At 55.4% G+C, this 110,927-nt stretch overlaps 6 protein-coding genes and 1 non-coding gene across 9 annotated transcripts; 3 read left to right on the top strand and 4 right to left on the bottom strand.

Moving 5' to 3' along the window:
- Nucleotides 1-9,493: 9,493 nt before the first annotated feature.
- On the top strand, nt 9,494-16,496 carry DNASE1L1 (deoxyribonuclease 1 like 1). 2 transcript variants are annotated; one of them, XM_004598903.2, is made up of 8 exons: nt 9,494-9,651; nt 13,979-14,178; nt 14,499-14,587; nt 14,669-14,755; nt 15,651-15,751; nt 15,837-15,949; nt 16,028-16,276; nt 16,365-16,496. In XM_004598903.2, the coding sequence occupies exons 2-8, from the start codon at nt 14,005-14,007 to the stop codon at nt 16,491-16,493; spliced, it is 942 nt and encodes a 313-aa protein (XP_004598960.2). In that variant the 5' UTR covers nt 9,494-9,651; nt 13,979-14,004; the 3' UTR covers nt 16,494-16,496. The 2 variants fall into 2 exon arrangements, with proteins under 2 accessions (XP_004598960.2, XP_058514345.1); XM_058658362.1 differs by lacking the exon at nt 14,669-14,755.
- Nucleotides 16,497-18,203: 1,707 nt separating this feature from the next.
- Nucleotides 18,204-20,507, bottom strand: RPL10 (ribosomal protein L10). The gene is made up of 6 exons (XM_058658793.1): nt 20,350-20,507; nt 19,536-19,594; nt 19,342-19,449; nt 19,099-19,237; nt 18,490-18,652; nt 18,204-18,410 (listed from the first exon to the last, which is right to left on the bottom strand). The coding sequence occupies exons 1-6, from the start codon at nt 20,370-20,372 to the stop codon at nt 18,258-18,260; spliced, it is 645 nt and encodes a 214-aa protein (XP_058514776.1). The 5' UTR covers nt 20,373-20,507; the 3' UTR covers nt 18,204-18,257.
- LOC118760822 (small nucleolar RNA SNORA70) lies at nt 18,700-18,834 on the bottom strand. Its single transcript, XR_004997001.2, has one exon. It is a non-coding gene; the product is annotated as a small nucleolar RNA SNORA70 (small nucleolar RNA).
- Nucleotides 20,508-26,141: 5,634 nt separating the features above from the next.
- FLNA (filamin A) lies at nt 26,142-49,878 on the bottom strand. Of its 2 annotated transcripts, XM_004598860.3 has the most exons (48): nt 49,749-49,878; nt 46,444-46,928; nt 43,718-43,966; nt 43,540-43,637; nt 43,304-43,451; nt 42,827-42,945; nt 42,663-42,740; nt 42,407-42,569; nt 42,112-42,312; nt 41,516-41,653; nt 41,310-41,433; nt 41,056-41,192; nt 40,763-40,956; nt 40,455-40,568; nt 40,227-40,370; nt 39,575-39,698; nt 39,317-39,477; nt 39,141-39,231; nt 38,891-39,060; nt 38,560-38,677; nt 38,186-38,448; nt 37,401-37,998; nt 37,136-37,309; nt 36,900-37,062; nt 36,661-36,821; nt 36,404-36,574; nt 35,909-36,032; nt 35,663-35,819; nt 34,963-35,152; nt 34,780-34,803; nt 32,376-32,623; nt 32,166-32,261; nt 31,924-32,026; nt 31,689-31,829; nt 31,452-31,580; nt 31,050-31,223; nt 30,769-30,930; nt 30,478-30,681; nt 30,224-30,376; nt 30,009-30,131; nt 29,647-29,913; nt 29,356-29,493; nt 29,038-29,153; nt 28,363-28,495; nt 27,409-27,585; nt 27,040-27,258; nt 26,754-26,957; nt 26,142-26,628 (listed from the first exon to the last, which is right to left on the bottom strand). In XM_004598860.3, exons 2-48 carry the CDS (start codon nt 46,811-46,813, stop codon nt 26,441-26,443), a joined length of 7,941 nt encoding a protein of 2,646 aa, XP_004598917.1. In that variant the 5' UTR covers nt 46,814-46,928; nt 49,749-49,878; the 3' UTR covers nt 26,142-26,440. The 2 variants fall into 2 exon arrangements, with proteins under 2 accessions (XP_004598917.1, XP_004598918.1); XM_004598861.3 differs by lacking the exon at nt 34,780-34,803.
- A 3,402-nt stretch (nt 49,879-53,280) lies between these two features.
- Nucleotides 53,281-56,470, top strand: EMD (emerin). The gene is made up of 6 exons (XM_004598864.4): nt 53,281-53,492; nt 53,660-53,767; nt 53,944-54,021; nt 54,191-54,324; nt 55,648-55,694; nt 55,775-56,470. The coding sequence occupies exons 1-6, from the start codon at nt 53,411-53,413 to the stop codon at nt 56,094-56,096; spliced, it is 771 nt and encodes a 256-aa protein (XP_004598921.2). The 5' UTR covers nt 53,281-53,410; the 3' UTR covers nt 56,097-56,470.
- Nucleotides 56,471-56,707: 237 nt separating this feature from the next.
- On the top strand, nt 56,708-63,883 carry LOC101534516 (filamin-A-like). The gene is made up of 15 exons (XM_004598902.4): nt 56,708-56,713; nt 58,534-58,573; nt 58,802-58,975; nt 59,095-59,256; nt 59,344-59,547; nt 59,649-59,801; nt 59,894-60,016; nt 60,112-60,378; nt 60,532-60,669; nt 60,872-60,987; nt 61,530-61,662; nt 62,440-62,616; nt 62,767-62,985; nt 63,068-63,271; nt 63,397-63,883. The coding sequence occupies exons 1-15, from the start codon at nt 56,708-56,710 to the stop codon at nt 63,582-63,584; spliced, it is 2,304 nt and encodes a 767-aa protein (XP_004598959.2). The 3' UTR covers nt 63,585-63,883.
- Nucleotides 63,884-77,831: 13,948 nt separating this feature from the next.
- Nucleotides 77,832-110,665, bottom strand: TKTL1 (transketolase like 1). Its single transcript, XM_004598901.4, has 13 exons — nt 110,465-110,665; nt 107,340-107,457; nt 103,631-103,728; nt 102,875-103,066; nt 102,664-102,791; nt 101,201-101,394; nt 92,503-92,667; nt 87,833-87,989; nt 86,169-86,299; nt 83,962-84,045; nt 81,480-81,576; nt 79,842-79,961; nt 77,832-78,618 (listed from the first exon to the last, which is right to left on the bottom strand). The coding sequence occupies exons 1-13, from the start codon at nt 110,596-110,598 to the stop codon at nt 78,446-78,448; spliced, it is 1,791 nt and encodes a 596-aa protein (XP_004598958.2). The 5' UTR covers nt 110,599-110,665; the 3' UTR covers nt 77,832-78,445.
- Nucleotides 110,666-110,927: the final 262 nt, after the last annotated feature.

The raw sequence follows: 110,927 nt of genomic DNA, 5'->3' as shown, positions 1-110,927 counted from the left end.
TCCGAAGCCAGGGGCAAGGAGCTTCTTCTGCATCTCCCGTGCAATTACAGCATCCCAAGGCTTTGGGCCGTCCTGGACCGCTTTCCCAGGCCACAAGCAGGGAGCAGGATGGGAAGTGCAGCAGCTGAGACATTAATTGACACCCATACTGGATCCCAGTACATGCAATGTGAGGATTTTTTTTTTTTACCATTTTTTTTATTGTATTGTTGTTGACAATCTTTACATAGTTAATTACAGTTAAAGGAAAAAGAAAAAAAAAAGAAAAAAGGAAAAAAAAGGTTCAGGGGGATAGAGAAGTGGGTAATACTATTATGTCCATATTGTTTCCATCCTGCATCTGAGGTAAAGGGGGACATTGAGGGAGAAGCCCCACCCGGTTTCCCGCCCACCCCAAGTCCCGGATGTGGGGCATGCTCCGAGATATGTGCCCAAGTGGTGTTAATAGTTCTCTAGTTATGAATTGCTACCCGTTTCGCTCGATGAGGTCGTCCACTGATTGATATGGTCCATCATAAAGTCTCCGTTTGCCCCATAATTTGCTGCCAACATATAGCTGAGATGAATGACTGTCCCGTTCTGTCTTCTGTCTTTTCTTGGTTAGAGTTCTGAGTCCAGCAGTTCGATTGGGGAGATCTCCAAAGAAACTTTGAGGTATTCCCAGACTAGTTTCTTGTATGTTCTAGCAAGCACAGGGCCCGCAATGTGAGGATTTTAACCACTAGGCTTCTGCACCAGGTTCCATTTATTTTTTACTGATTTAAATTGGCATGACAGAATCTCATGGTTGGACCCTATGTGATGACTCAATGGCTAAAGTCCTAGCCTTGGGCCCGGCTGCATGGCCTAGCGCCTAAAGTCCTCACCTTGAACGGCCCGGGATCCCATATGGGCGCCGGTTCTAGTCCAGGTAGCTCCACTTCCCATCCAGCTCCCCGCCTGTGGCCTGGGAAAGCAGTTGAGGACGGCCCAAAGCCTTGGTATCCTGCACCCGTGTGGGAGACCCAGAAGAAGTTCCTGACTTTGGATTGGCTGAGCTCCTGCTGTTGGCCACTTGGGGAGTGAACCAGCAGATGGAAAATAAAGTTTCTCTCTGCCTCTCCTTCTCTCTGTAAATCTACCTCTCAATAAATAAAATAAGTAAAATGTTTAAAAAGAAAGAAAATGCCAGAAGGGTTTGGGGTGAAGGGGGGGGAGAATCCCAGTACCTATGAAATTGTGTCATGTAATACAATGTAATTAATGAATAAATGAATATTAAAATTAAAAAAAAGAAAGAAAAGGACAATCTTCCGCCATGGCGAACACTGAGGGAGTGAATCAGCGGACAGAGCAGCTGTCGTATCAGTCCGTCACTCAGTCGCTGCCTCTCTGCCACTTTGCCTTTCGAGTAAGTCTTTTCTTTTTTTAAAGATTTATTTACTTTAATTGGAAAGTCATACACACACACACACACACACACAGAGGAGGAGAGACGAGAGGAAAATTGCCATTCCGATGATTCAATCCCCAAGTGACTGCAAAGGCCGGTGCTGTGCCTATCCAAAGCCAGGAGCCAGGAGCCTCTTCCGGGTCTCCCACTTGGGTGCAGGGTCCCAAGGCTTTGGGCCGTCCTCCACTGCTTTCCCAGGCCACAAGCAGGGAGCTGGATGGGAAGTGGGGCTGCCGGGATTAGAACCGTTACCCATGTGGGATCCCGGCATGTGCAAACGAGGACTTCAGCTGCTAGGCCACTGCACCGGGCCTGTAAGTAAATCTTTTAAAAAGAATTCACCATTTTGTACCACCTTCATATAATCCTTTTTTTGTTTGTATATTTTTTCCATTTTTAGTATATTTTTGACAATCTTTGCATAGTTACTTAGGGTAACAGGGTTCAAGGGCTACAGGAAATTGGGTAAGACTATTATTTCCACATTTTTTCCTTCATGTATCTGAGATAAAGGGGGATATTGAGGTAGAAGCCCCACCCGGTCTCCCACCCACCCCAGGTCCCTGATGTGGGGCATGCTCCGAGGGTCTTGCTCAAGTGGTTTCATAGAGCAACAGTTATGAATCATTGCCAGTCTCACTATTCTTTTTTTTTTTAAGATTTTTTTTTTTTTATTACAAAGTCAGATATACAGAGAGGAGGAGAGACAGAGAGGAAGATCTTCCGTCCAATGATTCACTCCCCAAGTGAGCCGCAATGGTCCAGTGTGCATCGATCCAAAGCCGGGAACCAGGAACCTCTTCCAGGTCTCCCACGCGGGTGCAGGGTCCCAGGGCTTTGGGCCGTCCTCGACTGCTTTCCCAGGCCACAGGCAGGGAGCTGGATGGGAAGTGGAGCTGCCGGGATTAGAACCGGTGCCCATATGGGATCCCGGGGCGTTCAAGGCGAGGACTTTAGCTGCTAGGCCACGCCGCCGGGCCCCACCATTCTTTTTTAAAAAGATTTATTTTTATTAAAAGGCAGATATACAGAAAGGAGAAGAGACAGAGACGAAAATCTTTCGTCCGATGACTCACTCCCCAAGTGAGTGCAACGGCCTGAGCTGAGCCAATCTTTAGCCAGGAGCCAAGAGCTCTTCTGGGTTTCCCACATGGGTGCAGGGTCCCAATGCATTGGGCGGTCCTCCATTGCTTTTCCAGGCCAGAAGCAGGGCACTGGATGGAAAGTGGGGCCACCGGGATTAGAACTGGCAACCGTATGGGATCCCGGGCATGCAAGGCGAGGACTTTAACCACTACGCTATCGCACTGGGCCCCAATCTCGCCATTCTAAGCTTGATGAGGTCGTTGAAGAACCCACTGATTGACATAGTCCATCATAGAGTCTCCGTTTGCCCAGTTTTTCACTGCCAACATATAGCTGAGGTGGTTGATTGACCTGTTCTGTCCTCTGTCTTTTCTTGGTTAGGGTTCTGATCTGGCATTTCGATTGGGGAGATCCCCAAAGAAACTTTGTCTGAGGTGTTTCCAGACCAGATTCTTTTATATACTAGCAAGTACAGGGTCCAGTACAGTCCATCACCCTGATCAGCTGGTGGTTGCAATTGCTGGGTTGGTTCTGTTTTCAGCCCCGACTTCCACTGGAACCAGTGCGTGTTGCAGTCCAGCCTGATTCTGCCCAGCACATACTCGGCCCTCGCATAAACCAGTGGGAGCTGCAGCCTAGTCAGAGCGACCCACAATAACCCCCACCAGGCCCACCCCCACCCTGGTTTGCCAGCATGTGTAGCAGTAGTCCAGTCTGTCCCACACCCCATTCGGCTCTCATACATGGCAATGGACATGAAGCCTAGTTCAACCCAACCAGGCCCTCCATCCAGCCCACACAGATGCTGTTGAGTGCCTCTCTGTCTAGCCAACCCAGTCCCTGTCCTGGTTTTTGTGCCCTCCTGTGGAAGTGGTAGCCCAAGAGGAAGGAGCCCACTATTTCCCTCCCAGGCCTCTCCCACTCCTGGATGATGCACTCTCCAGGTGGTTCTGTGGTTTAACTTGACAGAACTAGCCCCCAGTGCCAGCTTCTGCCAGCTGATGCTGCAGCTAAGCCCAACCAACCCTCACCCACTCTAATTTTGTTTGCACCAATAGGAATAATCAGCCCAGCCTGGCTTTTCCCTGATCTGGTCCACATGAGGCCCACAGGTGTTATAGCCCTGCCTAGTCTGGTCTGCCCCATCCCAGCTCACGCTCTCCAGTGGGAGTAGCTGTCCAGCAAGGGAACCACCCCTCATTCCCCTGCTGGCTCCACCCCCTACATCCCTGGTTCTCACGTGCCGGTTGGGCACTGCAGTCACAGGTACAGGCAACCTCACCTTGGCATTCTGTAATGCGCACTGGTTTTTGTCGTGACCTAACCTGGCTCGACCCACACTCTGTTCTGGTGCTCGGATTCACCAGTGGGTGATGTGAACTGGTTCAGCCTGGTCTGCCCCCAACCCATGCCATGTGTATGCCAGTGGGAAACTTTCCATGGCCTGTTCTGGGCTGTTTCCTTTCATGGTTTTTGCGCTCACCTGCCGGGTCTGTGTCCTGCCAGGGGAGTTGCCCAGGCTCCTCCACCAGAACCTCTCCCAATGCCAGATTTTGCGCATACCAGTGGGTCCATGGGCCAGCCCTACTCAGTTCACCTCCTGTCCTATCAGGAACAGTGGCTTTTCCTGACTGGCCTTCAATCCAAACTGGTCCTTGCTGTTGGATGCTTCAGCCCAGCCATGGCTTGTCCATACCTATATACAGCTCGTACATGGCTCAGTAGGGGCTGAGACCTAGCCTAGTCCGTCCCACATCTACCCTGGTCCTCCAGGACACCAGATGGTGTTGGAGTCTGGCCCAGCTTGGTGCATCCAGTCCCAGTCCACACTTGTGCCAAGGGAGACTATAGCCATATCCAGATCAGAACGCAGCCCCATTCCAGCCCACGCGCCCCTTGGTGGGAATCTCAACCCAGCTAGGGTGTCCCCTTAGCTCCCCAACCGGGCCTGTTCCCAGCCATAGATCGCGCGCATGCCAGTGGTGGCTCTGACTCAGCTTGGCACAGCCCCTCACCTGTTCCAACCCCTGCCTTAGATGCTTTGGCTTAGCGTCCCTGGCTCACGCAGACCAGCAAGTGCAAGAGCCTAGCTTGGCATGAGCTGTGCTCCATCCTGGTTTCTAATTTTGCTTGTTGGCTAGGTTTGCTCAGTCCTGCCCAATACGCCCCGTTCCATTACCATTTCGCACATTGGCCAGCCAGCCATTGGAGCTACTTTGCCCCCAGGTCTGACCCTCAGGTCTGGACCACATGTTCACCAGCAGAATCTATAACCTGCCAGGGGAGTTTCCCAAGTTCTTCCACTTGACCCACTCCCAGACCTAGTTCTCATACACGCCATTGAGTTTTAGGCCAGTGTCTGGTATAGTTTGGCCTTCCAATTGGCCTTCTATGAGCTGGTAATCATTGCAGCCCGGCCCACCCCATGCCCTACTCAGGATACACATTTGGGTGCTGCTGCCTTGACCAGTCCAGACTGTTGTGGGTTCCTTTACCTGTGAGTGATAGCAGGTTCCTTGGTCACACCTAGCTTAGTCCATCACCCCCCAACTCTTGAGCTAACCAGTGGGGTTAGTATTTCCACGGGGTTTGGCCCACACATCCCCCACAGAATCTACCCCTGCATATGGTTCTCTCGTGTGCTACTTAATGTCATGGCCCTGCCTAATATGACCCGTTTCCTGATCCATCAGCATGTCAGGTTATAGGATATGGTCCTGCTAGACAAGCCCCAAGCCTTAGCTTTTGCATGGACTGGTATTCGGTGCTCAGCATTGTTCAGTGATTGCAAGTACTACACTTGGATTTAAAGGAGGCCGGTGTATCAGTCTTATCCATAAAGATCATCTGGTCCCTCTCCTGTAACCTACCAGGTCTCAGTACCCTCGCTAACCTTCAAAGGAAAAGTTACTCTGTCTTTGGGAGTCTTTAGGATTGATTGACATCCCAGAAGTACAGTGAGCTTAACATGGAGATACCAAAGCAGCAATTCAGAGCCCAGACCCCAGAGCTGGCCACCAGGCAGCCAGCAGGTGGATCTTGGCACCGAATGGCACACTGGCCGCCCAGAGACACGTCACCGTGTGGACGCAGTGGCTGGAATCGGGGCTCCAAGCGTGGAGACGATCCTGGCCTGGCACCCACCAGCAGCCAAGCTTCATATACTTCTTTAAAAAGACCTATATATGGGCTCATATGCAGTAGCATATGCAATAGCTCAACTGGCTAATCCTCAGCCTGAAAGCACCAGTATCCCTTATGGACACTGATTCGTGTCCTGGCTGCTCTGCTTCTGATCCAGTTCCCTGTTTATAGCCTGAGAAAGTAGTAGTGGTTGGCCCAAGTCCTTGGCACTCTTTACCCGTGTAGGAAACCCTGAAGATGCTTCTGGCTCCTGGCTTCAGATTGGCCCAGCTCCCATCCAGCCCCCTGCTTATGTGCCTGAGAAAGCAGTGGAGGACAGCCCAAGTCTTTGGGCTCCTGTACCCACATGGAAGATAAGCCACTGCCTCTGATGCCAGCACCCATATGAGCACCATTTCAAATCCTGTTTGCTCCACTTACTAATGCACCCAGAGAGTCCTTGTGCCTGGGCACCAACATGGAGATCTGGGAGAAGCTGCTGCTTGCAGCCCAGCCCTAGCTGTCGAGGCCGTTTGTGGAGTGAACCATCACATGGAATCTCTCTGGCTGTCTTTGTCCCTCCTATCTCTGTAAAATCTGTCTTTCAAATAAAAATAAATGAATCTTAAAAAAAAAATAGTATAGCAACTGGAACTCAAATTGGAACTGGCCCCCAGATGGAACAGCAGCACTATAGGAGTGAGCTCAACACACTACACCACACACAGCCCCCTAGTTTTGTTTTTTCTTTCTTTTTGTATATCTTAAAAATAAATCTTAGGGCCCGGCGGCGTGGCCTAGCGGCTAAAGTCCTAAGTCCTCGCCTTGAAAGCCCCAGGATCCCATATGGGCGCCGGTTCTAATCCCGGCAGCTCCACTTCCCATCCAGCTCCCTGCTTGTGGCCTGGGAAAGCAGTGGAGGACGGCCCAATGCATTGGGACCCTGCACCCGCATGGGAGACCTGGAAGAGGTTCCTGGTTCCCGGCTTTGGATCGGCACGCACTGGCCCGTTGCGGCTCACTTGGGGAGTGAATCATCGGACGGAAGATCTTCCTCTCTGTCTCTTCTCCTCTGTGTATATCTGGCTGTAATAAAATGAATAAATCTTTTTAAAAAATAAATGAATCTTAAAAAAAGGGCTAGGGTTAGGGTTCTAACCCCAGCAGCTCCACTTCCCATCCAGCTCCCTGCTTGTGGCCCGGGAAAGCAGTGGAGGACGGCCCAAGGCCTTGGGACCTGCACCTGTGTGGGAGATCCAGAAGAAGCTCCCGGCTCCTGGCTTTGGATTGGCTCAGCTCCAGCTTTTGCAGCCTCTTGAGGAGTGAACCATCGATGGAAGATCTCTTTCTCTGTCTCTCCTCCTCTCTGTATATCTTTTTTTAAAAGATTTATTTTTATTGCAAAGTCAGATATGTAGAGAGAGGAAGAGAGACAGAGAGAAATATCTTCCGTTTGTTCATTCACTCCCCAAGCGACCACAACAGCTGGTGCTGTGCCTATCCAAAGCCAGGAGCCAGGAGCCAGGAGCTTCTTCCGGGTCTCCCACAAGGGTGCAGAGTCCCAAGGCTTTGGGCCGTCCTCCACTGCCTTCCCAGGCCACAAGCAGGGCGCTGGATGGGAAGCAGGGCAGTGAGGAATCAAACCAGCACATGTATGGGATTCTTGCTTCGTATTTGGACATTTTTAAAAAAAGATTTATTCATTTTATTACAGCCAGATATACACAGAGGAGGAGAGACAGAAAGGATCATCTTCCGTCCGATGATTCACTCCCCAAGTGAGCCGCAACGGGCCGATGCGCGCCGATCTGAAGCCGGGAAGCTGGAACCTCACCCCGGGTCTCCCATGCGGGTGCAGGGTCCCAAGGCTTTGGGCCGTCCTCCACTGCTTTCCCAGGCCACAAGCAGGGAGCTGGATGGGAAGTGGAGCTTTCGGGATTAGAACCAGCGCCCATATGGGATCCTGGGGCTTTCAAGGCGAGGACTTAGGACTTTAGCCGCTAGGCCACGCCGCTGGGCCCCGTATTTGGACATTTTGTGTACTATGTTACACTGCCACTGTTGTGGATTGGGAGAGATCACATGGACCCAAGTGTAGCTTGGTGATAGCAGTTCCCACTACACCCCAGGAGGCACTGCGCCGACCCGCCAAAGTTGGGGTTTTTAAGCTCTCATCCTCCAATCAGATTGAGGGCCATGCAGTACAAAGTTTCAGGCAGGCAGGGAGTTAGCAGAGCCCAAAGTTTTTCTATAGTTAACTAGCCTAATGCAGCACAACAGGAGGCAGGAGGGGCCAGGTGAGCAGAACCTCTGGACTAATTTCTGGGCTCTCAGTTGTTGTGAATGGTGCAGCACAAGGCCGGAGGGGTAGGTTGCATTTTTCGCACCTTCAATGAACTTGAATGGCGCGAGAGGAGGTAGGAAGGGCAGAGTGCGGAAACTCTTCCTGTTCTCTCTTCGTTGTCAATTAACCAGACAAGTGGCACGTGTCATCAATGACGGTGCCCCATTAAACCACCACCTCCCATATTTTCCTTTTTTAAACCATAACTTGATTTAAAAACAAATCAAATTTCTGGGCCTTCATTGTGGCACAACAGACTGAACAGTGGCCCACAGCACCAGCATCTGATATGGGCACCGCTTCAGGTCCCAGCTGCTACAGCCAGCTCCTTGCCATGCGCAGGAAAGCAGCAAAGGGTGGCCAAGTGCATGGGCCCTGCAATATGTGGGAGGCTCAAAATCTCTTGGCTGGAGCTTGGCCCAGCCCTGTCCATTGCAGCCATTTAGGGAATGGGATTAGCTGGCCTCCCCTCTAGCTCTCTGCCTTTCAAATAAACAAATTCATAGATCTATTTTTAAAAAATATTTGTTTTGGGGTCCCAGCTGCGTGGCCTAGTGGCTGAAGTCCTCGCCTTGAATGTGCCGGGATCCCACATGGTCGCTGTTTCTAATCCCGAAAGCTCCACTTCCCATCCAGCTCCCTGCTTGTGGCCTGGGAAAGCAGTGGAGGACGGCCCAAAGCCTTGGGACCCTGCACCCGCGTGGGAGACCTGGAAGAAGCTCCTGGCTTTGGATCGGCTCAGCTCAGGCTGTCGCGCTCACTTGGGGAGTGAATCATTGGACGGAAGATCTTTCTCTCTGTCTCTCCTCCTCTCTGTATATCTTTCCAACAAAAATAAATAAATCTTAACATATATATATACATATATATATATATATTTAACAGGCAGATTAGATTTACAGAGACAAGGAAACACAGAAAGATCTTTCCTTTGCTGCTTCACTCACCAGGTGACCAGAACGGCCTGAGCCGAGCTCCTGGGAAACCAGGAGCCAGGAGCTTCCCTCCAGGTCTCCCACACGGGTGCAGGGTCCAAAGGCTTTGGGCCGTCCTCCACTGCTTTCCCAGGCCACAAGCAGGGAGCTGGATGGGAAGTGGAGCAGGCAAGATTAGAACCAGTGCCCATATGGGATCCCGGCACATGCAAGGCTAGGACTTTAGCCAATAGGCTATTGCACTGGGTCTGCCTGCTCCTATTTTTAATTCTTAAAAAGACTTATAGGACAGCTCCTTTGTCTGCCATAAGCATGGCAGTGTGGTTGGTGCATGGGCTATTTCTGGTTGTAGGCTTGTAGCAACACGCCTCTCTGGAGCCTGGGGGACACTCCCAGCCAGCAGCTCCTCCCAGCCCAGGGTCCTGCACTTAGGTGACTTCTAGTTGTGGGAAGTGGGCGGGGCATCGTTGCTCCAAGTCAGCAGGCTGCGGGACTGCCAGATTCTTGGAGCCACGGGTCTGTCCTCTCTCATTGGCCAGGGCCTGCCGCTGGAGAGCAGAGCCAGCAAGGGCGGGGCCAGGCTGGGCCAGCCGCAGCGGAGTGATTGCGAAAGTCAGTTCCTTCCTCTCTTCTCTCGGATCCCCACCCAGGCAGTTGCTTGATGAGAGTCCCTAGGCTGCCTCCATCTGCTGGATACTGAGGCGGGCCTGATGACAACGTGGTGTGCACAGGTACGAGAGCCCCTGGGCTGAGGCCAAAAGGGACCCAGGGAGGGGAGGAAGGGAAGGGAACCTCACAACTTGGGCTTTGCAGTGAGGTGGGGTCAGGGCAAAACCCTGGCTCTCTCTTGTTCTTCCTGTCTGTTGTGGTCTCAGCCCAGAGTGGTCCTGCGCGTGCCCCTGCCAGCCTAGGGCTGCCGTGTACAGCCATGGGATCCCAGAATAGGCCGCAGGCAGGAGAGGCAGACTGGCAGAGTGACACAACAGTTGGTTAGAAAGCAAAGGCAAATGGTGCAGCCGGGAAAGACAGCAATACAGGCAGAAATGGAGCTGTGGGGCTGAACCTAAGCTGGGGTTCCATTGGGCTGAAGCTGAGGCAAAGAGCAGAAAGTGGTGGGGAAGACCGGCTCAGAAGATAAGATGCAGTGCGGGCAGCATCACACAGCGCAGTTCTGCAAGGTGGAGTGAGGGAGTCCGGGAGAGAAAGCAGAAACATCAGGCTTCTCTGCGACTCCTGGAGGAGGGTGGCTGCAGGTTGGTGGCCTGGCTCGAAGACTAGCAACAGCATTTGAAGAGAATGAGGTTGGGGCCAGGATTTGCTACAGGTTATCCTGCCGACATCTTGTATTAGTGCTGCAATCCCGGCAGCTCCACTTCCCGTCCAGCTCCCTGCCTGTGGCCTGGGAAAGCAGCAGAGGACGGCCCAAAGCTTTGGGACCCTGCACCTGTGCAGGAGACCTGGGTACAGCCCTGGCTGTTGCTGCCACTTGGGAAGTGAACCAGCGAATGGAAGTTTATTTTGTTTTGTTTTGTTTTCTCTGTCTCTCCCTCTATGTAACTCTATCGTCTAAATAAATAAGCCCTTTTTAAAATAAAGTAAAAGAATGACGTTAAATCCTTATGTACTGTTATTGGAAATGTAAAGTGGAACAGCACTGATGGAAAACAATGTGGTACTATAAAAAGTTAAAAATAGGGAGCCTAAATTTAGCCTGGTGCTTTAGATAGCTGCACCATTGGTGTGCTTGTGAGGCCTCGCTTCGCTTGGTGACTCCAGTTTTGTGCTGATGCAGGACCTGGAGGCTAACACAGATGGCTCAACTGACTGGCCTCCTGCCACCCACGTGGGCACCTGAAACCAATCAGTCACGCAAACCTCAGTCCAGGCTTCAGCATGGCACAGCCCCACGAACACAGGCCAGGTCTCACACGTGCATGGCGGGGACCCATTCACTTAAGCCAGCACCTGCTACTTTCCAGGGACTACATTACCCAAGAGCTGCAATCAGGAACAGAGGCTGGACTCAACCCAGGCCCGTCAGGGTGAGATGTGAGCACCACAACAAAAGAAGGTCTCAACCACTCCAAGCCTCAAGAAAAGAATGTTTTAAATAATCATTTTTAAAAGAATTTTTCATTTTTTATTAGAAGGGCAGATATACAGAGAGAAGGAGATACAGACAGAAAGATCTTCCATCCTCTGATTCACTCCCCACGCGGCCACGATGGCTGGAGCTGAGCCGATCCGAAGCCAGGAGCCAGGAGCTTCTTCCGGGTCTCCCACGCGGTGCAGTGTCCCAAAGCTTTGGGCCGTCCTCCACTGCTTTCCCAGGCCACAAGCAGGGAGCTGGATGGGAAGCCAGGCTGCTGGGATTAGAACCAGTGCCCATATGGGATCCCGGCGAGTGCAAAGTGAGGATTTAGCCATTAGGCCATCATATCATGCCCAACTAATTTGTTTTTATATATTTTTAAAGAATAGGAACTCAGGTATTTGTATATACTTTAAATTTTTGATTTTTTGGAAATATTGTTATTTATTGGAAAGGCAGAACTGCAGAGAGGGAAGGAGAGGCAGAGGGAGAGTGTTTACCCCCACTGTCTCACTCTCCAGGCAGGGCTTGGGTCAGGCGAGAGCCGGGAGCTCCCCCAGGCCTTCTGCCTGATGCAGGGGCAAAAGGGCTCGGGACTCCCTCTGCTGCTTTCCCACATGTGCCATCGTTAACTGGACCAGTGACGCAGCAGCTGGGACTCCCAGCTGCCACTCCTATGGACTGCTAGTGCTACAATCGGCGGCTTAACTCATTATGCCACAGCATCAGCACCTGTATGCACATTTATATTTGTTTAACAAATTGGCTTATTTGTGAGGCAAAGTGAGCTGCCATTTTCCGGCACACATCATGGGCCAGTTTTAACCTGGGAGTCAGAAGAGTCAACCTGGGTCTCCCGTGTAGGTGTCGGTGACCCAGCCAGGGAACAGAACTAGAATTGGGAGCAGATCTGGGTTGAACCCAAGCACGCTGATTAGGACACAGTTGTCTTAAGTGTTAGGCTAAATGCCTGGTACGGTGTGTCCACGTGTGTAGAAAGCAGTGGAGGACGGCCCAGATCCTTGGGATCCAGCACCCACGTGGGAGACCTTAGTTCCTGGCTCCTGCCTTTGGACCGGCTCAGCTCCAGCCATTGCGGCCACTTGGGGAGTGAATCATCGCATGAAAGATCTTTCTCTCTGTCTCTTAGATTTACAGATGTTTTTGTATCTCAGATTTACAGAGAGAAAGATCTTCTTTTTTTTTGGTAAAAATTTACTTATTTTTATTACAAAGTCAGATATACACAGGGGAAGAGAGACAGAGAGGAAGATCTTCCATCCGGTGATTCACTCCCCAAGTGAGCACAATGGCTGGTGCTGCGCTGATCCGAAGCTGGGAACCAGGAACCTCTTCTGGGTCTCCCACGCAGGTGCAGGGTCCCAAAGCCTTGGACCGTCCTCGACTGCTTTCCCAGGCCACAAGCAGGGAGCTGGATGGGAAGTGGAGCTGCCGGGATCAGAACCAGCACCCATATGGGATCCCGGGGCGTTCAAGGCAAGGACTTTGGCCACTAGGCCACGCCGCTGGGCCCCGAGAAAGATCTTTCATGTGTTGATTCACTCCCCAAGTGGCCACAACGGCCCGAGCTGAGCCAGTCCAAAGGCAGGAGCCAGGAGCCAGAAGCCTCTTCCAAGTCTCCCGCACGGGTGCAGCGTCCCAAGGCCTTGGGCTGTCCTCGACTGCTTTCACAGGCCACCAGCAGGGAGCTGGATGGGAAGCCAGGCAGCTGAAATATGAACTGGTGCCCGTATGGGATCCTGGCACTTAAAGGGGAAGATTAGCCAACTAAGCCATTGTACCAGGCCCCAAAAGAAATATTAAAATAATAAAACAAGGGCTCAGCATGGTGGCCTCGCAGCTGAAGTTCTCACCTTGAGCGTGCCAGGATCCTATATGGGCGCCGGTTCTAATCCCGGCAGCTCCACTTCCCATCCAGCTCCCTGCCTGTGGCCTGGGAAAGCAGACAAGGACGGCCCAAAGCCCTGGGACCCTGCACCCATGTCGGAGACCTAGAAGAAGCTCCTGGCTTCGGATCGGCGCAGCACCAGCCGTTGCAGTCACTCGGGGCGTGAACCATCGAATGGAAGATCTTCTCTGTTTCTCCTCTCTCTATATATATCTGACTTTGCAATAAAAATCAATAAATTAAAAAGATGAAACCATTTCCTTCTTGGCTGCTGCCTGTGAGAGTACACACTGGAGTTAGGCTAATACCACATTCTTTAAAAAAACACAAAACAAAACAAACAAAAAAAGGGGGGGGAGAAGAAGAAGCAAATTCTGACAACAGGCATATTCCCAAAGGAGTCAGAGTCCCAGGGACCGACAGTGCCCTGGCAGCTGTCAGGGGCTCGGCACAGGCAGGAGGGACATCACGGCCACTGGGGAGGAGAAGCAGGGCCCGGGACAGCCGCTGAGCTGGTGAGCGCACAGAAGAGCCTCTGACCCATGCGGCTGCCACTCGCGTTTGCTACAATGTGTATCCGACCATAACTTTTTAAATATAACTTTTTAAAAAGATTTATTTATTTTATTACAAAGTCAGATATACAGAGAGGAGGAGAAACAGAGAGGAAGATCTTCCGTCCGATGATTCACTCCCCAAGAGACCACAAGGGCTGGTGCTACACTGATCCGAAGCTGGGAACCAGGAACTTCTTCCAGGTCTCCCACACGGGTGCAGAGTCCCAAGGCTTTGGGCCGTCCTCGACTGCTTTCCCAGGCCACAAGCAGGGAGCTGGATGGGAAGTGGAGCTGCCAGGATTAGAACCGGCGCCTATATGGGATCCCGGGGCGTTCAAGGCAAGGACTTTAGCCGCTAGGCCACGCCGCCGGGCCCCGACCATAACTTTGACCAAGAAAAGCTAGGAGGTGTTGGGGGTTGTTGGCATGTGAGCAGTTGCCCCTGGAGGAGGCAGGGTGGCTTGGGGGTGCATGTGTTCCTCTTGGTGCTGTGCCCCCAGGCCTCCACAGAAACAGAAACGTGTGCATGTGGGAGAGCCCGCGTGGTGTGCGGCTGCCCGTGGCCATGCTCTGCCCGGCTGTGCTGCTGTTGCTGCTCCTGACCAGGGGCATGGAGACCTTCCGAATCTGCGCCTTCAACACTCATCGGCTGACGCTGGTCAAGATCGCCCAGGTGGAGGTGATGGACACCTTAGTTCGAGTATGTTCACTGCTGCAGGGAAGCTGGGCCTTGGGGGGATGCCAGGCTTGGGTGACTAAGAGCAGAACGCAGAGCCGAGGGGACTCGAGCAACGAGGGTGCAGATGTGCAGGTCACACTCCTGAGCTGCCATTGGCCTCAGTCACCTCTTCTGTGAAATGGGTGCGATGTGGGTGGGGATGGCATGCAATCTTTCCCCAGGTCCTTTATAGTGCCACTGTGCTTTCCGGGCTGCAGCTGGTGAGCCATGCCACTGTTGGCCACACCTCTGCCAAGCCCCCCTACTGCAGCAGCTGGCACCAGGTAGGGTTGCTCTTGTAGATTGTGGCCCGCTGTGACATAATGGTGCTGCAGGAGGTGGTGGACCCTTCTGACCATGCTGTCGCCCTACTGCTGCGAGAACTCAACAGGTGAGCAGGCTTCTGTGTTTCTGTGTGCCCCGTCCAGGGCCACCAAGGCCCTGAGCGTGCGCATCCCTCTGGTCCTCACAGACTCGACGGCTCTGGGCCCTACAGCTCGCTGAGCAGCCAGCTGTTGGGGCGCAGCACCTACATGGAGAAGTATGTGTACATCTATCGGTAAGCGTGGTGGGGGCAAGAACAGACCGGGTACAGCCGCCCCTCCTCTGCTCTCTGCCAGTGTGTTCATGTAGCAGGAAGCGTTCTCCAAGCACAAATGTGGGGCCCCTCTTCCTGTCTCCTGGCCCCTGGAAAGGGAGTGACTGGTAGTGGGTTCTAAGGAGAGGCTCAGTGGGATCTGCTTATGGGCCTTGGTTGGGCCTGATTTTCAGAAACAGACCTAGGGCCCTGGGAAGATGGGCTGTGCGTGGCAGTGGAGGGTTTTGGTATCAGGATCTATATGGGTGCCAACGTCAGTGAAAGGGGCACATGGAATTATGTGGTGTTCCAGATGCAGTAGAGTGTTCCCAGGGAGCAATGCCCCTGACATGAAGCATAATCAGGCCCTACGGAGCCCACCTGTCCATCCATGGTCACAATGGATGGGTGGTGCACAACGTGCGGTCTACCCTTACGCTGCAATAGTATTTAGCAACGACAAGGAAGACAGACCAGCAGAAAACACTGTTGAAGGATAGCACTGAGACACAAAGGTCGCGTAGTATTTCATTGCATTTGTATGACAAGTTCAGAATCTGAACCAGTAGCTGGGAGAGGCTGCAGAGGAGGGAACGGAGGAACTACTGACAGCTGCAGCAGGAGGTTTCTTTGCGGTGATGAGAATGCAGTAGGGTGCCAGTGCAGCACAACTCGTGACCGCACCACACCCCCACGTACTTTAAGCACAAGTAAAAAGGTCTTTGGCATACTAACTATTGGAGTAACAGGAAGTTGTAGCCTCTAGGAAGCATGGCAGCTGGCTAGAAGTTCCTCTTGCAGCATGAGCTCAGCCAGAGGCACCGCAAGCCCAGTCGGCAGCTTGCAGCCACTGCTGGCCACCCTCTGGTCCTCTCAGGTCCCACAAGACACAGGTACTGGACTCCTACGTGTACCATGACCAGGATGACCTCTTCGCCCGGGAGCCCTTTGTGGCCCACTTCACTCTGCCCAGCAAGGGTAGGAAGGGGAAATGGGGGTCTGGGGCGTGGAGTCTGGGGGGCGCACATGGACAGCAGCAGCCCTGGCTCTGTGCGCCTTGCAGTACTCCCCAGCCTGGTGCTGGTCCCGCTACACAGCACCCCGAAGGATGTGGAGAAGGAGCTTACTGCCCTCTACGACGCGTTTCTGGATGCCTCCCAGCACTGGCAGAACAAGGTAAGGCTGAGTGGCTGACAGGGGCAGGATGTGGCCAGAGCGGCGAGGGCCTGCCCCCCAGCACGCTGCCACCTCCAGGACGTGATCCTGCTCGGAGACTTCAATGCCGACTGTGCCTCGCTGGCCAAAAAGCGCCTTAGCAAGCTGCTCCTGCGAACAGAGCCTGGCTTCCACTGGGTGATCGCCGACGGGGAAGACACCACGGTGCGGGCCAGCACCCACTGCACCTATGACCGCATCGTACTGCACGGGGAGCGCTGCCAGAGCCTGGTGCAGTCTGCCGCTGCCTTCGACTTTGCCAGCAACTTCCAGCTCACAGAGGAGGAGGTACAGGACAGGACTGGGGCACTGCTCAGAGGGCAGTCCAGGCAGGGAGCCCTCCAACCTCATGCTTCTTCCCACTTGCTGTCCCCAGGCCCTGAAAATCAGCGACCACTACCCTGTGGAGGTGGAGCTTAACCAGGCGGCGAGGCGCATCCAGCCCCTGAGCCTGGCTGCTCTGCTGTTCTCACTGCTGCCCCCTGAGCTGGCCCGTGTGGCCTGACCTCCCCCACGCACGTGATGATGACACTACCCTGAGGACTCCAACCTTGGTCTTCCCCTGCCCCAGAGGCTGCAGGAACTATAGCCTTCCTCCATTAGTTTTTAGTTTGGCTTGGTCTGTGTGGAATTACCAGATTAAAGCCAGGCGCCCTGAGGCTTGCCTCATGCCATCCCCATTTGTCAGGCTACCAGGAAGTGTCTGGAATGGAGACAAGCACAGCTGGAGAGGGTGCAGGGCAGCTCAGCGGGAAAAACAGATCCAAAGATTTTACTATGTGAGACAAAACTGAAACCTGAACACTGGGGCTAAAAGCCAGAAAGGAATAGCACACCCGTGCAGCAAGTATGCCAGTGGGATTTGTATAAAAAACTCGCACAAATCACCAGCAAAGCATTAAGATCCCAATTGCTGGGCCTGGCACGATAGCGTAGTGGTTAAGGTCCTCACCTTGCATGCCCGGGATCCCATATGGGCACTGGTTCTAATCCCAACAACCCTGCTTCCCATCCAGCTCCCTGCTTATGTGTGGCCTGGGAAAGCAGTGGAGGATGGCCCAAAGCCTTGGGACCCTGCACCCACGTGGGAGACCCAGAAGCAGCTCCTGGCTTCAAATTGGCTCAGCTCCAAGAGTTGCGGTCACGTGGGGAGTGAACCATCTGCAGAAGATCTTCCTCTAGCTCGTCCTCTGTACATCTGTCTCTCCTCTGTATATCCAACTTTCCAATAAACGCATCTTTAAAAAGATCCCAATTGCTACTGGGATGAAATAATGCAGTTACAGTCAAAATCTAATTCGCAAACGGGGGGGGGGGGGGAGGAAGATTCTTTGTGACCCAGAGAGTAGCCTAGCAACTGCCCAGGCATGCCCAGCTCCTCATCGGCTGGTGTGTTCAGGCCACTACAACCATGAGCCACAAGCCTGATCCTAGCAAGTCTCCCCTGAACCACTAACAACACTTCCGGGGACCAGCAGAATGACGGCAATCTCCTGTCACAATGCTGGGCCAACTGCACCAGCTGAGCAAGGGCCAAGCTCCGACTCTCCCACACCCAAGGGAGCCCAAGGACTTTACCCACCTCCTTCCCAGACGCACAAACCTGGAGCTGGGCAAGTGGCACAGCTGCAACTGGCTGTTAGCACTGGTATAATCCATTGTGCCATGCTGGTCCCAGAGCTGTACAAGTGTTGGTTACACCCATACTTATTCTTATCTCCCCAAGGTTAAAAAAATCCTCAAGGACAGTAAGTAAGACTACAAAAACCAGGTCTCCTCACAGTACGGGAAGAACCTGTTAAGTGGGAACCAAGCCCTCAGATCCCTGGGCTCGCCGGGACACCTAACATTCCCCCAGAACCTCAAAACAGCTGCCAGCCCCCCCAAGCACCCTTCTTGAGATGGGATGTGACAGGGCGCACTGGCTCCTGTGGCAGACTGCTCCACTTGGGACCAAGCAGCCACCTACAGGTCCTAAGCCTCGGCTGCTTCCCGGGGCCCTCTACAGCGAACCATTGCACCCCAGTTTTATCTGTTCCCTGCTTTCAAATAAAGCAAGACAAACTCCTTTCCATGGTCTGTTTGCCATGCATTCTGCCAAATGCCAGCTCTGGCCTCCTGGTATTCTCTGTGGTCAGCCCACTTCTGAAGGGAAAGGACCGTGAGACCTCGGGCAGCAATCCTGCAAGTGAGCTGAACCAAGAGACAAAGCAAATCAACAATCAAGATTTATTTTGGTCAGATTTAGGAGCACAGAACAGCAGAGGCCTCACGAGTGGAGAGCTCGCCACTTGTCCAAGGGACCACGGTTCGGGATGTATTTGACCCCACAGCCATCAGGGATGAGCCGCTTCTCGGCCACCATGTCTTCAAATTCATCTGCATTGAACTTAGTAAAGCCCCACTTCTTGGAGATGTGGATCTGAAAGCAGGGAAGAGCGAGTTGACTCAGGAGGCCAGGGGTCAGTCCAGTGGGATAAAAAGGCTGAAACACTACTGACCTTCTGGCGACCAGGAAACTTGAACTTGGCCCTGCGTAGGGCCTCAACCACATGTTCCTTGTTCTGCAGCTTGGTGCGGATGGACATGATGACTTGGCCAATGTGAACCCTGGCGACTGTGCCCTGGGGCTTTCCAAAAGCACCCCGCATGCCTGTCTGCAGCCTAGATGAGGAACAGCATGAGGTCAGAAGCAGGCTTTGCCACTGAAGGGCTGTCTCCGAGGTCCCTTAGAGCAACCCGTACAAGGAACAGGCTGCATACACTACCAAGGAGAATGCTGTCTGCAGCCACTGCACACCAGGCGCCCATGGCCTAGGGGAGCTGGTCGGCTTAATTGGCTGCAGGGCACATGGCTCCTAACTGCTGTGAGCGTTGCCAAGGGCCACCCACCACCCCTTGTCCCCAGCTCTCTGCCAGCCTCCCTCCCAGGCCTAACAGGGACAGTCATTTAGAGGCATCTGGTGGCAGGCACAGGGCATGTTCCTGAAAACCCTAGGCAGCTCAGTGGGCTATTCCTACAGCCTGATTGGCTACCAGGACTCAGATTTAAGCAAGACCCCAACACAGGTTGTAAGTAAGGGGAAGATGCCTTCTAAGGGCCAAGTCACCTGTCAGCACCAGCGCAGGACAGCATCTTGTTGATGCGGATGACGTGGAAAGGGTGCAGTCGCACTCGAATATGGAAGCCATCCTTGCCACAGCTCTTCACCATGTACTTGTTGGCACAGATACGGGCAGCCTCCAGGGCTGGCAGGGAGAAACAGGCCGAGGTAAGACTACCATTCCCAGCTCCAGCGCCATGGGTTAGCTGGCAGTCTGGAGGAAAATGCTGGGCTGGCGCCAGGCCTCACCTTCTGAAGACAGCTGCTCATACTCGTCTGAAACCATATGGCCACACAGCGGGAACTCGTCTACCTTGGCCTTCTTCCGACCCAGGTCAAAGATGCGGATCTTAGCATCTGAAAGAGTCGCAAGGTTTGATGTGCGGGGGCTGCCACAAGGGACTGAGCAGTGCCAAAGCAGAAAGGAAGGTTGCTCTACTTACCAGGGACACCTCGGCAGAAACGAGACTTGGGGTATGGCTTGTTCTTACAGTACCGGTAGCTGCAGGAGGAAAAAGAACCCCAAACTGGGTGGGCTTCCCAAGGAATCTCACTAGGCCTCTGAAGGGGACAGGGAAAGGCCTGGAGAACATGTCAACCTCCTCACGGGGTGCATGGCCAGTCCAACGTAAAAGACCACACAACACAAACCAGTGGGACGAAGAAAAGCTCAAGCGCCCGGCTGCACCCACAGCTTCCCATGAGGCAATTACTTTCCAGCTTCTCCGGGCTGGGGAGGTAAGACAACCTTCCCCTCCTGCGCACACACGGGCCGTTCGACCAAAGTCCTCCAGGCACGTGGCGGCTAATCCGCCGCGCAAAGGCGTGCTGGGCGCCGAGCGCCCCCCTGCGGGGGACACGCAGGGAGGAGGCCGGGGTGCAGCCGGAGGGCAGGGCGTCCGCAAAGAAACCCAGGCTGCTGAGCGCACGGGGCACTCGCTCGGAGCGGCGAAATGGCGGCCGACGCAGGGAGGCAAGGCTGACGTTGTTTCCGGCACTTGGAGCCGCACACGCAGCACTGGGTCCATGTGCCAGGTAACGAGACGTGCTGCAAAGCAGCACAAAATGCCAAACTCGAAGGAAAACGGAACGGAGTAGAGGACAAAGTTAAAAGCGTCCCGGAAGACATCGGGTGGACACAGAAAGAGCTTCCAAGACAAGAATCCGAAATATGCGCGACCCAACCTAATGGCTGTAACCGCCGAAGGCCCTTCGCCTTGATTTTCGCAAAAGTAAAACTACAGATTGGGAACTCACCACCGGGCGGGGCGGCGGCCCATGGCGACACCAGGATCTTCGGTGGCTGTAACGAAACAGGCACAGTCGGAAAGGAAAACTAGCACAGGCCCGAAGCGAGAGCAGAGAAACCGTAAGAGCACCTGACGAATGAGGCCTCACGAATACTCACCGCACCGAAGGAAAAGAGGCGCTCCCACGCCTGCGCAGTCCTTATATAGTCGGCCTATCTTCATGCGTAGGCACCATAGAGTCTAGGCCTCGGCGGGCGGACGCTCTGTCAGACGTTCCGACCATAGACGCAATGCCGTTCCGCGCATGCGTAGCAGACCAGCCGTGCACACGCGCAGGGTGCGAGAACGAGCGGCACCCAGGAGTCCCGGCGGCCGGCTGGCGAATGGGGCTCGGCCACACACACGCACGCGGCGCGCGCTTCCGCCGTTGCCATCTTGGGGGTGGGATTCCTGCCACTGCTTTCACAGCACTATCTCAAACGTTCTGAAAAGCAAAGTGCCGCCGAGCGGGAGTCGCGGAGGCCGGGCCGAGGTTGTTGCGATTGCAGGCTGCACACTGCCGCCCGGTGTCTCTCTCGAGCCTACGAGGCCCTGCGGGGACATGCCAGCCCTGCGTCTTTGGGCCATGTTCCTTTGTCAGCAGGAAGGCCAGAGCGGGAGACATTTCCCGAAGCTTTCCATCACGAAAGAATGTGCGCAGCCTTTGCTCCGAGCTAACCTGTGGCGTGGTCTAATTGTTTCAGACTCACTGCCTTTTGGTTTTTTCACGGCGAAGACGCCGAAACGATCATGCAATATGAGAGTCACTAGGCAACTGGGCCCCCTACACCCGGAGTGGCGCAAGGAGCGCGGCGTCACCCTGTCGATCCACACTTGCCCTCGCCCCTGGCGCGAGCGCCGGCCCCTGCGGCTTCACTTGGCCCCCACCTGTCCCGGCGCTCCCTCCTGGCCCTGCCTGTGTGCCCCAGGGCGTGGCCCGGCCGGTTCTGGGGGGGAGGAACCCTGCACCGCTCCTCCCGCTGCCTGCCCGGGCAGCACCCCAGGAAGGGGCACAACTGAGGCCCTTGCCCTCTGTCGGGGCTCTGGGCGCTTCCCGACAAGGGACGCAGCAGTTCTCCGGTGCCCCTCACCCGAGGGTGTGGCCCTCCACCCGCCCCCCCTCAAGCACGTAGGTGTCCCGGCCCCGGGAGGCGTCAGCTGGGGCTCTTGCTCTTCCTGGTTTGGGCGGCCCCGGGGAGGTAGGTCCTGGGCAGTGGGTGCCCTGTCCTGCGCCGGCCCTGCGGGTGGGGCAGCTCCAGGAGGTTCCTCCTCCAAACCCGCAGGCCGGGAGTCTAGGGTGCTCTCCCGGGAGAGCATGCCAGCGCCTGCCCAGGGGCATCACCAGGCAGCCCTGGGAGGGGCTGATGTGCCCTGATCCCTGTTGGGCCTCATGGCGACCTGTTCTTGGGGGAACCCCAGATCTCAGGCCTCAGGGGCCCAGAGTCTCCCCACACACTTGCACCCCCACCGCTGCAAGTGCCCAAGGCTACGTGGGGCCCTTGTGCTGTCCCTGTCCCTGGGCTTGTCCTTGCTGACATGTCACCGTGCGCTGTGGGAAAGGCACCGAGTCCTGGGTCCCAGGCTGCTGCTCCTGTGCTCCAGCACAGTCACTGTGCTTCAGGGGCCTGCGATGGTCAGGCAGACGGTTGGCCTCTCGTGTCATCAGCACACGCAGGCTTTTCCTGAGGGCTCCTGGCTTGTTGTGAGGCTCCCTGTCCTGCCCGCTCCTGCACAGGGGCCTTCCCCCTTGGAGGCCATGCCCACCCACTCCTGGGGCCGCGTCCCCGGTCCCACCAGCGAGGTGGAGGCTTGGAGCACCAGGGTCCTGCGGAGTAGCCCTGCCCTTGGCGGGCCGCTCTGCTCCTGGCTGGCCGTGTGCCTGTGGCAGGAGGATTTGATTGTTCCTCTCAGGCAAAAGGGGCTCCCCAGAGCAGGAGGGAGCCCCAAGGCCCAGCTGCCTGTCCCTCTGCTCGCCTCCTAGGTGACACCCTCCCTGCAGGCTGCCTTGTCTCAGCATCACAGGTGACCCTGGGAGGAGCCTGAGAGGAGTGTGCACACACGTACAGTCACACACACACAGGACCACGTGAGGGGGCAGCACTCTCGCTCTCACACACACTGACACACACACTCACTCATTCACGGTCAGGAGGGGGCCCTGTGCTGGCTGCCTCCATCCCGAGAAGGCTAAAAGGGCTGCTCTGCCTTGGAACCCCTGCATCCACTCCATCTTGCAAGTAGCTCCGCTTCAGGAATGAGGGCGGTGTCAGGGTAGGTCGTGTCCCTCTCTGGGACCCGGTCCAGCCTTGGCCTGGATCGCTGAGTGGCTCTCTGACCTTCGAGGTGTTGCACGGCCAAGCACAGATTGCACACGCAGGAAAGACGGCGGGGCCCAGAGGCTCTGCCAGTTCCCCTAGCCTGCATCCCATGCTCTGCGACACTTGCCTGAATCTGAGCCAGCACCCGAGGGTTCTGGGTGGCCCTCAGAACAGGGCCCGGCCCTGGCTCGTCCCCACGGCAGCCTAGGCAGCATCGGGTACTGCCCTGAAGCGTGGGGCAGCCTGGCTGGCAGGGGTGGGGGCTGTGTCTCTGCACAGCGGACAAGCTGCTCTCAGCAGTGTGCCGTCAGGTAGCTGGGCCTGGGCTGTGGCAGGGGGCAATCTGGGGTGGGTGTGCCCACAGAGGACCCAGTGGATGCCAGGAGTGCCCCACTGTGTCCGGAGGAGCACATTTGTGTCTCCTTCCTGTAGGTGGCCTCACTCCTGGCCGGGACTGGAGATCGCTTCCTAGTGAAGATCTTCAAGATGGCATACGGCTGCTGTGGGTGCAGGTGTGGGGACGCTCGGCTCCGGGTGCTGGGCCATGCCAAGGTCCTTGGTGTGGCCGTTGGCACCTTCCAAGCTGCCCCACACCTCTTGGAGCACAGGCCGCTGGGGCTTCCCTGTAGCCCCATGAGGGCATGGCCCAGCACCTGTGTGTCTGGACCCAAGAGCCCTGGGATCCCGCGCACCCGTGCAGGCTGGGCAGGGTCTGTGCCCTGGGGTGACTGCTCCCAGTCCTTTCTGCCTCTCTCGCTGAGTGTGCTCAGCCTGCGTCCAGTGAGGGAGGAAACGCAAGGAGGGCCTGCTTTGCCCTGCCTCAACGGTGTCCAAGTGACTTGCTCCACACGTGGCACAGGCTGGTCTGCCCCGCCTGCCCACCCTGACTGCAGCGACCGTCCCTGTACTCGCCGGCTTCATCAGGCTTCCCCCAGGGGTAGGCCGGGCCCTTGCTGCACACTCTCGGCCTTCCCCAGCAGTGCAGTCAGCTGGGGGCGGGGGGGCTGGTCAGTGTTCTACCCCGAGGGCAAGTGAAGGTGGCAGCCTGTGTCCTGGGAATTCTGGTGGAGCCCAGGTCCGCCTGTGCCAAGCTCCCCACTGGTGCCCGAGGGACCATGGCCCCCATTCCCAAGGCAGTTGCAGTTGCTGGGGCTGCTTCCCCGGGGGATGCATGGGACCTCCAGCTTAGGAGCTTAATGCTCCCCTCTCCTTCCTGGGTCATCTAGCACCCAGAGGTCAGGAGGAAGGGGCTGTGAGTTCCAGGAGGTTGGGGTATGTGCAGACCACTGGCAGGTGTCATGAAAGATGAAAGCGTGCCTGGGCACTACTGCTTGCTCTGGTCCCTGGACTCAGGCCAGGTTTTTTTAGGGAGGTGGGGTGGGGTGGGGGAGGGCACTCCCACTTTGGGGACTTGGGGACATCCTGTCCTCTCCCTGCCCTTAGTGGGTGAGATGTAGCCGGACCTCGCAAGTCCTGGGTGCAGGTCTGCCCTCAAGTTTAGCACCTGTTGATGCTCCAAGGGCTGAGGGATTGAGCCCCCACCCTGGCCGCTCTGGGCTCCGTGGCCAGCATGACCCTGGCTGAGGAGACACAGTCCAAACCTGCCCTGCCTCCTCCACCAGCCTTGTGGATCCTCCTGGGCTGTCCTCCTGGGGGGAGGGAGGCTGACAGCCCTAGCGGGGGATGTGCGGGGCGGGGATCCCCCTTCAGTGCAGCTCTTTCTGCAGGGTCCCACCCGCCGGTCCTGCAGGCACCTGGCCAGCGCAGTGCCCAGCCTCCCAGCCCATGCCCCGGTTGGCCTGGAGCTTCTTCTGCCCGAGTTCCCCGGGGCTGCCTCAGCTCCGCTCCTCCCACTGTCCCCTGGCCACTTCAACATCTCCTGCCCTCATTGCCCCTTGGGGTCTCGGGGTGGCTGGACGTTATGGAGAGGGAGACAGGAGCACCCACTTCCCCAGGCTCAGCTCTGAGACCCCTGCGCCAGGAGGGGGTCATAGGAGGGTCCTGCCAGGGAAGGTGTGGGACAGAAGTCCTCTTTGGTGGGACTGGCAGAAGGAGCGGACAGGAGGCACTGGGCGCATGCTGCACCCCCAGGTGCATGATAGCAGGAGAGGAGAAGGCAATGCCTCGGTAGCCCTTTAGATCTGGCTCTGCTGCCCCCACCCCGTCTCCAGCTGGGAAGCCTCTGGAGACTTCTGGAATGTGCCTTCTGCAGCAGCAGAACAGTAGCTGGGCATATGGTGTGGTGGCAGGCTGGGTCCAGCGCTGTGTTCTGCCTGCCCGTCCCCAAGGTCTTCCTGGGACAGGCCACCCCAAGGCTGAGGCAGCAGCTCAGCCCTGGGTGCGAGGCATGAGAGGGCCCCTGTGGTGTGTGCGGCTCTTTCCTCACCACACAGGGACTCTCAGGTTAGGCGGGCAGCCCTCACAGAGACTTGGGGGGCAATGGACACGTGTCCATTGCCCGGTCCTCTGTCCTCTGCACTATGTCCCTGACCCCCAAGGCCACAGGGGCATGGCCAGTGGGTGAGGGGGCAGGGCAGCTGATGGAGGGGCTGGCCCGAGGGCTGCCCTTGTCCCTGGCTCTCGCCTGCAGGAAGCGGGCATTCGACGTCTGGAGCAGGAGCTGGCCTACACCAACCGATGTGGGGCCCACGGCTGGAGCAGAGGAGGACTGCTGAGCAACGGGCCCAGCCCAGTACCGGAATGGAAGGAGGAAGTGGTATCAAGGTCTGGGAAGAGGGGGAGGGAGGGAGGGCAAGACCCTTCTGGGCAAGGGGCAGGGATGGAGTTGTGGCAAGGCCTGCCTGGGGAGGGAGGGTGTGAGGGAGGGCAAGGCCTGCCTGGGGAGGGAGGGTGTGAGGGAGGGCAAGGCCTGCCTGGGGAGGGAGAGCAAGACCCAGGAGACACCCAGGTCTGGGGCACCAAGCTCCCCAAGAATGGACTGGGGAGGGGCTTGAGCCCACCCCCTCTTTGCCTTTGTTCACAGAGGGGCCCTGAGCCCTACAACCCAGCACTTGTGGCAGGGGCTCCAGGACTGACCATGCAGGCCAGGTCTGGCCAAGGACCCCAGCTTGGCCTGCTGTGCTCTGAAGGACTGCTTAGAGGGCCCCAAGTCTGCATCCCAGGCAGGGAGCCTTCCTGACTGTGCCCTTTCCTGACTGCCCTAGTCTGGGCCTCCTGCCGCCTACCCTCTGCCTGGGCCTCTTCCTGGGAGCACTCCAACCCCTCTCTCTGCAGGGTCTGAGTCAGTGGGGGAGAGGAGGCACTTGCAGGTGGGGTGTGCTGCTGCAGGAGGTCCTGGGCACCAGCAGCAGGGCCACACGGAGACCCAGTAGCCTGTGCCAGGCTCACAGTTCAGGCTGCTGGTGCCCTTGTGCCTTACTGGGCTTGCCCCAGACCCTCCTGCCCAGCCCCTGGCCCAAGAAAGCCACAGCCACCCACAGGAGAATGGAAGCAAAATTTTATTCCTCTTGGCTGGAGAAGAAAACTAGTGGGTGGTCAAGGACAGGACCCCTACTTCTTCCCCTCCCAGAACCAAAGAAGACAAGCAGCGCCACCGACCGGCTCCCTCTGCACAAGTGAAGCCAAGAGGCCAGTCATGAGAGGCAGGTGAGCGCAGCACGGGGCAGGGGCGACTGCAGTGATGGGTTGGGGTGGCCAGGCCAGGCCAGAGGGCAGAGGAGAGCAGGCGTGGGGGACACTTCTCGTCAGGGCAGCTGCTGGCCAGGAATGGCGGCACCGAGCTCAGGGCACCAGGACACGGTAAGGGCTACCCGGGATGTGCTCGTCACCCCACTTGACCACCAGCGTGTACTCCCCTTTGTCCTTGAGCAGGTAGGAGACGCTGTAGAGCCTGCTGCCCACATGCTTCACCAGGATCTCTTCACAGGGTGTCCTTGGGCCGTGAACCCCCACCAGCAGCATGCTGTTGCCTGAGGGAGGATGGGCCTCAGTCACAGGCTCCGTCCCTGCCCTGTGCCCCAGCTGTTGAGGCCACTCCAGCTTCCCGACCCCCAGCTCCACCCTTTCCTTGGGGGTACAGATGGCAGCTGCCCACCTGCTTTGCTGCAATCCACCGTGAAGCTGCTCTTCTGGCCCACGTAGGCCTTGCTCAGCCCCAGGCCCTTGGCCACCACTTTGCTGGCATCGGCAGGACCCGGGCCTGGCACGCCATGCTGGGTGGCAGCAGCAGCCTTGCTCAGGGAGTCCACAAACACCGAGGACGTCTCATGGAGGCTGTGGTTGCTGACGAGCCGAGGGCCTGTGGGGCACAGTGGCTTGGGCTGAGACGGGGAGGAGTACCAGGCATCGGGTGGGCACCAGAAGCCTGGCCATAGGCTCACCTGTGACTTTGGCCTTAAAGGGGCTGCCCCCAATGTGGTAGGGCCCACCATACTTGATGGAGATGAGGTAGCTGCCGGGTGCCATGGGAGTGTAAGTGACGCGGTAGCCCTCGGGGCACTCCTGGCAATCCATCTTCACCTTGGAGGGGCCATCGATCGTCACCGAAAGGGCGCCGGCTCCCGCATTGGTTGTGTTCACGATAAATTCAGCTGGGCTCCCTGGGAACAGGGGAGGTCAGGCAGGGTTTCCTGGAGCCCCGACGCCCAGCCACCCAGTACAGGTGCGTGGAAGCCACACGCCTCCTGTTGTGGCCAAGAGCTTGGCCATGGCCGACTCGGCCACGCACAAAGCTGTACCTGCCGACCCACCTGTAATGCCGCCTTCCAGGCCTGCTCCGTAGGCGGACACCATGCCTGGGTCCCCTCCGTGCCCAGGCTCCCCAACTCGGATCTTGAAGGGGCTTCCAGGGATGTGGGTGCCGTTGAACTTGACATCAATCAAGTAGATGCCATTCTCGCGTGGGATGAAGCGCACAGCATACTTATCTGAGGAGTAGAAGGGCATGCTGTGGGCCTGGGGGCTCACTGGGTAACCAGCAGGTAGCCACTCAAAAGGACAGCCTCAGTCTCGGCCTTCTGGGGTTTCCCTCACTGGCCAGAATGACCCAAGCAAGATCCTCTCCCCCAGCCCCAACCTGGGACCCCTCTGCTTCTTCTAGGGCCATGTTGGATGCCCACACACCCGCAGAAGGCTGAGGGCGGAAGCTTTAGACGCCCAAGCAGCCCGCCATCGAGACTCATCGGCACCCAACTCTTTTGTGAGCACAACACCCGCCTCGCCTGTTTGCATTCGAAGAGGTACCGTAAGTGCCATGACCCCTGCCCGTGAACCAGGGCTCTTGCACAGGCCGAACTTGCTTCGAGCCACACAGCCAGGAAGGGGCGGGACTAGGTGGTGACACTGATGCGGGCGAGCGAGTCTACTGCAGGCGCCATGCACTTGGCCAAAGATCCGGGCAGCCCGTGGCTAGACTTGAGGGTTCTCCCTCTGCAGACAAACTGCATTGCTCTGCCAAAGCCTTCTTCCTAGTGGCCACACTCGGCAAGCCAGATGCCCGAGGGCTTGGGCTACGAGTCAAGGAGGGTTTGCCTGGTTGAGAGCGCCCAGGCAGACATCGGGGCCCCGTCTTGGCTGCTGATGGAAAAGTCTGTACCTTCCTTGTGTTCTCAGCCTGCTTCCAGCTGGCTGGACAGGCTTTGGGGAAGCCTGCTGCGCCCGAGGGCCCTGGGCAGGTGGGTGGCTGGGCAGGGACAGGGCCTCACCTTGGTCAATCTCTGTGACATAGCACTCCTCCAGGGCTCCCGAGGGGCTGTGCACCTTGGCATCAATCGCCCCCTTGGCCCCATTCAGGCTGACTGCAAAAGAGGCTGGCTGGTTGACCTTTAGCCCTGACTCCTGGAAGCACAGCAGATGAGGTTAGGTGGGGTGGCAGGAGCAAGGGAGGAAGGAGGGCAGGGCCTGAGTCAGGAGGCCCCACGAGCGCACACTTACCCAGCTGGCGTCCAACTTGGTTTAAAGAGGGAGAGCCACTGATTTGCTAGGGACAGCAAGTGACAGGCATACGCCCTCTCCCTTCTCCCCGTCCCCTACCCCCCCACCCCACAATTCTACAGTCACACAGCCCCAGGCAGCAGGAAGGGAGGGTGGCCCTGCAGCCCTGGCAGGCTGTCCCTCTTTAAACCTCAGCCCTGGTGCTCAAGGGGCACAGGCTCCTGTTCAAAGCCTTTAGACCTGAGACACGAGAAAAACTCCACGCGGTGGGCAGGGTGCTTCCTGCCAACCCCAAGCACGGGCTGTACCCGGCCAGAGCAGGGGCCCGGTGCCCAGAGCTGGGCCGGGTGAGTTACCCGACACAGGGCCACGGCCTGCGCTTCGTAGTGCCTCTGGTCTGGCCGGGCCCAGGAGCCCCAGGTGGACAGTTTCTCTCAGTGCCTCACCTGAAGACTAGAAACAGTAAGGCGGCGGGCATCGCCGGACGGAGAAGCCACAGGCACCACGAAAGGACTGTCGGGTATGTGCTCCTCGTTGAACTTCACTGACACCTCGTAGTCACCTGGGCAGGAAGAGAGCACGAGGCTACCCTGGGCCACGGCAGCAGTGAATCATCTTATGCCATCCCAAGGCTTAGCCCAGGTTCTGGGACCTCGAGGCAGAGGGTGGGGGTGGTGTCTGCAGGCCAAGGGGTGCGGGTGGGTGTACGGAGCCAACTCCCACTGGGGCCTCTCCTCCTCCAGCCCCAGCTTGGCCCCCTGTACCTGGCTCCTGGACCACATAGGCCACACCGCACGAGCCATCCTTGCGGTCCTCGAAGGAGATCTCAGCCTTGCTTGGGCCCTCCACAGCAATGGCCAGGCCCCCAGCACCAGCCTCCCTGGTCCAGATGCTGAATTCAGCTGTGGAGGACAGTGGTTTCTCCTAGGAGGTTGGCTGTCGGGGACCATGGCCCTCCCAGCATGGTCCCAAATGGCATGGCTGGCTCCTCGCCCAGAGCAGCCTCCCCCCAAGCACCCAGGAGAGCAAGAGTGCCCATAGGCAAGCTGGCCTACCTGGCACTCCAGCTTCAGCCCTCTCCAGGCCAGGGCCTCCAGCACGGACCTTGTGGGCTCCTCCTTCCCCGAGGGGCCCCACAGTGAACTGGAAGGGGCTCCCAGGCACGTGCTGGCCCTTGTACTTGACACTGACTGTGTGTGTGCCCATCTCGGCAGGCACAAAGCGGATGCAGTATGTGTGGTTCTCGCCTTCCACAATCTCAGCCTCGTGGCTCTTGCCCGAGGGGCTGGTCACCTGGGCTGTCATGTCCTGGATGCTGATTTCTGGGGGGGGGGAGGGGACGGTGATAGCCTGGTAGGCAGGAGGCCTGCGCCCCACCGCCTCTCAAAACCACTCCCTGGCTCCTCACAGCCCCTACCAGGGATCTTGAGGCTGAGGTCGCAGTGACTGCCAACGTTGGCTACCGAAGGAGCCCGTCGTCTGCGTGTGATACTCTCTTTCACCCGGCCCTCGCCTGTCACTTTGACTGAGAAGGGGCTGCCTGCAGGGAGAAAGTGAAGCCCATACCCAGCGCAGGTTACACACGGTGTGGCAGCGAGGCTGGGGCAGGAGGTGCGTGGTCACCACACTAACCGGGCACGTGCTGGTCAGCAAACTTGATGTTGATTATGTAGTTGCCGGGCTCTGTGGGGCAGTAGGTGACTCTACACGTGCCATCTTCCAGGTCCTCTGTGTTGATATCCACCTTGCTGGGTCCCTCGATGGAGAGGCTGAGTCCACCGTAGCCTGGGAGATGGCCAGCTCTGTGTCACACTGCCAAGTACCATGCTGCCCACTGCAGCAGGCAGGCAGGCAGGCAGGCAGGCAGGCAGGCCACCGCTACCTACCTGCATCTCGAGTGTCAATGATAAACTCCGCAGGTTCAAAGGTATGGCCCTCGTGAAGGCCCTGGCCAGACACGCGCACACGGCTGGCATCCCCAATCTCCGACTGGCTGATCACCACTGGGATGGGGCTGCTGGCCACGTGCTGGCCATTCTTCTTCACATGCACCAAGTGCTCCCCCGTCTCCTTAGGCACGAACGAGATCCCTGGGCGCGGGGCAGGACTGTCAGCGGGAGGGGCGCGGGTCTCCCTCCCGCAGCTGCCTTCCCTTCCCGGCCCCCTAGGCCTCATACCCACGTGACCGTTGCGCAGCCGCTTCAGCAGACATGGCTCCTCCCGACCGGATGGGGGCACCACGGTGGCTGTCAGCAGGCTGAGGTCTGTCTCCGAGATGTTGATGGGGATGTCAGCTGCAGAGCCCACCTTCAGGTGGGACATCCGCATGGAGTCGTCACCTGGCAGGGGCAGGGGCCGGGTCATCTGTCACTACGCGTCTGGCCTGGCCGCAGGAGGACCAGACACCCAGCAGGCTGCCTGCTGCTGCCCGCTGCCCACTGCCCCCGGGGCCACGCACCTGTGACCCTGGCAGTGAAGGGGCTGCCTGGGATGTGTTGGTCGTTGTACTTGACCAGGATGCTATAGTCGCCAGGCAGCACCGGCAGGTAGGAGACACTGCACGTCCCGTCCTGGTTGTCGGTACAGCTGATTTCCGCTTTGGAAGGACCCTCGATGGCCAGTGACAAGCCCCCTGGGGAGAGTCGCCCGAGAGGGTAGGTCTTGTGCCTTGGGTTGAGGGCATATCTCTAGGCCTGCCCTGAGGAGGTGCCCCACTGGGCCGGGTGGGAGGGAGGCGGGGGAGGGGCTGAGGGACAGGGTGCCCTACCCCGGAACCCCTGGCACATTCAGCCCTCAGCCGGGGAAGGACATCCCAGACCCCCAGGGCATGGAGACCATGGAGACCACGGCTGCTGCTCACCTTCTCCTGCGTCTTTGGTGTTGACGGTGAACGTGGCGGGCTTGTTCACCACTCCATGGCTAAGGCCAGGTCCATAGGCAGTGACATGTCCACAGTTGACATAATCCACATAGAATTGCAGGGGGCTCCCTAAGGTAGCAATAGTGAGCACATGGATGGGCAGCCTTGTGTCGGCCACAGCATGCCACAGAGATGGTGCTGGCCACAGTGGGGCACCAGGCGAAGGAGGTGACCCACCTGGAATGTGCATGTTATCGTAGCGGATGTCCATCTCGTGCAGGCCAGCCTCACTGGGCGCATAGCGCACAGTCACAGTGCCGTCCTTGTTGTCGGTGATGGCAGGCTGGGCCACCTTGCCTGACGGCATCCGAACCTCCCCTAGGGACCACAGGGCAACAGTCAGGGCTGCCCCTGCTCCTAAAGTTGGCACACTCCGGCGTCCAGCCCAGGCTGCTTCCAGGCTGCCACTCACCAGTAATCTCGCCCTTCTTAATGGTGAAGGGTATGACGAGGTCAAAAGGCCTCAGGCTGGTCACATCCAACCCGTTCACGCCCACCAGGGGCCTCTCAGGGGCCTGCAGTGGAGATGAGGACAGCACGCCCAGGTAAGTAGCTGTGGTAGGGCACAGGGGTCCCTCCTTGCAGATGAGACCCGTGCGCCTTCCAGCCAGCCAGCCCACAGCATCCCCTCGGGCTGGGCAAGCCGGACCGTACCCAGGTCTGCTGGCCGCCCTGGGCATAGGCATACTGTGGGGCCAGCTGCTGAGGCCGCAATGGGGGCTGTGCCACGGGCTGGTCCCCAGCCAGAGCCTGTGGGGCAGAGCGAGAGCTAGAGAGTCTGTTGTCACCGAGAGGCCCTGGGGGACAGGCTGGGCTGCACCTGTCGAGAGCCCCCCCCCCGACTCCCTCCCCAGCCCTCCTCACCGTCACTTGGAAGGGGCTGTTTGGCACATGCTCGCCACCAAAGCGCACGCAGATCACATATTTGCCTGGCTGGGGGGCTGTGTAGAAAATGTCAAAGGTACCATCTTCATTCTCTACCACGTCCACGTCCACTTCTGAGCCGTCGGGCGTGCACACGGTGCAGGTCACCTTGCCTTTCCCTGCCGCCTTTGTGTCCACGGTGACCACAGTCTGCTCCCCAATCTGGATGGTGGGGCCAATGCCAGCACCTGGGAGGGCAAGGCAGGTCCCCAAAGGGGAGGCCAGCATGTGAGCTCGGCCCCTGGGCTGCTCCTGTGTGCCTGCTGCCCACCCAGGCCTCTTAGTGGCACCACGAAGCGCAGCCAGGTCTCCCACCCCACCCCCAGCTGGGATGGCGAGTGCTTTCTCAGAAGACAGGAAGGCTTCTCCCAACCACCGCAAACCCAGAAGCCCACCTCAGGCTCTGACTAGGCGGTCCCTGGGTGCCGGCGAAGAAAAGGGTGCACCTTCTCGGCACAAGCAGTTCCTGCTCCCTCGCTGCCCTCCCCACTTGGTCTCACTGGCCCTGTGGCCGGCGTCGATGAATGGCAGCATTCTGCCAGGCCCGTATTTGCCTGCACCTGCTGTGGCCTGGCCCCCAGTGCTGTGTGGACGCAGTGAGGCAGAGTCCTGCTGCAGCGTGGGGGCATGTGACACTCGCCTTCCTACCCCCTAGGCCTGAATGGGACACCGGAGCTTCCTGCCAACTGAGATCGCTCGCTCCAGCAGCAGCAGCAGCTCACAGTGAGGCGGCCCGGCGCAGGCGGGGGCAGAGAAGCGAGAGGCAGCGAGGTTAGCGCCCAAGGAGTGCAGCATGGCAGGCTTGGCAGAGCAGTGGCAGCACCCAGGGGACAGGGACAGGAGGCCCAAGCCACAGCCACCACCACAGGCTTGCAAGGGCAGAGCAGCTGAATAGCCTCGAGGGCCCCAGAGTGCCTAAGGAAAGGGGAGGTACAGTGACGTTATAACCTGGGGCTCAGCTGTGGAGGCTTGGGGAGCTGTGGGCTGTGAGGCCTAGCAGCAAGAGCACCCCTGTTGCCTGGCCTCCTGCCAAGGAAGCAGCCAGGAGCACCAAACCTGCTTGACAGCCAAGTTCAAGGGGCCCTCTGGCCAGTCTGCCACATCCCCCTACTGGCCAAGGATCCTTCCCACTGCTTGTGCTGGCTATCCATGGTCCAAGTGTGTCTCCTGGGCTCCCGGCCTGGCCACCTGCTGCCCCGGGAGGCCTTACTCACAGGAGCCTTCCAACACCTGACTCCCCCTTTCCCAGCTTAGCCCCTAGCCCATCAGTGGGTCTCAGTCACTTTAGTCTCCACGTACACCTCCGACTGGGCTCCCACCTGAAATCCCATGGCCATCGGCCTGGCCCAAGCCACCTGTCCAGCTTGCCCAAAAGCGACTTCAGCCCCCAAGCTGGGCTCTCTGCCTCCACACTGCCCATATTGGCTACATAAACTAAGGCCACACCAAGCCTCTTGCCCTGCCCACTGGCCCCCAAAACCGAGTCCTGCCCATATACCAGGTCCTCTCCCATCTCCGAAGTTGTCTAGCCAGCATTCACAAAACCCTAGCCACCCTCTGCTGCTCTCTGGCCACCTTGACCGAGTGGCTGGTCTACAGCCTACGGAGGCCCTCAAATCATGGTGGCCTCTCAGCGGTGCCCCTGGCTGGGCAGGCACACCTGGCTGCTTGTCTGGGGATGGCCTGGATAACGTCACTGCTGGGGGACAGGAGAGGAAGGGAAGGAGGAAGACGGGCAACACAGTGCACTTTGGGGCTCTGAGGCCGGGCTGGGCCCCGCCATGCTGGTCACCCAAGCAGTCAACGCTGGCGCTACTGCACTACCAGCCAGCCCTCCCTGCCCCCCATCCACGCTCATGCACTCTCCCGGCCCAGGATTCAGGCCCCTGGGAGGTAGGGATGGGAGTCTGTGGATCTGGCCGGAGCTCAGCACTGCCCTTGTCCCCTTAAGGCATGTAGGGGCCCTTGTGAGAAGGAAGGGCCTGCTGCCTCTCCCTGGGCATTACCCAGAGTGCCAAGATCCCCAGACCCCGAATTCCCCGGCGGGGTGCCTCTCAGGATGCACCTCACCCCCAAGCTCTCAGCTGCAACCCGAGTTCTCTGGTGAGGAAGCGGAGGCCCAGAGAGGGGAAGGGCCGGCATGTTCATGCTTTGCTCCAGAAGCCTCGCTGGGCCCTGACCCTCCAGCCAGGGCCTCCTCTTGCACAGCCCCTCCCACCGCCTCCCACTCTACCCCTGCTGGGAGCTGCAGCTGGAACTGTCCTGGGAATTAGCACCAAAGAGGAAAGGAAGCTGCCCCTTTGGGCAGGAGGGGCATTGGGAGTGGCCCCAGCAAGCAGCTTACCTAGCCCGTGACCTCCGATTGACACTGAGGTGAGAGGGCAGAGAGCAAGGAGAAAGGTCAGGTGAGTCACTCAAGGGGGCGGCCCCCACTCCCACACGCCGCCCCAAGCAGCGAGCCCTTGCACACAGGCAACACCCCAGCCCCGTGCCGAGTGTCACGGCGGCCGCTGGCAGGCTGGCTCACCTGTGACCGTGCATTTGCTGGCATCTCCAGTGGGCACAGCCCGGACACGGTACGGGGAGAAGGGGATCTCATCACCACCATACTTGATGAGGATGGTGTAGCGGCCTGTCACGTCTGGCACGTAGGCCACTGTGTACGTCCCATCGTGGTTGTCCTGGATGTGCGTCTTCTTGGGCTTGCCTTCAGGGTCCTGTGCAGTGGAGCATGGAAGAAGTATTGGCTGAGCCCAGATCAGTCCAGACCATTTTATGCCCTCCCAAATCAACAGCAAACCCTGCTGCTATGAGAACGGCCTCAGAGCCCCACAGCTGTCCCCTGGCCAGTCTAGAACTGAATAACACACAGGGCCAAGGACCCAAGTATTCATCCTGTTTGACCAAGTTCCCTGCCACAATGCACAGACCCAGGGCCGAGCCAGAAGCATCTCAGCTAGAAGACGCCAGAGTCGGGGGTTCAGACCTGCCTCACAAGAAGAGCACACAGGGAAAGTGAGGATGCTAAACACCTTGCAAATGCACTCAGTTAGCTGCATGCATGTGGTCAGCAAGGCCTGAGCCTGCCCCAAGTCGTAACCCAGCAGAACAGAGGCGGACACCCACCCTTCCCCGGCCCACCTTGATACAACTCCCCAGAGAGTGCCAGACTGGCCTCCCCTGTCCCTTGTCGCCCCACCCCACACCAGTGAAGTTTGTGAGCTCACCGTGATCTGCACAGCCAGCAGGCCTTCCCCAGCATCCTTAGCATCAATAGTGAACTCAACCGGGAGGCTAGCAGGGACACCAGTGGTGTTGAGCCCAGGGCCACTGGCCTTCACCTTGCTGGCATCATGTGTAGGCAGCACCTTGACCTTGAAGGGGCTGTGGGGCCAAGGTGTTGGGAGATCAGCTGACAAGCCTGTAGCACACAGCCGGAGCCCCCCCTACAGGCAGTGGGCCCCGCCTCTCACCTGCGCGGCACCTCTTCTTCCCCATACAGCACAGAGATGCTGTAGGGTCCTTCTCGGCTGGGCACATAGTTGACAGTCTGGGTGCCATCGGCATTGTCCACCACATCCACTGGCTCCACAAGGCCTGGCCCCAATCCAAGAGACAGAACCTCAGACAGCTTACTGGGCTGTCTCCCCTCCCGACTAACCGGCCTTGGCCTCACCTCGTCCTCACTGCCCATACCCAACAACAGCCCCAAACCCCTGTGGCACAGATACCACTCTGGAGGCCATCTCGGACCCCTGCCCTTCTTCCATCCTCCCCCCATGTGTCAGTGGGCACATCTCAGCTATTTTACCTCCTCCTGGTCTCCCCACCAGCTCAGCTGTCAGCCCAAAGCCCCCCAACTGCAGCTGCCTGCACTGGGTGTGTGCTGCATCTCCCTGCTCTTCCCTCAGTAACTGCAAAGACAACCCCCCTCCGAGCCACCGACTGCCATGCAGGAGGGCACTCACCTTTGGGCCCCTGTACTTTGACCTGCAGCGGGGCCACACCAGCCTTGCTTGTGTCCACCTGGAAGGACTGTGGAATGTTGGCACGCACCATGCCTGGGCTCAAGCCAGGCCCAGAGCACTGTACCTTGGATGCGTCTGTCACGTCATGCACAGGGACCTTGAAGGGACTTCCTGGGCGTTGGACAAAGAGGCAGCAGCTGTGTAAGATACAGTGGGACAGCGGGCAGTCCCAGCAGTCTTGATCACTGCCTCCTTACCTGGCACTTGGTGGCCACCATAGGTGACATTGAGGTTGTAGGTGCCAGGCTCATAGGGGATGTACTCTACCGAACAGCTGCCATCCTTATTGTCCATGCAGGACATCTTGGCCTCAGAGGGTCCCTCCACAGCCAGGCCCAGGCCGCCGGTACCAGCTCCCCTGGTCCCAACACACAGCCTGTCATCTCTGAGGGTCCTGAGGCACAGGCCTCCCCCATATCCGCAGTGATCAGCTTACCTGGTCTCCACAGTGAACTTGTTGGGCTTGTTGGTGGTCCCACTTTGAATGCCTGGCCCATGCACCCGCACCCGGGAGGGATCACAGCCCTCAGTGACGGGCACCTGGAAGGGGCTGCTGGGCACAGGGCTGCCAGCATAGGTCACGTCGACAGAGTGCAATCCTGGAGGGGGTTAGGCTGAGTCAGGGAGAACCTGTGTAGCACCCGCCCCCAGCCAAGACACCCCCACACGTACCCTCTTCGTAAGGCGTGTACTCCACTTTGTACGTGCCATCTCCACAATCCTGCACATAGGTCTCGGTCAGGTTGCCTGAGGGGTTGGACACACGGGCCTTGACATGCGGCCCTCCGGTCTGTGTCAGAGCTCGGGCATCCACACTAAACTCAGTGGTGGCCTCCCGGAAGACACCTGCAGTGGGGCACAGAAAGGAGGCATGTGGGGCTGTGGCACCCAACCCCCACCCTACCCTGCCCCCACCATGTATCTCCTGTTTCCTCACCTTGGCCCTCAATGCCAGGTCCGTAACACTGGACACCTGAGGTGTCCACCGCAGGCTCTACCTGTAGTTTGCTGGGAAAGTTGGGCACAGGCTGGCCGCCATACTTGATGGTGACAGTATAGGCCCCTGGGCAGAGAGGAATGTAGGTGATGGTATGTGTGCCGTCACCGTGGTCTTGGATATAGACCTCTGCTGGAAGCCCTGCCTCAGAGCAGATCTCAATGGTCAGCTCTGCACTGCCTGCACTCGAGCAGTCCACTTGGAACTGTCCGACCTCGCCTGCAGTGGCTCGCTCCAGCCCAGGACCCGAGCACTTAACCTTGGATGCATCAAAGCAGGGAACTACATGGGCCTTGAATGGAGAACCAGGGATGTGGGTGTCGGCGAAAAGGATGTTGATATTGTAGTCTCCAGGCTCAGTGGGCACGTAGGACACGGAGCATGTGCCGTCCCCATTGTCCAGACACTCGAGTTGGGCCTCGCACGGGCCTTCCACTGTCAGGCCCAGGCCCCCTGTGCCAGCACCCTTGGTGTCGATAGTGAAGCGGGCTGGGGAGCCAGCACTGCCCCCTTGTAGTCCCGGCCCAAATGCCTTCACCTGAGGAAAGACGGAGGCAAGAGCTGAGGGCACGCCACCAGCAGCCTGACCCTCTGTCTCCCCTTTGCCCCCTGCCTGGGCCACCCAGCGGTCATGAGATCAAAAAGCAGGAGTGGTAAAGACAGGCCTGGAAGAGAGGCATCCCCGGAGACCCCTACACACTGAGTGCCCACCACACCGCAGTTACCTTGCTGGGCTTAGTCGGGGCCACAGCTTCCAAAGGAAAGGGACTGCCAGGCACAGGCACGCCGTCATAGGTCACTTCCACCTCATAGGGCCCCTCCTCACGGGGAACGAAGCGTACCACACTGTTGTCTGCTCCCAGACCTGCCTCCACCTTACATGGCACTGCAGTGCCCGAGGGGCCCACAATCTTGGATGCCACCTTGCCTTGGCCACCAGCTCCCTTTGATTTGATCGTGAACTCTTGGTCTTTGCCCACATCCACTTCTGTCAAAGGAAAGGAGAGAGCTGTGAAGCGCAGCTGCAGCAGACTTGGCACAAGCCCCAGGCTGCTGAAAGTGGTCTTCCGAGACCTCACCAAGGGTCCCTGGCACTTACTCTCTCCCAGGCCAGACACCTTGATCTTGCTGAGGTCCAGGCTTGGAGCCACTCCCACTGAAAAGGGGCTTTTGGGGATAGGATCCCCTCCGTAAGTGACATTGACTCCAACTGGGCCCTGGGAGGTGTGCAGAAGGACTGGAATGAGGTTCAGAGCAGCGGTGTGGCTCACCACTCCCCTCCCCCAAGGCCTGCTGATTGCGCTCTCCCGGGGAGACAGGAAAGCAGGAAGGAGGCCCCCTGGAGCAGCCCACTTAGGCCACCGAGCCAGGAGGCCTACTGACTGGCTGACTACAGTGGAGGGGTGTGGCTGCAGGGGTAACAAGAGTACCTGCTGCACAGGTGTGTACTTGACCGTGTAGGTGTTATCATGGTGGTCAATGATGTCCACGTCTCGCACAGCATCCCCCTTGGCCATCCCTGAGAACTGGACATCCAGTTTGCCTTTGCCAGCAGCTTTGGCATTGACCGTGAAATGGGTGGGTTTGCCAAGCTCAACACCTAAGGAGACACAGCGGCCATGTAGGGAAGCCTAGATTTGGATGGTAGCTCCTAACCTCCTCCAGGAGACTCCTCCTCACCAGTGCGACTAAGGCCAGGACCCTCAGCCTTCACTTTGCTGGCATCGTGAGAGGGTTCCACCTTGACTCGGATGGGGCTGGTGGGTGTGGCCTGCAGATGGCAGAAAGACAAGGGCTGAGAAGAGAACAGCACGCCAACACCCAGGAGTCTTGGGGCTGGAAACAGCAGTACCCACCTGGTCAGCAAAAAGAACCATGATGGTGTAACTGCCAGCCCCACGGGGCGTGTACTTGACTGTGAAGGTATCATTGTCATTGCGGATGATGTCAAAGTCAATGTCGGCCTCAGCAGGGCCCACCACTCCAGGGGCACACTTGATGCCAATGCTGACATCTCCTGTGATGAGGTACAGAGTGGAGACTGGTACCTCGCTCAGCAACCCATCCACCTGAATTCTCATCCACTCAGGCCGCCACCCAGGGCCAGCCCTTACCTTGGCCTGCCTCTGTGCAGTCCACAGTGAAGTAGGTGGGTTCATGGGCCTTGAGCCCTGTCTTGGCCACTCCTGGCCCATATACCTTGACCTTGTTTGGGTGGCTGCCAGCTCCCACATTCACCTGCAGGGGCACAGGGGCAAGTGTAAGGATCTGAGCAGCTTGGGGAAGTCAGGCTTGCTTGCTCAGCCATGGCTGCAGGCACAAAGACTGGCACAGATGTCACGGGGGGAGCCTGACACTGAGAAGTCCCCCTTCTTAACTAAGACCTGGGTCTACAGCACACTCGTCCTACACACTCATAGTACCTGCAGGTAAAAATACCGAGACTACATCCGCAGACAAACAGGCAAACAAAAATACCTATCTATACAATGGCGACGTAGTAGTCAGCCATAGGAAGGGATGAAAACTTCTCCAGGCTACAACTGAACAGAAATGCCACATATTGCATGTGCATCATAGGGTTTGAAGGGAGTGCGGACAACGGGGAGTGCCTTCTAAGGCTCAGGTGACGTCAGCACCACAGGCTGCAGTAGCGGCGGCCACTCTGCATGTGCTGAGAGCCAGCGAGGTGTCTGCCCGAAATGGCCATATGCTGTCAGAGACGCCAGGGTGGACGGTCCCAAGACCTCCAGAGGGCCAGCTCACCCGGAAGGGGCTATTGGGGATGCTGACACCACCCCAGGACACCATGGCTGTGTGTTTCACTGGCTTCCTGGGGGTGTAGGAGCAGCTGTAAGTGCCATTGCCATTGTCCTTGACTGTTGTTTCCACAGGGCAGCCTTCATTGTCCTGTAAGGCAGAGGCAGGTGGTCTGTGAGTGTGCCCAGAGCTGGAGGTGCACCTGCCCCATCCCTAACAGAGGCAGAGCCCCACCTGGACTTGCACTCGGAGTGGGGCCTTCCCACCAAGCTTGGCATCCACCGTGAACTCTGCTGGTTTGTTGACGGCCACTCCTGTCTTCTCTAGCCCAGGCCCACGTGCCTTCACCTGTTAAGGGACAGCGCAGAGCTCAGAGGGCCAAGGCTATACACCCCCAGTGATATGAGCCAGGCAGGGAAACCAGGAGCATGCTGTGGGGGATAGCAGCCCAAGGTCTGCTTCCCAGTCTTCCAGCCCAGCTGACAGAAGCAGTGAAGCTCAGCAGAAAGAAGTCATGACTCAGTCCAGCACGCGCCTCTTACCCTGTCTGGGTGGAAGTCCTGGGGTGCGTTGCGGATGTCAGCCATGAAGGGGCTAAGGCGGATGTCCTCACCGTTGCATAACACGTGAACGGCATACTCGCCAGCCTCCTGTGGCCAGTAGCGCACATCACACGAGCCATCACCCTTGTCGTCGCATTCGATCTTGGCCTGTGACGGCCCTTCCACTGAGAAGCCTGACAACAGCCACCAGCCCCATCAGTGTCCTGGAGCCTTGGGGTGGGCTCCCCTGCCCCCTCAGCCCCCAGGAACCTGCACCACAGCTGCCAACTCACCCAGGGTGCCCACGTCGTCACCAATGGCCTCCACCACAAAGTCAGCTGACTTGCCGACAACACCGCCCTCCAGCCCGGGTCCCCAGGCCCGCACCTTCTGATTGCCGCACTCGGTGCCCACCTTCACCTCGAAGGGACTGTGGGGGGGAGAGCCACGCAGGGTGGTGCTGAGGGGCGCCACCTTGCAGGGGACACTCATCTGGGGAGGCAGGAGGGAGGCTGCAAAGTGAGGAGGGGGTGCCCAGAGCCCTCACCTGCGCCCGATGTTCTGGCCACCCCACGTGATGGTGACAGTGTACGTGCCAGGGACAGTGGGGTAGTACTCAAAGCCGTATGTACCATCACCCAGGTCCTTCTGCTTCACCCGCTCCTCGCCCTCTGCCAAGACATGATGGCATTAGGACTGCCCAGCAGCAGCCCTATAGGCTGCCCCCCTCCACCCAGCCCCAGGCCAACTTACTGGGGCCCTTCACAGTGACCTTCAGCTCCCCGCTGCCAGCTCCCTTCGTATACACCTTGAAGTCGGCAGTCTCCTTCACCCGCACACCCTTGGGCTGAAGGCCTCGGCCGACGGCCCGGCAGGCACTCGGGTTACAGGCTGAGGGCAGAAGAGCTGCCTCAGACGCTGGGACTTGGTAGGATCTGGCTGTCCCCTCCCTGGCCTCACACAGGGCCAGCAACATGCAAGCAAGGACTACAGTGCACCAGGTCCCCGGGAAACGCGGCCAAGGCCATGGCCTCCTCCCCGACACCCACGGGCCCCAGGTCCCACCCAGCTGTCCCTCCAACAAGACAAAGGATGCAAGTACCATTGACCCTGCAGGCAGAGAGCAGCAGGTTCCTAGACAGCTGGAGCGAGCTCCTCCGAAGGTGAGAGCATGGAGAGGAGAGAGGCAAGAAAAAGAGCAGAAAGAAGGGCCCAGCAGGAGAGGAAAGACAGCGCATCCCAGACTGCAGAAGCTCAGAGACCAGAGTGCCTGGGCAGCAGCTTGCTCTCCTCCCACCGAAGCCCCAGGCCGAGGCGACAAGTGTGGGGGCCATCAGGCCCAGACCCACCTTGGCCAACTGTGACCGTGTAAGGGCTGCGTGGGATGGGCACCCCAGCAAACGTGACGTGCACCGTGTGCACACCCTCCATGGTGGGCTGGTAGCTACAGCGATACATGCTGTCGCCCCGGGCCTCCAGCTGTGGCTCCACTGTGCCCTTCTGTCCTGTAGGGTCCTGAATCATGACCTCTACCTCACCGGTGCCAGCTCCTGCCAAGAGGCACAGCTTCAGCTCCTGGGCACCAACAGGGCCCGGCCCCCTACCTCCCCCTTGACCGGCCAGGCCTGCACAGCTGTCTCCCACCTGCTGTGAAAATCTCGAAGTAGGTAGTCTTGTTGGCAATATTGCCGGTGGGCTCTAGGCCAGGGCCCTGGGCAGTCACTTTGCTGGCATCCCCCTGTGATTTGTCCACATACACTTCGAAGGGGCTCTTGGCAATGTGCTGACCCGCAAACAGCACAGTGACCTGTTGCCAGGAGGAACTGACTGTGAGGGCAGGTTCCAGGGCTCCAGCTAGGGCCCACACCAGCAGCCAATCCTGCAGTAGCCCAAGTCTCACCTTATGAGTCCCCGTCACCTCGGGTACATAGCACACGGAGAAGGTGCGGTTCTTGTCATTGTTGGCAGTCACCTTGGCCTGCGGCAGGAAGCAGCTCATAAGCCTTTGTGCTCTCCCAGCAGGGGACACCCAGGAGTCTCCCAGCCTGCAACGGCTGCCCTTACCTCCTCCTGGTGGCCCGCTGGGTCCTCCACGTACACCAACACCTCTCCCTGGCCAGCACTTCTGGTCTCCACAGTGAACTCCGCCCGCTTCTTCACCATGTTGCCTGTGGGCTCAATGCCTGCCGAGGGAGCAAACAAGCCAGAGGAAGCTATGAAGCCCTCCCCGGCTGCAAGCTTAGCACCCTTGCCTGCTAGAGACCTGACCACCTTCCCACAGATCCTCACTTACAGTAAACCTGTACCAGGCCCTCCCACCCTCCCGCCCTGCATGCTTCTGTGACTTGAGCAGCCCGCTGGTGCTCTCTGGTCCCATCAAGTGACCTGGCCCACTGCTGTCTGTGGCCTGGATGACATCAAATCGCCCAGCCACTGTGCGACCCACCATACCCTGGGGCCTGCAGGAGCCCTCCCAGAGAGCATGCTGTGTCATGGGGAAGGCATGAGCACATGGGAGCACCTCCAGCTGGGGTCTCTCACCTGGCCCGTAGGCTCGGGCTTTCTTGGGGTTCAGCTTGGGCCGCAGGGGAGCCCCTGGCTTCAGCTTGGCCTTGGGAAACTGAGACAGGTAGGTCATCACAGAGTGCTCATCCACATTGGGGTCCACAATCTCCTCCGGGGTGATCACCTGTCAGAAAAGGAACAGTGGAGCCACATCCCATTGCTCCACAGGATACACTCGCAGGCAGCAGCGGGCCTGGCTCACAGCGGTATACCTGGGGGATACCCAGCCAGTCGTCCGCCTGCTGCATGGCCTCCCGTGCGTTGTTCACAGGCTTGCTGGCATCCCAGGAGTCCCAGTCGGGGCAGAGCCCTGCAGCAGGAGGCAGACTGTGAGGCCAGAAACAGCAGAGTATTGCCATCCCAGTCTCCCCACTGGCCCCACTCCTTCACCTGGGGCACAGCTGTCAACAAGGGCACCCAGGGCCCGGCCACTCTGCCAGTCCCGGCTGAAGTTGGTGATGGGCAGCTGCGGCAGCTTGTTCTGGATCCAGCCCAGGAGCCTCTGCTTGGGGGTCTGCTTCTTGGCTTCCTCATCCTCCTCCTCGTCCCACATGGGCATGGAGATGGAGTAGTGCAGGATCAGGGTCCAGATGAGCCCCAAGATGAGCTTCAGGTTGCCATCAACAATGGCCTTGCTGTCTGTAACACAGAGCAGTGGCAGCGCTGGGCACTCGGACCTTGGGGGCGATGGGGCCCTCTCTGCCCAGGGACTGTTGGGAGCAGAGCGAGAGATCCCACAGGCACGTGACAATAGCGCATAGCAAGGAGTACTAGGAGTCAGTCTGCACATGGGGCTGCAGGAGGCACTGAATGCCAGTGCTGAGATAGGGCCGCAGCAGGGGCTGCTCCGGCCTGGAGGAGCAGCCAGCGCTCCTGACCTCCAGCTGGGTTGGGACTGAGGAGGAGGAAGACTGGGTTGGCAGAGACAGTTGGGAAACAACTGCTGCTCCAGAGAGATTGCGAGGTGGGGCATAAAGCAGGAGAAGTGGAGCCTTGGGCAAGGACCCTTGAGAGCAAGGCAGTGTGAGCCCCATCTCCACCCCCACTTCCTTGCCTGCCCCTGAGTCACCACCAGAGTCAGGAGGGCGCAGAAGGAGGCTCCAGGCATGGCTCCAGGGAGGGGCCAAGGGCCCAAGGGAACCAGCAGTTGAGCTACATGTCCCCTGACTCACTTAGTCAGGGACTGCTGCGGTGATGAGCCGGGCACACTGTTGGGGGACCCTTTGCCCAGATGGAGGAGGAAGGGGCTGCGGGAGCCCAACATTCTCAAGTGGGGTCCTTCACTTGCCTGGCACTCACCACCCACTCTCCTCACCACCTAACGGGCCGGGGCCTTGAGCAACCACAGTGCTCACCACAGGGGAAGTGGTTAGGGCGGGCACCCTATAACCCCCCATCACCATGGCAACTCCTGCAGTCTGTGGGCCCCACCCAAGGCCACCTCTAGGTGGGTGGCAAAGGGTGGGGCAAGTTCTCTAGGAGCTCATCTTTGGAAACCCTGCTGGCCTCCCCTGTAATCAGAGCAAATACTTGTATGATGAGTCAGCCAGGGGAACTGGGGGGCGGGGGGGGGGGGGAAACACACATCCATGAGCTGTCCCTGGCAGGTGGCCTCCCAGATGAGCCCCCAACCCAGCTCCCGGGACTACTGGGACTGGTCCTGGCCTCTCACAGCTACTGCCTTTAACTGTGTCCCAGCGGGGCTGCCCATCAGGCTTCCTGCTGTGAAGGCCCTCAGGACCCTGGGCAGGGCCCGCCCTCCAACCCCATGGGTGGGGCCAGGCCCTCCCCTGGTCCGTATTAGGCCAACCAGTGCCAGGGCCCCAACCGCCTCCCAAAAGAGGGAGGGAAATAGCAGAGCCCCAGGCGGGCAGGCAGTCTGCCTGGTTAGCTGGACCCACCCCATCCCACCCCCTTTCCCTAGCCCCGGGGCCAGCTGGCCCCTCCTTCCCCTAATCACTGCTGCTTTCCAACATTTTTTTGCCTTATATGGCAAAGCTCTGGGAACTAGGCCTGCTCCAGCCAGCTCACAAGGAGGGGAGAACGCAGGAGGGAGGAGATCCCCCCCAAAGAGCTGGGGTGTGGCCCGCCTCCCCACATCCGGTTGCCCCCCCACCCAGGGCTCAGAAATGACTCAGCTTGGCTAGACAGAGGGGGGGGGAGTGCTCTGCCTCGGCTGGCATTCCAATGGAAAGTGGGCTCTACCAGCCTGTGCTGCCAGGGAGTGGCGGAACCGGGTCTAGGTCCTTCACTGGCCTGGCCTCTGCACGGACCATTCCAGGCCCATAGGATGGCCAAAAGGCTGCCCCCCACCTGGCTGCTGCTCTTGTCCCTCACCCACCTAAGACCTCCTCCAGCCCCCATCCTAGCGCCTGGCCCCTGGCCCCAAGCAGCCCCTTCTCTGGGAAGGGCCAGGCTGCAGCGGACAGGCCTGGTCAGCACCAGCATCTCCAGGCCAGTGATACCGACACTGGGCTGGCAGTGAGCCCAGCGCACGCTGGAGAGTCTTCTAAGAAACCACAGCGTTCTAGACGCAAGAAACCAAGGCCTAAATGGAAGCCTGAAGGTGGCCAGCAGAGTGTGTGAGTAGACTTGGACACTCGGCCACTTCGCCTTGCTTCAGCCAGCTGTGCCTCTCTTTAGCCCTCAAACCCTCAGGGAAGAGCTAAATCGGGGAGTGGATGAAGCCATCTGCAATGGTGGGGTATCAGCCTTCTGAGGACCGAAATAGTCAGGTCGTAGACAATGGGACACACAAACTTTCCCATTTTGGCACACATTCTATCCACTGCTACGTGGAAAAGCCCCGGGCCACAACTCCTCGGGGTTTAGCGGTGCCAGCCTCCCCCAGGTACTCTCCCACCGTGGGTGCCGGGCTGGGGGCGCGGCCTGCGGAGGACGTGAGCTCAGCCTGGGCGCGGGCCAGCCTTAATGCACCGGGTAACGGGCGGGGGCGCGTAGCGGTTCGCACACCCCGCCGGCCAGCCCGCGCGCCTTTGTTCTCCAGGCCCGCGCGGAGCTGGGAGGAGTCCGCGGAGAGGGTGGGGGGGATGAGGAAGAAGCACGGAGCACCCGCCCCTGCCCGCGGGGCTCCCGGGGGCGACCCGCGCCCTCACCGATGGACACGAGCTTGATGCTCTCGCGGTCCAGGAACTCGAGCGCCACCGACACGTTTTCCAGCTGCATCTGGCGGAAAGTGGGCCGCTGGTTGTGCTTGCGGTGCATCTTTTTCTGGCTGAGCACCTCCAGCAGCGCGATGAGCCGCAGCCCGTCACTCAGGTCCGTCTGCAGGTTGGCGATGCGCTTGCTCACGCACTTGAGGTGCTCGTTGCACCAGCGCGTGAATGTGTTCTGTTGGATCTTCTTCCACGGCGCGTCCTCCGCCAGGTCCTTCTCGGTGGCCGGCATCTCAGCGTCCCGCGTGTCGGCGCCGCCCGGAGCCGCGCCCGCCGCGCTCTGGCTGGACCGGGAGTGGGAGCTACTCATTTTGAGGCGCGAGGAACCGAGGGGCGGTGCTGCAGCCTTGGCTAGGGGACGGCCCTTTAATTAAAGTTGCAGGCACTTCGACGCGTGCAAGGAGAGGCTGAGAGGAAAGGCTGCGCTGTGGAGAGAGCGAGCCCTTTAAAAGCGGGCGGAGGGTGGAGCCAAGGGGCAGGGATGCTGGGGGGCGGGGTAGTGGGGTGGAGCTTTGGGGTCCCCCACCCGCTCCGCTTCGCCCCGCCCGTTGGAATGCCCCGAGTGGGCCCCCCCAGCTCCCGCTATATCAACTAGACCCCTGGGTTCCCGGAAAGATCTTTGGGCCCCGAAGGGAGCGAGGATGGGCCTGGGATCTGTGGCCTCTGGCCAGTACTGCACAAAATGCGCCCCAGAGAGGCTAAGCTTAGGAGTGCCTGTCCTAGGTCCGCTTAGCCTCCAATCTGCACACCATCACAACGGACTTTCCTTCCCTAAGGCCTCTATAGGGGGCAGGCGAGGCCTCGCCCTGTCCCTGCGCCTTCCATCCTTGTCCGCCCTCGGGCTCCAGGCCCAAGGGTTGCTCGGCAGCAGCAGCGAGAAGGAGCCCACTCCTTCAGAGCCAGTCCGGAAAGAGCACCGCTCTTGGGCCAGCCACGGCTGCAAAGGAACGATTTTGCCTGCACGACGCCAGAGAAGCGGCTGCACCTGGCGCAGCCCGTGTCCGGGCCGGCCTCCTCAGTTCGCACCTGCACCCATCAGTTCCCATCCCCTCCCTGCTTCCTTTCCTCCTGCCGCGCTCCAGCCGGGAGGAAATGGGCCACTGACTGGGCCAGGAGGCCGCAGGCACTGCAGGAGCCAGCAGCCTTCGAAGGTGTCCGGGCGTGCCAAGGGGCACAGGCAGAGCATGGGTGCGGTGCTGGGATGGTGTGTGCCTGCCTAGCCCACTCTTCTGTGCACCCAGGGCGGCAGGGGCGGGGTTGGGGAGGGGACGAAAGGAGAGAAGGCGAGAAGCGTGCTAACCATGAAAGGCTGCATTTCACATCTATAAGGCCCTGCCCAAAAGTTCCCGCATGGCTTGGCAAGATGTAAGCAGATGGATGTAGGGAGGCTTCAGCTGTAGTGGCAGGTGCAGAGTGAACTGGAGGGCATGCAGGAGGTGAAATGCAATGGCCCCAAGGCTTGGTTAGGAGCCTGGTGTGTCCCCAAGCTGTGGGTAGGGACCTCCTGCCATGAGCTTCCTGGCAGAGAGCTCTGGAGATGGTGCAGAAGTTGTCCTGGGTGAGATGGGCTCCTGTGGATGGGGGGACACACACTTCCACCTCCTTACCTGGCAGGGACTCCTCCCTCTGCAGAATGTCACCTTCTATCATTTTTCCAGAAAGGAAAGTCTGTCTCTACTGCTGAATTCTAGTGATAATTAATTTATCTGCTAAACGTAGAAGGAAGCCATGGGTTGGCCAACATGTCATGCCCAAATATGGCTGACTCGCCTGTGGCCTTGGGGTGTGTGCAGTGCCAGTGGTGGAGCTGTGCACACTGGAAGTGTACTGGCTTTCCACACCAGTGGGGGGTTGTAGGGGGCCAATGGCACTTGTTTTGTAAGTATGGAAGCCCATCCCTTCTGCTGGCAACTTTCTTAGACATCAGCAAAGAATGCACCAAGGTGCTGAAAGCTGGGCTGCACGTGGGAAGAACTTGCAGATCCCATCCTGCCAGACCCCTTTCAAGACATTAGCAATCAATTCTGTCTCCATTAAGTGCCATTCATTCTTAATCAGGATCGCTTCTCGGCCTTTTGGCTAAGATCAAGTGCATTCTTAATCAGGGCAATTGAGGCAGTCACTAATCCGTAGTCAGCTCCAGCAGAAAGGAACACAGAAGTTGGCTATTCCAGCTTCTAGCCTTGGGTCTTTCCGTATTTCAGTGAAATAAAGGAATTCTTGTCCCTAGGAGGCCACACAGTATCACCAGCAGATGTCGCCCCATCTGCAAACCCCCAGATCAGGCTGTCTCAGGAAGCCAAAATCCAGTTCTTTCATATTTTCCCTTATTTGGAGTCGATTCTTGGATGTTAGTCACACCCCGCCTACCACCCCACCCCCAGCCCTCAGACCCCAGGCCAGCCCCTCCCTCAAGGAGCGAGAGCCCTAACCCAGGAGCCTTTTCTAAGCCTACATAGCGGGGGGGCGGGGGCCCACGAGCAAAAGCTGCAGACTGGCATGCGGAGACCTGGGCTAGCAAGACGTCACCAGGTGTGACAGGTGACAGCACGCAGTTGCTGAGCTCCCGCCCTGAACAGGTACCAACCGGCCTGCCAGCCGCCTTCACCAACTCTTCCTGGCCCGCTGTGCCGCCAGAGTCTGGGGCCTTCTACTCACCTCCCACTCTGAACTTGAGACAGTCATTGGCCACACCCAACGCCTCTACGCCCCAAGCAATAAGAGCAGCTGAAGGAACCAGCTCCCTTGTGACCAAAGCAGCCAGTACCCAGTGGACTTGCAACTGGCAAGGTACCTACAACCCGCATGCGCGCGCGCGCGCGCGCACACACACACACACACACACACACACCATCACCACCACCACCACCACCCTACCTTCCAAGCATCCTTCCTGCTGATGCATCACCCTCAGCACACACGTCCTGCTAGTCTCTGGCCCTTCCCTACAACCTCTCTCTCTCACTCCCCCATCCCGGTCTAGTGCTCCCAGATATCTGAGCACAAACATAGGGTCATGGGTAATCTAGGGGTGGTAACCACTGGATACCCACTCCCGTACGCCAGACGCGCGCCGCTATCGTGCTCCCCGCGCTCCAGCTCCGCTTGGCCTCGGCGTGAGCGCGCGCCGCCGCCTGCGTTCTCGAGCCTTTTCGACAGACTGCCTTGTCCATCCGCGCCCTCCCGCCCCGCCTCCCGCGTTCCAGCTCGCGAGCCCGGCGGCGGACACCCCTCGAAGTCCTCACCTGCTCCCTCTGCGGGCGGGCGGGCTGGCGGCTACCGCCGGGTGGCGCCCAGCTCACCTTCACGCCCGCGCTTGGTGCCTCAGGGCTCAAGCTGGCGTCCGCTGCGCGCCGCGCGCCTCCACGCGAATGGGCCGCCGCTGCCCGCCTTCTTGTTGGCCTCACCCCCGCCCCGCGCCCGGCCCGGCCCGGCCCGGCAAGAAAGCCTTAATTGGTAAAATCGCCCAGGAGCCAGGGGATGGGGGTGGGGTGCGGGGGCGCGCCATGAGCTCGATCTCCCCGGCAGCCTGGCGACGCCGCTTCCCCCGTCCCCCCCACCCCCCCGATGAGCTCACCGCCCTGTGAGGACCGCCAGCCCCGGGCGGGGTGGGGGCGGGAACAGAGGGTCTGCTGGGCCCACATCTAGGCTCAAGCCACCACCACTGGGCATGGTTGAGTTTAGGGGAGCCACAGGCTCTGCAGCTAGCAAGGCCCAGCTCTAAGGCCACCTTCTCCAGACAGCCACCCAGCCACAGCCCCATCCCTGGCCCAAGCCTAAACTGGTCAGGGAAGTCGAATTCTGCCCTCTGACCAGGGGCAAGAGGTGAAGCCTCAGGTACCAGGAGCCCTCCCAGGGCTGGGCTGCCAGTACCTGAGCCCTAGGTTCAACAGGATATCACTCTCGCGGGCCCTGGCAGGGACAGGCCGTGCAGACATCCTGAACTCCAGAAGCACAAACAGGTGTATCCTCTGGGCAGAGCAACAACCTGGCATTCCCAGACTGTCTTTTTCCTGGTAGCTTCCCATTTAGTTCAAATGTCACTTCCTAGGGGTGGGCCCACAGAAAATGGTATTACTTCAAGACTTTTACTGCTACCCCCGAAGAGGGCCTGTTAGCACACACTCACACACACACATGTGGAGCTGGAAGAAAAGGTTCGCAGATGAGCAGTGAGAAAGTACTCGGATACTTTCTGTTCGACTTCACCGAAAAGAGGAGGGGTGTCGTGTGTGTGTGAAAGAGAGAGGGAGAGAGACAGATCTAGTGGCTGGCACTCTGATGGGAGCACCTCTGTCCCACATTGGAGTGCTTAGATTTAACGCCCACCTTCAGCTTTGACTCCACTCTCCTGCTGGAGCAGACTCTGGGAGGTGGGGGTGCTGGCCGCTCAAGTGGTTTGGTCCTGCCACTCATGGGAAACTAAATTGATATGGAATTCACAACCCAAGCTGGCTTTCCAGGAGGAAAATCTACTTGCCCATAGGCCTCGCAATCTGAGCCTGGGGCCCAAGGGTGAAGGGAGCATGAAGGGTAGAGTGGCGGCTTGGCTGGGTCTCAGGATTTGCACTGCCTTTGAGCCCTGTGTGCAGCACAGTGAACCCCCCACCACACACACACTGCAAACACAGAAGGTTCTGTCGCACTTCTTCCAGGTGCTGCTTTCTACAGCACGTCATTCCACCTCCCGGGAAATAGCAAAGTAAATGCCAGCTATTTTCTCCTATGTTGAGGAAGTGTTCCCTTGCTGGCATTGTGTTTTCCTTATAGCTTACATTTCTCTCAGCTATTTCCAACTCCTTCTACCCTGGCTACTGATGTCTCTCTGGAGACCCTCAGATGTCCCGACATGTGCACACCCAACCAGGGACTTGGAGGCTGGGCCATGGCTTTCCAGGCCGTGAGCTCAAGAAGCAGGTACACAGCGGCAGAATGTTCCATAAACGAGCCGCTGTGCGCAACAGAGGCACACGCATGCCACGATGGGCTGCACTTTGCCTTTAGGTAACTGTGTAGGGTGTCGGGGGAGGGGAGCAGGGGACCTTCACAGCTCAGCTTCTTGCCGCACTTCAGAGTGGGCTAACAGGGAAGCCTGAGAGTGCTGAGGCAGGATCCCAGGGAGGGGGTGTTACTTCAGGAGAAGGCAAACCTAGAATTCCTTGACCTCAAAAGGAAAGAGCTGGGATCCCAATGGGGAGGGGTGGTGACAGGCCCGGGCGGGCGGGGAGGGGGCGGACGGACTGCGCTGTACACAGGCCTCTGGGAGAGGGGCCAGCACTGTACAAGAAGGCTTGGAAAGGTGCTGGAGCATCTGACTTGGCGAAAAAAAAAAAAAAAAAAAAAAAAAAAAAAAAAAGGCCAGCAGGCAGCTGGGTAGAAATAGCCCCAAGTGTCCTGTATGCTCGTCTTCCTGCCAGGTACGGCATCTTTTGGGTCACGGACAACTGCTCCCTATTGCTAGGGACACAGCAGGCTGCGATCATCTGGAATCTGCCGCACTGCTGCACGAAAACTTACTCCTTCCAAGCTTTGTCAATATGAGGGATCCCATGACTCTGCCATTCCCCTCCACTCTGCAAGCTTCCTGAGAGAACTGGCCTCTGAGCATCACCACTTGGGCCCATCTGCAAGAACCTGATTGGAGCTCTTCTGGTGGCTCCCTGGCACCAGCTAAGTTGGACTGCCCAACACTCCTAGTTAGACCCACACTCCAACAGCTGTCTGTTTATAGTACTACTGTCACTTCGTTAACACTGCGCCAGACAGCCCTCTTCCGCTTAAGACCACTTAAGACACTTGCCAGGATCCCGAATAAGACCTGGCAGCCTTTCATGGTTAGCACGCTTCTCTGCCCCGTGCCTGGCCACCTCCTGCTCATGCTGGGTTCAGGGACATAATGACTTGAGCTGCGCCTTCTCTCCTTTCGTCCCCTCCCCAACCCCGCCCCTGCCGCCCTGGGTGCACAGAAGAGTGGGCTAGGCAGGCACACACCATCCCAGCACCGCACCCATGCTCTGCCTGTGCCCCTTGGCACGCCCGGACACCTTCGAAGGCTGCTGGCTCCTGCAGTGCCTGCGGCCTCCTGGCCCAGTCAGTGGCCCATTTCCTCCCGGCTGGAGCGCGGCAGGAGGAAAGGAAGCAGGGAGGGGATGGGAACTGATGGGTGCAGGTGCGAACTGAGGAGGCCGGCCCGGACACGGGCTGCGCCAGGTGCAGCCGCTTCTCTGGCGTCGTGCAGGCAAAATCGTTCCTTTGCAGCCGTGGCTGGCCCAAGAGCGGTGCTCTTTCCGGACTGGCTCTGAAGGAGTGGGCTCCTTCTCGCTGCTGCTGCCGGGCAACCCTTGGGCCTGGAGCCCGAGGGCGGACAAGGACGGAAGGCGCAGGGACAGGGCGAGATCCCACGGACTGAGAAACCCGCCCAGCCCGCTCTGCCGCTCTTATGTGGGGCCGGTTTCTGCCGGTTTGGCTCGCACAGGCTTTCGCCCCTGCGAACAGTCAAGTTCAGCCGCGCCAGCGCGTGACGTCTGGGTGCTCCCACCCCGCCCATTTTCCCCGAGCGCGCAGCCCCGCCCACTCTCCTGAAACTAGTTTGAGCCGCTTTGGCTCCCACACGGGCCCCGCCCTCGTTTCGCCACAGACCAATCTTGCACGTTTGGGAAACAGGAGCTCGGCAGCCCCGCCCTGCCCGCTCCCAGGGCCAGACCGGTCTGTGCCGGCTTCTCCTCCTGGCTTAGCTCCGCCCCGCGCAGCGCGCGCCGCCAGAGGAGCCCGCAGCCGTGACGCGGCGTGACGCGCACGTGACGCTAGCGCGGCCGCTCCCGAGCTTCAGAGGCTGTGCTGTCGTTCGGCCTGTGTCGCCAGGCCCGGGCTGCTCCCAGCCCTTCGCCACCTGCCGGCCGGGCTCGCAATGGACGACTACGCGGTTCTGTCGGACACCGAGCTGGCCGCCGTGCTGCGCCAGTACAACATCCCGCACGGGCCAGTCGTGGGTAAGCCGCAGCGGGCGGATCGCTTCCTGGGACTCGCTGGCCCGTACCCCAGGCCCGCGGTCCCCCGAGACCTCGCTGCCTGCGTTTCCCACCCAGCTGCCCTCCCTGCGCTCTGCTTTGGGTCGCGGCCCGTGCTCCTGACAGGCCCGCGCTCGCTGTCTGCTCAGGCTCTACTCGCAAGCTCTACGAAAAGAAAATTTTCGAGTACGAAACGCAGAGGCGGAGGCTCTCCCCACCCAACTCGTCTGCTTCCTCGTTCTCCTATCGGTTCTCGGGTGAGCCGCCCCCAGGACCCAGCTGGCTACCTGCGGTGCCAGGGAGGGTGGCATTTTGAGGGCGTGGTGGCGGGGGCCGAACGGAGGTGTGCTACTGGAAAGAGGCACACTGGAAAGAAAGGAGGGAAGCCTGGGGAAGCCTGGGGAAACGGTCTCTCCCCAACCTCTCATTTCAGATTTAGATTCGGCCTCCGTGGACTCGGATAAGTATGATCTACCCAAAAAGGAGGACGCCTTACTCTACCAGAGCAAGGGTAAGGACGCAGTCGGGTGGCACTCCCAACACCTCCACCCAGACCCGAGCCCTCAGCTCCTCTCCGCCATCAAGCAGCAGAAAGGGTGCGGGGATGGCGCTTAGATTGGGGCCTAGAGCCGCTAGGGAGCTTGGACCTGCCCTCTGCGACCGGTGCCCCCTTTGTGCAGGTTACGATGACGACTACTACGAGGAGAGTTACTTGAGCAGCACCACTTACCGAGACCCCGAGGCCGCGGGCACCTCCAAAGGCGTCTGGCCAGCCGGCTCGCAGCTCTCAGATGCCGCCGCCTCCCATCACCAGGTGAGCTGCTGGGGGCAGCCTTTTCACGTCCAGCTTAAACAGCTCAGAGCTGGCTTCGGGGCACACATGGCCGCTCCTTAACTCTCCACAGAAAGTTAGGCTCAGCAGATAGCCTTGTGGTCATGACCTCCTCTGGGGGCTGCCAGGCCTGTCAGGCTAGAGCACACAGCATGTGCCTCACACTCTGCGCTGGATCGCAAGGTAAAACTCTGACAATCCCGACACAAAAAGGAACAGGCTGCGGTCACTGTTGTGGCACAGTGCATTAAGCCACCACCTGCCAAGCCAGCATCCTATCTGGGCACTGACTTGAGTCCCTGCTAATGCACCTGGGAAAGCAGCAGAGGATGGCCCAGGTACTTGGGCCCCTGCACCCGCATAGGAGTCCTAGATGGCATTCCTGAGCCTTGGTGGTTATGACCATTAGACAGGGAAGCAGAGATGGAAGATCTTGGTCTCTCCCTCCATCTCTCTGTAACTCTTGTCAAATAAATAAGTAAAATCTTAAAAACTGAAAAGGCTGGGAATCCAATACTACTGTAACTGCTCTAGAGCTGTGGACTTTTTTTTTTTAAGATTTTTTTTGTTTTTGTTTCTGTTTTGCTTTTAAGATTTTTTTAGGGTTTATGGGAAAGGCATGCTTATAGAGAGAAGGAGAGACAAAGCGAAACAGCTTCCATTCACTGGCTCACTCCCCAAGCGGCCACAATGGCCAAAACTGAGCTGATCCAAAGCCAGGAACCTCTTCTGGGTCTCCCACACAGGTGCAGGGTCCCAAGGCTTTGGGCCGTCCTTCTCTGCTTTCCCAGGCCACAGGCAGGGAGCTGGATGGGAAGTGGAGCTGCTGGGATACAGGCTGGTGCTTGCAATGGGAGGAATTAGCCTTTGCGCCATTGTGCCATGCCCAGGACTTTAATTTTCCTTAAGATGTTTATTTTCATCTACTTGAAGGGCAGAACAGTAGAGTGAAATCTTGCCACCCTGGTTCACTCCATAAATGTCTGGACTAGTCAGGCAGGGTCAAGCCAAAGCGGGAGTCCAGAATTGTGTCTGGGTCTCCCTCGGGGCTAGTGGAGGCCACTCTCTGCGTCTTTCCAAAGTGTGCATTACCAGTAAGCCGGATCCGAATTGGAAGCAGCCGTGCTATATAGCATGCGGGCATCCTGAGTGGTGGCCAAGCCTACCATGCCACAATGGCCAACCTGTCTCTGACCTTTAATTAGTGGTTACAGTGAGATGGCCAGGAACTTTTGGACTCACGGATACATGCCTAGCTGCGCTGGTCCTTCCGGCTGCTCCCTTCACCACGCCTCTGTCCTGCAGGTGCGCAGTGATGGTCTTTTCTCTTCCGAAGAGGAGGGCAAGGAGAGGTGAGTACTGCTGAGGCCCTGGGACCAATGACTGTGGGCCCAGGCTCTCCTAGCCCATTGCTTCCCTTCCTTTGCGTCAGGGAACGCCCCACGTACGGCCGTGCCAGTGCCCACCAGAGCAGCGCACGCTACCGCCCTGTTCCCAGCGTCACCAGGAGCTCCGTGGGCCTGCCCTATTACCCTGCATCCTCCTCTCCCGCGGCCTCTTCATCTCCTCCATCCTGGCTCACCCGCCGTGCCATCCGGCCGGAAAAGCAAGCCCCCATGGCTGCTCTGGGTCAGGACCGGCAGGTCCCCCTTTGGGGCCAGCTGCTGCTTTTCCTGGTCTTTGCTGCCTTCCTGCTCTTTGTCTACTATTCCATGCAGGCAGAGGAAGGCAACCCCTTCTGGATGGATCCCTGAGGGTCTTGCTTTGAGACCCAGCTCTTCTCTGTCTGCCTTAGTGCAGTGTGTGTTCTGGGGGGTGGGGGGACTTTTCTCTGTGTTCTGCTTTGGGGACTGGGCCTAGCCCAGGGCAGCACTTGCTCCTCCTGCCTCATGCTACCAGGGAGGTAGCTGACTTGGACCCTTCCTGCTAGGGTCTGCCTGGGGGTGCCTGCCTTGGGAGCCCCCTGGCCCTGCTTGCCTCTGACCCGTAGAGCCTGGGAGGGAAGACTTCACTCCTTGACTTGTCACGTTTTCATGCATGCCTCCTGTTCATTACCCCCCGGTTGGGGGCTAGCCAAGGACTGCCCTTTGTTTTCGTGGACACAATAAAAAAGATCATTTATTTTTAATGTGTTGGCTCTTCCTGCTGGGGAGGATCTGGCTCCCACAACTTGGGGTCTCTGGATGTTAGGTTTTAAGAACTGTCACCCGGCTTTCTTGGTTCTGCGGATTGGTTTTGGTCTCCAGATATCACATACTACCAGGGACAGATTTCTGTGTTGTCTGAGGAGGGGGGCTTATTCCCTGACTTGCTACCAGGCATGCTGCTGACTATAGAAAGAACTGCAGTATAATAAGGGGTGGAAATGCAGGTGAGAGCGCAGACACAGCACAGTTTGCAAGTGCGCCTAGCAAGAAAGGCTGAAACGGGTTTCGGCTTCCACGAGTGTGAAGATGTCAAATGAGGCATGTTGTCTGCGCCTGGGAGGTCGCTCCTCAGCTCACACCCCACTGTTTGTGCTCTGCTTAAATATCTGCTAATCGTTATAATTTACTGGGGGTTGTTCCTAAGTGGAGGCAACAGAGATCCAGGATAGAATGACTTATGACCCCGAGCCACCTGGCTTTCTCCTGCCAGCAGTGGGTGGAGAAGCACAAAGCGCTGGCATCCCACTCCAGGAGGGCAGATGCGAGGTACAAGCCCAGTAAAGCAGTAGGGCTTTGGCACTAGGCCCTCTTGGTGTGGTCCCAAGCTGGTCTCATTTGGAACAGTGCCTGTGCAGTGCCCACACGTGCAGCATGGACTCCTGAGCTCCTCCCTGGCTATAGGCTAACCCTCAGTTTGTGACAGGGCTAGGCCTAGGCCCTGCTCCACCCGCTGCTAACCAGTTACCGTTATATCTTACCTCTCCCCCCACACTGTTGGTGATCCTAAAAATTAACATGGTTATTCTCCGCTTAAGATAAGCAAAAAAGAATTAATCATTTCTACTTTTCTTACTACTTCCAGAACCTAGCCTCTCTGGTTTGACTTACAAGCCCCTTGCTTTTGGCTTGTCCTTCAGAGCCCAGCCCCTTGCTTTGTGGACTCAGCAGAGCCGAGCCCTGGTTGGTACACAGTGGGTGGTGGGCATAGGTAGGTGGAGAAACAGACACCTAATGATTGTATCAATGCACCTGCATGTGCGCTGGCAGAACGAGCAGGATTGAGAAGGACAAAGTGGCACAATGTGTTTGAGTAGCTATTGAGAAATCATGTGAGAAGGCTGGTTCTCCCAGAATGCTTAGCCACATGGGCGTGCCGCTAGCCTAGAGCACGGTGCGGCCAGGCAGAGAGGAAGATGGAGCCTAGCAGGATAGCACGTGGGCTTGGGGTGGCGGGGTGCTTTCGCACATCTCCCACGGGAGGACATGGAGAAGGCAAAGGACAGCATGAGACGAAGGAGAGCTGTGCTTTAGGCATCTGAAGAAAAGCAGACATCACTGCCTAATTCAGAATAGGTACTGAATCCCTCGAAGGCGTGGAGGACAAGAGGGGCTGCTAAGTGTGCTTGGCAGTCAAAACAGTGTATGGCATGAGGGAAGGAAGTAGAGAGCTGGCCTCCTGTCTTCATCCATGCACGCTGCAAGGGCTCCTGATGCAGCCGTACCCGAGCGCAGGATAAGCACCCTTGACTGACCAAAGGAGTAGCTTGCCTCAACCTCCACGCGAGCAGCCTGCACTGTCCTCACCCTCTCGAGACCTGCCACAGGGCCACAGGGGCCGCTGGCCAGGCCTCTGGGAGCTTGATGGCACTTCTGCTGTCCAGCCTGCCCGAGAACTCTGCAGTTCTCAACCCTGCATGGGACCCAATTCCGAGGGCTCTACTCCTCACCAGAGCACCTGAGTGCTCCAAAAGGGAGCTAAGCTGAAAGACTGCTAGATGTTCTCCATGACACAGAAGGGGCTACAGTGACCTGACAAAAGCTCCCAAGGATTTGGGGATCCTCTAGAGTCGCTGCTTAAGCACAGATTCAATCTCCAGCTCCCTGTTCATGGGGATCTAGATTGTGCGTAGCCTACCCCCGCAGGGCTCCTAAGGTTTAGAGGCTAGAGCAGCATTAGCAATGAGCTCACCTACTATCCAGTTCCCAGTACTCTCCACCGGCAGCTGAAGGGATGCAGCCCCTAGTGGCACGGTGAGTCATAAAGCCCGCCACGTTCACTGTCAACACCAAAGACGCAGGAGAAGGTGAGCAGCAGCCGTGGTCTCCATGGTCTCCATGCCCTGGGGGTCTGGGATGTCCTTCCCCGGCTGAGGGCTGAATGTGCCAGGGGTTCCGGGGTAGGGCACCCTGTCCCTCAGCCCCTCCCCCGCCTCCCTCCCACCCGGCCCAGTGGGGCACCTCCTCAGGGCAGGCCTAGAGATATGCCCTCAACCCAAGGCACAAGACCTACCCTCTCGGGCGACTCTCCCCAGGGGGCTTGTCACTGGCCATCGAGGGTCCTTCCAAAGCGGAAATCAGCTGTACCGACAACCAGGACGGGACGTGCAGTGTCTCCTACCTGCCGGTGCTGCCTGGCGACTATAGCATCCTGGTCAAGTACAACGACCAACACATCCCAGGCAGCCCCTTCACTGCCAGGGTCACAGGTGCGTGGCCCCGGGGGCAGTGGGCAGCGGGCAGCAGCAGGCAGCCTGCTGGGTGTCTGGTCCTCCTGCGGCCAGGCCAGACGCGTAGTGACAGATGACCCGGCCCCTGCCCCTGCCAGGTGACGACTCCATGCGGATGTCCCACCTGAAGGTGGGCTCTGCAGCTGACATCCCCATCAACATCTCGGAGACAGACCTCAGCCTGCTGACAGCCACCGTGGTGCCCCCATCCGGTCGGGAGGAGCCATGTCTGCTGAAGCGGCTGCGCAACGGTCACGTGGGTATGAGGCCTAGGGGGCCGGGAAGGGAAGGCAGCTGCGGGAGGGAGACCCGCGCCCCTCCCGCTGACAGTCCTGCCCCGCGCCCAGGGATCTCGTTCGTGCCTAAGGAGACGGGGGAGCACTTGGTGCATGTGAAGAAGAATGGCCAGCACGTGGCCAGCAGCCCCATCCCAGTGGTGATCAGCCAGTCGGAGATTGGGGATGCCAGCCGTGTGCGCGTGTCTGGCCAGGGCCTTCACGAGGGCCATACCTTTGAACCTGCGGAGTTTATCATTGACACTCGAGATGCAGGTAGGTAGCGGTGGCCTGCCTGCCTGCCTGCCTGCCTGCCTGCCTGCTGCAGTGGGCAGCATGGTACTTGGCAGTGTGACACAGAGCTGGCCATCTCCCAGGCTACGGTGGACTCAGCCTCTCCATCGAGGGACCCAGCAAGGTGGATATCAACACAGAGGACCTGGAAGATGGCACGTGTAGAGTCACCTACTGCCCCACAGAGCCCGGCAACTACATAATCAACATCAAGTTTGCTGACCAGCACGTGCCCGGTTAGTGTGGTGACCACGCACCTCCTGCCCCAGCCTCGCTGCCACACCGTGTGTAACCTGCGCTGGGTATGGGCTTCACTTTCTCCCTGCAGGCAGCCCCTTCTCAGTCAAAGTGACAGGCGAGGGCCGGGTGAAAGAGAGTATCACACGCAGACGACGGGCTCCTTCGGTAGCCAACGTTGGCAGTCACTGCGACCTCAGCCTCAAGATCCCTGGTAGGGGCTGTGAGGAGCCAGGGAGTGGTTTTGAGAGGCGGTGGGGCGCAGGCCTCCTGCCTACCAGGCTATCACCGTCCCCTCCCCCCCCCCAGAAATCAGCATCCAGGACATGACAGCCCAGGTGACCAGCCCCTCGGGCAAGAGCCACGAGGCTGAGATTGTGGAAGGCGAGAACCACACATACTGCATCCGCTTTGTGCCTGCCGAGATGGGCACACACACAGTCAGTGTCAAGTACAAGGGCCAGCACGTGCCTGGGAGCCCCTTCCAGTTCACTGTGGGGCCCCTCGGGGAAGGAGGAGCCCACAAGGTCCGTGCTGGAGGCCCTGGCCTGGAGAGGGCTGAAGCTGGAGTGCCAGGTAGGCCAGCTTGCCTATGGGCACTCTTGCTCTCCTGGGTGCTTGGGGGGAGGCTGCTCTGGGCGAGGAGCCAGCCATGCCATTTGGGACCATGCTGGGAGGGCCATGGTCCCCGACAGCCAACCTCCTAGGAGAAACCACTGTCCTCCACAGCTGAATTCAGCATCTGGACCAGGGAGGCTGGTGCTGGGGGCCTGGCCATTGCTGTGGAGGGCCCAAGCAAGGCTGAGATCTCCTTCGAGGACCGCAAGGATGGCTCGTGCGGTGTGGCCTATGTGGTCCAGGAGCCAGGTACAGGGGGCCAAGCTGGGGCTGGAGGAGGAGAGGCCCCAGTGGGAGTTGGCTCCGTACACCCACCCGCACCCCTTGGCCTGCAGACACCACCCCCACCCTCTGCCTCGAGGTCCCAGAACCTGGGCTAAGCCTTGGGATGGCATAAGATGATTCACTGCTGCCGTGGCCCAGGGTAGCCTCGTGCTCTCTTCCTGCCCAGGTGACTACGAGGTGTCAGTGAAGTTCAACGAGGAGCACATACCCGACAGTCCTTTCGTGGTGCCTGTGGCTTCTCCGTCCGGCGATGCCCGCCGCCTTACTGTTTCTAGTCTTCAGGTGAGGCACTGAGAGAAACTGTCCACCTGGGGCTCCTGGGCCCGGCCAGACCAGAGGCACTACGAAGCGCAGGCCGTGGCCCTGTGTCGGGTAACTCACCCGGCCCAGCTCTGGGCACCGGGCCCCTGCTCTGGCCGGGTACAGCCCGTGCTTGGGGTTGGCAGGAAGCACCCTGCCCACCGCGTGGAGTTTTTCTCGTGTCTCAGGTCTAAAGGCTTTGAACAGGAGCCTGTGCCCCTTGAGCACCAGGGCTGAGGTTTAAAGAGGGACAGCCTGCCAGGGCTGCAGGGCCACCCTCCCTTCCTGCTGCCTGGGGCTGTGTGACTGTAGAATTGTGGGGTGGGGGGGTAGGGGACGGGGAGAAGGGAGAGGGCGTATGCCTGTCACTTGCTGTCCCTAGCAAATCAGTGGCTCTCCCTCTTTAAACCAAGTTGGACGCCAGCTGGGTAAGTGTGCGCTCGTGGGGCCTCCTGACTCAGGCCCTGCCCTCCTTCCTCCCTTGCTCCTGCCACCCCACCTAACCTCATCTGCTGTGCTTCCAGGAGTCAGGGCTAAAGGTCAACCAGCCAGCCTCTTTTGCAGTCAGCCTGAATGGGGCCAAGGGGGCGATTGATGCCAAGGTGCACAGCCCCTCGGGAGCCCTGGAGGAGTGCTATGTCACAGAGATTGACCAAGGTGAGGCCCTGTCCCTGCCCAGCCACCCACCTGCCCAGGGCCCTCGGGCGCAGCAGGCTTCCCCAAAGCCTGTCCAGCCAGCTGGAAGCAGGCTGAGAACACAAGGAAGGTACAGACTTTTCCATCAGCAGCCAAGACGGGGCCCCGATGTCTGCCTGGGCGCTCTCAACCAGGCAAACCCTCCTTGACTCGTAGCCCAAGCCCTCGGGCATCTGGCTTGCCGAGTGTGGCCACTAGGAAGAAGGCTTTGGCAGAGCAATGCAGTTTGTCTGCAGAGGGAGAACCCTCAAGTCTAGCCACGGGCTGCCCGGATCTTTGGCCAAGTGCATGGCGCCTGCAGTAGACTCGCTCGCCCGCATCAGTGTCACCACCTAGTCCCGCCCCTTCCTGGCTGTGTGGCTCGAAGCAAGTTCGGCCTGTGCAAGAGCCCTGGTTCACGGGCAGGGGTCATGGCACTTACGGTACCTCTTCGAATGCAAACAGGCGAGGCGGGTGTTGTGCTCACAAAAGAGTTGGGTGCCGATGAGTCTCGATGGCGGGCTGCTTGGGCGTCTAAAGCTTCCGCCCTCAGCCTTCTGCGGGTGTGTGGGCATCCAACATGGCCCTAGAAGAAGCAGAGGGGTCCCAGGTTGGGGCTGGGGGAGAGGATCTTGCTTGGGTCATTCTGGCCAGTGAGGGAAACCCCAGAAGGCCGAGACTGAGGCTGTCCTTTTGAGTGGCTACCTGCTGGTTACCCAGTGAGCCCCCAGGCCCACAGCATGCCCTTCTACTCCTCAGATAAGTATGCTGTGCGCTTCATCCCACGCGAGAATGGCATCTACTTGATTGATGTCAAGTTCAACGGCACCCACATCCCTGGAAGCCCCTTCAAGATCCGAGTTGGGGAGCCTGGGCACGGAGGGGACCCAGGCATGGTGTCCGCCTACGGAGCAGGCCTGGAAGGCGGCATTACAGGTGGGTCGGCAGGTACAGCTTTGTGCGTGGCCGAGTCGGCCATGGCCAAGCTCTTGGCCACAACAGGAGGCGTGTGGCTTCCACGCACCTGTACTGGGTGGCTGGGCGTCGGGGCTCCAGGAAACCCTGCCTGACCTCCCCTGTTCCCAGGGAGCCCAGCTGAATTTATCGTGAACACAACCAATGCGGGAGCCGGCGCCCTTTCGGTGACGATCGATGGCCCCTCCAAGGTGAAGATGGATTGCCAGGAGTGCCCCGAGGGCTACCGCGTCACTTACACTCCCATGGCACCCGGCAGCTACCTCATCTCCATCAAGTATGGTGGGCCCTACCACATTGGGGGCAGCCCCTTTAAGGCCAAAGTCACAGGTGAGCCTATGGCCAGGCTTCTGGTGCCCACCCGATGCCTGGTACTCCTCCCCGTCTCAGCCCAAGCCACTGTGCCCCACAGGCCCTCGGCTCGTCAGCAACCACAGCCTCCATGAGACGTCCTCGGTGTTTGTGGACTCCCTGAGCAAGGCTGCTGCTGCCACCCAGCATGGCGTGCCAGGCCCGGGTCCTGCCGATGCCAGCAAAGTGGTGGCCAAGGGCCTGGGGCTGAGCAAGGCCTACGTGGGCCAGAAGAGCAGCTTCACGGTGGATTGCAGCAAAGCAGGTGGGCAGCTGCCATCTGTACCCCCAAGGAAAGGGTGGAGCTGGGGGTCGGGAAGCTGGAGTGGCCTCAACAGCTGGGGCACAGGGCAGGGACGGAGCCTGTGACTGAGGCCCATCCTCCCTCAGGCAACAGCATGCTGCTGGTGGGGGTTCACGGCCCAAGGACACCCTGTGAAGAGATCCTGGTGAAGCATGTGGGCAGCAGGCTCTACAGCGTCTCCTACCTGCTCAAGGACAAAGGGGAGTACACGCTGGTGGTCAAGTGGGGTGACGAGCACATCCCGGGTAGCCCTTACCGTGTCCTGGTGCCCTGAGCTCGGTGCCGCCATTCCTGGCCAGCAGCTGCCCTGACGAGAAGTGTCCCCCACGCCTGCTCTCCTCTGCCCTCTGGCCTGGCCTGGCCACCCCAACCCATCACTGCAGTCGCCCCTGCCCCGTGCTGCGCTCACCTGCCTCTCATGACTGGCCTCTTGGCTTCACTTGTGCAGAGGGAGCCGGTCGGTGGCGCTGCTTGTCTTCTTTGGTTCTGGGAGGGGAAGAAGTAGGGGTCCTGTCCTTGACCACCCACTAGTTTTCTTCTCCAGCCAAGAGGAATAAAATTTTGCTTCCATTCTCCTGTGGGTGGCTGTGGCTTTCTTGGGCCAGGGGCTGGGCAGGAGGGTCTGGGGCAAGCCCAGTAAGGCACAAGGGCACCAGCAGCCTGAACTGTGAGCCTGGCACAGGCTACTGGGTCTCCGTGTGGCCCTGCTGCTGGTGCCCAGGACCTCCTGCAGCAGCACACCCCACCTGCAAGTGCCTCCTCTCCCCCACTGACTCAGACCCTGCAGAGAGAGGGGTTGGAGTGCTCCCAGGAAGAGGCCCAGGCAGAGGGTAGGCGGCAGGAGGCCCAGACTAGGGCAGTCAGGAAAGGGCACAGTCAGGAAGGCTCCCTGCCTGGGATGCAGACTTGGGGCCCTCTAAGCAGTCCTTCAGAGCACAGCAGGCCAAGCTGGGGTCCTTGGCCAGACCTGGCCTGCATGGTCAGTCCTGGAGCCCCTGCCACAAGTGCTGGGTTGTAGGGCTCAGGGCCCCTCTGTGAACAAAGGCAAAGAGGGGGTGGGCTCAAGCCCCTCCCCAGTCCATTCTTGGGGAGCTTGGTGCCCCAGACCTGGGTGTCTCCTGGGTCTTGCTCTCCCTCCCCAGGCAGGCCTTGCCCTCCCTCACACCCTCCCTCCCCAGGCAGGCCTTGCCCTCCCTCACACCCTCCCTCCCCAGGCAGGCCTTGCCACAACTCCATCCCTGCCCCTTGCCCAGAAGGGTCTTGCCCTCCCTCCCTCCCCCTCTTCCCAGACCTTGATACCACTTCCTCCTTCCATTCCGGTACTGGGCTGGGCCCGTTGCTCAGCAGTCCTCCTCTGCTCCAGCCGTGGGCCCCACATCGGTTGGTGTAGGCCAGCTCCTGCTCCAGACGTCGAATGCCCGCTTCCTGCAGGCGAGAGCCAGGGACAAGGGCAGCCCTCGGGCCAGCCCCTCCATCAGCTGCCCTGCCCCCTCACCCACTGGCCATGCCCCTGTGGCCTTGGGGGTCAGGGACATAGTGCAGAGGACAGAGGACCGGGCAATGGACACGTGTCCATTGCCCCCCAAGTCTCTGTGAGGGCTGCCCGCCTAACCTGAGAGTCCCTGTGTGGTGAGGAAAGAGCCGCACACACCACAGGGGCCCTCTCATGCCTCGCACCCAGGGCTGAGCTGCTGCCTCAGCCTTGGGGTGGCCTGTCCCAGGAAGACCTTGGGGACGGGCAGGCAGAACACAGCGCTGGACCCAGCCTGCCACCACACCATATGCCCAGCTACTGTTCTGCTGCTGCAGAAGGCACATTCCAGAAGTCTCCAGAGGCTTCCCAGCTGGAGACGGGGTGGGGGCAGCAGAGCCAGATCTAAAGGGCTACCGAGGCATTGCCTTCTCCTCTCCTGCTATCATGCACCTGGGGGTGCAGCATGCGCCCAGTGCCTCCTGTCCGCTCCTTCTGCCAGTCCCACCAAAGAGGACTTCTGTCCCACACCTTCCCTGGCAGGACCCTCCTATGACCCCCTCCTGGCGCAGGGGTCTCAGAGCTGAGCCTGGGGAAGTGGGTGCTCCTGTCTCCCTCTCCATAACGTCCAGCCACCCCGAGACCCCAAGGGGCAATGAGGGCAGGAGATGTTGAAGTGGCCAGGGGACAGTGGGAGGAGCGGAGCTGAGGCAGCCCCGGGGAACTCGGGCAGAAGAAGCTCCAGGCCAACCGGGGCATGGGCTGGGAGGCTGGGCACTGCGCTGGCCAGGTGCCTGCAGGACCGGCGGGTGGGACCCTGCAGAAAGAGCTGCACTGAAGGGGGATCCCCGCCCCGCACATCCCCCGCTAGGGCTGTCAGCCTCCCTCCCCCCAGGAGGACAGCCCAGGAGGATCCACAAGGCTGGTGGAGGAGGCAGGGCAGGTTTGGACTGTGTCTCCTCAGCCAGGGTCATGCTGGCCACGGAGCCCAGAGCGGCCAGGGTGGGGGCTCAATCCCTCAGCCCTTGGAGCATCAACAGGTGCTAAACTTGAGGGCAGACCTGCACCCAGGACTTGCGAGGTCCGGCTACATCTCACCCACTAAGGGCAGGGAGAGGACAGGATGTCCCCAAGTCCCCAAAGTGGGAGTGCCCTCCCCCACCCCACCCCACCTCCCTAAAAAAACCTGGCCTGAGTCCAGGGACCAGAGCAAGCAGTAGTGCCCAGGCACGCTTTCATCTTTCATGACACCTGCCAGTGGTCTGCACATACCCCAACCTCCTGGAACTCACAGCCCCTTCCTCCTGACCTCTGGGTGCTAGATGACCCAGGAAGGAGAGGGGAGCATTAAGCTCCTAAGCTGGAGGTCCCATGCATCCCCCGGGGAAGCAGCCCCAGCAACTGCAACTGCCTTGGGAATGGGGGCCATGGTCCCTCGGGCACCAGTGGGGAGCTTGGCACAGGCGGACCTGGGCTCCACCAGAATTCCCAGGACACAGGCTGCCACCTTCACTTGCCCTCGGGGTAGAACACTGACCAGCCCCCCCGCCCCCAGCTGACTGCACTGCTGGGGAAGGCCGAGAGTGTGCAGCAAGGGCCCGGCCTACCCCTGGGGGAAGCCTGATGAAGCCGGCGAGTACAGGGACGGTCGCTGCAGTCAGGGTGGGCAGGCGGGGCAGACCAGCCTGTGCCACGTGTGGAGCAAGTCACTTGGACACCGTTGAGGCAGGGCAAAGCAGGCCCTCCTTGCGTTTCCTCCCTCACTGGACGCAGGCTGAGCACACTCAGCGAGAGAGGCAGAAAGGACTGGGAGCAGTCACCCCAGGGCACAGACCCTGCCCAGCCTGCACGGGTGCGCGGGATCCCAGGGCTCTTGGGTCCAGACACACAGGTGCTGGGCCATGCCCTCATGGGGCTACAGGGAAGCCCCAGCGGCCTGTGCTCCAAGAGGTGTGGGGCAGCTTGGAAGGTGCCAACGGCCACACCAAGGACCTTGGCATGGCCCAGCACCCGGAGCCGAGCGTCCCCACACCTGCACCCACAGCAGCCGTATGCCATCTTGAAGATCTTCACTAGGAAGCGATCTCCAGTCCCGGCCAGGAGTGAGGCCACCTACAGGAAGGAGACACAAATGTGCTCCTCCGGACACAGTGGGGCACTCCTGGCATCCACTGGGTCCTCTGTGGGCACACCCACCCCAGATTGCCCCCTGCCACAGCCCAGGCCCAGCTACCTGACGGCACACTGCTGAGAGCAGCTTGTCCGCTGTGCAGAGACACAGCCCCCACCCCTGCCAGCCAGGCTGCCCCACGCTTCAGGGCAGTACCCGATGCTGCCTAGGCTGCCGTGGGGACGAGCCAGGGCCGGGCCCTGTTCTGAGGGCCACCCAGAACCCTCGGGTGCTGGCTCAGATTCAGGCAAGTGTCGCAGAGCATGGGATGCAGGCTAGGGGAACTGGCAGAGCCTCTGGGCCCCGCCGTCTTTCCTGCGTGTGCAATCTGTGCTTGGCCGTGCAACACCTCGAAGGTCAGAGAGCCACTCAGCGATCCAGGCCAAGGCTGGACCGGGTCCCAGAGAGGGACACGACCTACCCTGACACCGCCCTCATTCCTGAAGCGGAGCTACTTGCAAGATGGAGTGGATGCAGGGGTTCCAAGGCAGAGCAGCCCTTTTAGCCTTCTCGGGATGGAGGCAGCCAGCACAGGGCCCCCTCCTGACCGTGAATGAGTGAGTGTGTGTGTCAGTGTGTGTGAGAGCGAGAGTGCTGCCCCCTCACGTGGTCCTGTGTGTGTGTGACTGTACGTGTGTGCACACTCCTCTCAGGCTCCTCCCAGGGTCACCTGTGATGCTGAGACAAGGCAGCCTGCAGGGAGGGTGTCACCTAGGAGGCGAGCAGAGGGACAGGCAGCTGGGCCTTGGGGCTCCCTCCTGCTCTGGGGAGCCCCTTTTGCCTGAGAGGAACAATCAAATCCTCCTGCCACAGGCACACGGCCAGCCAGGAGCAGAGCGGCCCGCCAAGGGCAGGGCTACTCCGCAGGACCCTGGTGCTCCAAGCCTCCACCTCGCTGGTGGGACCGGGGACGCGGCCCCAGGAGTGGGTGGGCATGGCCTCCAAGGGGGAAGGCCCCTGTGCAGGAGCGGGCAGGACAGGGAGCCTCACAACAAGCCAGGAGCCCTCAGGAAAAGCCTGCGTGTGCTGATGACACGAGAGGCCAACCGTCTGCCTGACCATCGCAGGCCCCTGAAGCACAGTGACTGTGCTGGAGCACAGGAGCAGCAGCCTGGGACCCAGGACTCGGTGCCTTTCCCACAGCGCACGGTGACATGTCAGCAAGGACAAGCCCAGGGACAGGGACAGCACAAGGGCCCCACGTAGCCTTGGGCACTTGCAGCGGTGGGGGTGCAAGTGTGTGGGGAGACTCTGGGCCCCTGAGGCCTGAGATCTGGGGTTCCCCCAAGAACAGGTCGCCATGAGGCCCAACAGGGATCAGGGCACATCAGCCCCTCCCAGGGCTGCCTGGTGATGCCCCTGGGCAGGCGCTGGCATGCTCTCCCGGGAGAGCACCCTAGACTCCCGGCCTGCGGGTTTGGAGGAGGAACCTCCTGGAGCTGCCCCACCCGCAGGGCCGGCGCAGGACAGGGCACCCACTGCCCAGGACCTACCTCCCCGGGGCCGCCCAAACCAGGAAGAGCAAGAGCCCCAGCTGACGCCTCCCGGGGCCGGGACACCTACGTGCTTGAGGGGGGGCGGGTGGAGGGCCACACCCTCGGGTGAGGGGCACCGGAGAACTGCTGCGTCCCTTGTCGGGAAGCGCCCAGAGCCCCGACAGAGGGCAAGGGCCTCAGTTGTGCCCCTTCCTGGGGTGCTGCCCGGGCAGGCAGCGGGAGGAGCGGTGCAGGGTTCCTCCCCCCCAGAACCGGCCGGGCCACGCCCTGGGGCACACAGGCAGGGCCAGGAGGGAGCGCCGGGACAGGTGGGGGCCAAGTGAAGCCGCAGGGGCCGGCGCTCGCGCCAGGGGCGAGGGCAAGTGTGGATCGACAGGGTGACGCCGCGCTCCTTGCGCCACTCCGGGTGTAGGGTCCCCCTTTCCGCAATTCTAGCTTTGACGGCGGGGAGTGAATGGTTGCCTGCGGCGATGAGACCCTAGCGCTGCTCCCGGTTGTCCTCGCCGATTGCTGCTTAGCCAGGTGAGGCAGGCACTCTAGGATTATCGGGAAGCAGGGAGAGCACGCTTTTCCTGCAGCGTCGCCCGGGAGGCGGTGCTGTAGCTGAGCTGCCGCTCGATCCGCCTAAGCTGCAGCGCCTGCAGCCTTGCGGTGCCTCTTTCGTGAGCCCGCCCCCTTCCGGCCTGCCTGGGCAATAAGGACGCTCCGCTCGCGGGGCCGCTTCTCGAGCCTGACGGACGTGTCTTCTGCCCAATGAGACGCTCCTCGCCGCGTGACGGCTCCACGCGCTGGCTGGTCCCCGAGGAGACAACCGGTTCTGGGCTAGCGGCCGCCTGCGACACTTGGTGGGCGCGCCGAGCATTGTGGCGCTGCTTGGGGTGTGGCCCCATTGGTAGGGCAGCCCGAGCGTGGCAGGAAGCCGCCTAGTCGCCTCCAGCGTGCGAGGTGGCCCCTGCGGCGACTCCCGGCGCTTCGCCCGGTTGCCGCGGTGCTTCCACGGTGTTTCGCGGCTGCCTGTGGGGCGGCGTCCAGTGCCCAGCAACTGTCCCCTGTCCCCCAGCCGCTGTGCACACTACACCTGCGCTGTCCTCGTCGCTCCCAGGAGACTCCCCTGCTGGCCCAAGGCAGCGTGCTGGCACCTGTGTCCATGGCCCCGTGACTCAGTGGTTGTCGGCAGCGTGTCACACGGGACAGAAGGCGGTTAGCATCTGTCACCTGGAGTGGGCGTCCCTCCACGCAGCCCATCGCCCTCCAAGGCCGCCCCACCTGTCCCCTGGCAGTATCCCCATTGGGGGGGTGGCTGGAGCCCCCAGTTGTCTAGCTTACAGCGGCTGTGTCGGGGGTCCCACAGTCCTGCTACCCCGGTGGGCAGTGGTGCAGAGCTGAAGCAGCAGCTGCCAGACCACGACCCCCTCCAGAGTGGCTGAGCCAGAGCACGTCGCCCCCCTGCTGGCCTTTAAGTGGCCCATAAGCCTGGCACCCCATGCCACCAGGCCTCTCTGCTCTCTGCAAGAGGCAGCAAATGAAGGCCCCACTGCTTGGGGCACAGCTGCACCCCGCTGGAGTCCTGAGGGCATACCCCAGGCTTCTCGACTCTTGTGGGCGTTGAGGATGAGAACTGGCAGATGCAAGGGTCTGTCTCCCCTGTGGCTGTCGCAGCCCTTTCAGAAAAACCAGTGCACAGAAATTCACCAGGTTGACATTGGGCAACACCTGTGGGAGCAGGCATCAGCATTGTTCTTCACGGGGTGCGGGAGGCCTGGCGGCGCACACTTTTTGTTGTGGGTGACCTTCTGCGCAGCAAGCCGTGCCCACCATCCCCATGTCAGCGCACCAGCGTCTAGCAGATGCTGTTCTCCCACAGTGGGCACCCAAGGCCCCAGGGTGCTGCTAGTTAGTCAAGGGCTGTGGGGGCAGGGCTTCAGCGTGGCTGCTCTCATACCCAGAGCCTGTGTCCAGGTGCAGGGCCTTTCTGTTGGCATTGTCTGGGCAGAGGCAAGGCAGCAAGCATGTGCGAGCCTCTTGCTGCGTCACATGTCATTCCAGGCATGTATACCTCAGTGGCAAGCCACAGGTACCTGCAGACCCAGTGGCGGAGCACGGGTGGGGCCGGGGCCAGGCACAGCAGCATGCCGTGCTTAGCTGCCTGGGCACCGCCTGGCTCTTGAACCCTCAGCGATGAGCAGGTGCCCATGAGCTCTGCCCCTACTCCGGGGACTGGTGCAGAGCTCCATGCAGGCAGAAAAGCAGCCAGGGTGATGCCTGCCTCCAGGCACCCACATGTCCTAGGAGACCCGGGATCACCCTGCTCTTGCCAGCAGAGGTTGCCTTCCACTGGCAGGCCACCAAGAGCGCTTCTGTCTCTGTGGACCCCCTGTAGGGTTGCCTCTCTAGCGGACCCCTGCTGCTGGGGTCATGGCACAGAGAAACTCCACCCACCCCACCCTCCATAACAGGCAGGACACTCTGCCCTCCCCACTCCCCTTCCCTGTGTGCTGTAGGGGATGCCTTACCTTTATGAGAGTAGCAACCGGCATGGACCCCCAGGAGGTGGCTGCAAGGGCAGGACTGACTCCATCGTTTGCCTCAGCCCCAGAGCGCTGATGATGAGTGGGGCCCAGGGGAGTTTCCCAGTGCCAGGGGCTCCTCCGAGAGCTGCTCCCAACTACCCCATTCCAATTGGGCCGCAGCCCCAGGACACTGGTGCAGATGTCAGCCTGGGAGGGCATTCCAGGGGAGCACTGCGGGGAAGGGTGTACAGAGCCGCAAGCTGGCTCATGGCTATGGGTGCGGCAGGTGCTCGAGGAAGTCGGGTTCCTGGGTCTACCCCTTCCTGGCTCTTCTCCCCTGTCTGCTACCACTCGCTCCCTACCCAGTTCTCCAGTGGGCGGTATAATGGGCAAGGGTTCCCAGCACAGTCTGGCCCGCTAATCCCAGGCATCCCACCATGACAGGCAGATGGGAAGCAGGGTGAACTAAGACCTGCCATTCTCCCTCTCTGTTCTTCCCTCATCTCTGAATTACCACGAGATCCCAGAGCGCTTGCCACGGACATCCGTTTGCTCTCCAACAGCTGGCATTAGCTGATGTCAAGTTCCTCCGCCTCCACTCACCTCCTCCTTTGTGGAGATATGAAGGAAGGACTTACGAGAACATAGAGGACCCGGCGCAGTAGTTTAGTGCCGAAAGTCCTCCCCTTGGATGCGCCGGGATGCTATATGGGCGCTGGTTTGTGTCCTGGAGGCCCCGCTTCCCATCCAGCTCCCTGCCTGTGGCCTGGGAAAGCAGTGGAGGACAAAGCCTTGGGACCCTGCACCCATGTAGGAGACCCAGAAAAGGCTCTTGGCTTCGAAGTCCAGCTCAGCTCTGGCCATTGTGGACACTTGGGGAGTGAATCAGGAAATGGAAGATCTTCCCGTCTGTGTCTCCTCCTCTGTATATTTGACTTTCCAATAAAAAAAAAAATCCTTAAGAAAAAAAAAAGAAAAAACAAAATGTGGAAACCTTTGCAGTGTTGAGCAAAAAACAGACAGAAGAGGAAAGCAGCATATTCCTGTGGCCAGTATGGTGGCTCCACAGGCTAATCCCCTACCTGCAAGTGCTAGCATCCCATGTGGTCATTGGCTTATGTCCTGGCTGCTCCACTTCCCATCCAGCTCCCTGCCTGTGGCCTGGGAAAGCAGTGGAGGACGGCCTAAAGCCTCAAGACCCTGCACCCACGTGGGAGACCTGGAAGAGGCTCCTGGCTTTGGATTGGTTCAGCTCCAGCTGTTGCGGCTGCTTGGAGAGTCAACCAGCAGATGGAGGATCTTTCTTTGTTTCTCCTTCTCTGTGCACATCTGTCTTTCCAGGAGAAATAAATACATCTTAAACTAAAAAACAGCAGATGCACTGCATGAATCATCTCAGCAGATGTAGGGAACAGCAAATAGATGCCACCAAAGAGAGAATTTGTGGCCTGGAGGATGGTGCCAGGGAAGTTTGCCCTGTCCTGTTCTTCCTGTAGGCTGCCACCGTTTCCTCCTCCTTTCCCAAGCACCAGCAGACCCCGTCTCCAATATCTGAGCCCTGTGTCCTCAGTGTCCCTTATGCTGTCTCCTGGCTTCTGGCACCCCACCTCTTTCTGTCCCCAGTGCTCACCACTCTGGGGTGGCAGCTTCTTCCTGTATTCTTCCTTTCTGACTGTTCAGCCCTGGAACCACCCCCTGACGACCATCCCCTTATTTTCAGGTGCCTCTGCTCTGGTACTTTGTGGGAGTTTTCTCAGCTGCTGGCCGTCCCCAGACTCACACAGCACTGGTCTTTGGTGATGACCCAGAACAGACCTCCACGGCCTGCCTCAGCACTTTCCTAAGCGGCTGTGACCCTTGGTTGGCTGACACGATGGGCTGAGTGACCCAAGCGCCTGGGTAGCTCAACTCTGCGGCCCTGGTAGTCCCAAAGCCTAGGAGGATTGGGCTGTGGGATGAGTCCTCTGGCTACATCCGGGAAGGGACGAGGATCTCAGATTCCTGGGCTCTCTGCTCTGTTCATGTGAGAGGACCAGGGGCCTCCCAGCACCGTCTCACTGATCCTCTCACGGCTCTTGCCCACAGGGCTGATTCTGACCTCCGCATGCACAGTTCAACTATGCAGGTGAGAGTCCCCAGTGTGTTGGATTCCCAGAACTGCCACATGTGTCATGGGAAATGCAGGCAGGCAGTGGCTGGCGAGCGGTGGCCCCTTCCACCTGGAACTGGGGCATCTTGTTAGTCTCAGTAGACATTAGGACTCAGGTCCACAGATGAACACATCCCCGAGGCCCTAAGGCCTGGAGTGTTGCGGGACCTGGCCTGCCCTTTGAGCCACCTACTGATTTGTCTGTGACAGTGGCCATGGTCAGCAGTCCTCTTCAACTTCCCTTGCCAGTGCAAATGACTTAACCTCCAGAGACTGGAGGACCAGGGCTGTGTTGCTGGAAATGTCTGTCATCAGCTTACCTAGGCAGGAGCCTGGCAAAGGGTCATTCATTACACCTGACACTCTTGGAACCTGCCTCCTGTCACTATGGGCCCATTCTTACTGTGCGCCACTATTTATGGGAGTTACACGCAGTCAATGGGAGATAGGGAATAGCTCATGCAATGCCTATACTGTCAGGTACACAGCTGGGTTCTTGGTCTGCCAATCTTCCTCAGCGCCTCACACAATCACATCCTGGATCCTTCCGGTTCCTTCGCGCATCGGAGCATCACCGCAGGAGGGCTAGGTAAGCCCGTGGAGAGGCAGAGAGCCAGTCCTGAAGGCCATGTCTACTCGGGTTATGTGTGGTGCATGTGCCATGTTGGGAGAGCTATGCCTACAGCCTTCACTCACTTTCAAACCCTCTTCTGAATCAGACTTTCCTGCTTTCCAGCCCCTTTGGGGGTTTAGGCAGTCAGGGGTGTACTTCCATCTCCCCTTCTTTACCCAATGCCGGCGTCCTTTTGCTCAGGCCGTACCTCAGTTTTCTACTGCCAGTCACCTCTGGCTTTGGAGCAGTGTCTGCGATGCAGAACCTGATAGGTTTCCCTGGCAACAGCGAGCAGAGAACAGAAGTTCGCGAAGTTCCCAAGGTGAGCTGCACCCCTGGCCTACGATTCCTGCCTCAGCCTCCGACCCTGGGGCTCTGGTGACGCTGATTGGCTAGGGTTAAGTGAGTGACGTGACAAAACCCAATGACGTTCCCTGAGCCGCAGACCACTTGCCAATAGGCAGGAGCTGCGGGCGGGAGGGGCACAGCGCGCAAGGTGGCAGGGAGGGTGGGCGCGTGCGGTCAGTTCGAGGCAGTTTGACATGGTGGGTAGAGGGCGTCCCAAGAGGGGACAGGAGGTTCGGGGTTGAGGTGGCAAGAGAGTAGCCAAGGGCTGCAGCAGAGTGGGAGGGTAGTACTGGAGAGGAAGGGCGGGTTGGGTCATCAACTTCAATCCAACCAATCCCAAAGGCGCTGGTAAGGAAGGAGGCGCAGCTGACGCGGTTGGGCCACTGGGGAACAGTGGAGGGTGTACCTAGGAGTAGTTCACCAGGCAGGTCAGGCTGAAATGGGGACATTTCCATGGCACTTCATTTAAAACTTTTATTGGAAAGGCAGATTTACAGAGGACAGAAAGATGTTCTGCCTGCTCGTTCACTCCCCAAGTGGCCACGATGGCTGGAGTTCAGCCCACTAGGAGCCAGGAGCCTCTTCCAGGTCTCCCACGCGGGTGCAGGGTCCCAAGGCTTTGGGCCGTCCTCCACTGCTTTCCCAGGCCACAAGCAGGGAGCTGGATGGGAAGCTGAGCTGCTGGGGTTAGAACCAGCGTCCATATGGGATGCTGGCGCGTTCAAGGTAAGGACTTTAGCCACTAGGCTATCGCGCCAGGCCGAAGATTTATTTATTTTTATTGGAAAGTCTGATTTACAGAGAGAAAAACCTTCCATCTGCTGGTTCACTCCCCAAGTGGCTGCAATGGCTGGAGCTGAGCCAATCCAAAACCAGGAACCAGGAGCTTCTTCTGGGTCTCCCATGCGGGTACAGGGTCCCAAGGCCTTGGGCCGTCCTCGACTGCTTTCCCAGGCCACAAGCAGGGAGCTGGATGGGAAGTGGAGCAGCTGGGATCCCAGCACGTGCAAGGCGAGGGTTTTAGTCACTAGGCTTTTGCACGAGGCCCATTTCCATGGCACTTTAAAGATCCTGTCTGCAGCTCTTTTAGGCATTGCACACTGCATTAGCACCATCATCTCCTTGTCCTGATGGAAGCACTGAGGCTGAAAGCTTATTTGGCTCCCCAAGGACCTGAAGCCAACAACTTGCAGGTTTGGGGATTAAAGGCAGGCATCAGGCAACACAGATACTGCTAGGTTCCCAGCGGGAGGCTTAGCAGTAAGCAGATTAGAACTTAGAGGTGAGACTGGCTCTCAAGGACAGGGTCCACCAGTTCCTCCAGAGTGTTCTTGGCCTTTATTGCCAGGTGCCTGCACGCTCAAGGAACACTGAGACCTGGCTCAGCGGTCCCACACATTTCTAAGTAGGATGCCTTTTCCTTCGCCTAAACCCAATGCCTTGGCTCCTAAGCTCCAGCCAGGCCCAGCTGCCTCCTTCACTCCCTTTTTTGCATGGCCATGGCCACCAGGCCCCTTACTGCAAATCCATTCTACTTCTGCCCAGCACTTTCTAGAGAACTGGTACCAAACTTTTGGACTTTCTTGCCCCAAATCACATTTTTAAAAGATTTATTTATTTATATTACAAAGTCAGATATACAGAGAGGAGGAGAGACAGAGAGGAAGATCTTCCATCCGATGATTCACTCCCCAAGAGACCACAACGGCTGGTACTACACTGGTCTGAAGCCAGGAACCAGGAACCTCTTCCGGGTCTCCCACGCGGGTGCAGGGTCCCAAAGCTTTGGGCCGTCCTCGACTGCTTTCCCAGGCCACAAGCAGGGAGCTGGATGGGAAGTGGAGCTGCTGGGATTAGAACCGGCGCCCATATGGGATCCTGGCGCATTCAACGTGAGGACTTTAGCTGCTAGGCCACGGCGCCGGGTCCCCAAATTGCATTTTAATTATGGGTACTTCAGTTAGGTTGTCAGAAGACATTTGTGTAACCGATCTTCGTTGCAGATGCCAAATCTGACACTTTCCATTTGCATCCAAGGAATCATGGTCACCCATCCTTTGGTTAGTAAGTGCTTACCTTGTCCTGTGTGGTTTCCAGACGGCACAGCATCTGCGCAGTGGCTGACTCGCTGTGTGCAGCTTACACACAACCACCTCACACAGACTGGTCAAAACTACCCTGTGACCTAGCAACCCCAGCCCTGGCCATACACATGGACCACAAAGGGAAGCTCTGCATTTCACGGCAGCCTGTATATATGACCGCTCAGAACAGTACAATTTAACAACAGACAAGAAGTGGCAACAACATAAATGCCCATCAGCTGATGGTGTGAATGACAGATGCAATGTGGTCTAGGCACATACTGGAGCATTATGCAGCTCGAGAGAAGTGCAGCAGACAGCAGGCTATATGGATTATGCGAAGTGAAAGAGGCCAGACACTCTGTTTGATTCCATTCATAAGAAATATTCACGCTAGATCAGTCCATCTAAACAGAAAAGCCGGTTAGTGATTGCCAGCGGCTGGGAGGGGAACTGGGATGACACCATGGCTTCAAGGTACTCATTTTGGGGCTGATAAAAATGTTCTAAATTTAACTCTGCTCATGGCTGCACCAAAGTGCATTAGAAACTAAACTGCAAATTTTTGTTTCAGAAATTTAAAAGGCAGACAAGACAATGGGTCTTCCATCCACTGGCTCATTCTGCAAATGCCTTCAATAGCTGTGGCTGTGCCAGTCCAGAGTCAGGAACCCAAAACTAAATATCTACTTCTCCCATGTGGGTATAGGTACCGAAGGACTTGGGCCACCACCTGCTGTCTTCCAAGGTCTACGTTAAGAGGAAGCGCAGCCAGTGCAGCCCCAGGCGTCCCAAGCAGCGCCGTCACTGGGCCAGATGTAGCCCTCCCAGTAGTACAATGTGGTATGGCAAGCTGATTATCTTGATGTGAGGCTTATGTGTTTTCTTGGAGGTGGGATAAGTGCAGCGCAGCTGCGGTTCAGGACACCCACAACCCGCACTGCAGTCCTCAGGTTAGTCTGGCTCATTCTGCAAGCCAACTTCTTCACGCATTCTGGGAGGTGGCAGATCTCGATCACCCGTGTGGCAGCCCCAAGTGGAGTTCTTGGCTCTTGGCTTTGACTCGGTCCAGCCCTCCTGGCTTTTGTGGGCATTGGGGGAATGCGAAGACAGATCTGTCTGCTTTGCAAGCAACACAAATACATAGGTACAGCAATCTGAAGCCATTTAAATAATTGCTCATTTACCATTTCTAAATGTTTTAATCATCCTACACCAATTTATTTTTATAACATCTTTTTTGAAAGCATAGTAAGCAGGACTTTCTATACACCAGGAAAACCAGTCCACCGATTTAAAAGGACAGGTAGAATGAGGAGGCCCATACCAGTTCTTGGGCATTTGTCACATGGAAAAATGCCTGATGAACTGGTCAGGGCTCCAGAGGCTCAGGTAAATGCTTAATGAGAGTATAACAGAACAACGTGACATCCCAGACAAATGCAGTGTTATTACCAATGTAGTTTTAGCTCTCAGAGTTCTCCTGATCTGACTGATTGGCTCTCAGTGGCTGCGGGATGGCTCTGTAGGCCAACTCCTGTTCTCTAGTGAAGGGTTGTTTCAAGGCCAGGGCTACTGCTGGGGGCCACGTGCCCTGACCTACTTTATATAGAACATCTTCCCTTAAGACTATCCTGGAGCAACCGAATTCCACAGAAGCACAAATTGAATAAAGCAGCAGGCTTTTGAAATGCTTTATTAACATGAACAGGGGAGAGGGGAAGAGGAGGGAACCAAGCCATGCCCTTATCTCTCTGCAGAACTGTCCCCGCAAGCAGCACAGAACATCCTGACAGCTGCTCCTGCTGCTCGTCAGCCTCTGCACTGTGGAGGGCAGATGAAGGCAAACACTCGTGACAAGTCCCGGGCGACTGCAACTGCACATCACCCAGGAAGCTGCAGGTAGGACAGCGGCACATGTGCTCTAACAGAGGGCAAAGCAGCAGCGTGGCATGGTGTTATGCATGCTGTAAAACCTCGGCTGATGCCTACAACTGAATCTCCTACTGTTTACGGAACAGCTGTCACCTCCACACTCACCTACTACACAGTATCTGTAGGCTCATCACAATACTTTTAGCAATAGTTGTTTCATTAGCTGTTCATCACTTACACAAATTTGGCTATGCAGGTATGACTTTTTTTTTTTTTTGGAAAGTTCAGTTGAACTTGTGAATTAGGGCTGAAGAAAGGGGCAAACGGCTGTGCTTTTAAGAAGCACAGCAGAATAGACGGTAAGGATTGTTTTGGAATAGGCAGAAAGGTAGGGTAGAACGGCCACTCTTAAAATCACTTTAGGTGCTTAAAATCCTCTTCACAGACATGATGATGTGTCTGGCACTGATGCCATATACATCCAGCAGCTCGCTCGGCTTTCCATTCTGGGGCAATCCCACTACTGCCAGCTGATAGACCACAATGCTTGCTTCCATGGCGACGGCAGAGGAGACAGCTTCCCCGATGCCACCTGGGGGGAAACCAGGGGAGTTAGGGTCTCTTCTGGAAGTAGTTGTTAAGCCTAGAAAAGCCTCAGATGTAGAGGCCTGGGAATTTGCTTGTCCCCAGGGCAAAATGTCTTCACTTTTCATTGATTCATGTCCAAGTGTAGGGAAAGACCAGTCCATGGCTTATATAAGGTCCATGAAATCATTTGGTGTGGCCCTGCCAAGGCAGCTACAGGTTGAGCTCAAAATGATGCAGGTGGCACAGCAGGCTCATTTGTTAGACCACTTTCCACGGCCCTCAAATGGCCCTTGGCAGGAGAAATAGTACCCCAGCCCCAGCCCCCAAAGCAGCCCTCCTCTGAGCGGCCCCATGCTCAAACAGACACTCCCCACCTGCCGCTGCTCCCTCCCCCTGCGGCACGGGCTGCCCCCAATCTGGGCTCCCTGGACAGGGGGGTCTGTGAAGCCCCCATGCTGAAGACCACGAGGCACAAGGCAATGACAAAAGCCAACTACCGACCAGGGCACAGGACAGGGAGCGGCAGGCCAACCTCAGCGCTCATGCCTGGCCCCACCTGGAACTCTGCCAGGACTTGAGAACTTTGCTAGGCACTTGGTAGAGGGTGACCCTGTGGCAAGTCCCCAGTCAAAGCCGAAGGGGCTGTCTCTGGTGGGTGTCCCTAAACAGAGTCTTTTGGGTCGTGTTCTTCACAGTGGGAGGAGCCTGAGGGGGGCCCCGTGGAGGAGCCCCGTGCTCTGTCCTGGGAGCTCTGCCACAGAACCAAGCAACCATCGTGCTGCTCAGGGTCACTGATTGGTGAACTGCTCACACCGTGCTGCCTGCGCTATCTGATCTCCCCGGCCAAAGACCCTCTTCCCTAGCACACATTCGTTTTGCACATTTCCTGTGTTCTCTGCTTGCAGGGCACTAGATCCAAAGAAACTGTCAAGCTTCTTTGATGCTTCCCCATTTGCAGTGTTGAGTAGCTACTAACCCACCTTAGTGAGGGCCCCATGCATTGTGCTAGGCAAACACAATTGCCATTGGTGTGGCCCTACCACAAAGGAAGCAGTCTACGCAGGAGCAGAGACACCTACATGGATACACTGGCAAAGAGCAATGGTAAAGGGGTACTGGATGAATGCGAGGCTAGCAATGATGGCCCAAGTTCAGCCCTTTTCCAAGAAAAACACTCACATGTTCTGCCCAAAAAATCCTCCAAACCACTCCAGATGCTGGACATACCCTCTGCATAGTGATCCTCCACTGTGATAATCATGCCACCTGTTGCTTTTGCATTGGAGATGATGGTGGCAGCATCCAGGGGTTTGACAGTAAACAGGTCGATGACACGGATAAACACATCTGGAAGAAAGGGATGGGCCTTTATCCTAGTGGTCACACACTGGAGTGCTCTGCCTTTGATGCTGTGGGTTTCTGCCAATAGCCCAGCAGGCAATAGTGATGGTTTCAGAACTTGGATTTCTATTGTCCACATAGATTGCACTACTGGCTTCGACTTCGCCCTGCTCATACCGTTGTGGACACTTTTCTTTTTTTTCTTTTTTTTTTTTTTAATTATTTATTGTTTAACTTCAGTAATTACATTGTATTATGTGACACAATTACATAGATATTTGGGTTCTCCCCACCCCTCCCCAAACCCTCCCACCATGGTGGATTCCTCCACCTTGTTGCATAACCACAGCTCAAGTTCAGTTGAGATTCCCCCATTGCAAGCATATACCAAACATAGAGTCCAGCATCTTATTGTCCCGTCAAGTTCAACGGCTTCTTAGGTATACCCTCTCTGGTCTGATGACAGAGCCAGCAGAGTATCATCCCAGTCAATTGAAAGCTCCAACATACCATCAGCAAAAATTTAATCATTATGGAATTAATTGACATAGTAATGAGTAACCAATATGTTAAAAGTAAATGCGGGTTCCCAGCCACCTTCTGTGACCACCTCACCTATACTTCAATTTTAGTTTATACACAACATATAACATTCAAAACATAACATGTTATACATAACATCATATCATCTTAAATTAAGGCAAACATGTGGTATTTAACCTTTTGGGATTGGCTCATTTCCCTTAGCATTATGGTTTCCAGTTTGGCCCATTTGGCCACAAAGAACTGCATTTTGTTTTTTTTAATAGCTGAGTAGTATTCCATGGAGTAGATGAACCATAGCTTTCTTATCCAATCCTCTGTTGATGGGCATTTTGGTTGTTTCCATGTTTTTGCAATTACTGATTGTGCTGCTATGAACATAGGAGTGCATGTTGGTTTCTCATAGAACAAGTGTTCTGGATATATTCCTAGGAGTGCTATTGCTGGATCATACGGTATGTTGAATTTGAGTTGTTTGAATATTCTCCATACTGATTTACATAGAGGCTGTACCAGCCTGCAGCCCCACCAGCAGTGGAGTAGGGTTCCCTTTTCCCCACAACCTCATACCGTTGTGGACACTTTTCATAATTGGATGGGAGCTGTGTTTCTCCAATAAATAAAAATTTTAAGTGCTAGTTGAAAAAAAAAAACAACCCTGGAGAACAATAATAACCAGCCCGCTGGTTGAAAGAAGCTGACTCAGAGCAACCCAGACAGGAGACCTAGAGTGAATATCCAGTCGCTGGCTTTAGCCTGGCTCAGGCCCTGCCAATGTAGACATTTGAAAGGGTTGAACCAGACAGCCTTTCTTTCCCTGTCTCTGCCTTCCAAATAAAATAAGCTGCTTTAAAAAATTATAAAACCCTTGTTAAAAGAGTATGTAGGTATAAAACTAGAAAGACCAACCAGAGCACACTGGGTAGCTGCAGTCCTACGTTTCCCTAGCTTGACTTCAATGTTGACACACAAGCAACTCACCTTCTTTAGAAAGATCTTCAGCAGCCATTAAGGCCTCATGCAGAGTAACTCCAGCTCCGATAACTGTGACCTTGTCATTGGCACTTTGGCGGATGACCTAAGAAAATACCGGTAAAACGAAATGCCACAATTACTCCATATATAGCACACCTCATACAAGGACATTCAACTGCACTGCCCTTCTCCAATCCCAACATTCTCACTCTTTTAGTAATTCACTGTTAAGCACTTACTTTGGCCTAGCAGGTATATCACTTGACATATCCACAGCCCACACAGGAGTGCCTGGATTTAATACCTGTTTCTGTCTCCTGACTCTAGCTTCCTGCCAATGCAAACCCAGGGAGACAGTGACAATGGTCCAAATAACTGGGTTCCTGTAACTATGGGAAGCCAGTTCCTGATTCAGTTAGCCAAACCCTGACTACTGTGGGTGCTTGGGTGAACCAGTGAACCAGCACATGGGAGCTATTTCTGTTTTTCAAGTTAAAAAAACTAATCCGTCATTAAAAAAAAAAAGAATCAGCTGGTTTTAAAATCTAAAACAAACTCTTTTTGATAGGCCTTACTTCATATTTTGCAATCTGAACTACCTTTCCTCTTGACTTACAGTGCTACATTGCTAAGTTTTTCTTTGATACATATACAGAACGAACCTCTAACAAAAGGGAGGACAGGTATTCAGCTCGCATGTTAAAATGCCTGCTAGCTCTTATTACAATGCTTGGGTTTGAGTTCTGGCTCAACTCTTGATTCTGGCAATACCGTGGGAGGCATTCGGTGATGTGCATGCTGGATTGAGATCCTGGCTCTAATCTGGTCTTGCCCTGGTGGTTCTGATCATCTGGGGAGTGATCCAAAGGATGAAAACAGCTCTCTTCCACTCAAATGAATGAAATATGCAAAAACATTGGTATAAATTGTGGTAGCTGTTTAGCAACATAAAAAGGTAGACTTCAAAGTAGGATCTAAAAGGTAGAGGGCCATACTAATGTGTGACCCACAGCCTAGAGCAAGAATTTATGTGCACAGATGTCCACTTCAAAAACTTCATGGAATTCACATACAGATGAACCTGCAGGAATTACCAGGGGAATAGGGAATGTACCAGGGCCCTGGCAACAAGTTCTGCGCCAAGCACCTTGCACTGTGTAAGCTCACAGCACCCTCAGGGCCTCCTACTAAGCTCTGTGCAGTTGTGTGACAAAGGTGACACGCTGTACTACCTTTCCTGTAGCTCAGGAGAATGCTTGCTGATAATATATAACCTCAGGGTTTGTAAGCCCTCTTGTTCTCTGAGGATGTCCTAGCTTTGAAGAGTGCACATGGGGGCCAGTGTTGTGGTGCCGTAAGCTGGTGCTTGGGACAGCTACATTCCATATTGGCATGCATACCAGTGCAAGTCATGTTTGCTCCACTTACAATTCAGCTTTCTGATAATGAGCCTGGGGAGGTAGTGGATATTGGTACAAGTACTTGAGTCCCTGCCACCTACATGGAAAACCAGGATGAAATTCCTGACTCCTACCTTTGACCTGGCCCAGCTCTGGCTGCCACAGCCACTTGGAAAGCAAATATGCAGATGGAAGACCTCTGCCTTTTCCCTTTTCAAATAAAATAAAAATTAAAGCAGTGGCTATGCTGCAATACTGCACATTAAAAAATACTGATTGCACTGTACCATGCTCTTAACGAGGCGATCAGGGCATAAAACGTTCCTACACAGTATGACGTCAACTGTATAAGAGCATACACAGGTGCTCAGGAAAAAGCCAAGACACATACCAACATTTCTGTGAGCCACATTCTCTAGGTGGTTAAGTCAAGCCTTTCATATCCGCAATGGAATTTTCCAGTTTTCCCCATACCTGGCTCAAAAAGAGAGGCAGAGCAGGAGGTGGACAATTTAGTGGGCAGGCCCAGAAACGCTGGGCTCACTGCTTGGGCCTGAATCCTGCTCTTGCCACTTGGGAGATATGAATCCTCTAGCAAGGTGATTACCTTCAGATCTTCATCTGTAAATAGGGCTGATGACCTGGGAAGTGCCAGGCAGTGACAACCTTGGGCAGCATACCATTGGGTGAGGCTGTCTCAGCAGGTACAAAGTGGCAACATGCTCTTTCCTTTTGTACCTGGACTCACGTCTGTGACATCTGAAACTAGCAGCTCTACCATTCACACGAAGTGGCCTCTATCTGCACAAATCACGCCTGAAGACACTCACGTGCCTTCAAATTGCTATTGCTTTGAGAGTCCGAGACAAAGGCAGCTCCACTGGCAAGCAGAGAAAGATAAAGGTCAAGCAGAAGCTTATATTCAGTATTTCTTCCTGAAAGCGGGTCAAGATCACAAATGCTGTTTTGGACAATGAGAGCAGAAAAGGGAAGGTGCCTTGACTACTGTAGGGGTAGCCAGTAGAAAGTTGAGAGCAGCCGTCTGTGTGTGGAAAGACACTGGCCCACGCTGCAGAGCCAGACCTCACCTTGGCCTGTCCGACCTTGAAGGTTTCTTCTGAGTTGTAAATCACTGGAGTTTCCGGTTGGCTGGTGCGAATGAAGCACAGTCCCTAGGTGCAGACGAAGAACAAAGTCACAGTTTAGAAACCAAACTGAAATCTTGAACTCAGAAACTTTGCAACAGTGTGCGGCAAGAAAAGCCTAACAGCTGTTTTTCAAACTAAAAATGGAGTAGATACTTTGGAGCGAGGGGTGAGCATTCCAACCTTAGTCACCAACTGTGCTACTGAGCCGGGCTGCTTGCAAGCAGCAGAGGGGAGCTTTGTGCAGTGTTCCTGTGGCTGGCTCAGGAAGGGCTTCCACAGAACAGAAACACAAGCAGGGAGTACTGCCTTATGTCAGCTAGAGAGCCCAGAACACAATGCAGAAAACATGCCGTCTTCAAAGACCTCAGCTATCAGAATATGAAATCTGACCCTGTGTCCAAGGAGAAGATGTGAACACATTAGCACCTTGAACACAAACATGTAAGGGTATACTAGTGAACCGTCTAGCTAAACTAATGCAGATTTAGATATGCACTGTAACCTAACACCCCAAGAGGGAAATACTGTTTCTGCTCACTCCCCTACTATAAGCCAATTTTCTTCAATGTCATTTTGATGTGTAATGCAGCTGCAAGAAAAGGTATAGCCCCTAAGCTCAGCATGCCAGAATTTTTGCCAAGGCAGACATGACCCAAATGTGGACACTATGTCCCCTGCCCTGACAGCTCCTGCAGGCCACTCTCTCCACCTGTAAGAAGTAAATGCTACTCTGATTTCTACTAGGGCTCTATGACATGTATAGATTCATGAAACAGTTGCCAAGATCTAATGAATAAAATAAAACAAAACAATATTGGGCCCAGCTGTGTGGCCTAGTGGCTAAAGTCCTCGCCTTGAACGTGCCCCGGGATCCCATATGGGTGCCGGTTCTAATCCCGGCAGCTCCACTTCCCATCCAGCTCCCTGCTTGTGGCCTGGGAAAGCAGTCAAGGATGGCCCAATGCTTTGGGACTCTGCACCCACGTGGGAGACCCGGAATAAGCTCCTGGCTCCTGGCTTTGGATCGGCACAGCATCGGCTGTTGCGCTCACTTGGGAAGTGAATCATCAGACAGAAGATCTTCCTCTCTGTCTCTCCTCCTCTGTATATCTGACTTTGTAATAAAAATAAAATATTAAAAAGCAAAACAATATGGAACAATACGTACAGTGTGGGGCTACTTATTAAGACAGTTCAGGGCTAGGCATAGCACTTGGGGTGGCTGAATGCCCTACGGAGTGCTTGCGCCTGAGCCCTAGCTCTGCCTCTGATTCTAGCTTCTTGCTAACATGTGACGGTTAAGTACTTGGGTCTCTGCTGTCCACTTGGGAGACCTGGATTGCCCTCGCTCTTCAGCGGCTTTAGTGGGCCTCAGTCTTGGCTGTTTCAAGCAACTGGCAAGTGAACCAGGTGGGGGTATCTTTGTATTAATACACATTTTTTTCAAAATCAAAGAAATGTTTCTCTATGTGTTAAGTGCTTAGAAAGGGATCCTGTATGACCTGCCCTAGTTGCGCCCACGTTCCAGTGCAGGGGTGTGGGTGGAGCTGCTGGAGGGGCTGGAAAAATAAAGACTACATTCCCTAAGCTAGGATTCTGGACAGACATTCCTTTCTGTCCCTCTACCACCCCAGGGCTGCAGGCTCTAAGAGTTGGGTGCACAGTGCCTACCACCATACTCCATTTTGTTGGATGGCAAGAGGGAGCAGTAGCTTCTTGATCCCTGCCTGTAGCAAGTGGAGTGTGTCTTAAGTTTCATAACCCAGCAGCAGCAGCTCCAGCTCCACTGGTGAGTTAGCAATTCATTCTGAGCCTTGCCTGGAGCCTACTCCTAGGACTGCAAATATCTTTCACTAAATCTCTTTATAGTTGAGCATACTCAGAGTGTTCCTGGTTCCTGCACTGAGCTCTCCAAGACTGTGGCCGCCACTTTTGTTCAGGGTCCTGCTGTGTCATTTGAGGTTTTTACAAGACAAATATGCACATATAATCACCTGTTTTTGTAAAAGTTTTAAAGTTCTTTTCTAAAACAAAAGAATTCTGCTACCGTATTTTCTATAACTGTAATGCTGAGAGACAAGATGGGGCAAGATCCAATCGCCAATCTAGTGGTGATGTAAACAAGGTATTTACATTTCCATAAATACCTTGGTGTTGGCTGCCAGACAGATAGCATGTTCGGTGGAGACAGCGTCACTCGGATAGAAAATAGTGCAGTTGGGAATGGCTCGGAACATGGCAAGGTCCTCCAGGGCCATCTGTGAAGGGCCATCTTCACCTGAGAAAGGCACAACCCAACAAAATTATGAGCATACAGCAACCCTCACCGAGAACCTGCTCCCACCCATTCTCCACTGAAGATCAACCACTGAAGATCTCCACTGAAGATCAACCTGCTGCCAACTGCAGAACCCTAAACTATAATCCAGTGCCAACATGGCTGTGGCTCATGATAGCTGGCTTATATGCAGCACGAACATGTCTCTCCCTTGAGATCTCTCTGTTAAAATCTGTGGGTATACAACCCTCGGCCAGCCAACAAAGCCATCTCTGTGGGTTGGTCACTTGGCACTCCTGTCCAATCGGATTCTGCTCTCTCCCCTGGGGGCTGGTGGCCTAGGATGGTGCCAAGTCCCAGGCCCTGTCTTGGTCTTACAAAGGTTTTCTCAGGCTCTATCCTTCCTCTTTGCTTTTTCAAGTCATCTTCTTCATTTCTGAAGGCCTCTGAGTAATGGAGTGTAACTCAACTTCAGAGTGTCCTTAGGGTTTGTTCAGAAATGCTATGTGAAGATAAACGTGAATGTAGAGTGGCAGCTCAACAATTCTCAGCTCCCAAAGGGACAAGCACTGTGCATACTACCTTGCCTAAGACCCGTGCATAATCTCAGAAACCTTGCTCCTCTCAAGTTGGAGGACCCAGCTCCAGCAGACACTTAGCCACTGACTCCAGTCCCTGGCAGCCACTCTGTGTCAGGTCCAAGTGCTGGCAGCTGTGCTGCTGCTCTGCTGTCCACTCTGTTTCACACACCGAGCCTGGCTTTCCGCTCCAGCCAAGTCAGATTACTCAGTATCATTCCCCAGGAAGTTGTTTGCTCCCCATCATGCTTCTCTGTGGATTCTGGCAGCAAACGCATTTAGAGGGCATCTCAAGCAACTCGTTTTTCCCAGGAGCTCATTTCTGTCATTCATTAATAAGATCCCCTGACCTTTCCAAGTGTTCACATGGTATGGGACCCTCCATTTTTCAGCAGTGTGAGCCTTTTTCTCATTTTCATGTCCACCCTTGAGTTCTCGGCTCTACCAGCAGTGCATACCTGGTTTCAACTCTCAGCTGTCCAGGCTTCCCCTGATCAGAAACGTCTAGCCTATCCTACAAGGTCAACAGCCCCAGCATGGTGGCCATATTGACAGTGGTATTGTCTTGTTCTGACCTAGCCTGACTTGAGGGCTTCATCCACCCTGTCTGCTCTGAGGCTGTCTAGCTGCTCCAAGGTTCCCTCCCTGCCCTCTGTGCATGCTACTGCTCTCATCCCACCACCACCACACTGAGGGCGCAAAGGAACCCTGGAACTCTGTACTACCCCTAATCCTCTCCAGCAGGCAGTAAGGTACAGAAGAGGCATGAAGGACAGACAATTACTTCCTGGTGAGCACCAGAGTACATAGCAGTCAAATCAAAAGTTGAACATTTTAAAACCTAATGTAGCTTAAAAAAAAAAAAAAAGGAACTCAAGTAAATTTAGACAAGTTATCACATGAAAATCTTTGTAAGCAGAGAAGATATGAAGATGATGGCCTTTGCAACACATACCCACAGACACGCCACAGTGGGAGCCAATCAGATTGATGCTGATTTCACAGAAGGCTCCCGTGCGGATCTGATCAAATGCTCGGGTCAGAAAGGCAGCAAAAGTGCTTGCAAAAGCAATGGTTCGACCACGGGTGGCACAGCCCAATGCCACACTCACCTGCAACACAAATGAAGTGAGTTAGAACATCCCTGCTCCCCAGTTTAGACTGTGTGGTCCCAGCATGACAGACTCTGCACTTACCTAACTGTTCTGTCCTTCTAGCCTGTTTCTTCCTCATTCTCTCTCTCAAGCTTTCTGCACCCTTCTTTCCCCACTCTTCCAGTTCAGGGGAACCCTCATACCTCCTTGGGGAGTAGGAAGGGAAGTGACCATCTGTACCCACCCCCACCTGCCCTCCTTTGTGCATAATTGTGAACCTCCTGAGGGGATTCATCCTGAAATCTCACCCTTCTCTGGTTTGAACAATGGCATCCCATCTTTCCACTTGCACTGAAATCACCAGCATCCCGTCTCTAAATCACTCCATTACCAAGGGAACAACAGCGCTTCTCATCTCCACTCTTCCACTTGGTCTTGGCCCTCTTCCAATGTCCCACTACGATATGTTGTTCATCATGGAAAACTAAAAAAGCTGTTCAGTCATTGTCCCTGCTTTTTCCACTTTTTCCTAAGTTCACTCCTTCATCTCGGTTGCTATCCCGAGGAGGGACCTTGAGGCTGCCACCTTAGCTGGCGTCTCATGTGACCTTCCCCAGTAGCACCTGGCACTACAACCACCTTTGCCTTCCTCCAGGCATTTCCACAAGTTTTGGTGATTGGCAAGTGGGCCAGTCCTGCTGCCTTGCTGTATCAGCTGGAGCATGCACCTCTTTCCCATGGCCCACTGCAGGAAGCACTCAGGACTCCATGCCCCCTTACTTATGCTTCTGGAAAGGTGCAATGTGATACTGGTTCTCTGATGGTCCCAGGCAACTCTGATCTGCATCATGGTAATGACTTTTACTTTCAACTTACCTCTCCCTTGAACTCCACACTCATACACTGCAGTGGGCTTCACAGTGGAATCTGAATTATCACTGAGGGTGAAGAAAAAAAGCTTTCCAAGTGGGATGTGGTCATGACTTGTTTCAAAGTCAAAATTCATGACTCCCTATTGACTTGGTTCTATGTTCATCTGCCAGAGAAAGGGATGGTGGCTTTCTTTCCTATTTTCTCCTAAGACACCTTCTATTGTGGCATTATCTGGTTAAGCTACCACCTGAGACAATCGCATCCCATATGAGCACTTGTTTGAGTCTTAGCTGCTCCACTTCTGATCCAGCTGCTTGATAATGAGCCTGGAAGAGCAGCAGAGCATGGTTCAAATTCTTGGGTCCCTTTACCCACATGGGAGACCTACAAGAAGCTCCAAGCTCTACCCTGCCATGGCCCTAACCATTTCAGGAGTGAACCAGCTGATTAAAGATGTTTCTTTGTCTCTTCCCCCCCCCCTAACTCTTTCAAAACAAAACAGAACAAAACAAAACAAACAAAAAACCAATGAAACTCAAAAACACCAGGCCTGGTGCAGTAACCTAGTGGCTAATGTCCTTGCCTTGCATGTGTCAGGATCCTATATGGGCTCTGGCTTGTATCCTGCTCACTCAACTTCCCTTCCGATTCCCTGCCTGTGGCCTGGGAAAGCAGTCGAGGACGGCCCAAAGCCTTGGGACCCTGCACCTGCGTGGGAGACCCAGAAGAAGCTCCAGGTTCTTGGCTTCAGATCGGCTCAGCTCTGGCTGTTGCAGCCACTTGGGGAGTGAACCAGCAGACAAAAGGTCTTTCTATCTGTCTTTCCTTCTCTCTATAAGTCTTACTTTCCAATAAAAATAAATAAATTGTAAAAGAGGGCAATTTATTCATCATGCTGTTGAGAAAGTCAAGAACGTAAACGACAGATCCTTTCGCAGCTCATGTACTTGCCAATTGTTTTCTTTCAACAAAATTGAAAGAGAACCTTACGGTATTGTCAATTCTGTGAACAATTTTATCAACAATTTTATTTTTCAAACATTATCTACCTATTTATTTCAAAGGGTGATTAACAGCTGCTGCTCCACTCCCCCAAATGTCCCACAGTGGGGGCCAGAAACTCAATCCAGGCCCCCCTGCTTGGCAGCAGGAACCCCAGGACCGGAGCAGAAGCTGCAGCCAGGAAGGAGCTGGCGCTCTGAGCCGGGACGCCTGTGTCCCAGCCAGCAGCTGAACATCTAAGCCGAATGTCTGCCTCCCCACAACTTAAAATCCAAGTTTACCGGAAATTGTGACATATAATTGGCAAACAATTCAAAGAACTGAGTGGCAAAACTCCCCTTCTCATCTGCTTAAGGGGGAAACATAGAAACACACAGATCCAAGAATGTCAAAACTATTTTCTGCCAGAAGATATACTTTTTTGTTTTACATAAACTTTTTCAAGTGTCTTGGTACTTACATAAATAAGATTTCCAAGCACTTAACATCATTACTATGAAAAACAGGAACAGAACGTAAGTCATATTTGATTCAAACCAAATATATTAACCCACTGATGTGTGAAGGTACTTCAGAAAGTTCCTAAAACGTGTGTATTATGAAACTACCTACATAGATTTCGAATTTCCTATATAAAAAATAAGATCTTGTTTTTTTCCCCCCAATTTGAGAAAAAGGGATGGAGAGGCAGACACAGCGAGAAAGACCTCGTCTGTCGGTTCCCTTCCCAAATGCCTCCAATAACCACGCCGAAGCTGTAAACTGTGGGTCCACGTCAGGTCTCCCACGGACGGCAGGAAAGCAGACACTCAAGCACTCCTGCCACCTTCCTGCGTCCATATGAGCAAGACAGCTGGGGTCAAGAACTGCAGGCAATTACGAGATGCAGGTGTCTTCACCAGTGAGTACCCCAACAGGTAGTCTATACTTTAATTTTTATTGCAAAGTCAGATATACAGAGAGGAAGATCTTCGTCCGCTGATTCACTCCCCAAATGGTCTCAATGGTCGGAGCTGAGCCGATCCCAAGTTAGGAGTCCGGAGCTGCTTCCAGGTCTCCCACATGGGTGCAGGGTCCCAAGGCCTTGGGCCGTCCTCGACTGCTTTCCCAGGCCACAAGCAGGGAGCTGGATGGGAAGTGGAGCTTCTGGGATTAGAACCGGCGCCCATATTGAATCCTGGTGCGTTCAAGGCAAGGACTCTACCCACTAGGCTACCACGCCAGGCCCTAAAATTTTTTTTTAAAGATTTTTTTTTTTAATTAGAAAGACAGATTTTACAGAGAGAAGAGATACAGACAGAAAGATCTTCCACCTGCTTGGTTCATTCCCCAGGTGGCTGCAATGGCCAGAGCTGAGCTGAACTTTGAAGCCAGGAGCCAGGAGCTTCTTCCAGGTCTCCCATGTGGGTGCAGGTCCCAAGGCTTTGGGCCGTCCTCGACTGCTTTCCCAGGCCACAGGCAGGGAGCTGGATGGGAAGTGGAGCAGCCAGCGCCAATATGGGATGCTGGTGTAATGCAAGGCGAGGATTTAGCCACTCAGCTGTCACATGGGGCCCAAGATAGACACAACTTTGAAGAAGCTATCAATTTATGTGCATATTTTTGTTGCAGACAAGAATGACAGCATGATCAAATAAAATGCTTTTGTGCATAAAGGAATGCTTGGGGAAAGGGAATGAGAAGAATTCGAATAGAAAAAGGGATTCAATTTCTGACAAACAGTTGTCTTGGCAGAATCTTTAATTCAATAATTTAAATATTAACTGAATAAAAAAATGTTAGTATGTAAATGATTACATCCTTTGCAACTACTTAAATTTGTGATTAAAAACTTTGGGGCTGGGCCCGGCGGCGTGGCCTAGTGGCTGAAGTCCTCGCCTTGAACGCCCCAGGATCCCATATGGGCGCCGGTTCTAATCCTGGCAGCTCCATTTCCCATCCAGCTCCCTGCTTGTGGCCTGAGAAAGGAGCCGAGGACGGCCCAAAGCCTTGGGACCCTGCACCTGCGTTGGGAGACCCGGAAGAGGTTCCAGGTTCTTGGCTTTGGATCGTTGTGCTCACTTGGGGAGTGAATCATCGGATGGAAGATCTTCCTCTCTGTCTCTCCTCCTCTCTGTATATCTGACTTTGTAATAAAATAAAATAAATCTTAAAAAAAAAACCTTTGAGGCTTAAATTGTGACATTGCAAGCTAAGCAGCCACTTGCAGTGCCAGCAATGGATACTGGAGGACCGGTTTGGCAATCCAGCTTCCTGCTAACACACCTGTAGAAAGCAGCAGATGATCCAAGAACTTCAGTCCTTGCCAGCCACTGTCCAAGACAAGGACAAAGATCTGGGCTCCCGGTTTTGGCCTGGCTGCTGAGACCATGGAAGATCTCTGGTTCTCCCTTTCTTTCTGTTGCTCTTTCAACTGAGTAAGCAAATAACCATTCAGTAAAGAGAAATGCTGCTTAGAGAAACGATGGCTGATGCAGAAACACGTCAGTACATAGCTGGCCTACTTGAAATGACCTAATTTCCATCTTCCCTCACGACCGTGCCCTTACGCAGGCCTCCCCAGTCTTGTCACTCGCCGGAGATGACGCCTCTCTCATCCTCTGGATCATATCCAATGCTGCCATCTCAACGGCAGAGAGCCAAACAGAACACTCACCATATTTTGCTCAGCAATGAAGCATTCGATGAAGCGCTCAGGGTGTTCTTTCCTGAATATTTCAGAGAAAGTGGCATTTTTGGTGTCCCCATCCAACACGACAACTCTGTCATTTGCATGGCCCAGCTTGGCAAGAGCCAAACCACAGGCTTTCCGAGTAGCCACCTACAAGAAAGGAAGTGTGCATTCTTATGAAATGCAGAAGGAAAGTACCATTTTGTAGATTTACAAGTTGTCACCAATCTTGAAAAAAGGTAGAGTTGGGATTCACCAAGATCTTTTTGAGGATCACAGACATGAATGACTAGCCTATTTTAAACCCATACTTGGTTCACCGGGTACCAATTTCTCAAAAACACCTTCCACATAATTGATGTGGCACTAACTTGTTCTAAATTTGCATTCTTTTCAGTTAAGATCCTCTCATCTCTAGTTGTCAAGCAGGTAATATTCCATAAATTTCACATGCTCACGGTTCCTGCTGTTAATATTAACTGGAATCTCATCTACGACTTTACAGATGGAATTTATTTTAAATATCTATTTCAAATAAGTTTATTCTCTGTCCCATCTACATAAGTTATTATTAAAAGCTAAAATTTATTTTCCAAAATACAAATGCCTGAGTGCATTTTTTTAAAAAAGTTAGAGCCAGGGAGCTGCATATGGCATGGTAAGTTATGTCACCCTGTGGGATGCCTGCATTACATATTGCAATGCCTGGTCTCAGTCCCAGCTACTTCGTGCTTCCGACTGAGGTTCCTGACGATGTGTCAGTGAGGTGGCAGATGACAGCCTAGGTTCTCGGGTCCTGGCTGTGGGCTGGCTTCAGCCTCGCCTCGCTGGGATTGTTGTAGGCATTTAGGATGGGATTCAGCAAGGGAAGCAGAGAAGCCATCTCTGTCTCTTCTTCTCTGTTACTCTGCATTTCAAACAAATACTTTATGACCTGCTCCGTTTCCGACCTGGGCCGGTTCACCCCTCCTTAGGCAACCTGGTGGTCCCCCGCTCCCGGGAGGTCACCATATTGATGCCGAACTTAGTGCGGACACCCGATCGGCATAGCGCACTACAGCCCAGAACTCCTGGACTCAAGCGATCCTCCGGCCTCAGCCTCCCGAGTAGCTGGGACTACAGGCACACGCCACCGAGCCCGGCCAAACAAATACAATTATGAAATGGATCATAGTCATTGCAAAAATAAAGTATATAATTTTAGAATCATGATATCACTAATAAGGAATTCCTTTAGGATACTCTTTTAGACTGGACTTGATTTATAAATTTAAGGGAGAGCTGGAATATTTACAATGTTAACTTTTTCACTGAAAAACAAGGTTTAGCAATCCATCAACTATTACACATAGAATTGTCACATGATCCAGTAATTGTACTGGCCTTGCCCAAGCTAGGAGCCAGGACCTTCACCTATGTCTTTCACATGGGAATAGGGCCCCAAGTACTTGGGCCATCCCTCACTGTTTATCCAGGCACATTACTAGGGAGTTGGATGGGAGGTACAGTAGCCGGGAATCCAACTGGCACCAAGAGGAAGTACTACTATCACAGGTAGTGGCTAAACCCACTACTCACAATGCTGGCCCTGAGCTGGCCCACTCCTAGCTATTGCGTGCATTTGGAAAGTAAACCAGTAGATGGAAGGTATCTCTATTACTTTGCCCTTCAAACAAGTAAATCTTTTATTTTTTAAGATTTATTTTTATTGGAAAGGCAGATTTTACAGAGAGGAAATACAGCAAGAAAGATGTTTGTCTGTTAGCTCCCTCCCCAAGTGGCCACAATGGCCAGAGCTGAGCCGGTCCGAAGCCAAGGGCCAGGAGCTTCTTCTGCATCTCCCACATGGGCACAGAGTCCCAAGGTTTTGGGCCATTCTCCACCACTTCCCCAGGCCATGATCAGGGAGCTGGATGGGAAGCAGAGCAGCTGGGACAAGAAACAGCACCCATATGGGATCCTGACACAAGGATTTAACCACTAGGCCATTGCTCTGGGCCTAAATAAGTAAATTAAAAAAAAACCAAAACCTTAGCTAAGAGATGAAATGCTTCTATCCCTGGTGCCGGCTGCACTTGCTGTGCCACACGGCCTTCTCTAACTTCCAAGGGCTTGAATTATTCTGCCAGATTAGTAATGAATAATTTCACCTTGAAACATGAAAGGGGCTCTAGATTTCAGTTATCTGCAACTATAATCAACCTTGTCTCTCAAGCATCCCTACGCTGAGAACTTTTTATAACAGGAGCTTGGGGCTGATGTGGTACACAAACTGGTTCCTGGCCTGTAGTGCCAGCATGCCGAATGAGTGCCAGATTGAGTCTTGGCTGCTGTATTTCTGATCCAGCTTCCTCCTAAGGCCCTGGGAAAGCAGTGGAGCATGACCCAAGACCTTGAGCCCCTGCACCCACAAGGGAGACCCACACGAGGCTCCTGGCTTTAGACCAGCCCAGATCTGGCCACTGTGAACACCTGGGGAGTGAACCAGAGGATGGAACACCTCTCTGCAGAGTCTTTAAAAAAAAGCAGCAAATACTAAAATGAAAATAGACACGAGACAGCTGAATAGTAGTCTATAGCCATTTTAAGGTGTCTAGCACCCGGTTGTATATAAACTAATAATTGAAATGTCAATGTAGAAGTCACAGGATGTGGTTCAGAACTTGCATTCTTTTTTTTTTCCTCTCTTTTAACATATTGGTTACTCAATACCATGTCAACTAATTCCATAACGTTATAAATTGTTACTGATGTAATGTTGGGGCTCTTAATTGATCGGGATGACACTCTGCCAGCTCTGCCTTCAGACCAGAGATGGTCTCCCCAAGAAACCGTTGAACTTATCTGGACAATAAGATGCTGGACTTAATGCTTGGTAGATGCTTGCAATGAAAGAATCTCAACTGAATTTGGACTGTGGTAATGCAACAAGGTGGAGGAGTCCACCATTGGGGCGGTTTGGGGAGGGGTGGGGGGGAAACCCAGTGCCTATAAAACTGTGTCACATAATGCAATATAATCAATAAAAAATAATTAAAAAAAGAAAAATACCAAAAAAAGTAATTTCTAACAAGCAAAAAGCAGCAATGTCATTAAAAATTTTAAAAAGAGCTGATTTTACATTCTATTAACTGTTTTTAAAAATTTTTTTTAAAAATTTATTATTATTATTATTTTAATTGGAAATTCAGACTTACGAAGAGAAGGAGAGACAATCTTCTGCCTGCTGGTTCACTCCCCAAATGGCTTCAACAGCTGGATCTGAACTGATGCCCATATGGGACGGCACATGCAATGTGAGAACTTTAGCTGCTAGGCTGCCACGCTGGGCCCCTATTACCTGTTCTTAAACAGCGGTAGCAGTGACCATAACTCCCAACCTACCCCATGCTGTAACACGCTGTGCTACTGAGCTGTCACAGTTCTTATGTGAGGTACAACCAATACATTTTTTCTTTTATTTTTATATTCAATTCACAAATTTACCGGGATCTAACTCCACTGTAAACTGATGGACATCTGCATGTTTCTGAAATGTTTGCATTACTAACTTGAATTTCACTCAGCAGAAATGAGAATTTCCTTTACTAAGACTGATTGAAGCTTTAAGTTTTTTTATTTTTATTTATTTTTTAAGATTTATTTATTTTATCACAAAATCAGATATACAGAGAGGAGGAGAGACAGAGAGGAAGATCTTCCGTCCAATGATTCATTCCCCAAGTGACCGCAACGGCCGATCCGATGCCGGGAACCTGGAACCTCTTCCAGGTCTCACACACAGGTGCAGGGTTCCAAGGCTTTGGGCCGTCCTCGACGGCTTTCCCAGGCCACAAGCAGAGAGCTGGATGGGAAGTGGAGCTGCCGGGATTAGAACCGGCGCCCATATGGGATCCCGGGGCGTTCAAGGCCAGGACTTTAGCCGCTAGGCCATGCCGCCGGGCCCAGCTTTAAGGTTCTAAAATTAATATTCATAAGCTCCCCTCTTTGGGCTAGCTTTGTCGTTTTCTGGCTTCATACATGAATTGGGATGGCATTTTTGTTCTCTATATTTGGAAAGGTTTGGAATTGCGTAGCAATTACTGTTCCTTGAGGGTTTCAAATAAGTCATTGTTATACTTTTGTGAACTTAATGCTCTGAAAATGGGGCTCTGATAATTTTCTTATTTTTTCCCTATGTGTTTCTATTTCAGCCAATTTTTATTTTATGGATTCCTAAGAAAAAGCCCCCTTTAAAATTTTTTCATACTCATTAGCATGGAATTATATGTGACTTTCTTTAATTCTTTGAATGTTCACTGCATCTCTGGTTCTCCTGCCCTTCCTCATTTCCCTGGGGAGGCTCATTAGCAATTGGTCGGCTGCTCTGGTAACTGAAAGATAAACACCACTCTCAGGAATCCTCTCCCCAAATATACTTTGCTGTGTCTTATGCTAACGAATGATAACTGTTATCAGACTGGCTACACAAAAACGAAATTGTACGCTATCCTGCACTGTAACTTCAAAAATATCCAGTCCTAATTTGTGAAAGATTTCAGCCTGAGCTGCTTCTAAATTTGGCATCACAACTAATATTGCAACCAATATTCATCCTGATCGCTTCTATATGCATTTCTCTTTTTTTAAATATTCATTTTCGGGGCCCGGCACAATAGCCTAGTGGCTAAGTCCTCACCTTGCATGCGCCAGGATCCCATATGGGTGTCGGTTCTAATCCTGGCAGCCCGCTTCCTATCCAGCTCCCTGCTTGTGGCCTGGGAAAGCAGTCAAGGATGGCCCAAATGTGGGAGATTTGGAAGAAATTTCTGGCTTCGTATCAGCTCAGCTCCAGTTGTTGCAGCCGATTGGGGAATGAACCACTGGACAGAAGATCTTCCTCTCTGTCCCTCCTCCTCTCTGCTATGTGCCTTTCCAATAAAAACAAATGAATCTCAATAAATAAATAAATAAAAACTTTCATTTTTCATCTACTTGAAAAGCAACATAGAGAGATGTCTTCCATCCACTAAGTGTTCCTCCAATATCTGAAACAGCCAAGGGCGAGCCAGGCCCAATCCAGGAGCCCAAACTTCATGAAGGTCTCCCACATGGCTGGCACTTGATCCATCATCTACTGCTCCAGGAGGTGTTAGGAGGAAGCCGATCTGAAGGCAGAAGTAACTGAGACTCAAACTGGCACACTACTGTGGGATGTGGGCAATCCAAGCAGAAGCTTCACCTGTTGCACTGCAACACTCTCCCTGTATCTGTTTCCGCAGGATGACTGCCTGTAAATTCTACTGCTAATTCTAAGGGTACGAATGGATAAAATGTTAACATAGTTAACGCTGGGTCTGGCACTGTGGTCCAGTATGTTCAACCACCACCTGCAGTGTCAGCACCCCATGTGTGCTGGTCTGAATACCGGCTGCTCTGCTTGCCATTCAACTTCCTACTTGTATGCCTAGGAAAGCAAGAAGGATGCTTCAGGGCTTGGACTCTGACAGCCATGTAAGAGACCAGGATGGTATTGCAAGCTCCTCGTTGCAGGCTGTGTGGCCATTGGGAACAAGTGGATGAAAGAGATGAGACTCGGGCCCGGCGCCATGGCCTAGCGGCTAAAGTCCTCGCCTTGAAAGCCCCGGGATCCCATATGGGCGCCGGTTCTAATCCCGGCAGCTCCACTTCCCATCCAGCTCCCTGCTTGTGGCCTGGGAAAGCAGTCAAGGACGGCCCAAAGATTTGGGACCCTGCACCCGCGTGGGAGACCCGGAAGAGGTTCCTGATTCCCGGCATCGGATCGGCGCGCACCGGCCGTTGCGCTCACTTGGGGAGTGAATCATCGGACGGAAGATCTTCCTCTCTGTCTCTCCTCCTCTCTGTATATCTGGCTGTAATAAAATAAATAAATCTTAAAAAAAAAAAAAGAAAGAGATGAGACTCTCTCTCTAACTATGCCTTTCTTTTTTTTTTTTTTTTATTACAAAGTCAGATATACTGAGAGGAGCAGAGATAGAGAGGAAGTGGAACTGCCGGGATTAGAACCAGCAGCCATGTGGGATCAAGGCAAGGACCTTAGCCACTAGGCCACGCTGCCAAGCCCTAACTATGCCTTTCAAATCAACAAATATTTTAAAAATACACACTCAGAATTTCTCCAATAAATTAGGAAAAAGTCAAGAAAATGTTTCTGTCCTCCTAGTTTCACTGTCTTATTCTCTGTAGTGAAGGAAGAACATACAAATGACTCAAAAACTAAAAGGCTTTCCAATAAAATAAATAAATGTCTAAAAAAAACCTAAAAGGCTTTCATTCAGGGTTTCACATGTAATTCTTTATAATATACATATACATGCAAAGCAGTGTGAGACAGAGGGAGGGGGCAAAGCGGGAAAACAAGGAACGGAAGAGGACTGGGTGAGGGAGAGAGGGAGCAAGAGAGATCTTCCACTCACTGGTTTATTCCCTAAATAGCTTCAACAGCTGAAGCTGGGCCGATCTGAAGCCAGGAGCCAGGAGCTTCTCCCCAGTCTCCCACATAGGCACAGCGTCCCAAAGAGTTGAGCCATCCTCGACTGCTTTCCCAGGCCATAAGCATGAAGCTGGATGGGAAGTGGAGCAGGGCCTAGTGTGATGGGGCTCAGGGGTTAAATCCTCACCTTGTAAGCACTGGAATCTTACATGGGTTTGTGTCTGGCTGCTCCGCTTCCCATCCAGCTCCCTGCTTGTGGCCTGGGAAAGCATTAGAGGACGGCCCAAGTCCTTGGGACCAAGAACCCATGTGGGAGACCCGGAAGCAGCTCCTGGCTCCTGGCTCCGGATTGGCGCAGCTCCAGCTGTTGTGGCCATTTGGCGAGTGTAGCAGTGGAAGGAAGATCTGTCTTTCTACCTCTCTGTAATTCTGATCTGCCTTTCCAATAAAAGCAAATAAATCTTTTTTAAAAACTGGAACAAGTGGCACATAAACCAGTGAACATATGGAATGCTGGCACCACTGGCAGATATTTAGCCTGATAGGCCACTAGGCCACTGCCTGCCCTCAGCTCATTAACAGAAACACTGGATCAGAACTGTAGTAGCTGGAACTCCGACTGGCGCTATGATACGGGATACTGGTGTCATAAGCAGTGGCCTACCCCTCTGCAGCACAACTGCAAACTTATTACTCTTTTTAAAGAATTATCTTTTGATAAACTGCCCTGCTTGCTGGTTTAAACACCAAGAGAGGGCTCAACACCAAGGACTACATCCCTACTGCCAAGGAGACCACGGGGAAATGGAGTGCCTTCAGAGACCAAGAACTCTGAGGTCACCCACCCCCATTTGGATCTACCACACGGGATGGAAGAAGCCCAAGTCCTGCCTTGCAGGATCCAAGGTAATCAGAACAACAACCAGGAACCCTGAGCAGTCCGCAGAAACAGAAGAACAGTAAACTTCCTTCAGGACTAGGGAGAGGAGCTTTCTCTGGTCCTTGCCTGCTTCCAACTTTGGGTCCCCACCCTCTCCCATAATGACCATCAGGAGGGCTCCAGAAACCCCTCAAAACAAACAAACAAACAAACAAAACTAGAATAGATAGACAGAGAACAACAAGGAAAGCTTAGAACCAGACAGGAAATGGTCAGTGGGGATGCACTTATAACTCACTGGGTGGGACACAAAGATTAGTTACGCCTCACTGGGGTATGGAAGATTTCTCTGCACACCCCTCCTATAACTGTCCACCTAAACTGTTGACACATGTCTTGTTATAGAGTTAGACTACCCAAAAACAGCCAGGTTCAGAGAAACCATGCTTCAATGCTATAAACTGCTAAATACTAAAATTAAAATAGGCATGAGACAGCTGAATAGCAATCTAAGCCATTTTAAGGTGTATAGAACACGGCTGAATATAAACCAAAATTGAAATGTCTATGAAGAAGTCACAGGTTGTGGTTGAGAACCTGCATTTTCCTATTAACATATTGGTTAATCAATACCATGTCAATTAATGCCATAATGTTGTAAATGGTTGGAAATATTATGTTGGCGCTTTTAATTGATCGGGATGACACTCTGCCAGCTCCACCTTCAGACCAGAGATGGTCTCACCAAGAAACCATTGAACTTACCAGGACAATAAGATGCTGGGCTTTATGCTTGGCAAACACCTCCAATGAAAGAATCTCAACTGAATTTGAACTATGGAAATGCAACAAGGCGGAGCAATCCGCCGTGGGGGGAGGGTGTGGGGAGGGGCGGGGGAATCCCAGTGCATAAAAAATGTATCACATAATGCAATGTAATTAATTTTTTTTAAAAAATGAAATGCAATAAAAATATGTTTTAAAAAAGAAAGGGCTCAAAAGACCAGTCCACTCAGGTCATGCCCCGTTTGTGCACACTCGGAATTGTGGCGGTTTCATACCCAGCAGTTATCAGGCCACAGAGCACAATCAGGCAGAAAAAGCCACACAGCCTGAGGCACTGATAAACAGCAATGGAATAGTCAGGGAAGTCAGACCTAAGTGTGAAAGCAGAGCAAAAAGGGCAGTGCTAACGAGAAGGGTGAACCCGCCTTCCGCTGCTTGTAACCATTAACTCTCCCGGAGTCTAACAATCGGTTCCTTCACAGAAAACTCAGAATTAAGGACTCCCATACATTTAAGAAGAAAATGCAAGCAACGGCTATTCCATTCTCCACCTGATTGCTTACCTGGTCGCCAACTTTGTAAGCAGGTGGAGAGCTCATTCTGACATCCGAGATACTGACTTGAGGGATGTCCTCAATGGGGGCTTTCGGCTCCAGATTCGTGTTGGTCTGTATCTGGCTCTCAATTAACTTGATTATTGCGTCTGCTCTCTCTTTTGGCACTGGCTTTCCATACCAACTTTCTGCATCCTCGACATCTGCGACAGAGCCAACAACAGCCATTTCTCCCGTAAAGATTCCGAGTCTTGTATGTCGTCTAAACACATCCTGACATTAAGGCTAAGGGGACCAGAATGGCACTGCATACAGAATACTACACATTAAAGTCCTCCAGCTTTTGACGGGGCCACTGGCCTGGCATACCAGTGAATGAGTTAAAAAGTGGGAGAGTCAAAACTGGAGAGATGCAGGGCAGCCCATGGAAGGTGGTACTTGTGGGCAGGCGAGGAGTGGAGTTTATGCAAAGCACTTTGCAAAGTCCTCAGAGGGTCTGTGTGAGGGAACCCTAGTGGACAATACTGTGGAAGAAGTGTGCTAGCAGTGGGAAGCCATTACAATTCAGTGACATGGTGTGTGCTTGCCAACAGTCATTGGTAGGAGAGAGAATCTTTACACAGATAAGCACGGGGGTCACGTAACAGAGAAAGGAGTCTGCTAGCATACCAGGGATATACCAGTGTGAGGCTGTGTTTTGGGAAGAGATACAGAACAATTTCATTCTAAAATGTTTATATAGCCTCCCTTCCAAATGATTATTTATTTGAAAGGCAGGAGGAGACGAAAAGAGAGATCCATCTGCCACATGCTGACTCATTGCCCAAATGCTTGCACTAGCTAAGGTTGGACCAGGCCAACGGCAGGAGCTGTGATTGGCTGGGATTTGAAACCAATCAAATAACCAATCTTGAGTTGAAGGTGCCCCCAAAGCAGCAGCTAACCTGCTATGCCAAATGTCTGCTCCTAAAATGTCTATATTTTAAAGTACAACCATTTACATGTGAGATGAACACTTTGAGTGGATGTGCAAGGAGTTACTCTTCCAAAACTGCCTCTTCCTCCAACCCCAGATCCACAGCTGCCTTTCTCACAGGTGACACTTCATTATTTCCTGCATTCTCTGTCCTACTTGGACACATATGTGTGAACATACTTCTAACCCTACACCTGCTGCTGCACACAGCACTTCCTCACTGTGCAGACTACTCTCCGAAAGCCCCTCCATTTGGTAAGCTTAATCCCTCTCTCATTGCTTATTTGGTAGGGGTCTTGGCTCCCCCACCCCTAACCAGATACAAAGTTTAGTGAGAGCAAGAGGGAGAAAGAATCTTTCTAGCATCCACTATAAGCGTTGTCACTGCTCACTTTTAACTTAGCGGCCTGTCTGCCTGTCTACACCCTCTTCTGCCTCCTTGGCTGCAGGGACAGGGACAGATGTTTTAAATAAGCAACAGGAAAGAAATACTTACTTGGCATGCCTCGGCCCCTGAATGTCTTGGCAACCACAGCAGTGGGCTTGCCTTTTACTTGAGCTGCCTTCCAGAATACCTGGCACAGTGCCTCCACATCCCGGCCATCCACCACGTAGGTATTCCACCTGTCAATGGAAGGGCATTTAGGTTCCATGACACCAACAGGGATGGCAGAGAAAGCAGGTAAAGTAATAATGGATGCGATTACCCGAAGGCCTCACAACGTTTCTGGTAGATCTCCATGCAGTGCTCCATAGGCAAGATGCCACCATGTCCCAGATGGTTCACATCAAAGATGGCCACGAGGTTGTCCAGACTGTAGTGGGAAGCGAAGGCCATTGCTTCCCAGACAGAGCCTTCAGAAGGTTCACCATCTCCCAGGAGGCAGAACACACGGTAGCTGGGGTAAGCCAACAACAGGTCAGGAGCCTGCTGCGCGGTGCTCACATGAGCCACCGAAGCCAACGCCTTTGGGGAGAGACAGATGAGCAGAGAAGGCGCTGCTCCTGGCCACCCGGGGCCTGGAGCCACAGCCTCATCACAGGGTCCACACACAGCTGCTGTGGCAATGCCGTGTCAAGCAGTCCGCCCTCAGGAGTCAGGCTTAGGGCCCTTGCTATGCTAGCTGCCAGCCAGTTTCAGGTCCTTCTGCCCTCTCTGCTTGTGTACAGGCAAGAGGGCAATGGACAGAAAGCAGCTCACTTGAATCCATTCCCAAGCAGCATTCCCGTGAGACAGGAACTGGGAAGGCACTGCTCTTGAGACGGACCGGTTTCCGATCACGCGGTTTGCATGCTTCAGCGGTACCCAGAGCCCAACAGTCTGCACAAACGCGTTGTCATCACTGCTGGAACACTTGGTAACCCCAGTGTCTCCAAACACAACTGTCTCATCAGACTGATAACCTACACAGCCACTGTGGTGCAGGTAGGGCAGTTTAGAGGTCTCTGGGTAGGTGCCTTACCTTGCCTTGTCAAAGTACTTGCCATTATATGCCATCCCGCAGGCGGCCCCCAGTCCTTGGCCAAACCAGCCTGTGGCCACATCAACAAATGACAGTCTCTGAGAAGAGAGAAAGGGCCTCATGAGCCTGGGAACAGCTGCAGGACACAAGCCTCAGATCTACGTTTGGCAGGGCACACACACTGCTCCTGCAGTCCAGGGAATACCCCTGCCACCCTGCTCCATGAACTGCCATCCACCACTCCCATGTGCATCCCAAGCCTGAGACCCATGTTACAAGCGGACTACACAGCAAGCCCGGGGTGACCGAGATGACCTAGAAAAGCACACGAGATCCACAATGTGGCCAAGGCAAGTGGAACTTTGGGACTCCAGAGGAGGCAGTCCATGTGCAAGGCAGAACGTGTCAAGCTTGATCTTTGCCATTTCACCAGGGCTTTTATCATAGCGCTGTAACAACCTGCACGGTCAACCTTCTGCCGAATGTGGGTTCTTGAGTAGAAGCCACTGACAATGAAGACTCTTGAGTTCTCTGGTTGTCAAACTCAGGCCAACTGAGATCTGAGAAGTGGGCACCTAGAAGCAGTGCCACCAGAAGGAATCATTGTCCACTACCACTTACCTCCTCCCTTCACTACCATCCTGCTTGTCTGCACAAGGTTACCACTGTCACACAGAGGGAAGCATATCATACCAAAGCGCTGTCCCACAAGCCCACTCCTAGGCTTCGAAGACAGTACATTGATCCAACAGCTTCTGCTGCCACCTTCTTGGCCTGGCCACAAGCCCGCTTTGCCGGTGTCATTGTAGCAGCCTCCTTCCTGGCGTCCCTGCCTCTCCCCATAGCCCTTTTCAATGCAGACACCAGGGGAGGCTGTTCAAACTGTAGGCAGCTCAGCACATCAGAACTGTCTGAATTCTTCCCACTTCTTGCTTCCCCCAAGCGTATCTCCTACCCACCTCCCAGCACTTTTGGGTTTCCCTGGCTTCCATGCTACCCCTTGAAAACAAGGGACACATTCCTGCAGTTCCTTCTGCCTGACTGTGGGCATAGACACTCACCTCTTACAAACCTCTGCGGAAACACAGGCATCATGGTCTTTCTGGCTCATTCACTCTCTCTGGACTAGTACCCCCTTCCTCTCCCCACATTACTCAGTTCCAATATGCTTGACGCCCATCCAACACACTCTTTGCATATTTCCTTCCTATCTGCCCCCACCCCCACCTCTATTAAAACATCTGTTTGCTTCCAGCACAGGCTGGCGTGTCCGCCATTGTCAGATATACACAAATAATGCTTCTTCTTTTATTATTATACTTTTGACAATCTTTACATAGTTAACTAGGGTAAAAAGGTTCAGGGGCTATAGGAAAGTGGGTAAGACTATTATTTCCATATTGTGTCCTTCATGTATCTGAGGTAAAGGGGGATATTGAGGGAGAAGCCCCACCTGGTCTCCCACCCACCTCAGGTCCCTGATGTGGGGCATGCTCCGAGGGTCTTGCTCAAGTGGTTTTGATAGTTCAACAGTTATAAATCGCTGTCAATCTAAAGGCTCAGATGGCTCTCTTATCTTGCTTCCTACCCTCTACTCTCCCTTGGGCTCTTCTGACCTGCCCTGGAATTCTCGCTGTGCTCAGTAGCCCCCACAGACTTGCTGGCATCTCTAGTGTAGCTGACTGCCACACAGTCTCTGACCATGTCTCTAGCTGTCTCCCTCCCGATGGTGGCTGCCTCACTCTTGTAATAAGCTCTTTTAAAAACCTGCTCCCTGCCTGCAGGCTTTTAGAGCCAAGGGCTTACATGCCATGGGCCAAGACTGGGCTCAGCACTCAAATTCTGCTTCTCCCTGGCTGTGAAGCGTTGGGGCAAGACCACCTCTTCCAAGTCTCACTGAATGGGAATGTTGGATAGATCAACCTCCCACAGGATCGCCTTAAAAGACTGGGGGGATGTCAGCATGATGCCTGGTGCAGCACAAGTGCCCCATGTGGGTTTCCCCTCTAGTTCCCAAGAACTCGTATGCAATGGTGGTGGGAGACACAACCCAGAGGAGTGGAGTACTAGACTAAGGATGCAAACAACAGGTTACAGCAAAGTGTGCTTCAGGAACAAGTTCATACAAAGCCCTTTTAGCTAGCTCACAGGCCTGCTCAGCTGAAGAAAACAAAAGAATTGACAAAAGCAAATCAAAGCCTCAGAGGTAGGGGGAGGGACCAGATATCCCAAACCTTTCTTCCCCAGCAGCTTTCACAGCACCATGGCAACTCTACTAAGAGGCTCAAGAAGGCAGTCAATGGTCAGTGACAACTTTAAACCTGGGCAAAGGCCTCCCAGCACAGCACTCCACATGGGACAATGGTGAAGGCCCTGACTGCTCTGGTCACAGTGTCCCTTCTCTGTGTTCCTAGTCAATGGCACGGTGCACTACACTACCGGCATGTTTGCTCTCTTCAGATTTTATCTGTTGCCACAAGCTGATGACATCTGAACAATGTTTAGGGTGCGACTGTGTATCAGGAAGGCTCTTTATTAGCCCTCTTAAGCTGATAACCAGAAAGCATCAGTTATGTGACAATCCACACATTCTTTTTAAATCAGAAATCTGAACACCCCTATTATTCTTGTATAGCCCAATTCTACCATTTTTTTGTTGTAACAAAAATTCAAGTTTATAAACAAATTATAAAACTAGTACAATGAATTCCCATTATACCCTTCATCTCAGCTTGTCAACTGTTACCAGTGGACCACATTTTGTTTCTCTTTACGTACACAAATTTTATTCAGTTTTTCATGTGCTAGTATTTGAATTATCTTATTTTTTCCAAAGTATTTGAGACTGTACCCAGACACCGAGACAAGGGTCAGAATTATGACCTGCAGGTATCTTAGCCACGTCAACAGCCTGACTTTCTCTTTAACAACCTTTCCAGTTGGACAGGTCCTCTGCGAGGCAGGTATTAAATGGTTTTGCTTCAGCCAGACCGAAGCTACTGTGTCCCGCAGCTTGTCCTTGTTTTTACCGCTCCTTTTCTTTCCTGGGCTCCTGTATCGTGGGGTACACGGTGCTATATCTACTTGAATGACATCGTGCCCGATCGGCACCAGATGAGGGATGTAGAGAAATGGCAGAAAGCCAGCTGGCAGTGTGGGATGTCTCCCCAAGTCACTTGATTCCCCTTAGTCTCAAGTCAGTCCTTTCCACTAATGTTGGCTGCCTCTGCTCAACTGGTACAGACAAAGGCAGTAGCACGATCCTGCCAATTGGAAGCTTTAGTGCTAATTGTGGCGAGGCAGGGTACCACCAAAGGATAGAAAATCAGCTGACACAATCCAGTGAAGAAGTTTTTAATTTCTTCCTGCCAGGCATATCAGATGGTTCCAGGCAGTCCTCATCAGAACACCTTCTAAGTCTTTATGGTGCAAAGAATTAAAATGGCAAGCATGCCGCCATCTGGTGGCTCTTTTTTTGAGAGGCAGAGAACAAGAAAGAAAATCTCCAAATCCCTACAGCAGCCAGGTTCGGATTCTGATCCAAAGCCAGGAGCCAGAATCTAGGCAAGGACGCCTGACTGAGCTGGAACATGGCACGGGCTAAGGGCTTCCCCACAGACATCTCAACTGCAATGCCAAACACCTGCCCCAGTCTGGTGGCTTTTAAACATGGGTTTCAGAAGCATGAGTGCAGACTCTGCCAGCGTACCTTGGAGAGGATGAAGCGATCGTTGGCCGGATGCTCTGGGTCCACCTGCTTGTACCTCATGGTGTAGAAGAAAAGCACAGACATGATCTCAGCAGCGCTGCTGCACGCAGTGGGGTGGCTGCAAGGCAGACACGACACAGGTCACTTCTCCCCGCCGGCTTCTTGCCAGAGGTCACAGTCTCCAAAGTTCACTGCCTTGAAAGCATTTAAAGTTCAATAACCACAACTTCTCCTCACCCACAGCCAGATGCTACTAGACCAGCCCCGTTTCATCAAAAGAGTGCCATATACTTGAAGTAAGGACACCCCAGGCCTTGAGGACTCTTTTTTCAAGTCATTCATGCTAATTCTACATACTGACACAATTTCAGGAGCCACTAATCAGAAACGCCATGAAGACCCCATGCTATCACCTAAAACGAATTAAAAAAATTATTTTTTTTGTATTGAAAAGTCAGATTCACAGAGAGAAGGGGAGACAGAAAGATCTTCTACCTGCTGGTTCACTCCCCAAATGGCCTTAACAGCTGGATCTGATCTGAAGTTAGGAGACAGGAGCCAGGAGTTTCTTCCGTGTTTCCCACGTGAGTGCAGGGTTCTGCCATCCCTGACTGCTCTCCCAGGCCACCGTAAGGAGCTGGATGGGGTGTGGCTCAAGTGGGACATGAACTGGTGCTCATACGGATCCCGGCACGCAAGGTAAGCACTGCGCACTGAGCCACTGCACTGCCCCCCACTTTTTTTTTTTTTAAGATTTATTTATTTTATTACAGTCAGATATACACAGAGGAGGAGAGACAGAGAGGAAGATCTTCCATCCGATGTTTCACTCCCCAAGTGACTGCAACGGCCGGTGCGCGCCGATCTGAAGCCAGGAGCCAGGAACCTCTTCCAGGTCTCCCACATGGGTGCAGTGTCCTAATACATTAGGCTGTCCTCGACTGCTTTCCCAGGCCACAAGCAGGGAGCTGGATGGGAAGTGGAGCTGCCGGGATTAGAACCAGCGCCCATATGGGATCCTGATGCATTCAAAATGAGGACTTTAACCACTACGCTACCATGCCGGGCCCAGATTTATTTATTTTTGTTGTAAAAGCAGATTTACAGAGTGAAGGAGAGACAGAAAGATCTTCCATCTGCTGGTTCACTCCGCAAACAGCCAACATGGCTAGAGTTGAACTGATTTATAGCCAAGAGCTAAGAGCTTCCTGTGGGTCTCCCACCGGGGTGCAGGGTCCCAAGGCTTCGGGCTGTCTTCCACTGCTTTCCCAGGCCACAAGCAGGGAGCTGGATGGGAAGTGGAGCAGCCGGGATTAGAACCGGCGCCCATATGGGATCCCGGCGCGTTCAAGGAGAGGACTTTAGCCGCTAGGCCACGCCGCCGGGCCCCCATGCCCCCTTTTTAAGATTCATTTTTATAGAGGAGAGCAGAAAGATGTATAAACAATTTTAAAAGGCTAAGCTTATTTTTTAAAAACTCATAACCCAGAAGCCTTTTCTAAAAATGACCTTAAATTTTTTTAAAAGAGATTTTTACTTGAAATTGAGAATTACACAGAGAGAAGGAGACAAAGATGGAACTTGTATCTGTTGGTTCGTTCCCAAATGGCCACAATGAGCAGAACTCAACTGAGCTGGAGCTGAAGGCAGGAGCCAGGAGCCTCTTCCGGGTCTCCCACGCCGGTGCAGGGTCCCAAGGCTTTGGGCCGTCCTTCTCTGCTTTCCCAGGCCACAAGCAGGGAGCTGCATGGGAAGTGGGGCTGCCAGGACACAAATTGGTGCCCATGGGGTATGCCGGCACCATGGGCAGAGGATCAGCCAGTTGCACCAATGTGCTGGTCCACCTCTTTGAACTTTTAAAAGTCCCCTGAAATCCGAGAAAACTGGGAGAAACAACTGGAAAAAGCAAGGAATATATAGGAATGAGGGAATACACAAATTAGCAAACACACAAAACAAAAAAACATTGAAAGTATAATACCAAAACTTAAAGAGACAAAAGCAGTGGCAAAAGGAAGTTTATAGTGGTAAACTCATTTTCAAAAAAAAATCTCAAGGGCCAGGCACAATGAATTAGTGTTAAAATCCTCGTGTGCTGGGATCCCATATGGGTGCCGGTTCTAATCCCGGCAGCTCCACTTCCCATCCAGCTCCCTGCTTGTGGCCTGGGAAAGCAGTCGGGGACTAAGCCTTGGGACCCTGCACCTGCGTGGGAGACCCAGAAGAAGCTCCTGGTTCCTCAGCTCTGGCCATTGTGGCTTCTTGGGGACTGAAGTAGTAGATGGAAGCTCTTTTTCTCTGTCTCTACTTGTGTTTGTTTTATCTGCCATTCCAGTAAAAGAAATCTCTTAAAAGACAAAAAAAAAGCCCTGAAATCCTCAATTAAGCCAAGGTAAAGAGCTGGGGAAATAAGTAAACCTGAAGCTACCGTAAAGAGGATTATAGAGAACTGAAACAGAAACTCAATTCAATCAAAAGGTGGTTGTTTACAAAAACCGGAAGGTCACAACTCGGCAAAGCCGAGTGCAGGTGACCACAGAAAGTAAAATGAAAGACTGTCAGCCGATCAGCAACATGGCGGAGTCGAGGTTAGGGTTAGCAGCCTTGAAAGGCGGGAGAGCCGAACAAGCAGCTCAGGAGCCTCGGGCTTAGCACGAGCCTTCTCAGACTCGGCCTGGAAGCGAGGCGGGGGGACTCGAGAGTTCCCCTCACAACGGACACAACAAATTCTCGCGATACCAAACGCAACCGCCCATTTCCGCCCCGACTCTCACTCGGCCACCATCTTGGCTTTTTCCCTCAGCTGCGGTCCTCTTAGTAGCAGCGCTAGATCCCTCCCGCTCCAGGAACACTGTCCGCCGAAAAGGTTCAAAATGGTGCTGTCACAAGCTGTGACGCCCCAGATGGTGGCAGAATTCTAACACAAGGGAAAGGGCAGTGTCGGTAGGGGGAAGGCAAAGGCCTGGCCCCGGCTGTGCCATTCTCCCAGACTGGCATAAACTGTACTGCCTGGTGTTTATGCCCAGGCTCCAGAAGCCCTAACAGCTCCCTTCCAAAACCGGCCTCCTCGCCACCCCCTCTCCCGGCTGCCTGCCGCTCAGACGGCTTGCGATGAGGGGACTCACCCAGAGCTCGAGGTGCACATGGCCCTGATTGAATGGATGCGCAGACGATTGGCCATGTCCTGCAACACCTGTAAGGTCTTCTCATTGGGCTTGCCATTCTCGGCCACTGCAGAGCTGCCCTCAGAGTCGGACATGGCGCCAACAGCTCCTGCCCCTTCGCCGTCCACCGAGAAATGGTAGCTGGCGGCGGGATGGCGTTGTCCCGTGAGCCTCTGCGAGGGGATCCCTCCGCGAGGGGAACAGTTCTTCCGCGAGGGGATCCTTCCAAGGACTCATTCCGCCAGTCACGGATTGAAAAGGATAGTGAACACAGGCGCTTGCCTGTCTAACATTCTACAAAATAATTTCATGTTTTTCCTGTGTATCTTCCCTTGTGCTATTAAGTCCAAAAAGGTGCTCTGTGTGACTGGGTGGGTGCTCAGTCTCCCTGTGAGGTGAAAAAAAGTGCGTTTGTACAACGCGG

This window comes from Ochotona princeps, chromosome X (genome assembly GCF_030435755.1).
Source record: "Ochotona princeps isolate mOchPri1 chromosome X, mOchPri1.hap1, whole genome shotgun sequence".
NCBI classification, from domain to species: domain Eukaryota; kingdom Metazoa; phylum Chordata; class Mammalia; order Lagomorpha; family Ochotonidae; genus Ochotona; species Ochotona princeps.
The sequence above is the reverse complement of the archived record's forward strand: the minus strand, read 5'-3'. Positions and strand labels throughout refer to the sequence as shown.

Coding starts and splice junctions, on each gene's coding strand:
- TKTL1 (XM_004598901.4), bottom strand. CDS start 110,598: ATGTCCGACTCTGAGGGCAGCTCTGCAGTGGCCGAGAATGGCAAGCCC. Junction 92,668..101,200: donor CTTACAAAGTTGGCGACCAG/GTAAGCAATCAG, acceptor CCTTTCTTGTAG/GTGGCTACTCGGAAAGCCTG. Junction 87,990..92,502: donor TCATTGCTGAGCAAAATATG/GTGAGTGTTCTG, acceptor TTTGTGTTGCAG/GTGAGTGTGGCATTGGGCTG.
- DNASE1L1 (XM_004598903.2), top strand. CDS start 14,005: ATGTGGGAGAGCCCGCGTGGTGTGCGGCTGCCCGTGGCCATGCTCTGC. Junction 14,179..14,498: donor TGATGGACACCTTAGTTCGA/GTATGTTCACTG, acceptor TTGCTCTTGTAG/ATTGTGGCCCGCTGTGACAT. Junction 15,752..15,836: donor CTTCACTCTGCCCAGCAAGG/GTAGGAAGGGGA, acceptor TGCGCCTTGCAG/TACTCCCCAGCCTGGTGCTG.
- FLNA (XM_004598860.3), bottom strand. CDS start 46,813: ATGAGTAGCTCCCACTCCCGGTCCAGCCAGAGCGCGGCGGGCGCGGCT. Junction 42,946..43,303: donor AGCCCGAGCCTACGGGCCAG/GTGAGAGACCCC, acceptor CTCCCTCGGCAG/GCATTGAGCCCACAGGCAAC. Junction 31,224..31,451: donor CACCAAAGACGCAGGAGAAG/GTGAGCAGCAGC, acceptor GACTCTCCCCAG/GGGGCTTGTCACTGGCCATC.
- EMD (XM_004598864.4), top strand. CDS start 53,411: ATGGACGACTACGCGGTTCTGTCGGACACCGAGCTGGCCGCCGTGCTG. Junction 53,768..53,943: donor GTTCTCCTATCGGTTCTCGG/GTGAGCCGCCCC, acceptor CTCTCATTTCAG/ATTTAGATTCGGCCTCCGTG. Junction 54,022..54,190: donor CTTACTCTACCAGAGCAAGG/GTAAGGACGCAG, acceptor CCCTTTGTGCAG/GTTACGATGACGACTACTAC.
- RPL10 (XM_058658793.1), bottom strand. CDS start 20,372: ATGGGCCGCCGCCCCGCCCGGTG. Junction 19,238..19,341: donor TGAGCAGCTGTCTTCAGAAG/GTGAGGCCTGGC, acceptor TCTCCCTGCCAG/CCCTGGAGGCTGCCCGTATC. Junction 18,653..19,098: donor TCCTGCGCTGGTGCTGACAG/GTGACTTGGCCC, acceptor TTCCTCATCTAG/GCTGCAGACAGGCATGCGGG.
- LOC101534516 (XM_004598902.4), top strand. Junction 60,017..60,111: donor CCTCAGCCTCAAGATCCCTG/GTAGGGGCTGTG, acceptor CCCCCCCCCCAG/AAATCAGCATCCAGGACATG. Junction 62,617..62,766: donor CCTGGAAGGCGGCATTACAG/GTGGGTCGGCAG, acceptor CCCTGTTCCCAG/GGAGCCCAGCTGAATTTATC.